This window comes from Triturus cristatus, chromosome 7, assembly GCF_964204655.1.
Source record: "Triturus cristatus chromosome 7, aTriCri1.1, whole genome shotgun sequence".
NCBI lineage: Eukaryota > Metazoa > Chordata > Amphibia > Caudata > Salamandridae > Triturus > Triturus cristatus.
The window spans coordinates 857948229-858092407 of NC_140590.1; the positions used below are offsets into that span (position 1 = coordinate 857948229).

The 144179-nt window shown below is 44.3% G+C and overlaps 1 protein-coding gene and 6 pseudogenes across 1 annotated transcript; all 7 read right to left on the reverse strand.

Moving 5' to 3' along the window:
• Positions 1–2492: 2492 nt before the first annotated feature.
• Positions 2493–4586, reverse strand: LOC146810730 (protocadherin gamma-A11 pseudogene; annotated as a pseudogene).
• Positions 4587–7179: 2593 nt separating this feature from the next.
• On the reverse strand, positions 7180–12697 carry LOC146810731 (protocadherin gamma-A6-like). The gene is made up of 2 exons (XM_085614992.1): positions 10162–12697; positions 7180–7308 (listed from the first exon to the last, which is right to left on the reverse strand). Exons 1-2 carry the CDS (start codon positions 12640–12642, stop codon positions 7180–7182), a joined length of 2610 nt encoding a protein of 869 aa, XP_085471118.1. The 5' UTR covers positions 12643–12697.
• A 4351-nt stretch (positions 12698–17048) lies between these two features.
• Positions 17049–23317, reverse strand: LOC146810732 (protocadherin gamma-A11 pseudogene; annotated as a pseudogene).
• An 11328-nt stretch (positions 23318–34645) lies between these two features.
• Positions 34646–37024, reverse strand: LOC146810733 (protocadherin gamma-A1 pseudogene; annotated as a pseudogene).
• A 4054-nt stretch (positions 37025–41078) lies between these two features.
• Positions 41079–78255, reverse strand: LOC146810734 (protocadherin gamma-A11 pseudogene; annotated as a pseudogene).
• A 17724-nt stretch (positions 78256–95979) lies between these two features.
• LOC146810735 (protocadherin gamma-B5 pseudogene) lies at positions 95980–98554 on the reverse strand (annotated as a pseudogene).
• Positions 98555–100090: 1536 nt separating this feature from the next.
• LOC146810736 (protocadherin gamma-A10 pseudogene) lies at positions 100091–102679 on the reverse strand (annotated as a pseudogene).
• Positions 102680–144179: the final 41500 nt, after the last annotated feature.

Below are 144179 nucleotides of genomic sequence, written 5' to 3' on the forward strand. Positions count from 1 at the left end.
ATCTTTTCTGTGCCTTTCCCCTGAAGCAACACTGAGATATTTGCTGATCCTTCACTAGTGCTGGCTCTGCAGGCCTCCGACTAATCACTGGCATAACCAACTCCCTCACAGTGACATTACTGCTGAGAGGAGACCCAGAGTCCTGAACCTCCACCTGGAAGTGAAACTCCCTGAGCAGTTCATAGTCAAGGGACTTTTGGACGTAGATCACCCCAGAAGGTGAGTTAATGGAGATACAGGAAGTAAGAGGTGAGTCCTTCAAGTGATTACCTCGTGCACAACAAGTGACATTGGGGTTTAGCTCCACATCTAGATCAGGTGCCTTTAATCTGTAAATGAAAGCATAAGTGGCGCTGTTCTCTGGAGCAAACATTTGGAAAAAAAGACTAATAAAAAAGGGAGAGTGTTATCTTTATATGTCCGATAGATGAAATCGATTCTTCTGCCTGGCACTAGGAGAGGCCTACAAGCGTCCTATGCCTGAAAGCGGGCATGTAAATATTGCTGCTAGAGTCGCTCAACTCATGAATAGAGCGTAAGCCGCTCTGCTGTCTCTAAATCGCTTGCCTACACAAATACTTTTTAAGAAATGAAAAGACAGATGTTTGTGAACAGGTGCACTGAATTATTGATACTATGCATACACATTACACGGCCCCATAGAAGGAAAAACACACATTTGTGTGTGAGTAAGCTAGCGTGTCAGAGTTCGATTTTTCTTCAGATAGTGTGACCTCCTCTAGCATCAAACATGAACAAGAAAGTGCTTGAGTAAGGGAAACATATGAAGGGCTCTGGTGAGGCAGTGAACCGCAGAGAGACGTCTGGCCCTGGTAATGAGGCAGTCTGATTTATCTATATATCTGGTAGAGTTGGGTGGACATCAAAGAAAGTGTGTGGGGTTAAGAAACCAAACCAAAACAACAGAGCTAGTCACCCTGGACTTCATCATAGAGGTGTTTCAATGTTTTGCATTTATCAAAGGTGCACGTGGAAATGAAAAATAGACTGCACAACTATCTTCAGTGACACTGAAATTATTTAGATATGTATTGTTGCTTCACTCTCTAAATCACTTAAAATCTGCCACAAAGCCCCGCCACCCGCAATCTCTCCCTTTAGTCTTGTGAACACCCTGTTTCTCTGCGTGTGGAATCCGAATACAGAAGGAAGATGACAGACTGGTACCCAGGCTAAGATGCTGGGCTGCAGGAATTATCGAAGAATACTCCCTCGTGACCTATATTTCTTTTTCTACGATTCAATTATGAATTCAAACACGGGCTGTTCATACAATGGACCATAACAAAATCTGTAAACATCTACACACTCATAATATTTAACTTTGTTTATTTATTTTCTATCTTTTATCAAAAAATATTTTTATACCATTTGTTAACATTTGAACACATCAAATAAATATAGTCAGCATTTACAAATAACTTTACAATGTAAACATTTTTTTATGTATCAACATCATCCACCCCCAGGTAGAGAAATAACACAAACATACCAATCAACTCTCATACATTCATACCTCTTGCAATACACTCATAACCCATTTGCAACTACATATATCTGCAAAGTATGAGACAGAGTTGTTTTCAGTCTCCGCGACCATTTGGGGCAACTGCATATAGCAGGATCTGAATAGCCTTGGTCAACGCATTTCGGTGGTTTATAACGCAGATGAACACCACTTTCATCAGGACCCGCCAGATAACAGACGAATGTTCTCTACAACCTGGGGATTCTATTTCTGATTCTCCAACAAATCGAGGCAAAGATTTATAATTACGACCCTATAGCACTCAATATTGTTACCGCTCTCCTAATTCAATGTGATGTACATCACAATCAATCTAGATTAGTGACGGTCGCACCAATTGCCGAATTGATTCGGCAATTGGTGAGACCGTCACTCCGCTGTGATTCTTATTGTGAATCTGTGTTGACAGAAGAAGCTTTGTTGAACAAATTTTTGAAGCGTTTCTCAAGTACACTTCAACTCAAGATGACGCTCGACTGGGTTTATGAATTATGAGAACAAAGGCTCCTCGAAAGCAAGCATAAAAGGACTACTTCATTAGCAGCAAACTGGCATCTAGCTAGATGGTGATGTACATCACATTAAATATTTAGGACAGCGGTAACAATATTGAGTGCTATAGGGTCATAATTATAAATCTTTGCCTCAATGGGACTTCCCTTCTCACATACACTAGAATATTTGAATGGGTGTTTCAAATTCTTGTCTGTTTCTGCTTCCTTTGATTTTAAGAGCTCTAGAATCACAATCCAATCAATTTTACCCATTCCTAAATAATGTAAAATGTATGTATACATTTTTGCAATGTATCTATTTTTATTCTCTTCTACTGTGAAATATTTTAGTCAACACGCTGTATCATACCAAAAATATACACTTACCAGCTTATTATTCACAGCTGACATTGCAGAAAAGCCAGCATACGGTGCAATTAAAACAAATGCTAAGCAAGAAAACGTACCTGAAGTAACAGCTGGTCCTCTTTGCCTATACCTAAAAAATCTTCGGTCAAGAGGGGGGGTCCTCGAGTTTCAGAATTCTGGTTTCCAGAAAAAGTATTTGAGTTGCTTGAACTTTGGAACTGGTTTTTCCCTGATTCTGTTGTTAAACAGACATCACGAGGATAGGCCTGTAGAAAAGCTCGGACTCCATCAATACCCACAAAATGGGAGCCAGGAAGTGAACCGAAGTTGACCTCGGATGAGTCATTGAACTGAGATGTCCTCCAGTGGTGAAGCCTGATGGCCAAAAGAAGAATGATCAGGAAAAGGAACAAGAAGGAAACAACAGCAACAGCAATCACCAGATACAGTGTGAGGTTCGACTCCAACTCTGTGTATGGTGAAGGGTTACTTATATCATGAAGCATTTCCGGCATACTGTCTCCCAAAACTATGGTGACTGTAACTGAAGAAGAGAGAGGGGACTGGGCATTGTCCTTCACTAAGACCACCAGGAATTGTTTTACTGAATCTTTTTCCATAATAGGGCGAGCCATCTGAATTTCTCCAGTGTGAAGCCCAACAGTAAACAGTCCCTGGTCTGTGGACCTCAGCAGCTGGTAGGAGAGCCAGGAATTCTGCCCCGAATCAGCATCAACAGCGATCACCTTAGTGACAAGATAACCTGGATCACAGGAGCGAGGAGCCATTTCCACACCAGAGGAGCCATCTGTGGGGGGCGATGGGTATAATATTTCAGGAGCGTTGTCATTCTGATCCAGTATGAAGAATGTCACAGTGACATTACTCGAAAGAGCTGGAGAACCACAATCCTGAGCTTTCACTTGGATTTTAAATTCTCTGAACTGCTCATAGTCAAAGGAATGAATAGCGTATATGACACCGGAGTCAGAATTAATAGATATGTAAGAAGAAACAGGTGTACCATCAATGTCTCCCTCAGGGATGGAGTAACTGATCTTGGCATTCTTGTCCCAATCCAAATCTGTTGCTTTGGCTTTAAAAATGGAAGTGCCTTCAGGGATATTTTCCATTACAGAGGCGCTATAAGACAATTGATGAAATACTGGTGGGTTGTCGTTTTCATCTGTAATCAGAAGGTTAATGGTTTTGGTTTTAGACAGTGGTGGAGTTCCACTGTCTGTTGCTGTAATTGTTATGTTATATTGGGGAACTTGTTCTCTGTCCAAAACACCACTAGTTACCAAACTATAATAACTTCCAAATGATTTATTCAACTGAAAGGGCAAATGAAGTGGCAGAAAACAAGTAACTTTTCCATGTTCTCCTGAATCTCTATCGTATACCTCTAAAACAGCAATGACTGTACCCAGCGGGCTGTTTTCTGGTAACTGATTTAACACAGATGACATTAATATTTCTGGGCTATTATCATTCACGTTAACGACTTGTATCAAAACTATGCAGCGTGATGAGAGAATGCCATCACTCCCTCGTACTTCAAACTCATACAATTCAGAATCTTCGAAATCCAGATTTTCAATCAAAGATATTTCTCCTGTTTTAGAATCCAGCTTGAGTTTTTCCACAATGCTTTGCTCCATTTTGCTAAAGGAATATGTTATTACTGCGTTTGTTCCCTGGTCAATATCAAGAGCTTTGACGCTGCCCACAACAGTTCCCTTGGGCACATTTTCCAGCACACTGAACTTATAGACAGATTCGTTGAAAACTGGAGTATTGTCATTCACATCCTGCACATTGATCTGTATCCTCATGGTGCCTGATCTGACCGGATCCCCTCCGTCCGTGGCTGTGAGGATCAAGCTGTGACATTCCTGCTCCTCTCGGTCCAGTGATTTCTCTAGGACCAGCTCCGTATACTTGGCACCATCGCTCCTACTTTTTACATCCAATGTGAAGTGTTTATTTTCACTGAGTTGATAGTTCTGCAGGGAGTACACGCCCATATCTGCATCGTGTGCCTCGGGCAGCACAAAACGGGAACTGGGATTAGTGCTTTCAGGAACGTGTAACATTATTTGATCATCAATAAATGCAGGGGAATTGTCATTAATATCTTGAATCTCCACTTCGATCTCATACGCTTTCATGGTGTTCTTTGAAATAATCTCTACATTTAATACACACCGAGATACTTGTCTACACAAGCTTTCCCTATCTATCCTTTCATTGACATTTAAATGTCCCTTGTTTAGGTTAAGAATAAAATACTGCTTCCTACCTCTGGATACAATCCGAGCTCCTCCCTCTGATAACTCCTTTGTATCCATCCCCAGATCCAGAGCCACATTCCCAACAAAAGCGCCTTTCCTCATCTCCTCGGGAATGGAATAACGCAGCTGCCCGGAAGCGGCTCCACAGACTGTCAGCAGAGCAACAAGAAGAAGCAGCGGAGCCCCGGAAAAACAGCGCCTCGGTGACTGAGCCCCGGAGTAACAGCGCCTCGATGTCTGATCCCCGGAGTAACAGCGCCTCGATGTCTGATCCCCGGAGTAACAGCGCCTCGATGTCGGAGCCCCGGAGTAACAGCGCCTCGGTGACGGAGCCCCGGAGTAACAGCGCCTCGGTGACGGAGCCCCGGAGTAACAGCGCCTCGGTGACGGAGCCCCGGAGTAACAGCGCCTCGGTGACTGGGACCCGGAGTAACAGCGCCTCGATGACTGAGCTCCGAAGTGACACCCTCTCGGTGTAGGGGCCATTGCAGGCACCGTAAGTCCCTCTAAATATCTGAGGCACTGTAAGAACTGGAAAGTACGGCCGGAGGTAGACTACAGCCACGGGGAGTCTGCAGTGCACTGAGGCGACCAGCGAGTTTACCTTCTGACGGGGAATGATGTGTTTTAACCACGTTGTTGGGGTTGTCTCTTCGTGTGTTTTCTTCTGTGGTGGATGAACAGCGGCACTCAGTGTCCTAATCGGTAAGTGCAGCGGTGCTGCTGTTTGGCTGTTACCCACAGAGGCTTTTCTACTTTCACTTTCATTGGCTGAAGCCCCCAACACCCGAGATGCAGAAATAAATGAAACCGACCGGTCTCTCGTTACATATGAGATTAATTTTCCCAGTTTATCCAGGATTTCAGTTGAGGGAGTAATTTCGTGCATATGTATATATCTCCGTTTAAACTAAGTAACCAGTTCCTACATTTTAATCACATTTCTAGCCTATGATAAAAAATATTTTAACAAGCGCCCAGGGTATACAGGTCATGCGATTGTTTTTCATGTTTCTAGCAGTAGATTTTAAGATGTCAGAATGCACACTACACGAAACTGCTGCAGCCAACACCATTTTAACCTCCTTCCGTTATGGGGCAGTCAGAGTGTTGCACATAAAGCACAGCGCATCCAATAATGAAGTGTGTTTCCTTGCAACAGCCATGATTTCGTTCTTGAGTTGGGTACTGTGGATGGTGCGCTTCGTTTGCAATTGTCTATGTGAAGGAACGATCTGCTTCTGCTGAGGATCACCGGTGATAATCAACCTGCGTAGGAGCAGGGACTTTAAGGTTACAATTTAACATCATATCCTCGCCCTACTTCTTCTCTACCGGTTTGCCACCAGCGGACGGGGCTTTCTGTCACCTCCCTCCCTGCATAGACACCAAGGCTCCGCTTTGCAGATGGGCAGCCCTGTTTCCGGAGAGTTGATGAGAGACGGGACGAGATGTGCGGTCCAAGAACCTGCGCCAGAAACACGTGCGAGTTCAAAGCAGAGGTAACACACACACCTGGTCTCTTCTCACCAGGGCACAGGTGACTGGAGCGAGCAGCGCACACACATGGAGCACAAGCCACACGACTCCAGACATGAAACTGAACTGCGGTAATATTAACATCTTTAGTAGAAGTGCTTTCAAGTAAATACTCATAGACAGCCTACTAGAATGTTTGGATGAATGACTGTTTTACAGACTAAGCAATTACTCTTAGCGTGTTCAACACTGGGCTAATGATTTGCGTCAAGTTTCAAATTAACAAGAGAAGTGAAGAGACCGAACTTGCCTTTCACAACTAAACTACAACAGCGCAAAACGAAGGCAGGAATACAAATATGTCCATTCCCCCCGCCCCCACACACATCTTCTTTATCGTCGACCCTTTAAATCATTATAACAAGTTGTGAATTACGCAACAACTTTCATCGATGAACTGTCACAGCCCACACGCTATGAGTTCACGCATCACCCAAGTTCCTACATCTCTGCGCAAAGTAAGGAATGATTTTAATTCTAACTAGGACCATCTCTCCTCTGAACCAAGCTCCAGTTTTCACTGTCCCTCCAATCGAATCATTTCCTATCACAGAATCATCTGCAGGAAGTAGAATGTTCGTGGGTACCGAGGGCCTGACTTGAGGAAAGCGAACTTATTCTTCCCAGAATCCTGGGCTACCGGGACCTCATAAGGGCAGAGGCCGAGGCCCATTACTAGCAGGTTGTTGTGAACCTTGGATCAAAGTGAGAAGAAGGAGCAGACTCAAACAATTTGAAGGAACCCCCAGGTCTGAGCAGGGTAGAGGGTCAGAGGAGGATAATCATTCTGATGCATAGCAAACTCCCTCACAGTGACCCGACTGCCGAGAGGAGGAGCAGACCCGTCACCCGGAAGTGAAACTGTCTGAGGTGTTCACAGTCATGGCACCTTGGACATAGATCGCCTGGGGGTAAATGGAAATACAGTTAGTCAGAGGGGTGTCCTTCGAGTGATAATTTGTGCAAAACAATTGACACTGGCGTTTAGCTCCACGTCTAGATCAGGTGTCTTTAAAAAGTAAATGAAAGCATCAGCGCTGCTGTTCTCTGGAGTAAACATCTGGAAAGAAGACAAATACATATGTGAGGGTTAAGTTTTATGCCAGATCGATGTAATCAATAGTCCTGCTTGGCTCTAGAGGAGGAGGTCCTGTTACTGTTATATTGTATTCTGAGAGTTTCCTGTCCAGAATGCTTTGACTCACAAGTTTGTTACGTTTTTCAGATGATGAAATTAATATGAAAGTTATATTTTCTTGAATCTGATATTCAACTTCGTAACTTATTTATGTGATTCGTTATGAATAAAACTGATCAAAGGTAACAAAGTTACCCTGGGAACATTATCGTCCTCATCTGTAACTTCTATAAGCATTTAACAGAGATATGGTTGAAACAAGTTCTTTTTAATTTGACCCTTCATCTTTTCCTGTGCCTTTCGCCTGAAGCACCACTGAGTTGATTGCTGCCCCTTCACTGATGCTGGCTCTGTAGACCTCTGACTAATCACTGGGACATTGTCATTGGCATTGAGAACATTAATATTACCGTCCAATGTATTAAACCTCCTTGGATCACCCTCATCGGAGGGAGTTAGAGTCAAGTAGTGCTGACATTACTTTTCAAGGTCTCAGACCGTTTTAGCACTAAATCTACACAATTGTACCCATCACTGCTAATTTTTTCCCCCCAAGACAACATGTCGGTTTGAACGCAGCTTATAGCAGGGCATTACAAGGACCCCAGCATTACCTAGAGGACTGTGAGTTCCGAGTGAGGAGGCATCAACTGTTTCTAAATCCACTGACGTCTTTGTGAAAATCAGGGATGTGTCATTAATTTCCTTAACAAAAAGTTCTATGTGGAAAATATTCAGTGAACTTTCCACAACAACTTCGAAGTTGAGAAAACAGATGGTTGACTCTCCACGTTTCCTCTCCGTATGTCCCACCACCCATGTGACAGCTCACAGTCTCAGGAGGTATAGAAAAATAATCATTCTCAGCAGCAGAGAAAATGCTTAGTTTCCTGTCGGAGAACTGTCTGCTTTTTAAGCAAATCTCCTTTGCTTTGTTTCCAACAACAGATCCCCTTTACAATTCATCAGCTCCTATATATTTTACCTGGCCAGACACGGCCTCACAGAACTAAAGAAATAGGACAGACCAGTATTTTCCATCTGCCTCACCATGAGGCAGGCCTGGAGGGGCTCCCATGAAGACATAACCAGGGCTGAGTATGTATGTATGTATTTGACAGAAAAGTTGAGATTTCCAATATTCCAGTAAAAAAACGGCCATGAAATGCGTTTAAGTGGATCTGTGCAGTGTTGATTTTTTGTAAATTGAAAAGGGTGCCTGCAATGAGATTACATGATATCGCCTCAGGTGTTTGACAACAGAGGCATCAGGTGGCGTCTCACGAGATACCAGACGCACCGCATAAGGCTTTCTGATCCACCTCAAACAATCATCAAACCATCATTTAAACTAAAGGAATATCAACAAAACAAGACTAGTGCAATTGGGCACAGAGTAACATAAAACATTCTCACTTTGCATCAACACACGTAACACTTGCAGTAAATAGTGAGTAAGAATAGTTCTTTTTAGTTTTCTTGGCTTTCACAACCTATTCAGACGCATTTCTAGTAGTGTCTCAAATACACCTGTTCCCAAAACCAGAATAATTTGCTGAAAGTTCTTGACCTGGTTTGAGAAAAGTAACTTCACTTTACCCACAAACCACGACCACGACCACGGGTACCTTTAAAGAGGAGGCCAGTGGCAGAAGTCCAAGCATTTTCAATGTAATGTCTCACATTTGGGAGCGCTTAACCTATTGGAATTGTAAATAACTATTATTTATGTGTTTTTAAAAGCAACACATATATAAAAAGCATTGGTATTTTCAATGCCAAGAGCTCAAACTCTTGCAAATGCAAGACCACTTTAATGGTGGCCACGCCCCTTTATTTAGATTCTGCTTGTGTATTCAGGGTACAGTGAGCAGCGTCTAAAGAAAGGGCGCAGCCAACATTCAAGTGAAAGCACATATGGCAGTTTCACACAAAGTGAAAAAAATTATAATAAATTTCAAAAGGTTCTGTAGCGCGGCCGCTAATGTGAGAGTGGCTCACGATGTAAATTAAATAAGCGAAACCGCTAAAGTGAAACCGCATTGTATATTAAATAATTAAATGAGTGCGGCCGCTATAGTTAAAGCAGACTGCATTGTAATTTAAGTAAATACATTACTATTAATATAAAAGCAAGACGCTTGCTGCGATGTCGGTGGAATAGGGGAAGATCATTAAACAAAATAGTGCTCACCGACTTATAAAGCAGACTGTGTATCAACACAACTAAAAAGTCCACTCATTATGGGAATTTACAAATGCTGACAAGACTATTAAACCTATTAACAAATGAAAAGCAACAATTTTGCAAGGACAGCAACAGGAGCCAATTGAAAAGATAGGCGGGAAATGGGCGGAACTTCTATGCCATGCCGCAATGCAGCATGCTTTGCAGAGCAGCGCATGCGTGCCTGGCTCGTCCTAAAAAGCAGGGACTAGATACTCAAACATAGCAGATATCAGGGAGGTGCCCTTCTTCCTAACACTGGAAAATTTGAATAGGTGGTTAAATGCCCTTTATCTATTTCTGCTTCCTTGGAGTTAGTGGAGGAACTCTAAAGTCAAAGGCCGATTCATTCTAGCCATTTCTAAATAATACATATTTTAAGTTGAACATGTTATGATTTTACCAGTTTTTGTTCTCTGCCACTGTAGCATATTGCAGTCGACAAAAAGTGAATGAAGTGTACTTTTGGTGACAATTATTTACAGCTGACGTTGCAGAAAAGCCAATTTTACGTCCATTTAACTAAAATGCAGATAAAGTGAACGTACCTGAACAAATAGCTGGTCCTCTTTGCCGATACTTAAAAAATCTTCAGTCAGGAGTGGAGGTCCCCCAGTTTCAGAATTTTGATTTTCTGAAAGAGTATTTGTCCTGCTTGAACTTTGGAACTTGAACTGACTTTTCCCAGATTCTGCTGTTAAACACGCGTCACGAGAATAGGTCTGAAGAAAAGCTCTGACACCATCAATGCCCACAAACTGAGAGGCAGGAAGTGAGTTGAAGCTAACCCCGGATGACACAGAGAGCTGAGATTCCTTCCAGTGATGAACTCTGATGGCCAAAAGAAGAATTATGAGGAAAAGGAACAAGAATGAAACAACAGCAACAGCGATCACCAGATACAGGGTGAGGTTTGACTCCATGTCTGCAGGAGCTGAAGGGTCACTTATATCCTGAAGCATTTCCGGCATACTGTCTGCTAACACTATGGTGACTGTAACTGAAGAAGAGAGTGGCGTCTGCCCATTGTCCTTCACTAGGACCACCAGGAATTGTTTTGTGGCATCTTTTTCCATAATGGGACGGGCTGTCCTGATTTCTCCAGTGTGAAGACCTACAGTAAACAGTCCCTGGTCTGTGGACCTCAGCAACTGGTAGGAAAGCCAAGAATTCTGTCCTGAATCAGCATCGACAGCTACCACCTTAGTTATCAGATAACCCGGTTCAGAGAAGCGAGGCGCCATTTCCACCCCAGAGGACCCATCTATGGGGGTCGATGGGTATAATATTTCAGGAGTGTTGTCATTTTGATCCAGTATGTAAAATGTCACAGTGGAATTACTCATAAGAGTAGGAGAGCCGCCATCTTGAGCTTTCACTTGGATTTGAAATTCTGTGAACTGCTCAAAGTCAAAAGAAAGAAGAGCATAGATGACTCCAGATTCGGAATTAATAGATATGTAAGAAGATAATGGCGTTCCTTCAATGTGTCCATCAATGATGGAGTAACTGATCTTACCATTCTTCTCCCAATCAACATCTGTTGCCTTAGCTCTAAAAATTGAAGTACCTTTAGGTGTATTTTCCATTATAAAGGCGCTATATGACAATTGATTAAATACTGGTGTGTTGTCGTTTTCATCTGTAATCTCTAGGTTTATGGTTTTGGTTTTAGAAAGTGGTGGCGTTCCGCTGTCTGTGGCTGTAATTGGTATGTTATATTGTGTAACACGCTCCCTGTCTAAAATACCACTTGTTACTAAACTATAATAACTTCCAATTGATTTATTCAACTGAAAGGGCAGATGGGGTGGCAGAAAGCAAGTGACTTTTCCATGTTCTCCTGAATCCCTATCGTATACCTCCAGAAGGGCAATGACTGTACCCAGTGGGCTGTTTTCCGGTACCTGCTTTAGCACAGATGACATTAATATCTCCGGACTATTATCATTCACATTAATGACTTGTAGCAAAACTTTGCAGCGCGAAGATAGAATCCCATCACTCCCTCGGACTTCAAACTCATACAATTCGGACTCCTCAAAATCCAAATTTTCAATCAGAGATATTTCTCCCGTTTTAGAATCCAGCCCGAATTTCCGTACAATATTTTGCTCTATTTTGCTAAAGGAATATGTTATTTCTGCGTTGGTTCCCTGGTCAATATCAACAGCTGTGACGCTGCCCACAACAGACCCCTTTAGCACATTTTCCAGCACACTGATCTTATAAACAGTCTGATTGAAAACTGGAGCATTGTCATTCACGTCCTGCACATTGATCTGTATCCGCATGGTGCCTGATCTGACCGGATCCCCTCCGTCCGTGGCTGTGAGGATCAAGCTGTGAACTTCCTGCTCCTCCCGGTCCAGGGGTTTCTCCAGCACCAGCTCTGCATACTTTGTTCCATCGGTACTGCTTTTTACATCCAGCGTGAAGTGTTTATTTTCACTAAGTTGATAGTTCTGCAGAGAGTACACGCCCACATCTGCATCATGGGCCTCGGGCAGCACAAATCGGGTGCCGGGGGCAGTGTTTTCAAGGACTTGCAATATTATTTGATCATCAGTAAAAGTGGGGGAATTGTCATTAATATCTTGAATCTCCACTTCGACTTCATACACTTTCATAATGTTTTTCGAAATAATTTCTACATTTAATAGACACTGAGATACTTGTCTACATAAGATTTCTCTGTCAACCATTTCATTGATATTTAAATGTCCTTTTTTCAAATTAAGAGCAAAATACTGCTTCCTACCTCTGGATACAATCCGGGCTCCTCCCTCTGATAACTCCTTTGTATCCATCCCCAGATCCAGAGCCACATTCCCAACAAAAGCGCCTTTCCTCATTTCCTCGGGAATGGAATAACGCAGCTGCCCGGAAGCGGCTCCACAGACTGTCAGCACAGCAACAAGAAGCAGCAGAGGAGCCTCGGAGTAACAGCGCCTTGGTGACTGAGCCCCGGAGTAACAGCGCCTCGATGACTGATCCCCGGAGTAACAGCGCCTCGGTGTTTGCGCCATTCCAGGCACAGGAAGTCCCTCTAATTACCTGCAGCAACTTATTGTCTGGAGAGAACGCCCTGTGACGGACCTCACCCACGGAGAGTCTGCAGTGCACTGAGACGTTCAGCGATGTTCTTTTTCGTCAGGTAAAGCTGTGTTCTAACCACGTGGTCGAATGATCTCTTCGTGTGTTTTCTGTGGTGGTTGAACAGCGGCGCTCTGTGTCACAATCAGTAACTGCAGCACTTCATATATAGAGCGGTGATGCTGCTTAACTGTTTCCACAGAGGGGTTTCCATTTTCACTTTCATTTACTGAAGCCCCCACACCCGAGAAGCAGGAACGGGAGACCCAGACCCAGATCATTAAACAGGAGATTCACGTCCCCAATCTATTTAGGACTTCCGTGGAGTGAGTAATACCTCTTTCCATTATGGACAGTCAGTGTTGCACGTAAGTGCACAGCGCATCCACTGTTATAGTGTGTTTCCTTGCCCCGGCAAATTTATTACATCATGAGTAAATGCATTGCATTTGTCTACGCAAAGAAACGATCTGCTTCTGCTGAGGATCACCGGTGAAAACGGACCTAGGTGGGACGCTGAGCTTTCAACTGAACCCCTCATACATCCTCGCTATACCTCTTCCGCCACCGGTTTGCCACCAGCGGACATGGTAGATCACGGTCTGCCGCCGACATCTTTGTACTGATTTCTTACATCGGCTTTTCATATTTGCATCCGTCTCCAGGGAGTCGCCCATGAGAGACGGAACGGAAGTGTGCAGACCAACAACTTAGGCCACAAAAACGAGCGACTTCAAAGTTGAGGTAACAAAGACACGCCTGGTCTCTTCTCACCAGGGGCACAGGTGACCAGAGCTAGCAGCGCACACCAAGGCTTGATGACCAAGGAACACAAGGGGTTATTCCTCATTCCAGCGCGACCTGTGGCAGCTGAGCCCGAGGGAAGGCAGCGGGATGGCGGAAGGACGCTCTCCCTGAGACTGACTGACCCTGACTGCTTTACCAAGTGTCCCCCAGTGGGATATGGTTGGGGTACAATCCTGGGGAGTTCAGTAGCTGACGCGGTCCAAGAGACGATGAAACATTCGTTTATATTCCAGCGCTGAGCAGTGCAGAACATAACGTTCTAGGTAACTTTACTGCCGATAGTAGTCACTGATTTGCGCACTCTTGGAAAGTCTTCAAACTAACCAGCGACGGCCCAAGAAGCCTCCAATCAGAGGCCTCGTTTTTAAAGTCACAGGGGATTCATTGAGAATAAGAGACCAGGTGACCCCTTGGCTCAGCGCTGCTGGGGGCGGTGAGGGGAGCGCCTGCGTAGAATTTACTGGAGGAGCCGGACCGAGCCGGGAATGAGGATTTAACTTCACGGTTGGATCATAAGCAACTCCTGAAAGATGGAGACCGGCCTTGTCCGCCTCCACCACAGGTCCCTAAAATCTGGGGACGAAAGCACAAGGTCGCGTGCCTTTTCATGGCCATTCAGTGCGTAAAGTGAATTAATTCAACCTGAAAAGACTCTTAATTAGAGCGTTATTTTATAACAGAGCCGTCCAAAGCAGGAGGAGACAAACCTTCCTCACTGTTTCATAGCCGCACTATTTGAAAATAAGAAACCCACTCTGACACGTATCGGTTACATTACTTCACTTTACTCACTGCGGGTGCGTAAAACAGGCCCTGGACGCTGCGCCGGCCAAGTCCACTGTGATACGGCCCCTGCTTTATGGGAGCGAGATGTCCAAGGCACAGGGGCGAGTCCCGCACAATTAATACGCGCTACGTCATATATAGAGGAAACTGTGGCACTGACATCACTCTAATAAGTCCATCTGTGAACTGGTCTTGCTGTCGCCCGCCCTCCGCATGTTAGAAGTGGATGTCCACAGCAGCGCACTGGCCGAGTAGACGATGCTTTAAGGCGCTAGACCTAGACCTTCAACCGATGGAACTGATACAAGGGTACAAAGGCCCAGATGAGGTCAAAAGTCACATTGAAGAAGATGGTAGCAGTGCTAAGCCCATTACTCTATAACTTGCACCTTAACATGTTAAATTACTATCCAATATCAGAATCGCGAATGATCCTGGAGCCCTTAAAACACTTTTTCTAGCTTGAAATTATGTTCATGTTAGTTGGTGAAAATGTTATTAATGAGAACGTGCACGAGGGGCACACTTTGGAGTGCTTTCATGAAATGCGGTTCTCCCCAGAGATGTGATTTGTCTAGTACTATTTTTTATTTAATGTACCCCCATAATGGTATCGAGGGGTGAAAGTAGGTGCAAGGGTGTGGCCCTAAAATAAACCACATCTTAGAACAAAAGCAGCTGCCACCTCTGAGTTGCCTATGTCTGTGTTTCAATGCAATAACCTCTGTGAGGCCCTCTTCTATTTTGAGGTCACCCACCGATATTTTAGATGCTGAAATTACTGAGATAAGTAAAGGCAGTTCAATATTGTGCGCATCGTGTCGCTCTGCGCGTTGAATACGAAGCACACTTCCTGCAGCGAATACACAACCAGGCACCGTGTAAGCAGCTGGTTAAGGGCACTATCTCACACTACATCGGTTATTGAGCGTGAATACGGACTGCACAATGACATCTAGATACAAGAACAATCAATGGGCACCTCACAATAATTGACACCGAAACATCTAACCTAATTCATCAAACAATGCGGACTACAACAACCATCGTGATGTAAGGATTTCACGTGTAGACAAGGCTGACTGCCATGTGTTGTTGGCAGTAACTGTTTCTAAACTCGGTAATCCAACATGGCTCGGACTCCATCCAAAAAAACAGACTTTAATTTTATATTCAGGACAAGGCTTAAGGCCCTCCTCCCCACCCCTGCCGATTGACAGCGAGATCTATTATCAGTTCTTAGGTATTACCTTCCTGACCCACACATTGTGAACTATAACTTTTCTGACCCACACAATGAGAAGTATCACTTTCTTGAACCACACAATTTAAGAACGTTACAAAAACACACTCGCTCTACCACTGCTGGATGCACCCTCTGCACACACAAAGTAAGTGTCGCACATAAAAAATGTATATATTTCTTTACTAACCTGGGCTTAGTGACACCGTGCATGGTGCAACAGCACCACACATATACTAATTAGATACAGTGAAAAAATGGCTATTGGTTTGAATAGCTATTTGTAAACAAAGGCAGTTCCTCTAACCGCCGTGGATAACGTACACACACAACCACCAAATATCATCATTTTATCGCTTGCAGGATTGACAATCTCTTATTGCGACAATTTATCAGTGTTTTATCCTTCTGAATGAGAACACGTGGCTAGTGTTACACACTTCCTGCAGCAGTGAGCTCTATGATTGACGTCCGGGAAGCACAAGTTATGTGTTTTAGATTTCAGCTAAGGCCACTGATCTCCAAGATGTTATTGTTTGCTGAAGTCACTGATCATTTTGAATAGGGGTGGGAGGTAACCTCTGCGCCTCTGGCAGAGCTTGCAGAGTTTTGCCCACTGTTTGAAGCATGGAGTTTCAGAAAAACTCCATCAACCATCAAGTGTCAGAGGTTTTTCTTGCATGGCTTGCCAAGTAAGAAAATCTGCCTCCCATCAAGATTTCTTAAAGCGAACGGTCACGGCAGGTCACAACCTGTTGCATTGAAAAGCTGCCACTTGCACCGAGAAAGCTTCCGCTCGAGTAGAAAATCTACTCTAGTGGCAGAAAAAAGCAGCACTCTCTGGCACGAGTGGATCAGTTCCGGCTGATTGTACAGCACAGGACAAGCTCCCGATGCTAAAATCAGCATGAGCAGTGCAACGTACCGAACTCCACTCTTCCCAGAACTCTTCAGAATCTTGCAGAGCAGTTACGTAACTCCGCGGAGGGAAGCTCTGCGACTTCCACCCATCCTAATTATGGACAGTTTTTGACAGTCTAATGCGGAATTCTGATTGGAATTCAAGTAGCAGAGCCATGTGCATTCTAAAGTTAGCAGTGGAAGTGGGATTCGCCAAACAATAGTCAAAACTTTGCCTAGAATTTTACTGGTGATATGAAATGATTTAAATTATTCTATCCAAATTTATGGATAGGGACATCTGGAGAATCTGACCTGTGTTTACAAATGCTGCTACAGTTGTTGACGCTTTTGCGGAGGAGCTGAAGATTTCTGCTCTAATATTAGTGTTTCTTCCCAACAATAATTTGACCGGATAGTTACCGATACCAGCCTCAGAGAGCACAAACCACACAATGTCAGTCATGAATCTGAACTGAGGTAACATTAAGATCTTGAATAGACGTGCTATCAAGTAAAGACTCATAGACAACTTAATAGAATGATCGGATGAATTTGTTTTCACAGATTATGGCAATTAATCTTAGCGTGTTCAAAACTGGTTTAAAGATTTGCATCAAGTTCCAAATTAACATGAGAAGTGCAGGGACCAAACTTGCCTTCCACACTAAACTAAAACAGACAAAATCAAATCTAGGAATAGGAATACAATTCTGTACATTACCCCCTCACACACAACTTTTTATGGTCGACCCTTTGAGTCATTATAACAAGTGGTGAGTTACACAGAAACTGGTCATATGTCCTGTGAAGGCCCACTGTCGTTTTCCCTATGCTAGCATGAGCATGTTGCTGACTGTTATCTGCTTTGCGGATGTTACTATACAAAAATGTTTTGCTTTGTGCCACACTGTACTTTCACACAGAACCTGCTGTTGTTTTCGCATTCTATTCTTTCCAGGGATTTAGTCTGAACACCATAGATAAGGACAAATAACAATGTCCCTTGTTATTCTGTTCTGATCAGGCCCTAGCACTTACATAAAACACACAAATGCAGCTGTTGTTTGGGGACACGCATTTTGCTATATAGGTATGCTTGTACTTTGCTATATAGGTATGAACAGATAGGCAACAATATACTTGAAGAGGCATCTTTTGAGGGAAGAGATCGTGACTGCACCCAAGATGCAAAACTTTCATTTGTGCATTCTAAGGTATGGGGGTGTACTGCCAACACCTAGAGATCATCTAATTTATAATTACTGTGCTTCCGTAGAAGGGGAGGTGGGTTAGGCTACCCTGTCTTATATAATGACAGCTCCTATTATGATTTATGGATTACTTACTATGCAGACCGTATATGTGTTAGGCATTTTCTTACTTATTGTGGCAAGTACACTGCATACTAGAGCACAAAAGTAAAAAATAAGCATTTTAAACTTTCCTCGTGTCTCTGTCAGATTGTATTGTTCACTAGTATGAGTGTGAGAGTGAAAGGATGTGTCCTGAAACCGCGATTCCGGAGTGAATCGGGAGTGTTGTGTTCTAGGGTGTCTAATCACTTGTTTCTCTGTGAGTGAGTAGGAGGGGAAGTGAGACACGATAGCCAGTCAGTCCTGGAAACATGGGTACTAAGGTGGTAGGATGAACTGGTCCCTGCCTACTAAGGTTCTATGGTCGCAAGCATGGTTCTGCGCCTAAGCAGAATCCCTGCAACAAACTTTCATCGATTAACTGTTACACAGCCCACACCCTGGGAGTGAGCTCGTATGGACCATTACATATTACACATGTTCCGACATCACTAAGCAAAGTGAAGAATAATTTTGATTATAACTAGGAGAATCTCTCCCTTGATTCAACCTTAAGTTTTCAATTGTTCCTCCAATCGAACCATTACAATTCCCAGAAATATTTGCAGGAAGCAGAATTTTTGTGGGTACCCCTGTGCCTGACTTGGGAAAAACAAACTCATTGTTTCCAGAATCCACGGCTACAGGGACCTCATAAGAGCAGGGATGAGCCAGAGTCCCACTATAGGTAGGTTGATGTGAATCTTGGACTAATGTGAGAAGAGCAGACAAACATTTTCAGGGAAAAATCTCGCACCACACAGGAACATCAGGTCTGAGCAGGGTAGAGGATCTGAGGAGGATTATCATTCTGATGCATAAGAATCTCCCTCACAGTGACATTACTACTGAGAGGAGACCCAGAGTCCTGAACCTCCGCCTGGAAGTTGAAACTCTCTGAGCTGTTCATGGTCATGGGAGCTTTGGACATAGATCACCCCAGAAGGGGAGGTAATGGAAAAACAGGGAGTCAAGAGGGGTGTCCCGCAAGTGATTGCCTCGTGCAAAACAACAGACACTGGTCTTTATCTCCACATCTAAATCAGTAAATGGAACCATAAATCGCGCTGTTCTTTGGAGCAAACATCTGAAAAGAATACATATAAATATGTGAGGGTTATGTTTTACGTCAGATAGATGCAATCGATAGTCCTGCTTGGCTCTAGAGGAAGAGGTCCTTTGCGGCTGATACTGTGATATTGTATTCTGAGAGTTTCTCTATCCAGATTGCTTTGACTCACAAGTCTGTTACGTTCTTCAGATGATTAAAGTAATACGAAAATTAGATTTTCTTGAATATGATATCCAACTTTATCCTTTATTCTCGTGACTCGTTACCAATAAATCTGATTAAATACTCAGGGAAGAGTACTCTGGAAGTAGACTGAAGACATTTCTGAAAGTTACCTCAGGAACATTATCATTCTCATCTGTCACTTCTAGAAGTACCCAACAAATATGTGGTCGAAAGAGTAGGTTATTTTAAATTTGACCCTTCATCTTTTCTGTGCCTTTCCCCTGAAGCAACACTGAGATATTTGCTGCTCCTTCACTAGTGCTGGCTCTGCAGGACTCTGGCTAATCACTGGGAAATTATTATTGGAACTGAGAATATTGATGTCCGATGTATTGGACCTCCTTGGATCACCCCCATCAGAGGGAGTGAGAGTCAAACAGAGGTGACTTTACTTTTCAAGGACTAGGACAGTTTCCAGCACAACATCTCCACATTTGTGCCCATCATCGCTCACTTTTTATCCTAAGACAACATGTTGGTTTGAATGCAGCTTATAGCCCTGCAGGGCATTATGACGACCCCAGCAGTACCTAGCGCACTGTGAGTTCCGAGCAAGGAGGCATGCACTGTTTCTAAATCCATTGATGTCTTTGTGAAAATCAAGGATGTGTCATTAATTTTCTGAATAAAAACTTCTATGCTGAAAATCTTCAGTGAACTTAACACAACAACTTCGAAGAAGAGGAAACAGCTGGTTAATTCTCCGCATATTTCACCTCCATATATCCTGCCGCTCACAGGACAGCTTCCAGTTTCAGGAATAAAAAATCATTCTCAACAGCAGAGACAATGCTTAGTTTTCTGTCAGAGAAATGTCTACTTTTTTTTAGCAAAAATCCTTTGCTACGTTTCCAACAGTAGATCCCTTTTACAATTCTTCAACTATTAAATATTTTATATGGCCAGACACCGCCTCACAGAACTAAAGAAATTGGACAAAGGGCAGTATTTGCCATCTGCCTCTCGATGCGGCAGGCCTGGAGGGGCTCCGACATAGACACAATCAGGGCTGCAAATGTATTTAGTGTCAGAAAAGTTGAGATTTTAAATATTACAATAAAAATATGACCATAAAAAGGCTTTCAAGTGGATCTGAGCAGTGTAGATTTTTTGTAATTTAAAAAAGGTGCTTGCAATGAGATTATGATATTCCCTCGGGTGTTTGACGACAGAAGCATCAAGTGGCGCCTCACGAGATTTCAGACACACTGCTTAAGGCTTTCTGACCCACCTCAAACAATCATCAAACCATCATTTAAACTAAACGAATATCAACAAAACAAGACTAGTGCAATTGGCCACAGAGTAAAATAAAACACCCTAACTTTGTATCAAAACGTGTAATACTTGCAGTAGTGATTAAGAATAGTTCTTTTTAGTTTTCACATCCTATTTAGAAGCATTTCTAGTAGTTTCTTCAATACACCCATCCCCAATACAGGAAGGTTTGAAAAAAGTAACCTCACTTTACCCACAAACCACATGTACCACTAATAAGGAGGCCAGTGTCAAAGGTCCATTTTTAATTGAACTGGTGGATGAGAATATTGAGGCAACACGCAGAAAAAAGCAGGGACTAGATACTCAAACATAGCAGATATCAAAGAGGTGCCCTTCTTCCTAACACGTGAAAATTTGAATGAGTGGTTCTGAACCCTTTATCTCTTTCTGCTTCTTTGGAGTTAGTGTAAGAGCTCGATAATCAAAGGCCGATCAATTCTAGCCATTTCTAAATAATGCATATTTTAAGTTGAACATGTTATCATTTTACTAGTTTTTGTTGTCTGCCACTGTAGCATATTGCAGTCGACAAACCGTGAATGAAAGGTATATTTGGAGACAATTATTCACAGCTGACGTTGCAGAAAAGCCAATGTAACGTGCATTCAAATAAAGTGCAGATAAAGTGAACTTACCTGAAGAAATAGCTGGTCCTCTTTGCCGATACTTAAAAAATCTTCAGTCAGGAGTGGAGGTGCTCCAGTTTCAGAAGTTTGATTTTCTGAAAGAGTATTTGTCCTGCTTGAACTTTGGAACTTGAACTGACTTTTCCCAGATTCTGCTGTTAAACACGCGTCACGAGAATAGGTCTGAAGAAAAGCTCTGACACCATCAATGCCCACAAACTTAGAGGCAGGAAGTGAGTTGAAGCTAACCCCAGATGACTCACAGAGCTGCGATTCCCTCCAGTGATAAACTCTGATGGCCAAAAGAAGAATGATGAGGAAAAGGAACAAAAAGGAAACAACAGCAACAGCGATCACCAGATATAGTGTGAGGTTTGACTCCATGTCTGCGGGAGCTGAAGGGTTACTTATATCATGGAGCATTTCCGGCAGACTGTCTGCCAACACTATGGTGACTGTAACTGTAGAAGAGAGAGGGGTCTGCCCATTGTCCTTCACTAGGACCACCAGAAATTGTTTAATGGCATCTTTTTCCATAATGGGGCGGGCTGTCCTGATTTCTCCACTGTGAGGACCTACAGTAAACAGTCCATGGTCTATGGACCTCAGCAGCTGGTAGGAGAGCCAGGAATTCTGTCCTGAATCAGCGTCAACAGCGACGACCTTAGTTATCAGATAACCCGGTTCAGAGGAGCGAGGCGCCATTTCCACCCCAGAGGACCCATCTATGGGGGTCGATGGGTATAATATTTCAGGAGTGTTGTCATTTTGATCCAGTATGTAAAATGTCACAGTGGAATTACTCATACGAGTGGGAGAACCGCCATCTTGAGCTTTCACTTGGATTTGAAATTCTGTGAACTGCTCAAAGTCAAAAGAAAGAAGAGCATAGATGACTCCAGATTCGGAATTAATAGATAAGTAAGAAGATAATGGCGTTCCTTCAATGTGTCCATCAATGATGGAGTAACTGATCTTACCATTCTTCTCCCAATCTACATCTGTTGCCTTAATTCTAAAAATGGAAGTACCTTTGGGTGTATTTTCCATTATAAAGGCGCTATGTGACAGTTGATTAAATACTGGTGCGTTGTCATTTTCATCTGTAATCTGAAGGTTTATGGTTTGGGTTTTAGACAGTGGTGGAGTTCCGCTGTCTGTGGCAGTAATTGTTATGTTATATTGTGTAACACGTTCCCTGTCTAAAACACCACTTGTTACTAAACTATAATAACTTCCAATTGATTTATTCAACTGAAAGGGTAGATGGGGTGGCAGAAAGCAAGTGACTTTTCCATGCTCTCCTGAATCCCTATCGTATACCTCCAGAAGAGCAATGACTGTACCGAAAGGGCTGTTTTCTGGTACTTGATTAAGCACAGATGACATTAATATCTCTGGGATATTATCATTCACATTAATGACTTGTAGCAAAACTTTGCAGCGTGAAGATAGAATCCCATCACTGCCTCGGACTTCAAACTCATACAATTCGGACTCCTCAAAATCCAAATTTTTAATTAAAGATATTTCTCCAGTTTTAGAATCCAGTCCGAATTTCTGTACAATATTTTCTTCTATTTTGCTAAAGAAATAAGTTATTTCTGCGTTTGTTCCCTGGTCAATATCAACAGCTGTGACGCTGCCCACAACAGTCCCCTTGGGTGTGTTTTCGGGCACACTGATCTTATAAACAGTCTGACTGAAAACGGGTGCATTGTCATTCACATCCTGCACATTGATCTGTATCCTCATGGTGCCTGATCTGACCGGATCCCCTCCGTCCGTGGCTGTGAGGATCAAGCTGTGAACTTCCTGCTCCTCCCGGTCCAGTGGTTTCTCTAGGACCAGCTCTGCATACTTCGTGCCATCTGTACTGCTTTTTATATCCAGCGTGAAGTGTTTATTTTCACTGAGTTGATAGTTCTGCAGAGAGTACACGCCCACATCTGCATCATGGGCCTCGGGCAGCACAAATCGAGTGCCAGGATTAGTGTTTTCAAGGACTTGTAATATTTGATCATCAGTAAACGTGGGGGAATTGTCATTAATATCCTGAATCTCCACTTCAATCTCAAATGCTTTCATGATGTTCTTTGAAATAATTTCTACATTTAATAGACACCGAGCTACTTGTCTACATAAGATTTCTCTGTCAATCCTTTCGTTGATATTTAAATGTCCTTTTTTCAAATTAAGAGCAAAATACTGCTTCCTACCTCTGGCTTCGATCCGGGCTCCTCCCTCTGAGAACTCCTTTGTATCCATCCCCAGATCCAGAGCCACATTCCCAACAAAAGAGCCTTCCCTCATCTCCTCGGGGATGGAATAACGCAGCTGCCCGGAAGCGGCTCCACAGACGCACAGCAAAGCAACAAGAAGCAGCAGAGGAGCCCCGGAGTAACAGCGCCTCGATGCCTGAGCCCCGGAGTAACAGCGCCTCGATGTCGGTGCCGCGGAGTAGCAGCGCCTCGGTGCCGGTGCCCCGGAGTAGCAGAGTCTGGTAGTCTCGAAGTAACAGTGCCTCGGTGTTTGGGCCATTCCAGGAACAGGAAGTCACTCTAATTACCTGCAGCAAATTAATGTCTGGAAAGAACGCACAGTGACAGACTTCACCCACGAAGAGTCTGCAGTGCACTGAGACGTTCAGCGATTTTCTTTTCTGTGTGGCAATGCTGTGTTCTAACCACGTGGCAGAATGATCTCGGAGAGTGTTTTCTGAGGTGGGTGAACAGCGGCGCTCAGTGTCATAATCGGCAACTGCATCATTTCTCATACAGAAATGGGCTGCTATTTAACTGTTCCCCCAGAGGTGTTTCTAATTTCAATTTCATTTACTGAAGCCCTCACACCCGAGAAGCAGGAACGGGAGACCCAGACCCAGCACATTACACAGGATATTCACGTCCCCAATCTATTTAGGACTTCCGTGGAGTGAGTAATACCTCTTTCCATTATGGACAGTCAGTGTTGCACTAGCGTGCACAGCGCATCCACTAATGAAGTGTATTTCCTTGCGAGGGTCATTAATTACATCTCGAGTTAGTGGATAGGACTATGCATTGCATCTGTCTACGCAGAGAAACGATCTGCTTCTTCTGAGGATCACCGGTGAAAAAGACCGAGGTGGGAGCAAGGACGCTGAGCTTTCAACTGAACCCCGTGCAGCCTCGCTCTTCTTCTGACACCGGTTTGCCATTAGAGGCAGGGGAGAAACACATTCATTTTCAGTCCGGCGGTGGGTAGCGTAGAACATTACGTTCTGGGTAAGTTTACTGCCGACAGTAGCCACTGATTTGCTCACTCTTGCAAAGTCTTAAAACTATAACCAGCGACGGCTGAAGCGGCCTCCAATCAGGCTAGCCGGATCGTTTTTAAAGTCATACGGAGTCCACTGAGAATCAAGGAATAGCGGATGCGTTGGCGCAGCAAAGCCGAAGTGCAGCGAGAGCAGCGCGTGCGAATCATTCACTGGAGGCGCCATTGTTCGCTTACGGTCTCTGCCGCTGACCGCGGCCCCCGCAGGGGGCCACTCGGCGGTCGGCGCCTTAGTGGCCCCGGGGCCCCGGTCACCCCTCCCCACTCCCTCCTTCGGGGGGGGGCGGGGGCGGGGATCCCGATTGTTGCCCCCCTCCGTGTCGAGGGCCGGAAGTGACGCGAAAGGCGCGTCACTTCCGGGCCCAGGTGTGAGGGGAAGGCTATTTAGCCTTCCCCCACCCTCACTGGCGACCTCTTTGTCGCGCCCGTGAGGCAGCTGTTAGTAATGTGTTTGTGATTTATGGTGTGTATCGTTTAAATCACCCTTTCTGATTAAAATAACTTGTGTGTACACCATGTCCCCTCTTTATTAGGACGAGTGGTGTGGGTGATCGGGCATTCATTTGTCGCCCGGGCGGCCCAATGGGCATTGCACCGAATTTGGATGCGACACTTCCCTCAGACCGAAGTGGAATGGATGGGGGTGCCGGGGATGAGATGGTTCGAACTCAGGAATAAGATCGAGCAGAGACTAAGAGCACACGGGTCCACCTTGCCCCACCTGTTGGTGATACACCTGGGTGGTAACGACCTTGTTACCCTAGGGAGACGATTGCTGTTATTAGCCATGAAAAGAGACTTAGGGGAAATCTGCAAACGTCTGGGCGAGTGTGAGATCGTGTGGTCAGAGATCATCCCCCGCAGGTCTTGGCGGGGAGCTAAATCCTTAGAAGCGGTAGAGCACTCCAGGAGGCGCATTAATGGAGCAATGCGTAAGTTCACAGCCCAAAGGGGTTTGGGCTTTATTCGCCATGAGATGATTCAGGGGAATGTGAAGGGGTACTTCGACTTGGATGGAGTACACCTCTCCCAAATAGGCATGGACCTGTTTTTATTGGATTTAAGCGAAGCATTGGTGAATAGAGGGTGCAGGTAAAGAGCTAGGTTGGTGGGGGGCCCTGGCTGCGACGGTTAGCCGCCTCCAGGGCTGTGGCGGAGTTACAGGGCGATCTGGAAGCAGGCCGGTACAAAGGGTACCTCTGCGCGGCACCACGTGGTGCCTGAGCCAAAACGAGGAGCCTCCAGAGAGGTCCCGGAAGCCGGTCGGCGCCCCGCTAGGCCTGTGGGCGGTTGTGGGCCTGAACAACCGGGGGCTTGCTATGCGACGCTCCGCCCCGAGAGGGGGGTGTGAGTAGAATCTCAACGGCACGTGATCGAAAAAAGAATCACTTGGGGGGCAGCACTTGCGGGTCGTTCCCGTGCTGCCCGGCTCATCAGGCGGGGCAGGTGAAGTAGATGGCCGCCTGCCCTTGGATCGCCCGTAAGATAACCCACCTATTACATATCCTGGAATTATGTAATAAATCCTGCAGCATTTGTTACCCAGTTACAACTGTTTCTTGTGTCTTCTTTGGGTAACCTAATTTGGGGGAGGGGGGAAAGCGGGGTGCCCCTGGGGGTACTATGCCGCTGACCGCGGCCCCCGCAGGGGGCCACTCGGCGGTCGGCGCCTTAGTGGCCCCGGTCACCCCTCCCCACTCCCTCCTTCGGGGGGGGCGGGGGCGGGGATCCCGATTGTTGCCCCCCTCCGTGTCGAGGGCCGGAAGTGACGCGAAAGGCGCGTCACTTCCGGGCCCAGGTGTGAGGGGAAGGCTATTTAGCCTTCCCCCACCCTCACTGGCGACCTCTTTGTCGCCCACCTCGCCTTTTTACCCTCCCTACCGCTTACCCGGCGTGGTGTGGTGGGGTGGGGTTTTTGGCTGAACGTTTTAATGTTTTTCTTTTCGTTGCAGGCGGAGTTACAGGGCGATCTGGAAGCAGGCCGGTACAAAGGGTACCTCTGCGCGGCACCACGTGGTGCCTGAGCCAAAACGAGGAGCCTCCAGAGAGGTCCCGGAAGCCGGTCGGCGCCCCGCTAGGCCTGTGGGCGGTTGTGGGCCTGAACAACCGGGGGCTTGCTATGCGACGCTCCGCCCCGAGAGGGGGTGTGTGAGTAGAATCTCAACGGCACGTGATCGAAAAAAGAATCACTTGGGGGGCAGCACTTGCGGGTCGTTCCCGTGCTGCCCGGCTCATCAGGCGGGGCAGGTGAAGTAGATGGCCGCCTGCCCTTGGATCGCCCGTAAGATAACCCACCTATTACATATCCTGGAATTATGTAATAAATCCTGCAGCATTTGTTACCCAGTTACAACTGTTTCTTGTGTCTTCTTTGGGTAACCTAATTTGGGGGAGGGGGGAAAGCGGGGTGCCCCTGGGGGTACTATGCGTGGTATACAAGGCACACATCCCGCAGCAAGGACAACGGCAGGCACCGTGAAAGTAGCCAGTTAAGGGCGCTGTTTCACACTACATCAGTCAGTGAGCGTGAATACTGACTGCCCAACAGCATTTAGTACAAGTAAATACATGACTAGAACCACCACCGTAATGTGCGGATAGAACGCGCACACCGGATTGACTGCCATGCTTTGCGGACAGTACATACACGCTGTGATTACTGCTCAGCCCTAAATGGTTTGGACTCCATTCGAAAAAACAGACTTTTTAAAATATTCAGGACATGGGTAAAGGCCCTTCGCAGTCGACAGGCAGCGAGCTCTATTATCAGTCCTTCGGTATCACCTTCCTGGCCCCACACATTGTGAAGCAACCGAAGAACGTTACAAAATACATCTTTCTAAGCCGCATTTCCCTCTGCCACGCTGAACGCACCCTCTGCACATTCAACGGTCATAAGTGTCACAGATTGAAAAAAATTGTGTATAATACGTAAACTGACCAGGGCTTGGTGACACCATCTATTGTGCAGGAGTTCAGCACATATACTAACTAAATAAACAAAAAAAGCATCAAAGCACTGAATATCCTCATATTTTCGCTGGCAGGATTAACATACTATTCTAATGAGACAATAAATCAGTGTTTTTCCTTCTGGATGAGAACATGTGGCCAGAGTCACACACTTATCGCAGCAGTGAGCGCTGTGACATATAGCCGGAAGCAGACATTCTGTGTTTTAGATTTCACCGTAGGCCAAAGATCTCCAAGATGCGATTGTTTGCCGAGGCCACTGTGCATTTTGCAGAGTTTTTGAAAGTATAACGCAGAATTCTGATTGTAAATTCAAGTAGAAGAACTTTGTGCATTGTAAACGTTTACAGTGGAGCAGGATTCACCGAGGAACAGTCACAACTTCGTTTAATATTTTACTGCTGGTTTGCAATCAGTGAACTTACTTTGTCCCAGTTTACGGTTAGGGACATCCGGAGAACACGACCTGTGTGTACAAAAGCTTCTACAGTTGTTGACGCTCTTGGGAAGGAGCTGGAGATTTCTGTTGTGATATTGGAGCTCCTTCCCAACAAGGATTTGACCTGGTAGTTACCAATACTAGTCTCAGGGAGCACAAACCACACGATGCCAGACATGAAACTGAACTGCAGTAACATGAAGATTTTCAGTAGAAGTGCTTACAAGGTAATACTCCTAGAAAGCCTACTAGAATGTTTGTATGTTTACGGGACTTTTTGTGTTTTTTTTTACAAAATATGCCAATTTGACTCAGCTCAGCACTGGTTTAATGATTTGGCTTACATTTCAAATGCACATGATAAGAGAAGGGACTGAACTTGCCTTTCACAACAAGATTGCAACCCGTGAAAACACGTCCAGGAAAAAATTCTGTACACACACAAACTACACATTTATGGTTGATCCTTCAAATTATTGTAACGAGTCTTGAAGAAATGTGCAAGAATTTCCATCAATAAAGCCCACTATAAGTGATTTCGCATGAACCATTATGTGTCACACACTTTCCTACACAGCAAAGTGGTGAATAATATGAACTATAACTTGGAACATCTCTCCCCTGAATCAAGCTTCAGTTTTCAATTGTTCCTACGACCGAATAATTTCCGATCCCAGAGGCCTTTGCAGGAAGCAGAAAGTTCTTGTGTACCCAGTGCCTGACTTGAGGAAATCAAACTCATTGTTTCCAGAATCCAGGGCTACAGCGAGCTCATAAGGGCTGGGGCTGAGGCTGAGTCCCATTACTGGCAGGTTGTTGTGAATCTTGGATCAATGCGAGAAGAGCAGAGCCAAACATTTTGGGGGAACCATCTCGAACAACACAGAACCCCCAGGTCCAGCCACGGTAGAGGGTCTGAGGAGGATTATTATTCTGATCCATAACAAACACCCTCATGGTGACACTACTGCTGAGAGGAGGAGACAGAGTCCACGGCCACCACCTGGAAGCGAAACTCTGAGCTGTTCACAGTCATGGCACCTTTGGACATAGGTCACCCCAGAAGGGGAGTTAATGGAGATACAGGAAGTCTGGGGGGAGTCCTCCAAGTGATTATCTTGTGGAAAACAAGTGACACTGGCGATTATCTCCACATCTAGATTAGGTGCCTTTAGACAGTAAATGGAAGGTGGCACTGTTCTGTGGAGCAAACATCTGGAAAGAATACTTATAAATATGTGAGGGTTATGTTTTATGTCAGATAGATGTAATCGATAGTTTTGCTAGGCGCAAGAGGAGGAGGCCCTTTGTCTTTGGCTGTTAATGTGATGTATTCTTAGTTTCCCCGTCCAGAATGCTTTGACTCACAAGTTTGTTACGTTTTTGAGATGATAAAAGTAATGTAAAGTTAGATTTTCTTAAATATGATATCCAACTTTGTCATCTATTCTCGTGATTCGTTATCAATAAAACTGATTAAAGGTATCAAAGTTACTTCAGGAACATTATCATTCTCATCTGTAACTTCTATAAGTACCCAACAGATATACGGTTGAAACAGTAGGGTACTTTTAATTTGACCCTTCATCTTCTTCTGTGCCTTTCGCCTGAAGCACCACTGAGTTCTTTGCTGGTTATTCACTAATGCTGGCTCTGTGGACCACTGACTAATCATTGGAAAATTATTATTGGGATTGAAAATAGTGATGTTCGATGCATTAGACCTCATGGATAACCACTATCAGAGGGACTAAGAGTCAATTAACGGCGACTTTCTTTTTCAAGGACTAAGACTGTTTTCAGTACCACATCTGCCCATTTGCAGCCATCACTGCTCACTTTTTATCCTAAGACTAAATGTCACTTTGAACGCAGCTTATAGTCCTTCAGGGAATTACGATGACCCCAGCATTACATAGAGGACTGTGATTTCCAGGCAAGGAGGCATAAACTGTTTCTAAATCCACTGACGTCTTTGTGAAAATCAGGGATGTGTCATTAATTTCCTGAATAAAAACTTCTATGTGGAAAATATTCAGTGAACTTCTCACAACAACTTCCAAGTTGAGGAAACAGCTCGTTGATTCTCCAAGTTTCCTCTCCGTATGTCCCACCACCCATGCGACAGCTCACAGTCTCAGGAGTTAAAGAAACATAACTGTCAGAAGCAGAAAAATGTTTAGTTTCCTGTTATAGTAGAGGATTTGTTTGCTTAAAAAGTAGGCATTTCTCTGTTTCCAACAACAGATCCCCTTTACAATTCTTCCGCTACTAAATATTTTATCTGGCCAGACACTGCCTCACGTAACTAAAGAAATGGCAGGAAGACCAGTATTTGCCATCTGCCTCACCATGTGGCAGGCCTGGAGGTGTATCCACATAGACATAATCAGGGCTGCGTGAGTGTGTACTTATTGTGAGAAAAGATGAGATTTTCAATATTCAAGTTAAAACACGACCATAAAACACTTTCAAGTGGATCTGTGCAGTGTTGATTTTGTGTAAATTGAAATAGGTGCTTGCAATGAGATTTCATGATATTGCCTCAGGTGTTTGACAACAGAGGCATCAACTGGCGCCTCACGAGATTTCAGACACACTGCATAAGGCTTTCAGATCCACCTCAAACAATCATCAAACCATCATTTAGAGAAAAGGAATATAAGTCAAACAAGACTAGTGAAATTGGTCACAGAGTAACATGAAACATCCCACCTTTGTATCAAAACGTGTAATAATTGCAGTAGTGAATAAGACTAGTTATGTTTAGTTTTCTTGGTTTTCACATCCAATTTAGAGGCATTTTTAGTAGTTTCTCCAAAACACCCTGTGGAAATGATTAGAATGGTTTAGTAGGCTGTGATGTAACAGAATCTTGGCCATGTCAGAATTCTATGTTTAACCAGTAATGCCTGTGAAGCTGAAGGTGGCTGTGTATTTATCTGCTCCATTAAACCTACTTCAATACTGCTTAAAAGGAGTGGATTACTACAAATTTGGCGACAAGCGATCTTGTGCAGGGGACAAGAAGCCAATCCTTCACCCCTGGAACGACACTAATTGGAAATTAGTGCTATTGGAAGATTTCTTCTTTTGATTTTCATGGATGAACTGTAAGTCTCCTGTTTATACTTATTGTTGACTATGAGTCAGGAGGAGGAGAGACTTGTGGAGACTTGTGAGACTTGTGGAGTACATACATATTTTAAAAAATATGTTTGTAGGTTCAACTGTGCTGCAAGGACTGTTTGGGAGCACTTAATGATTGCCAGCGTGCTAGCGTGCCAGCGCCAGTGTAGCTTCATTTGCCAGTGGGTGGAGATTTCAATCTCATGGATTTATATGTATTATACATCCTGCGCGGCATTATCTAACTGCAGTGTTTCCATTCAAAAGTCAGCTCGAGCGGACGCGCAATCTTACCTGCTCGAGGACGGGTGCCTTCGCTGGTGTCTTCTGTGACGCATTTTCCATCGCAGCTTCCTTTTGGATATTGGGTGCACAAGCGTGCCTTGAGCCATTCTGCCTGTGCGTAAGCAGCGTGCCGCCATCTTTTGCTTGGCACGTTACAAAATACACAGAGTTTCGGGTGTTTGTAAATCACAAGTATTGCCAACCACGTTATCCGATACAACGCGTGTGAAATTGACTCAAAGTAAAGCGCAATATATTAGAGTGTATTGAAGTGAAGTTAAAGCCAGCAAATTAGGCTAAAGCAGTAAAAAAAAAAGGGGTGAAATAAGAAGATATTAGCCTGCTTGACATCGACATTTGGAATTGAATTTACACTACAGAACAATACATGTTAATTATTTTAATCAATTATTTTAGTTGGTTATTTTAATTATTTGTGTTAATTAATTATTTTGGTTTGTTGTGTTAATTTTTATTCTAGGTTATTCCAAATTTGTTCATCTAAATAACAAAATGCCCCAATGACGGTGCACTCAACAAACTAGCTTTTACATCACTAAATGCCTTCTCACACTCCAAATTCCATTCATACCTGCTAACTTCATTTGTTACACCTTTAGGGGCATTCCGGTATTGTAGGATGCCATTTGGGCTGGCATCGGCCTCTGCTGTTTTTCAGCGGGTAATGCAGAACATATTCAAAGGTATGGAGAGGGTACTTTGTTTCCAAGACGATATTATGATTGTTGGAAGATCTTTTCGTGAACATGATGAAATCATGGAAGAAGTTTTGGAAAGAATTTCCAAATGTGGCCTGACGATAAAGAGAGAAAAGTGTCAAATGAGGTTGGGAGTAGTGAGTTATCTTGGTCACCAGATTTCTGCTGAGGGAATAAAACCTAAAAGTAGCATAGTAAAGGCGGTGAAGGAAGCTCCATGTCCCATTAATAAGGAAGAGTTGAAGTCTTTTCTGGGGCTTGCTGAGTATTGCTCAAAGTTTATTCCAAAGTTCACGGATTTGGTGGAACCTATGAGACTTTTGTTGAAGAAGGGTGTCAGGTATGAATGGAATTTGGAGTGTGAGAAGGCATTTAGTGATGTAAAAGCTAGTTTGTTGAGTGCACCGTCATTGGGGCATTTTGATCCTAAGAAGAAATCGATTTTAATCAGTGATGCAAGCAATGTTGGAATTGGAGCTGTTTTGTTGCAGGTGTCGGATGGGAATGAAAGCATAATTGGATTTGCTTCTCGTAGGTTGCAAGGTGCGGAGAAATCTTACTCGACAATAGAAAAAGAGGCGCTTGCATGTTGTTGGGGCATAGCGCATTTTAGATTTTATTTATGGGGATACCCTTTGTTGTCAAAACGGACCACAAGCCTTTGGTTTACATATTCAAGGGTGGTCGAGGTTTGGAAGGTAGTGTAACTCCTCGAATATCGAGATGGTTGTTATCTGTTTTAGAATACAATTTTGTTGTAGAATATGTTCGGGGGAACAAAAATGTTATAGCCGATTGTCTGTCCAGAATGCCAGTGGAAGGGGATTTGTGTATCGAAGTTTTGGATGATTTAGTTTTGGATGTGGCAGCTGAATTTGCTGTTAGTAGAGATGAGTGGAAAGAAGCAATGGAGTCGGATTGTGAGTACAAACAATTGAAGGAATTCATTATCAATTGTTGGAATAATTCTGAGGTGACAGCTGTACATAAGAAATATTTATCAGTAAAGGATGAACTTAGCTTACAAGGTGATAAAATACTGAGAAGGAATAAGATTATTCCTCCGATTCAATTGAGAACAAGATTATTGAGAATTGTGCACGAAGGACATTTGGGTAGGAGTTTGAATAAGCGGAGGTTAAGAGAGTCTTTTTGGTGGCCAGAAATGGATAAGGATGTGGAGGAGTTGGTGAAAGAATGTTATGCTTGTAGCAACAGTGATAAGACGCGAATTGTGAGAAAAGCTCCTTTGAAATGTGTTGAGTTACCGGAAAAACCATGGGAGAAGTTGGCGTTGGATGTTTTAGGCCCGATTGAAAAATTAGGAAGTGGTAATCGTTATTTGGTAGTGTTGGTAGATTACCATAGCAAATGGTTTACGTGCAAATCAATGGGTGAAGTTACCACTACTAATGTGATCAAATTTTTGAAAGAAGTATTTTTGGAGGAGGGGGTGCCTAAAACATTGGTAACAGATAATGGTGTGCAATTGGTATCTTCAGAGATGAGTAGTTTTTTGAGTAGTCTTGGGATATCTCACAATAGGGTTGCCTTATTCCATCCACAAGCTAATGGACTTGTGGAGAGGGTGAATCGCATTGTGATGGGTAGTATTCAGCTTTCTTTAGCTAATGGTCTGTCGTGGAGGGATGAGTTGAGAAGAATGATGTGGGGTCATAGGATTACTCCTCATTCGGTGACAGGCATTTCTCCTTTTATAGCTTTGAAAGGAAGGGAACCGGGCACCAAAGAGTCTCCAATGTGGTTGAGAGAGAAAAGTCAAGTTTGGGTGGATAGAGAGGAAATGAAATCAAGAGCACAAGAATGTCAGTTTCGTAGAAAGTTGGAGTTTGATCACAGGAAAGCTGTCAAGGAGATTGTGTTTCAGGAAGGTGATTGGGTTGTGATAAGAAGGTTCGGATTTGTGAAAAAAGGAGAAAGCAAATTCTCTCAACCACATAAAGTGGTATCTGTGAATGGTACTGTGGCTTTATTGGATGATGGTAAGAGGTGGAGTGTTGGCGATCTGTGCAAAGTATCACATCTATAAGAACGAGGAATAGTTCTGATGTATTACAAGATGTAAGTTAAACTATTGTGTAGATGTTTATTGTAATTTAAATGTTTAATTTCATTTGTGAATATTAATTATTTGTATTACAAGATGCAAGTTAAACTATTGTGTAGATGTTTATTGTAATTTAAATGTTTAATTTCATTTGTGAATATTTTCAAATGTTTTCTTTTATTATAAGGAGGGAGATATGTGGAAATGATTAGAATGGTTTAGTAGGCTGTGATGTAACAGAATCTTGGCCATGTCAGAATTCTATGTTTAACCAGTAATGCCTGTGAAGCTGAAGGTGGCTGTGTATTTATCTGCTCCATTAAACCTACTTCAATACTGCTTAAAAGGAGTGGATTACTACAAACCCATTCCCAAAACCAGAATAATTTGATGAATGTTCTTGACCTGGTTTGAGAAAAGTCACATCACTTTACCCACAAACCACGACCACAGGTACCTTTAAAGAGGAGGCCAGTGGCAGAGGTCCATTTTTAACTGAAGTGATGGATGAGAATGTTGAGGCAACATGTAGAAAAAAAGCAGGGACTAGATACTCAAACATAGCAGATATCAGGGAGTTGCCCTACTTCCTAACACTGAAAGTTATAATGCATATTTTAAGTTGAACATTTTATGATTTACCAGTTTTTGTTCTCTGCCACTCTATCATATTGCAGTCGAAAGTGAATGAAGTGTACATTTGGGGACAATTATTCACAGCTGAAGTTGCAGAAAAGCCAATGTAACGTGCATTTAAAAAAATGCAGATTAAGTGAACTTACCTGAACAAATAGCTGGTCGTCTTTGCCTATACTTAAAAAATCTTCAGTCAGGAGTGGAGGTCCTCCGGTTTCAGAATTTGGGTTTTCAGAAAGAGTATTTGTCCTGCATGAACTTTGGAACTTGAACTGACTTTTCCCAGATTCTGTTGTTAAACACGCGCCACGAGAATAGGTCTGCAGAAAGGCTCGGACACCATCAATGCCCACAAACTGAGAGGCAGGAAGTGAGTTGAAGTTAACCCCGGCTGACTCACAGAGCTGAGATTCCCTCCAGTGCTTAATCCTGATGGCCAAAAGAAGAATTATGAGGAAAAGGAACAAGAATGAAACAACAGCAACAGCGATCACCAGATACAGGGTGACGTTTGACTCCATGTCTGCAGGAGCTGAAGGGTCACTTATATCCTGAAGCATTTCCGGTATACTGTCTGCCAACACTATGGTGACTGTAACTGAAGAAGAGAGTGGCGTCTGCCCATTGTCCTTCACTAGGACCACCAGGAATTGTTTTGTGGCGTCTTTTTCCATAATGGGGCGGGCTGTCCTGATTTCTCCACTGTGAGGACCAACAGTAAACAGTCCCTGGTCTGTGGACCTCAGCAGCTGGTAGGAGAGCCAGGAATTCTGTCCTGAATCAGCGTCAACAGCGACGACCTTAGTTATCAGATAACCAGGTTCAGACGAGCGAGGCGCCATTTCCACCCCAGAGGACCCATCTATGGGGGTCGATGGGTATAATATTTCAGGAGTGTTGTCATTCTGATCCAGTATGTAAAATGTCACAGTGGAATAACTCATAAGAGTAGGAGAGCCGCCATCTCGAGCTTTCACTTGGATTTGAAATTCTGTGAACTGCTCAAAGTCAAAAGAAAGAAGTGCATAGATGACTCCAGATTCGGAATTAATAGATATGTAAGAAGATAATGGCGTTCCTTCAATGTGTCCATCAATGATGGAGTAACTGATCTTACCATTCTTCTCCCAATCAACATCTGTTGCCTTAGCTCTAAAAATGGAAGTACCTTTAGGTGTATTTTCCATTATGAAGGCGCTATATGACAGTTGATTAAATACTGGTGGGTTGTCGTTTTCATCTGTAATCTCAAGGTTTATGCTTTTGTTTTTAGAAAGCGGTGGCGTTCCGCTGTCTGTGGCTGTAATTGTTATGTTATATTGTGGAACACGCTCCCTGTCTAAAACACCACTAGTTACCAAACTATAATAACTTCCAATTGATTTATTCAACTGAAAGGGCAGATCAGGCGGCAGAAAGCAAGTGACTTTTCCATGCTCTCCTGAATCCCTATCGTATACCTCCAGAAGAGCAATGACTGTACCCAGTGGGCTGTTTTCCGGTACCTGCTTAAGCACAGATGACATTAATATCTCTGGGATATTATCATTCACATTAATGACTTGTATCAAAACTTTGCAGCGTGAAGATAGAATCCCATCACTCCCTCGGACTTCAAACTCATAAACTTCGGACTCTTCAAAATCCAAATTTTCAATCAAAGATAATTCTCCCGTTTTAGAATCCAGCCCGAATTTCTGTACAATATTTTCTTCTATTTTGCTAAAGGAATATGTTATTTCTGCGTTGGTTCCCTGGTCAATATCAACAGCTGTGACGCTGCCCACAACAGTCCCCTTGGGTGTGTTTTCGGGCACACTGATCTTATAAACAGTCTGATTGAAAACTGGAGCGTTGTCATTAAAGTCCTGCACATTGATCTGTATCCTCATGGTGCCTGATCTGACCGGATCCCCTCCGTCCGTGGCTGTGAGGATCAAGCTGTGAACTTCCTGCTCCTCTCGGTCAAGGGGTTTCTCTAGGACCAGCTCTGCATACTTTGTGCCATCTGGACTGCTTTTTATGTCCAGCGTGAAGTGTTTATTTTCACTGAGTTGATAGTTCTGCAGAGAGTACACGCCCACATCTGCATCATGGGCCTCGGGCAGCACAAATCGGGTGCCGGGGGCAGTTATTTCAAGGACTTGTAATGTTATTTGATCATCAGTAAACGTGGGGGAATTGTCATTAATATCTTGAATCTCCACTTCGATCTTAAATACTTTCATAATGTTTTTGGAAATAATTTCTACATTTAATAGACACTGAGATACTTGTCTACATAAGATTTCTCTGTCAATCCTTTCGTTAATATTTAAATGTCCCTTTTTTACATTTAGAGCAAAATACTGCTTCCTACCTCTGGATTCGATCCGGGCTCCACCTTCTGATAACTCCTTTGTATCCATCCCCAGATCCAGAGCCACATTCCCAACAAAAGCGCCTTTCCTCATCTCCTCGGGAATGGAATAACGCAGCTGCCCGGAAGCGGCTCCACAGACTGTCAGCAGAGCAACAAGAAGCAGCAGAGGAGCCCCGGAGTAACAGCGCCTCGGTGTCTGAGCCCCGGAGTAACAGTGCCTCGATGCCTGAGCCCCGGAGTAACAGCTCCTCGGTGACTGAGCCCCGGAATAACAGTCCATCGGTGTCTGAGCCTCGCAGTAACAGCGCCTCGATGTTTGAGCCACGGAGTAACAGCGGCTCGGTGACCGAGTCCCGGAGTAAAAGTGCCTCGATGACTGAACCCCGGAGTAACCATCTCTCGGTGCCCGAGTCCTGGAGTAACAGCGCCTCGGTGCCTGTGCTCCGGGGTAACAGCGTCTAGGTGTCTGTGCTCCGCAGGAACAGAGTCTGGTTGCCCCAACGTAACAGTGCCTCAGTGTTTGGGCCATTCCAGGAACAAATTAATGTCTGGAAAGAGCGCCCAGTGATCGACTTCACCCAAGGAGAGTCTGCAGTGAACTGAGAGGATCAGCGATTTTCTTTTCTGTCTGGGAATGCTGTGTCCTAACCACGTGGTTGAATGATCTCTTAGTAAGTTTTCTGTGGTGGGTGAACAGCGGCGCTAAGTGTCACAATCCGTAACTGCAGCATTTCTCATACAGAGCTGAGCTGATACTTAACTGTTTCCACAGAGGGGTTTCTACATTCACTTCCATTGGCTGAAGCCCCCACACCGCAGGGGTGGAACGGGAGACCCAGATCCAAGTCATTACACAGGAGATTCAAGTTCCCAATCTATTTAGGACTTCCGTGGAGTGAGTAATACCTCTTTCCATTATGGACATTCAGTGTTGCACCAGAGTGCACAGGCAGCGCATCCACTAATAGTGTTTCCCAGCGACGGCCAATTTATTACATCATGAGTTAGTGGATAGGACTATGCATTGCATTTGCCTAGGTCAAGAAACTGACTGCTTCTGCTGAGGATCACCAGTGAAAATTAACCAAGGTGGAAACAGGAACACTGAGCTTTCAAGTGAACCCATACACCCTCGCTCTTCTTCAGACACAGGTTTGCCATCATCGGACAGGGTGGATTACTGTCTGTCGCCTCCATCGTTGCACTGATTTCTAGCATCGGCTTTTCAGAGTGTCAGCTCTGCCTCCAGAGAGTGGAGGAGACGCGAGACCGAACAGTGCGGTCCAACATCTGGGCCCAGAAAAACGTGCGACTTTAAAGCTACAGTAACCAAGACCCCCTGGTCTCTTCTCACCAGGGGCAAAGGTGATCAGAGCGAGCAGCGCACACCAAGGCCTGGCGACACAGGGATTATTCCTCAAGGCAGCAGGGTGGCGGAAGGATGCTCTCTCCCCGAGACCTACTGCCCCCTGACGGCATCCTTCACCCGGAGTGCCCCAGTGGGATTTGGTTGGTGTCCAACCGTGGGGGAGTTCAGCAGCTAAGGCGGAGTAATTGCAGATGAACATTTATTCCCATTCCGGCGGTGGCTAGGGTAGAACGTTACGTTATGGGTAACTTTAGTGCCGATAGTAGCCACTGATTTGCTCACTCTTGCAAAGGCTTCAAACTAATCCCCGACGGCTGAAGCAGCCTTCAATCAGAACAGCGGCCTCGTTGTTTAAGTCACACGGAGTCCATTGAGAATCTGGGAATAGCGGATGCATTGGCGGAGCAATGCTGAAGTGCGGCGAGGAGCGCGTGCGTATCATTCACTGGAGGCGCCATTGTTCACATCCGGTCTCTCTGCACGCGGAATACAAGGCACACATCCCGCAGCGAGGACAACGGCAGGCACCGTGTTAGTAACCAGCTAAGGGTGTTGTTTCACATTACATCAGTCACCGAGCGTGAATACTGACTGCCCCACAACATCGGATTAAAACTACAATCCATGCAGGGCTCGAGTCGGGGTACCACGCGGGTGGACGGCGTCCCCCCACTTATTTTACCAGGTTTTTCCGGGTGGACGCCGTCCCCCCTGCCCAAAAGCTGGACAGCATTGTGTGAGCAGAGAGCCCGGGTGGGAGGGAAGTTTCCCGTAAATTACCAAAGATATGCTAATATTTGTAATTGGAGACTTTAAGAGGCACCGGTGGTGTGTGCAGGCTGGAGTGATTGGGAGGAGGAGCGAGCAGGCGTTGGCGGTTAACGCTTGGAATGTGTGTCCTTCTGTATCTTGTGCACTTTTGAGCACTTCGTTGTGCAACTGGGGCACCCCCTCGGGGGAGTGGGGGGGAGGGGGGGTTGCAAAGGACATCGAGGAAAAGACCAGGGGTAGCAGTGCTGTGAAATGCCCCGTCATCTAAAGGCATATGAATACTCATGAGATTCATGTTGTGACGTCACTTCCGGTGACAGCGTCCCCCCACTTCTTTTCATGAGATTCCTGTTGTGACGTCACTTCCGGTGACAGCGTCCCCCCACTTCTTTTTTTAGGACTTGTGCCCTGAATCCATGACTAGAACAACCGCCATAATGTAAGAGTTGAACGCGCACACCAGGCTGACTGACGTGTTGTTAATAGTGCATGCATCTAAACTCTGATTACTCCTCAACCCAAAATGATTCGGACTCTATCCGAACAGACAGACATTTCTGAATACTCAGGACATGGGCAAAGGCCCACCCCTGCAGATAGGCGCCAAGCTCTATTGCCAGTCCTTAGGTATCACCTGCCTGACATACACACATTGTGAAGCAACCGAAGAACGTTACAAAACACAAACCTCTAAGCCGCACCCCCCTCTGCCGCCGCCGCACGCACCCTCTGTACATTCAACTGTCATAAGTGTCATACATAAAAAATCATCTTATATAATATATAAACTAACCAGGGCTTGGTGACACCATCCACGGTGCAATAGCGCAGCATTTCCACCGACTAAATAAACAAATAAAAACATGGCTATCAGTTTGAAATGCTTTTTATTATAAAAACACAGAAGTCCTTCTCACTGTAGTGGACACAGTACAACGTACATATCGAAGCACTAGATATGCTCATATTATCGCTGGCAGGATTAACCTACTATTCCATTGAGACAATACATCAGTGTGTTTCCTTCTGGATGAGAACATGTGGCCAGAGTCACACACACTTCACGCAGCAGTGAGCGCTGTGACTGATGGCCGCGAAGCAGATTTTAGCGTAGGCCAAAGATCTCCAAGATGCGATTGTTTGCCGAGGTCACTGTGCGTTTAGCACAGCGTTTAAGTCTCTAACGCAGAATTTCGATTGTAAATTCAAGTACAAGAACTTCGTGCACTGTAAAGGTTTACGGTGGGATTTCTGTTGTAATATATGTGCTCCTTCCCAACAAGGATTTGCCCTGATAGTTACCAATACCAGTCTCAGGGAGCACAAACCACACGACTCCAGACACGAAACTGAACTGAGGCAACATCAAGATCTTTAAAAGAAAGACTGTCAAGTAAATACTCAAAGACAACCTACTAGAATGGACTTTTTCAGTTTTTTTTATATTTTACAAAACATGCACAGTAGACTCAGCTCAACACTGGTTTAAATGATTCGGCTCAAGCTTCAAATAAACATAAGAGAAGGGACTGAACTTGCCTTGCACCACTAGATTGCAACCCGCAAAAACTCATCCAGGAATAAATTCTGTAGACATTCAAACTATTTATTTATGGTTGATCCTTCAAATCATTATACCGAGTCTTGAAGAACGCTGCGAGAATTTCCATCGATAAAGCCCACTGTAAGTGATTTCGCATGAACCATTACGCATAACACACGTTCCCACATAGCAAAGTGGTGAATAATATGAACCATAACTTGGACCATCTCTCCCCTGAATGAAGCTTCAGTTTTCAATTGCTCCTCTGACCGAATCATTTCCGATCCCAGAATCATCTGCAGGAAGCAGAATGTTCATGGGTACCCAGTGCCCGGATTTGAGAAAAGCAAACTAATTGTTAACAGAATCCAGATATACAGCGAGCTCATAAGGGCAGAGCCAGAGTCCCATTATTGGTAGGTTGATGTGAATCTTGGATCAAAGTGAGAACAAAGAGCAGACTCAAACATTTTGGGGAACATATTGAACAACACAGAACCCCCAGGTCCAACCAGGGTAGAAGATCTGAGGAGGATTATCATTCTGAGCCACAATAAACACAGTCACAGTGACACTACTGCCGAGAGGAGGAGACCCAGAGTCCACGGCCACCACCTGGAAGCGAAACTCCATGAGCTGTTCATAGTCATGGCACCTTTGGACATAGGTCACCCCAGAAGGGGAGTTACTGGAGATACAGGAAGTAAGAGGGGAGTCCTCCAAGTGATTATCTCGTGCAAAACAAGAGAGACTGGTGATTTGCTCCACATCAAGCTCAGGTGCCTTTAGACAGTAAAGGGAAGGATAAGTGGCGCTGTTGCCTGGAGCAAACATGTGGTAATAAAACTAATAAAAAAGGGAGTGTTATCTTTTATGTTGAATGGAAGATCCTAGAGGAGGAGATCCTCTGTAGCTCTGACTGTTCTATTCTATTCCAAGAGCTTTTCTGCTAATTGTGTTTGTGTCACAATTCTGCAGAGCTTTCCAGGTGATGACAGTAATATATGTTATACTTTCTTGAACATGCCATCCAACAGTATAATTTTCTCATGAATCTTTATCATTAAAACTGAATAAATCTATCAATATACACAAGGATGAGTTCTGTGGGAGTGGACTGAAAATAGATCGAAAAGTTACATCGGGACCATTATCGTTCTCATCAGTAACTTCTATAGGTAGCGGAGATTATGCAACATGCCCTCCTTCATCGTCATTTCCACTACAAATTTCAATGAATGCATGTTCTAAAAATCTAGGGTACTCTTAATTATTAAAAGCAAATTTATTATGGTAATTGACAGATCTGTGGTTGAAAAAGAAGGTTCTTTTTGATTTGATCCTTCATCTTTATCTGTGTCTTTCACTTGAAGCACCACTGAGTTCTTTTCTGGTCATTCACTAATGCTGGCTCAATAAACCTCTGACTAAACATTGGAAAATAGTCATTGGTATTGAGAATATTAATTTTACAGTCCAGTGTATTAGTCCTCCTTGGATCACCCCCAATTAGTGGAAGTTAGAGTCAAGTAGTGCTGACATTCCTTTTCAAGGTCTAAGACCGTTTCCAGCACAAAATCTGCACATTTGTAGCCATCACTGTTCACTAAGACAAAATGAGGTTGGGCTTAGCTGATAGCCCTGCAGGGCAATATGATGATCCCCAGCATTGCATAAAGAATTGTGAGTTCCTAGCAAGGAGACATCAACTATTTCTCCATACTTTGACGTCTTTGTGACAATCAGGTACTTGTCATTAACATCCTGAATAAAAAATTCTATGCAAAAAAAAATTCTGAGGATTTTCCACAACAACTTCGAAGTTGAGGAAACAGCTGGTTAATTTTCCACATTTTTTCTCTGTTTACTCTCTCAATCACGTGACAGCTCCCAGTTTCAGGAATTAAAGAAAAATAATCACTCTCAGCAGCAGAGGCAATGCAAAGTTTCTTGCCAGACAAATGACTGTTGTATAACCATACATTCTTTGCTATGTTTACAATATCAGATTCCTTTTTCAATTCTTCAGCTACTGAATATTGTATCTGTCGAGATGCCTCACATAGAAGGAAATGAACATAGATACCAGTACTTCCTATATGCGGATGTATGTCGTTACAACGCACACTTTTACAACGCATGCACTTACAACGCATTTTTTACAACGCAACATCCATTACAACGCATTCCATTACATAGCATGACACTACAACGCATTTTTAAAAACTACCTTTACAACGCATTCCATTACAACGCATACTACCTTTACAACGCATAATATTAAATTGCATTTAAGGTAAGTATTAGATAGTATAGGGGTAAAAATTACTTTTCTAACTCCAGGGGGTGCAACAGTAGGGTAAGTGTTGGATAGTATAGGGGTAAAAATTACTATTCTAACTCCAGGGGGTGCAACAGTAGGGTAAGTGTTGGATAGTATAGGGATAAAAATTACTATTCTAACTCCAGGGGGTGCAACAGTAGGGAAAGTGTTGGATAGTATAGGGGTAAAAATTACTATTCTAACTTCAGGGGGTGCAACAGTAGGGTAAGTGTTGGATAGTATAGGGGTAAAAATTACTATTCTAACTCCAGGGGGTGCAACAGTAGGGTAAGTGTTGGATAGTGTAGTGTAATATTATGCGTTGTAATGGTATGCGTTGTAAAGGTAGTATGCGTTGTAATGGAATGCGTTGTAAAGGTAGTTTTTAAAAATGCGTTGTAGTGTCATGCTATGTAATGGAATGCGTTGTAATGGATGTTGCGTTGTAAAAAATGCGTTTCTAAGTGTAGTGCGTTGTAAAAGTTGTGTTGTAAATGTTGTTCCCCCCTATATGCGTCTGGATGCTGCAGGTCCTGGATGGGCTCCCATTTTAGCCATAATTAGAGATGTTTATGTATATATTTAGCTTCAGAAAAGTTGAGTTTTTCAACATTCCAGTAAAAGCACAACCATAAACTAGAAGTGGGTGACCCAAAAAAGTAGCAGGGAGAGCGGAGTCAAAGGTCTGGCTCAGCACATACAGCCCCATACATTAGCCATGTCCAGAAAATAATTGTCATGTAAATCATACAACAAACATCACATAAAATATGATAAAATCTCTTCAAAATTCAAAATGGTGTATTTCTTTTACATGTGGGAGCTTTGGCATTATATAGCACCTTACTGAGAAGTACTTATTAAAATTGATAGTTTATAAGCATGAACCATTAGAGAACTAGGAGGCAAGACAGTTGTCTTGTAAATCCTGTACATGGCCTGGATTATTCAGAGCAACGTTATAGTCTATTAACCCCTTCAGTGCCCATGACGAGCTGGACTCGTCATGGGCTGCGGTGGCGCTGTGCCCATGACGAGTCCAGCTCGTCATGAACTCCGCCCGCTAATGCAAGGCGCGGCACTGGGCGGGGAAAGGGGCGGGCATGCAAGGGGTTAAATCAAACACAGTAGTTTTTTTTCCGGTAGTAAGCTGATTAAGCGCGGAAAACCCTGAACAACGAAGAGGTGTGGCTGATCTTGACAATTAACAATTAACTGATGCCCAGATGAGTGGCCTCGCAGGACACTCTATCTCACCCAACTATCCAATGAAGGGTACACGACTGACTGGCATCCTGAAGGTGACATTAAAGGAATCCTGTAACCCGAACATGCTGCCCAGTAAGCACCTTTTATTAAACCAGCATGTAAGTATGTTACCTGTCTGTACGCTGCCAACACTGGAACGCATGGCAGCTCTGTGATAAGGGCGCCTCTGACTTATTAAAGAAAGGGATAGAGTATGTTCCATGCCAGCAAGTCTGCCAGCGCACAGTACGCAGTGCCACCCCTGGCCCATGAACGCTCTCCACTGGAGGGAGTAATGCAGCAGAGGGGCAGGGGACCCAGGCGTTAACAAGGGCATTGTGTTGTAAGCCCCCCGCCGTGTACACCTAGGATCTTATACCCCATTCAACACTGCCCGGACTGTGTTTACTGTCTCCTCGTTGTCCCCCCACGAAGTTCCCGAAGTCCTTACGACTTAGGCATACACATCTCCTGCTGCCACCTTATGTGCCCCTACTGCCCTTTCCTCCCCCTCATGTTATCGATGTCATTCTGATGCTGGTGACGCCACCTCACAGACGCCTAAGATACAAATTGCAACACAATCCGTGTTAATAAGGGGTAGGTTCTGGCCCAGGGACACGCATGTATGAAGAGAGATAGGTGCCAGCTCAGGAACACACATGTACTAAAAAGGAGGAGATCTTGGGCTCAGAGACACAAATGTACGAAGAGAGGTAGGTGTCAGTCCACAAAGACGCATTCACGAAAAAAAGGCATGTGAAAACCCAGGATCACACATGAAGTTAGAAGAGACAGATCCGCGAACCCACATTTACAAGGCGAATCACACCTTATGGGCACATTTGTAGCAATGACAGACGCATCTTGAGCATACACAGTCCCAAAGAACAGACAGACCCTAAAGACGCACATGTCAAAAGAGATGTGTCTAATGGAGAGACATATCAATCCAAGGTGTAGAAAGACCTTGAGGATGTACACATTCTAGGAAGGGACAGATCTAATGTTGAGACATAGCCAAGGGACGGACGAGTCCTAAGAAGACACACAGTGTAAGAAAAGGCAAATGTTAAAGCGAAGACAGCAAGAGCAAAATGAGAGACAGTCGGTAAAGATGGAGAGACAGTCTTAGTCAACAGGAGTGGGAAGACATGACCCCCCTACCTCCCAAAATACAACCGTACTAAACTTATCTTGTGGAAGAACAAAGGTCACAACACAACAACAGTTTAGGCAAGTACAGAAAGTAAAACAACAAACTAAATACTGCCACAACACTAGTTTGAACACCGACGGTATAACTTAAGAGATCATAATCTGGAAATCAATGTGTGCAAGGGGGTTCCACAATCCAGCAGACCTCAGCACCTCTTTTGTGGCCGATCCTAATCACAACAATCATACCTCACACTCTAGCTCTGATCTGAACCCATACCCTTGAATTGCAGACCTTCAGCGCTGATGCAAGAGGCCGTGCCAGCAACAGACGAACCCCCAACACCAAATCCTCAGGACAGTAATCACTGTCATCAGCTACAAGCAGAGTGTGAATGGCAGCATAATAAACAACACGGGCCATAATGATTCCAACAATGAACTGTAAGGGTATTTGGGGGTCCGGAGGGGAGTGGGGGGGGGGGCAGCTACCATGGGCTATTGGAGCTCTAGGCGAGTCACGAGGCGAATAGGGTTCCCGGGAGTAGACCAAGCCCGACAAGCTACAAATCTCAAAAGCTGTGCCCCACCTCCTCTCCTTCCCCCACAAACACAGGAGCCACGTGCCTTGTGGCTTTAAAGGCGCATACTGACGCACCCAAGGTTACAGAACGGCCTCTATAATCCTCGGATTTCCTTTCCTGAGACTCTTATCTCTGGTGCCCCTAGGTACACAGACCCTCCCCTGGGGCTCTTATCACATAATGCCCCTGGGTGCAAAAGGCCTCTCTCGGGATTCCGAACAGGATGTAACTTCAACTGGAAGCCCAAAGAACCAACAAGCGTGAGTACACCAAGCAGGCTAACAATGTTCTTACGGAAATCACAAAACTGTAACAAGGAAATGACGCTAATTCATCCTATGTAATCACAAACAGAGACCACCGGGCTAGCACCCGTATAGGTATGATTAAATGTATGTGCCTATGATTGCATATTTGTGTCTTTAATAGACAGGCTCATTAAACATCGAAACGGGAAAGAATTCACATTTCCATAATCTTATGCAAGACTTTGCCCGCGATGATCAGAGCACGCAACAAAGGTATTTTTAAAGTGCGATGTGCTCAGCAATTAATGTCTCGACCGCAAACGCAAGGGACCCCCAGGCTAGTACTACCATTTGACTCGACAATGCTGAACGGTCCCACCAAGGCCCGAACCCGGGCTCCTCAGTATTGCGGAAGACTGAACTGGCCTTTAACTAGCGTATCGGGATCACAGGGACCTGTGTGCCACTCATCCCAGCCACCAGGCATCAACGACTCTACCACCAGCCCCTGGCAACAGCCTCTAACCGCTATATCACCGCGGGCACCGGCCGCCTGCCACCCCCTCTCCCCCCCCCCCCCCCCGAGCCTGTTGACGCCACCCCGGGTGTGGATTCTTCATGTGCAACACAGACATCGCCGAACTGGACTGCAATATCGACATCATTGTTTCTGGCTTTCCAACCCCAGGCTGAGTTTGCTGCCATGCACAAGTTAAAATCGCTCCATGCGATGGTCATCGAATCAACGGACCCTGGCTATTCTATTACCCACACTCAACTATGCATCACCCCTCGCAGTGGGTACTGAATAGGTAGTAAAACCCGCATCGCCAGACTCGGGTAGAAGGCCCCAAAGGAAGACTCAAAGAACTCTCCCAGGAAGTGTTCGGAACGCCTCTGAAACAAACACAGAATAAGTGAACTGCCGAGCCCTGCCCTGTAAGATGCACAGGCCACTCCCGCCGGAGATGCCCACCCTGAGGCACCTACACCGCTAGGCTTCTCTCCCACTGGAGACACTTTGCCGAGTGCAGCCCAACGCTGCCACGCAGACACCCATTACCTTTCACCCTTGTCCAAGCGAGGTAGCGTTATCTATCTAGTAGCGGTTATCCAAAAACCTTTACCGCCGGGATGGAGAATTATTACCGCATTCGTGTACCCATGAAAGATTAAGATTCCTGACCCACAAAACCGCTGGTCACTCCGCCCCCTCCAACAACTAATAACCAAACCAACCTGGTCCCCCACGCGGCGCAAAAACAGTCCCGTATATTTCGCTGGGTAAACAACAACGACAAACCGTGTCAGCCAGCCACCACATGGAGCCTTCACCGTGCACCTCACTGGTACAGGGCGCCACGCCCTCCAGCCTGTGCTGCTCCAGGGTCCTCAGGCTGACCCCTAGCCTCACCCGCCACGCGACTCCCCCGCTCAGATTCACGGAGTCCCCTGCACACAGGGGCAGGTGCCGTAAGGAAGAGAGGGCGAGGACCTGGGCAAGTTGCCTTAAATAGGCCCCCGCCCTCTACTCCCCCCTCGTTGCCTGCCCTGGCCAGAAGTGACATCACAACGTTGCCCCGGAAGTAATTCCTGCTGTAGTCACGCCCAATCATCCGATGAGGAGACACGAGGGCGTGGCCGGGTTCCCGGGGGGCCGTGTCCTAATGGTGCACTTCCTTATAGTCCGCGCTTTTCCAAAGACACTAGACCTCGACCTTCAACAGACAGAACGGATAGGAAGAAATAGAGGTCAAAGGTCACATTTAATTAGATGGTAGCAGCGCTAAGCACTTTACTCTATAACATGCACCTTTAACATGTTAAATCACATTCCTTTGTCAGAATCTCAAATGATCCTGGAGCCCATTTCACAATTTTTTATAGCTTCAAATCATGTTCACTTTAGTTGAAGAAAACGTTAATAATGAAAATGTGCATGAGGGGCATACTTTAGAGTGCTTTTATGAAAGGGTGCACTCCAGAGAGATTTGTGATTGGTCTAATATTGTTTTTATTTAATGTACTTGCATAATGGTAGCTAGAGGTGAATGTCGGGGCAAGGGTGTGTCCCTAAAATGAACCACATCTTAAAAACAAAAGCAGCTGCCACCTTGGGCTTTCCTATGTCCAGGGCACAAGTCCTATAAAAAGAAGTGGGGGGACTGACCAAGTTAGACACTATGCAGGTGACATCATGACTAGTGCCATAACTTAGCACATGACGTCACGATGTAGCGCTATGAAAGAAATAAAATTGTGCAATTTAAATTTTTTGTGTAAATACTGGGAGAGACCACCCCATCTGACAGTATTAAAGTGTCTGACCTTATATATAGGGACAGCACAAAAGCATGCCTCTCTTAAGTACCTGTGAAGAGATAGCAAGCTGTGTGCCTTTGTTTCCCTCTGTGGCATTCAGGCCGCCTGCAGTAAAGATATTTGAAAAGAAGGAGGCCGATGGCCCATTACCTTCGGACCAGCTGGAGGTGAAAAAAGCCCCCTCGCTGCCTGCACGTTGCTGCTGGAAATGGAAAGCAGACAACGTGTAGGTGCTGCTGAATGTGTCCTGGTTGGTGTCTTACATTGGACCAAGTTAAACATATTTCTGTGGGGCCCAACGTCTTGCCAGGGGGGGCGGGGGTGTCCACCCTGTGAAAATAGTGGGTGGACGCAGTGTACCTACGTGCACCCCTGACTGCCTATGTCTGTGTTTCAATGAAATGGCTTCCGTGGCGCCCTCTTCTATGTTGAGTTTACTCATCAATCTTTTCAATGCTGAAATTACTGAGATAACTAGAGTCTCCTGTTCCGATCCACAATCAGCCACCGAGTTACTGATTTTTTTCCAGTCAAATGTTGTGCGCATCTGGTCTCTCTGCACACGGAATACGGAGTACATGTCCTGTAGTGAATGCAAACGCCAGGCACCTAGTTAGAAGCCAGTTAAGGGTGTTGTTTCACACTACATCGGTTAATGAGCGTGAATAATGACTGCCCAACAGCATCTAAATACAAGTAAAATCCATGACTAGAACAACCGCCATAATAAAAGCATTGAAGGTGCAGACCAGGCTGACTGTCATGTGTTGTTGGCAGCACATGTATCTAAACTCAGTAATTACTCCCCACCCGACATGATTTGGACTCCATCCATAAAAAAATGATTTTTATTTTATATTCAAGAAATGGCTAATGGCCTACCCCTGCAGATAGGCATGGAGATATATTACCAGCCTTAAAGTCTTATTTTCCTGAGCCACACCTCATGGTAACCATAGTTTCCCTTTGCCACTGCTGCATGCATGCACCCCCTGCATGCACAACTCTCATAAGTGTTACAAACGTATATATATATATATATATATATATATATATATATATATATATATATATATATATACACACACACACACACACACACACACATATATATACATACACACACAAACACACACACATATACATACATACCCTACTGGCGGTCGCCAGTAGGTAGTTCTAGTTAGGATGTAGTTTCCATAGGAAAATACGTTTTTTTACTTGTCTTATCTTTGGCACCATTTGACGAATCTTCACAAAATTTTCCACAAAAATTGCCCGGTGAATCTAGTTGTGAACAGAAAGTTTTGGGTGATGCATGATGCAGGGACCGAGAAAAAGAGGGGTTAAAAAAAGTGCATTTGCCAGGTTAGTTCACATAGGGGTTTTAGACATGCCTACAGCCCGACCTGCTGAATGGATTTACACCAGATTTGACAGAAAGGTAGCTTTTAGTCCCGAAAGCATGCTCTCTGTTATTTGGTGCAAATCCATTCACTAGTTTTAGAGTTATTTAAAGAAATCTAAATTTGTATATCTAGGGGAGCGGATCCTTCGCAACGCCTATGCAGAGCTTCGCGAACCCATGTGCCAGGAGCAGAGCTGTGATTGCCTGGCCGCATCCTGTGTAGAAAGTCATTTTCTAAATCAGGACTGTGTCCTGAGGATGACATTTGCAGCACAATAGTATAAAAGGGGTCAGGATAGAGGTACTCTGACCCCATGAGTGCATTTGTAGGGGTGTCTGTAAGACCCATTATGAGATTCAAAATAATGCAGACCGTTTTATCCCCCACATGGTTGGAGTCGCAGACCTGACCCGTCGCAACGCTCAGCGCAGCCCCTGTGTAACATTTCGGCAAATTCACAAACCTTGCCCCCCCAAAAAAAATATATTTACATTAACACACTCACTCGCACGCTAATGCATGCACTCACAGACTCATGCATGCACTCACAGACTCACACACGCCTACACAGCCCCACTCAGAGTAATTAACCCACTCACAGACCCACTCAGAAGCTTAAGCACCCACTTACAGACCCATTCAGGCACTTATGTTCCCACTCACAGACCCACTGAGAGACTCACATCTACTCACACACCCACTCCCAGACTCATGCACCCACTTATACACCCAATCAGAGCCACTCACCCACTCAGAAACGTAGGCACCCACTCACAGACCCACCCGGAGACCCATGCATCCACTCACAGACCCACTCAGTGACACACCCACTGAGTCACCCACTCATAAACTTATGCACCAACTCAAAGACCAAGGCACTCAGAGTCACCCACCCACTCACCCACTGAGAAGCTTATGCACCCACTCAAAGAGACACTCAGACACTCACTCCCTCATCCACTGAGAAGCTAAAACACCCAGTCACAGATCCACTCAGAGACTCATGCACCCACTCTGGCACTCACTCAATCAATCACCCCCTAAGAGGCTCATGCACCCACTCGAAGACCCACTGAGACACTCATGCATCCATTCACACTCCCACTCAGGAACTAATGTGTGTACTCACAGACCCAGTGAGAAAAGTATGCACCCACTAACACACACTTACTCAAACAACTATTCACAGAGCCATTGTCATTTGTATAGTGTGAAAGAGTTATACATCTTAAATGTGCTGTTGTGCATTGAATTCATGCTTTTGCTTTGCGGATCAGCGACAAAGTTTTTTTAAAGAAAATTATTTAGGGTTTGGTATTAAGGTGGCTCATAGAAGAACCTTTGAGTTGATTGAGTGTACATGATAACTACACATACAACAGGATACAGTTTTTCAAGTTGTTAGAGAATATCCTGTTGCTTTTCTCAGAGAAATGTACTCCATTACATATATATATATATATATGCTCCATGTCAAAGAGCAAGTTGTTGTAGATGGAGCCCATGTGGTCTCTAAGCAATACAATAAGAGTTGTATTAAAATTTTTCCTGGCTTTATCTATTTGTGGACAAAATGTATCTGACCATTTCCATTTCTGCCTTTGACAAATGTTGGTGTACACCAAGGCACCAAGGCAGTGTGAGGGAAAAGTGCAAATAATTGGCCAAAGGTATCTTTCATTGTGATATCCAACCCTACCTCGGGTAGAGTGCCTAGGCCATTGCCACTACAGTGCACAATTAAGAGGTCTGGATATTGGCAATCTGCTCTTCTCTCAACCAAAGGCAGCAATTACTATATAGCCTCTCTGGCCAATTCACCTAATGCACATACTAGGGAAACCCAAGTCCCTGTCAATACCACTCTTTCTAGTACACTCTCTGGCACAAAAGACATTGCTGTGACCCATAATCCAGAATCTAACCATTCTGAAGGGAGGAGAAGCACACAGAAGAAGGCTGCAGCAGAATGTGACAGTTGGTAGAATGAAAGATTGTTAAAATGTAGGAGTGGACCTGGTTTAAGAAAAGGACGTAGCTAAAAATAGGTGATGATTTAATAGATAAAGTAAGTAGATCGGTGATGGTTTCTGGATACATTTAAGACAGGTTGCGCCAATCTGGATATGCTTACAGTTTCAAACAGTCAAACACACCTGCTGAAGTTAAACTTGATGCTGGTCTGCTCCTGCTAGAAAGTGGTGAGAACTTTTGACATAGTGATACAGTAGTGTTTAAAGAAGGTTGCTATGGCAACCGAGGTAAAGAAATATGGGGGAAGGGCTCCAAATACATTGTACTTTGAAAGTACAAACCAGAGTAGTTTAGAGATAGTATAGATTGTGGAATGCACATTTCCTAACTCAGTACTGGCATTTGATCTGAAATGTAGTTGGAAAATGATAGCAGTAGGACTGTAAATATTTTAACGGCCTCCCGTATAGATTCGTAACCCCACTGCAAAGTTACATGGGGGGTTACGTTGGGCGTTGCATCAGAGTTGCGAATATACTCACAGGCTCTACAAAATTGGACTTTCTTATCAGAAGACTAACAAAGGGTTAAAAAAACTGAGCAATGAAACCTGGCATAAGAAAAAAAAAATGAACGAAACATTTTGATTTGCTGACTACATCAGTATCAATGGAAAAAAAGAGAGAGAGAAAAATTACATTACTGGTACTTCCTTACAAAGAGTGGTACTTATTTTCAATGAGAAGAAATTTGAAGTGATAGTGTGTTAAATTTAGTGGATCAGCAAACCATTGTCACAGGTATGTTAGTAGGGATACTGATTAGAGTGAGAGATAGCGAGCAAAAATGTGAGATATTGAGTGGGTTATAAATGGTAGTGAAATTAAAAAAGTTTGAATATTAGTTACATATCCGTTTCCCTACTAGGCTGAGTTGACATTCAAAACATGTTGCTGTGCCTTAAACTCCTCTAATACATATAATTCACTCCTGGGATAGGCTGTAGGTACATCTTATAATCTTAAAAGATAAGACATGTTGTTTCAAGTCTGATTGAGTTACGTGCACACTTGAAAACCCATAGCTCCAGTTATAGACACACTCTCCTACCCATACTACAACTTGCAAAGCCAGGTGTAAAAGACCCACTAATGCACCCAGTCACACAGTGACAGAGGCATGTAAACATTCAGCCACACACATTCAACTTGTTTATATTCTTGCACACACAGCTAAATACCCCACAATCTACTCACACAGCAAGTAAGCAATCCATGCAGCACTTTACATACACATTTAGAGAGCCATAGAGAAACTAAGAGAGGCAGATATACATCTTCTTACATATCCAATCACACTCGCATAGGCACTGAGACACTCATTTAGGAATGTACTGAACAACTAATACTAACAAGTCAATCATCCAGACAACTGGGTTTTTGAACATATCTCAGGACTGGCAGTGCAGAACCTGTGTGTGTAGTTTCCTGCTAGGCCAAGTTCACATTCAGAACATGTTGCTAAGCCTTAAACTCCCCTTCTACTACGTATTAGTCACTCCTGAGATAGGTGCTTGCCTAATAGCCTACCAACAACCTATCAGATTAAAAGATAAGGCATGTTCATAAAAGCCTGATTGAGGTATGTGCACACTTGCAGACCCATATCTCCACTCTCCTACCCATACCACAACTCACAAAGCCAGGTGTAAAAGAATAGACCTACTAATGCACCCAGTCACACCGTGACAAAAACACTTAAACATTCACTCTCACACACACATTCAGCTCTTTTGTATTCAGCAGTAATGCAGGGAGTTGAACACAGTTTAATACTCCAAAGCTCACTCACAAGGCCAGTAAGGAATACGTGCAGCTCCTTAAAAACACATTTAGAGATCCATAGAGTAGAGGCAGACATATACCAAAATGCCTACTAACATATCCAATCACACTCACATAGGCACTGAGACACTTATTCTGGTATGTCCTGAAAGACTGACACTAACAAGTCATCCATCCAGAGAACTAGGCCTTTAAACATATCTTGGGCTGTTAGTGCAGTGCCTGTGTGTGCAGTTTCCCTGCCGAGACAACATTCAAAACAGGTTGCTAAGCCTCAAACTCCTCTTCCGCTACATGTAAGTCACTCCTGAGGTAGCCGCCTACCCTCTAGCCAACCTACAGCCTATCAGCTTATAAGATAAGACATTTTGTTTCAGATCTGATTGAGTTATGTGCTCACATGCACTCCCATATCTCCAATTATAGATCCATTCTCCTACCCATACTAGAACTCACAAACCTTGTGTAAGTAAAAGTATAGAGCCACTAATAAACCCAGTCAAACAGTCACAGAGGAACTTATAAATGCAGTCACACATACATTTAGCTCTTTTGTATTCAGCAGTAATGGAGGAAGTTGCACACACATTTAAATACACAGAGTCAGTAAGCAATCCATGCACCCCGTACATATGCATTTAGAGATCCACAGAGACACTAAGAGGTAGACATATACCAATATACCTAATTACATATCTAATCACACCCACACTGAGATACTAATTTATGTATGTAATTAAGAACTGACATGAACAAGTCATCGATGCAGACATCTAGGCCTTTAAACATATCTTGGAGCTGCTAGTGCAGAATCTATGGGGCAGATTTATGTTGCCTGGCGCATCTCTGCAAATCAGCAGGGACGCGACAGGAAAGATGCGGCATGCAAGTTTACCCTTGCGCCACCCATGATGCGCCGCATTTACAATGCGGTGCATCATGATGCAGGAATAAACAGATGCGTGTCGCATCCGGGGCGTAAGGTTGGTGCAGTGCTGAAGTAGTGTTGCGTGCGACATGCAACTCCAGCACTCTTACAACTTGCCATATCTGTAACGTGGTGTGTCAAGCCTTACGCCTGCTTCAAGCAGGCGCAGGGTTTTGACGCATCAGCGTTGGAAAAGTGACTCATTGAGTCACTTTTCTGGGGCGTTCCAGCGACGGAAATCCCTCCCCGCGTAGAAACGCCCACATGCCACATGAAACCTGACGCAGGTTTCATGTGGCGCAGGGCTTTACACCTTGACGCATCTTCATAGATATGTCACGATGTAAATAAGGCGCAACGTGGCTCAGGGTTTACGCCGCCGCCGCGTCACAAAAGTGATGCAAAAGCGGCGTAAAAGTGGCGCAAGTCCAACATAAATCTGCCCCTCAGTGTGCAATTTTACTGCTATGTCAACTAGGTATTTAAATGCCTTTGTCAGGCTTTAAAGTACTGCTCTAATATATATAAGAATCTCTTAAGGTAGGCCATAGGTATTAATATAAGAAATTAAATGGTTAAGATATGTATTTTTATAATACATGATAAAAAGCTAGTTCTATGTATTGGTTTTATTGTTTGCAGAGTTCTAATTCTACCTAACAGCAGAAACTTAAAATTTCAAATAAAAGAGAAAGAAACAAAATAAAGTATACGATCTACCTAAAAGAGAGAACAAAAGGGACACAATGTGTTAAAACGTGGTTAAAAAGTAAAGAGCTGCAGGTAAGAAAATGAATAAGTTTGGTAAAATAGTATGTGGAAAATTACAAACTGAGCAAAACCAAGTTAAAAAGTAATGCAGGCGGCTGCTTGACTGTGGGCTCAGATCAGGCGAGTAACAAAACTGTCGTACTATAGCAGATATGCCCCTGCGTAGGATTCTCCGGACACGCCTAAGTGCCTGAAAGATAGTCTGGGTGTAGACCTAAAAAGAAGCAGGTGTTACAGAGTGGGGCCAGATCCTTTAAGATGGGAAACTCTGCTCATGGGAGGAGTTTCAGATAGTAACAATCAGTGCTATGTCCAAATTAAAATTTTACCAGTTACAAAGTTGGGCCCGGGCTCTGGGAGAGGAGAAGGGCGGCACTAATGAGATGGAGGAGCTTTTAAAAAATGGGCTTCAACGTAAAAAGAAGGTGGCAGCTTGATATGGGCTAATCTCGGATGTTTCAGATAGAGACCTGGATCAGCCCCTTCCCTGTGGGGAGATATCTTGCCTAACCCAAGGATAAACCGTTATGGCAAGTATCTTTTTGTTTTTTGTACAGCATGGTTAAAACTGCATATTTCAGAAGAAACTATCTATTTTCCCTCCATAAAGCACTTTGGTCACCAAAAGGACTATAAAAACTGTGGGGGTCAGAAGAGGCATGTTGCAAGAAGTGTGGTCTATGGGATGCTGATGACTTCCATATGCCCGTGCTCTGCCCCAGTATCCAGGAATTCTGGCAAGAGGTTGGTAACATTCTGAGTGCCATCTTTCAGACCTACGTGGAGGTAAGCCCTGAACTAGTGGTCTTTGGGTAGTCAACTGAAGTGGGAGGCCCCAGGGCTATGGCAACATATTGTTATTTTATTTAATCCTGCTGGAGAGAAGAGAATTTAGCAAGCAGTTATATCCTCTGTGCGTCCTTTCACAACTGAATGGTTGAACTCCGAGATATATGTGTGTGTAAGATGGATTTGAGTCGTCCCCACTCAAAAAAATTATCACATGACTGGGAGGAGAAAACATGGAGTAGACCCCAAGGGCAAATAGGAGGCACTCGGAGTGTGTTGGGCTCTCCGTTTGGTCCAATGATTACAGCCATTCGGGGTTATGACATGGTGGTGGATACTTTTTTTTTATTTTTTATAAAACCTTTATTTCTTCAAGAATCTGGACACAGCTATTCAGCCGACAACCCGGAGGTTCGGCAGCTTCGGTAGGAGAGGACAAAGAAGCGTCCACAGTGCATTGAAGGAGCAGTGAAAAGGTTCCATTTTTAAATAATTACAAACACACAACAAACCCCAGCAAGGCAACAACACTGAATACCCACGGTGTTAGCCCCTCAGGGGGGGAGCCGGACCCCAATCATCTAACAGTTACAGTACTGTGAAAAGAGGAAAACGGGGGGAAAGCAGAGGCCCAAGATGTCAATTAACCATCACATCTGCATACTAAGCTGGAAAGAAGATCAAGAAGAAAGCTGTTCCTCGGGGGGATCCAGATCAGGGGCAAGACATATTCCCCCCCTGTATTGATTCCACCGCCCCCAGATGGCATGCCACTTCCGAGGGCGGCCTCTAGCGCAATAGACTGTCTTCTCCCTGAGCATACTCCAGTCCATATTTTCTTTCCACACGGTTAACGTGGGGGGCCCCGCGGAACCCCACAAGCGCGCGATGTCCCTCTTAGCAACCATGTTACCCAGAGTCACCCACTGGGTCTGCGCCTCATCATGATCAGTGGGCCCCCAGACATTCAGGAGGCAACACCGCGCTTCCGGCTGCATAGCAATGCCCGTCACCTCCCCCATCACCGCATGAACTCGCCTCCAAAATTCCGTGATGACACCACATTCCCAAATGATATGGAGGAAAGTACCCACCATACCACATCCCCTCCTACATAGGCCTTCCTCAGAGAATCCCATGTGAACCAGTCGCGGCCCCGTCACATACACTCGATGCAATATCTTGAGCTGCACCAACCTCACACGCGACGGGATCGCAACCTCCTTAGGAGAGGAAACAGCAGACTGCCAGTCCTCATCATCCAACTCGAGTCCGTCCCTGGTCCACTGGTCCCGCAGCCCCAGAAGCATATCAGCCCGAACATTTATCAGTTTCTTGTAGATGAGCGAGACCGTGCTCTCTGGCATATGGCCATCAAGGATCCGGTCCTCCAAAGGAGAGGACTCAGGCACCCTCTCACCCTCCACAAGGACTGACCGCAGGGCATGACGCACCTGAGCATATCGGAAAAACTCGGATGCCCCCAACTCATACTCCTTCTGCAACTCTTCAAAGCACTTCACCCTCCCCTTAATCAGCACATCTCCAACCCTGGAGATGCCGATCAAGTCCCATTTATCAAACCCTTTCGTATGCCAAAGCCTACCCAACCTTTCAGATTCAAACAACGGGGTAGCTAGGGTGAGCCTATCCTTCCAGCCCAGAGAGTCAGTCGCCATCTTCCATACACGCACCGCCACCCCAGTGGGCCCCGTGAGGGACGAGTCGAGGGACCGCGAATACAATGCCCGAAGATAGTTCCCACCGCGCAGCAACCATCTGTCCATGGCATAACCAGGGCTGAGAGCCGGGCCATAAAGACCATGGTTAATCGCGGACAACTGGGTGGCCCAGTAATAGCGTCGGATGTCTGGAAGAGCGATACCCCCATCATACCATGGAAGCGTCAATTTAGCAATCGCTATCCGCGGCCGCCCATCCCACAACAACGTTCGTTGGAGGCTTTCGACCTCCCGAAAGTACTTGGCCGGCACCCAATCCAGAGTATTCTGCAATGCGTAGAGGAACCGAGGAAGGGACATCATTTTGAACAAGGCAGCGCGCCCGACGAGGGAGAGTGGCAACCTCCGCCAGCCCTCAACATCCCGCCGCAGGCGCGCCAGGGGGGGGGGGAGCAGGTTTCTCTCATACCGCAAAGCGGGGTCCATGGAGATAAAGATCCCCAGATACACGAAGCCCTGCTGAGCAATCTGGATCGAACAAGTTCGCGGGACCGGTGGAACCTCACCACTCAGGACGTATAAATACGATTTACTCCAGTTGATGACGAGACCAGAGTTCCTACCGAAAGATGTAAGAACGTCACAAACCACTATGAATGAATTCTTGGGCGAGGCAAGATACAACAGGATGTCGTCAGCATATAGCGAAATGCGGTCCTCGTGTTCGGGCGACCAGCGAAGGCCACGTATGTCCGGGTGCCAGCGTATCCACGCCGCCAGCGGTTCAAGGGCAAGGGCGAACAGCAGAGGCGACAGGGGGCAGCCCTGCCGAGTCCCCCTCCCAAGCCGGAACGGAGTCGATGCCCGGCCATTTACCACCACACTCGCAAAAGGGTCCCTCATACAGCAACCTCACCCAACTCACAAAACCAGGGCCAAAGCCGAACTTGGCTAGCACAGCCCACAAATACGCCCATTCCACCGTATCAAAGGCCATCGTGGCATCAAGAGACGCCACAATAGCCGGTTCTCGCAGCGTGCCAGCCCTGGCGATCACACCATGAAGGCGCCGAAGGTTTAACGCGGTGTTGCGATGCGGAATAAAACCGGATTGATCCGGGTGAATCAAGTCTCCAAGTACCCTGACCAATCGGCCCGCCAGGATTTTAGCCAGAATCTTCGGCTCGGCGTTGATGAGTGAGATGGGCCTATATGAGGCACACTTATCTCGGGGTTTACCATCTTTGTGTATCACAACAATTGTCGCCAGCCTCTGGTCCAACGGGAGGGTCCCACTCCCCCGCGCCTCCACGAACATGGCGCGCAGATGAGGGGCTACCCTATCCGGGAACAGCTTATACAGGTCAATCGGCAAGCCATTCGGGCCCGAGGCCTTGCCCGGGTTCAGCGCGCGAATAGCTCCCGCCACCTCATCGACCGTTATGTCTCCATCAAGATCATCTCTATCTACATCAGAGAGACAGGGCAGAGCGATATCCCTCAAGAGGTCACGCGAATCCTCGGGCGGCCTATGCGACACTGAGGCATAAACCTTACGGAAATAGTCCGAGAAAGACTGTACAATCCCCTCAGGTTCCACAATCACCTCTTCCCCCTCTCCCGTCAACTCCGGCTCTACTCTATTAACCCTTTCTTTTTTATCCAGCCAAGCTAGGAGCTTCCCGGCCTTGTCACCAACATAATACAGGCGGCCCTGCTGTTCCCTACTGAGGGTCTTAGCGGCATTTGTCACAAGGTCCTTATACTCGGCTTGCTTCAAGCTCAGCTCATGCAGTGAGGCCGCTGTTACCTCCTCCTCTAACGCTCCCTCCAAAGCCCCGATCTCCTCCTCCACTTGCATAACCTCGCCATCTCTCCACCGCTTGGCCGCCACTACAAGTGAGAGGGCCTCCCCTCGCAGCACGGTCTTAAATGCTTCCCACAACGACACGGCCGAGTCCACGGACCCCTGATTGTCCTTGAAGAAATTATCCACTGTCTTCACCAGTGCGCTGCGCATCTTGGAATCTCGAAAGTACCAGGGGTTAATAGGAGCCACCCTTCCCCCTCCCTCGCGGCTTATATCCAGCCTGACCCACACTGGCGAATGGTCCGATATGCCACGCGCCATGTGCCTGACCTCAGACACCAGTGGGGCGTGCGCAGCCAGAGTGAGCAGGTAGTCAATCCTAGAGAGGCTACCATGCGCCCCGGAGTGGAAGGTGTATTGACGCTGTGTGGGGTGCCGGAGCCTCCAGCAATCTATCAGGCCGAGTGTGTCTAGTAAGTCTGGGAGCCACTTCTGAGCCCCCCCAGTGTCTCTGGGCGGGTACCTATCCAGCAGCCCAGAACCGACAGCATTGAAATCACCCCCCACCACTAGCATACCTCCCGGGAGATCCAGCAAGGCCCTACCCAGATCTGTAAACGTGGAGGCCTGCAGGGCTGGAGGGACATAAACCGAAACCAAAACCAAAGTTCTACCTTCCCACCTCCCTGCCACCGCCACAAACCTCCCCCTATCGTCAACAATTGTGGAGTCCACCTCAAATGGTAGCGAGGCCCTGACTAGGATGCCCAAACCCCTGGACCCGGAGGAAAATCCCGAATGAGCTATGAATTTATAACCCTTCCTATTAAGAGCATAACACGTATTACCTATAAGGTGTGTCTCCTGCAGTAGGGCGACATCTGGCGTTTCAAATGTTGCAAAACTATCCCGCGCTTAATGCGATCTCCCAAACCATTAACATTCCAGCTAATAACACTTAAACCTCTACCCCCATCCCCAAACACAAAGAGGCCCACCCCCCACCCGAAGAGCCACCATGGAACAATCCCGAGAATGATCATTACGCCTTGCAGAAACCAACCCCCCAACAACAAACCCAAAAATCCCAACCATCCCCCCCACCCTGCACCCCTGCTGCAGCTTACAAAGCCCCCCCAACTTGCAGTGTGCCTGTCGCCCTACCAAACCCAAATCTACAAAAAGTACCCTAAGGGAGGAAAGAGCTCCCCTCGTCCTCCCGCAACCCTCCGCATTTACTGCACTCTATTCAAGTCATTAGATAAAGTCAAATCGAGTCAGAGCAGCTCTGAAAACATCACCCTTGCCCATCCCGGCCACTGTCCCCATCCGCGGCAGTGTCCTCTCCCGTCCGCCGTCGGGGCAAAGCGTCCAGCCATTCATTGGCCATGGCGGGAGACTCAAAAAAGAATGTCCGGTCTTCGTACACCACACGTAATCTGGCAGGGAAGAGCATGGCATACTTCAGATCCCTCTCCCGAAGGCGCCTCTTCACCCCCAGAAAGCCCTGTCTCTGCCTCTGCACCTGCTGGGTGAAATCAGGATAGAAATTCACCGACGCGTTCTGGAAGGGGACCGGGCCCGTTACCCTCGATGCTTGCAGGATAGCGTCCCGATCTCGAAAATGAAAGAGCCGGGCGACGATCGGCCTCAGCGGGGCTCCCACCCTGGGCTTCCCACCCGGCACTCTGTGGGCCCTTTCAACCGCGAAGAACTTCCCAAGACCCTTAGGCTGCAGATGGTTAAGCACCAAGTCCTCCACGAGCAGGCCAACCGAAGCCTCATCCGAGGACTCCGGGACCCCGATAACGCGCACGTTGTTGCGCCTGGCCCGGCTCTCAAAGTCCTCCAGCCGACGGGCGGCGAGATCACTCTCGGTCCTCAGCTTACAAACCTCGATCTGCAGTTCCGAAACCTCCTCGGCGAGGCCCGTGGTCTTGAGGTCCAGGGTTTTAACCCGTTCGTTGGTTTTGCCCAAATCTGCGCGCATCAGGTTAACGTCCACCAAGATGGTATCCACTTTATGCGCCAGGGCCTCAAATTGTCTCCCAATCGAGGTCTGCATCCCCTCGAGCGCCCCCATGACATCCTGCAGCGAAAGCTCCGGGGCCAAGGGCGAGACCTCCTTCTGGGTATCCGGCGACTGGCTCGACCCACTCGGTGACCCCTTCTGCAGAGCATAGCGGTCCATATTATTAGCTTGAGAATAGGCTCCCCGCCTGGTAGACTTAGGCTTCAGCCGATCCACCTCTGCCTTGCCCGACATGGTTGGCACCAAGCAGTTCGGTTCCGATAAGACGGCCCTCTCTCAGCAAGAGGAATCAGGAGTGATCAGGTCTGCAGTGGGCCTCCAGAGCAGCATGTAGAGCGTCCAAAGGAAAATTAAAGCCACCAAGGGCTCTCCAGGGGCAGGGCAGACAAAGGGAGAGAAAGTGAAAGCGAAAGGACGGGGACCTCCATCCGACAGTTCACACCTTGCCTGGCCGCTGTTGTTCAACTAGAGGTCGGGCATCCTGCCAACTCCAGCCCCTGGCATCCCTCGGAGATAGGCCGCAATCTTCCGCCATACATAACTCCGGTTCCCGGTGGGCGATCCGACCTCGGGTAGCATCAATCGCCTCCCTGACAAGTCATCTACACAATGCCATGCATGCAGACAGGATTAGAGACAGGATAATCGACGGAGGGCGCGAGGGTCTCGGGAGCTCAGAGCTCACGCGGCCATCTTGGTCAAGCGCTAGGCTCCTCCCCTAGCCTGGTGGATACTTTTCAACCCATATAAGTCAGAAGCTTCTTCCCAAGCTGAGGATCCTTGTACTATTCAAGGGTGGATTACTTTGGCTGATGGAGAGCTTGGAGGTCAGCTGGAAGTGAGTAAGGCAAATGAGGTCACAAAATCAAAAGAAAAAAAACTTTTGTAAAACGGAAAGTCTGAAATTAGCTAAGAAAGGGAAAAAAGTAAGTGACAGCAACACTAATAAATCATATAAACAAGGAGATAGCTTAACATGGAGACAGAGGCAGTTTAAAGAATTTAGTCAGAATGTTCTGTGACAAGTTAATTCACAATCTCATACGAACTATGACACAGTATAAAAGGAGATGAGAAGCAGCCAAACAAAAGGAATGTGTTAAGGGTGTAGTTGATAGGGCATTTGCACTGACGAGGAAGCTATTTATTTAGATACTGAGTTGAATGAGAACACTTGACAAAATAGTGTTGTCAGTGAGGAGAAAAAGCCAAAATAGAAGTCTAATGTATAGATTTAATTTTTTCAAAGTTTGCAGTGTTGAATGGAAGCATACTTCCATTGCTGAGACTCTTTAATGAAGAAAGCTCCTCCCAAGAGAATACATTAGTGCATGCAGTTGAAGAATCTGGACAATGTGAAGGATGGTACTTCATTTTCAAGGGAGGTGGTGGTAGCTAGAAATGTAGAGGAAGTTATAGCTGAAGAGGTACAGGAAATGCATAGAGGAATTGGTATCTGGGTGTGTGGAGGAACACAACACAAGTATTGGTGTTAATACCTTTACAGAAGAGATTGGGAAGTTTAATACAGTTTCTTCTGAGAAACCAAACTCTGTATTTGTTGTCTACACACTCACTACAAAAGCCAAATTTGTAATGTAGTTGTATTGTCAAAAAACCATGAACAGGAGAATAGAGATAAGTGACAAGAATTTGCTGTTTATTTGTAGAGGGATGACTTGACTTATCCACATGGCAGACTAAAGGTAAGTATTGTAACAATAAGTTAAAAGCAAACAAGACGCCAGCTGGAGCAGTACATAAGTTACAATTAGTATCTATTCTACAATAACTATGAGATTTAAATGTTTATGAATCTATTGTCATACAATGTGTACACCCATTTCAGGCTCGAGTACGTATTGAGCCTAAGACAGGAAAGCTGCCACCAACTGACCATCAGAAAGGCCTTGAAGGAAGAGTTGTATATTTACCTTTAGATTTTAAACAGAATATTGAAACTGATGGTGTACACAGAGAGTACGATGAACAAGTTGTCATTCTGGTAAATTGTGTTCCTACAAAGAATAAAAGAAATCTGGCAAGAGTTAGTGGATGTTAGTAAAATAAAGAAAGTGACATTATACCTGGTACATAATAAAGATATAACCATCAAGTGGACAAGTTGAGTAAGTGGATCGATCCAGATCAGAGGAGATTTATGATCACTACAGCATCCATTCTCTGCATTCTAAAGAAGTCATCTGTGATGCTATTGATTCTTTCAAATAGGGGAAGCAAAAGGATTTCCCATGAGTGCGTGGGAGAAAAGTTTAGAAACTTGCTGTTTTCCACAGCTGTTTCCCACTGGAGAAGGAGGCTGGTTTGATGACAGCCCTGTACAGATACCACCAGCTGAGTACCAGTCAAGCAGGTTATACTCAGAGGATCCAAGATTTCAACAATGTATTCCCTACATAATCCATCTTCTGTTTGAGAGTGACTGGTCTTGACTTTCTTATGCTGGTGATCATATACAGAAAACAGGAGTTAATCTTCAAAATCGCTCTGTAAAGGAATTTGACATGGTTCACAAGAAGGACAAAAACTTGGGGTACAACTTGATTGATTTGTTGGTGTGCCAATGTGGCACCAACGAGTATAGATATCACCGTTATGGAGAACTGAAATGTATGTTGAGAAATCTAGGTGCACCTACTTGGTTTCTTAAACTCAGTTATGCTGACAATGCCTGGAATGACCTGGTTGAATTTTTGCGAGAAACAAACTCACACATAAAGGACATCAAGTGAAGACAGCAGGAGAACTTTGCTCCTTGGATCCTGCAAATGTTTGCAAATATATCAACCACAGGTTTCAAGCCACAACTAATCCTCCTCTTGGTGAAGTTAATGATGTCTTTTCACACAAAGAGTACCAAGCAAGAGGCGCTCCTCATATTCACATGCTGTTATTGATAAAAGATGCACCAAAGTTTGGAACAGATAGCGATGAGTGTCTTTCATACAACAGTAAGTAACATGCACCATCCCAAGAGAGACTGGTGAAAAAGGCTTGCGACAACAAGTTCTACAGTTTCAAACTCATACATGTGAAGTACTGTAATCGAAAATACAGATGCAAACGAAAATTGTACACAAGATTTCGATTTGGAATCCCACGACCTGTGATTTCACAAGGAAGAGTGAACAGCTTTATGACAGCAGTCAGATATACATTGACTCAGAAATCACAGACAACACATACATTCTGAGAAGAATAGGGGCCTCTAAATGTATAAATAACTACAACCCTAGGAGTCTGAACTTATGGACTGCAAATATACATTTTCAATTTGCTGTAGACAACTCCATAGCTTCATACATTACAAAATCAGAGAAGACAGATGAAGAAGATATGGGGAGGAGATTTCTGCAGAAGAGAGTTTCTAAGAAATTGAATAGCTTCAGCTGGAAAATGCTTCCTCATAGAGAGACAGGCTCCTACGTGTGATGTGACCAGCTGAGCTCAGCCAGTTTGTTCTCAAGGTCAAGGTGAATTGTTTGAGTAAGTGTAGGCCTAGCAACTGCACAAAATAGTGTTGAAGTCTTTCCGAGTAGTGTTTGACCCGGAAAGTACAGACATGGTGAAGACACATGTGTTGGATACGTACTATCCAAGAAGGAGTCCAAATCCAGAAGACATGTGCCTTTATGATGTACTTCAACCCTACAGATACAAGAGGAATGTAACAGAAAACATAGAAGAAGGAAAATATGCAGTAGTTTGGTGTGACAGTTATTTGGTGAGACATAGCACAGGAAATCTAACAGAAAACTGAGTTGCTAAACTGCAGACAGAAGCAACATTTTATATTTGTCCCTTCTACAACTGTTCAAGCCTTAATGTGCTGAATCATAACTACAAAGAGACTACAACTGTTACGAATAATTTTTCAATGCTGTAAGAGACAGCATTCAGTGTCCAGGCTTTTCAAACTATAGCAAACGTTGAAAGATGAGACTGAACAGGAAGAAACCATTACTGCTGAAATAGCTAAGGAGAGTTCAAAAAGCAGACAAAGTTCTGCACCACAGAGCCAAGATCCACTTGGACATCCAATTATTCAAAATGAAGCAGCCATAGCCATGGGTGAGGTGGAGATTGCAATGCAACAAGCAAGATTGGAAAGTGTGGATTTCAAACACTTAGTAGCACAACTGTACGATAAACAGAAATATATTTATATCAATTTAGAAGATAAGAGTGCATTGATTTTTGCATGAGAAGAAATAATGTGACTGTTCTTCATTTAAGTCAATTCCACTATGCATCAGTGGTCAATCTGGCACTAGGAAAAGCTTTTTGTTTAAGGTTCCACTGCTTATCTACAGAGGACTACAGAATTAATTTTATCATGTGTAGTAATCACACCAACTGGATCAGCTGCACACAACATTAAAAAAATTACTTTACATCGACTACTTATGCTACCTGTTGAAAATGACAATAAACTGGAATACCAGACGTTATCTGGTGAAGTTTGGCAAGAGTATTGAAGAAACTGAAGCTTTTGATCATCGATGAGGTGAGAATGGTTTCAAACTTAATGCTTGCTTTTGTACACTTAAGAATGCAGCAGATTTTAAAATCAGAGTAGGACGTGCTGTTTGGAGTATAGCATTTAACTGTCTTTGGTGACCATATGCAACTCACCCCTGTGAAAAGACAGCCTGTTTTCAAGATACTTCATAATGAAACAAGAAATTCTTTGAGAAGTATTGGCAATGTACATATTTGGTTAAACTTTGAATACAAGGAACTAGTGAAGAATATGCTTTAAAATTTTGATGTGGAATATGGACATATTCTGAAGGACATTAGAGTAGGAGTTTTGACAAAGGATGGGAAATGTAATTTGGAAAGTTTACTTACCAAGAAACTATTTTCATCTGACAGCATTGCAGCACAACTTATGTAGAAATTCAGTGGAAAAGATAAATCCATAATCTGTTTAATGACTACTCCTCAAGACTGCTCTAACTTCAAGAAGCAATTAATGATCCTGGAGAAAGGAGATATTTTAGAAATTACAGCTATTGATAAAATGGAAAACCAGGGAGTAACAATACTACTAGTTGAGAAACTACAAGTAAAATTGGATTCTTTGGAAGAGTGGAAAATTCTATGTTGAGGACAGCAGGATCAGAATAGTTTTTACGCATGTGTAAAAAGTCTCAAGTAATTTAAATGAGGAGGAAGGGTTAGTAAACGGTGCTATCCACAAAGTTATTTATTTTATAAATTTTCCAAATAGGGGTGAGGTTGAGTACTTATCCATAACATTTGATCAGACTGATGGTGTGAAACAGATTGGCTAATGTATTTTACATTTTATTCTTGTGAAGGACATCTATGTGCGACGGCAACAGTTTCCAGTGTATGAATTTACCAGGGCTTGATGACAACATCCATGGTATCCATGGTGTTACAGCACCACACATATACTAACTACATTTATAAAAACACGTCTATCAATTTCACTAGCTATTTTATAAGAACACAAACAGTTCTTCTCACAGTAGTGGGCAAACTACAACATACACATACTCAGCACTGAATATCATCATATTATCACTTGCAGGATTGACATAACATTCTATTTAGGAATGCAACAGTGCTCTAAATGGGCCGGTACAGAGTACCGGTACTTCTTTATTTTGAGAGGGAGTGTACTGGCATTTCTCAAGAGAGACATAATACTTTTAATCGGCAAGTACCAGCACTTCTCAGAATCAATCAGGTACTTTGGTACAGAGTACCTGCAGTTCTATTTTTACATTTCAAGCACTGGGAATGCATCAATGTTTTTTCCTTCTGGATGAGAACATGTGGCTAGTGATACACCCTTTACCAGCAGTGAGCTATGTGAATTATGGCTGGGAAGTTAACAATGTGTTTTAGATTTCAGCTTAGGCCAGCGACCTGCAAGATGTGATTGTTTACTGAGGTCACAGTGCATTTTGCACTGTTTTTGAGAATCTAACGCAGAATTCTGATAGGAAATTCAAGTAGAGAAACCTCGTGCATTCTAAAGTTAGTAGCGGAATTGGGATACACCGAAAAATAGTATTTTACTGCTGATTTGCAAACAAATTATTTTAGACCAGTTTATGGTTAGGGGCATCAGGACAATCAAGCCGTGTGTTTACAAATGCTGCTCATCTGATGTTATTTGGGCAGAGCTTGAGATTTCTGTTATAATATTAGTGTTCCTTCCAAACAACGATTTGACTTGGTAGTTACCAGTACCAGTCGCAGAGAGCACAAACCGCATGATGCCAGACACAAAAACGGAACTGGGGTAACATTAAGATCTTTAATAGAAGCTCTTTCAAGTAAAAATTCATTGACAGCCTGCTAGACAGTTTGGATGAATTACTTTGTTTTTACAGACTATGCCAATTAGACTCAGAGCATTCAACACTGGTTAACTGATAAGCATCAAGTTTCAAATTAACATATAAGTGCATGGACTGAACTTAGCTTTCACAACTAAACTGCAACAGGCGAAAACTCTCCCAGGAATTCAATTCTGTACATGACCCACCTCCCTCACACACCACCCCCCCAAACACACAACTTCTTTATGGTCGACACTTAAAATCATAACGAGTTGTGAATTACGTGAGAATTTTCATCAATAAAAAAGTACAGAGTCAGGGTAGATAAGAATCTTGCGAACCCCAAGAGCTGGGGTCAGTGTAGGGAATCCATAGATCAGATAATAATGCCCTAACACACCCTTGCAGATGTCATGCTTCATCATCTGGGCTGCTCCTCGTCGGGTCGACAGTGCAATACCCGGCGGGCTCCCTGTAATAGGGGCTCTTTACCGGAGATCTTTATATCCGAATGCCGTATGGTGAAGTGCAGATAAGGGGGCAATATAGTGTAGATGAAGTGTGGCGAGTTTAAAATAGGGTGGGAGTACCGAGGTAAACAAGTATTTATTCTCCTACCCTAACTAAAAACAAGAACCAAGGCACAACCTCGAGTATAATGTCCCTTTTTGTGTTATACCTTGTGTAACTAAGTGTTGGTCAACATGTTTCTCGCTATTGGAATAATCTCCTCGCGATTCTTCAGGACCTAGATAATAGCTATCTACACCTAAATAAGTGTGGTAGGTTTTCTACTCACGGTAGTGGTGTCTAATGGTTAAAGTACCTGGATCTACCTGTTGTTGGGAGACAAAAAATGTATACATATCGTTCAGGTTGAAGTTGTACCATCTAAGCATAAGCACAGTCTAACAGTGACTCTGATTTCTAATCTAAAACACACGTGAAGTGAGCGTAATTACGTTGGAGGATGAAAACATTTCTATTTACAAACAGGTGGTGGGTCTCCACAGTGAGCTGGTGTGACTCTAAGCCCCTATGGAAAAACCGCGATGCAGCAGAAATAAAATAAGGTACTCACCCTAATCGGTAAAACCCCAGGCTTCAACAGTACCCAGTGGGATATGCATAGCGCATGGTTCCTATAATTGTAGGACTAGACAGAGAGATAATTCACATATAAGGTATAAAGGTAGCTGTAGTTGTATGCCAAATACATGGTCTCTCTCGGTCTGTTGATCTGTATACACAGAGTCCTGTTGGACTCACTATATAGCCCTAAGCTGCTCGTTAGTGTGTGGGCTGAGGGCTAGGAAAATGTTGTGGAAAGGTTTACGCATTGGGATCTTGTGGGGCGTGGAATTTGCTCGTGTTATTATAGAAATAGTGTTGGTATTTCTCTCTGTAAGAGGTGTGTAATAGATGTGGGAAGATCAAGGCGTGTTACCCCGAAGAATTGTGGTCCCTGTAGTCAGCGTCGGCGGGTACGCCTATGCTCAGTGGTGCGTGCAAGCCGACGGGCTGTAGGTTACGCACCTGCGTCGCTACGAGAGGTACAGACCTGATATGATTTTAGCAGCCTACACAAGCAACCCTGCACACTTCCTACTCCCTGCTGACGAGCGGCAACTACCGCGAAACACGTGTCCAGGGATGGCTAACGCTACTCTGACTTGCACGCACCACTGAGCATAGGCGTACCCGCCGACGCTGACTACAGGGACCACAGTTCTTCGGGGTAACACGCTAGTGGGTGGAGCAGTGTGCGACCATTTTGTTTAGTTATTTAGTGGCTCCCTGAGCCCCGACAGCCGACGGGCTGTAGGTTACGCACCTGCGTCGCTACGAGAGGTACAGACCTGATATGATTTTAGCAGCCTACACAAGCAACCCTGCACTCTTCCTACTCCCTGCTGACGAGCGGCAACTACCGCGAAACACGTGTCCAGGGATGGCTAACGCTACTCTGACTTGCACGCACCACTGAGCATAGGCGTACACGCCGACGCTGACTACAGGGACCACAGTTCTTCGGGGTAACACGCTAGTGGGTGGAGCAGTGTGCGACCATTTTGTTTAGTTATTTAGTGGCTCCCTGAGCCCCGACAGCCGACGGGCTGTAGGTTACGCACCTGCGTCGCTACGAGAGGTACAGACCTGATATGATTTTAGCAGCCTACACAAGCAACCCTGCACTCTTCCTACTCCCTGCTGACGAGCGGCAACTACCGCGAAACACGTGTCCAGGGATGGCTAACGCTACTCTGACTTGCACGCACCACTGAGCATAGGCGTACCCGCCGACGCGGACTACAGGGACCACAGTTCTTCGGGGTAACACGCTAGTGGGTGGAGCAGTGTGCGACCATTTTGTTTAGTTATTTAGTGGCTCCCTAAGCCCCGACAGCCGACGGGCTGTAGGTTACGCACCTGCGTCGCTACGAGAGGTACAGACCTGATATGATTTTAGCAGCCTACACAAGCAACCCTGCACTCTTCCTACTCCCTGCTGACGAGCGGCAACTACCGCGAAACACGTGTCCAGGGATGGCTAACGCTACTCTGACTTGCACGCACCACTGAGCATAGGCGTACCCGCCGACGCTGACTACAGGGACCACAGTTCTTTGGGGTAACACGCTAGTGTGTGGAGCAGTGTGCGACCATTTTGTTTAGCTATAATCTAGGTCCTGAAGAATCGCGAGGAGATATTCCAATAGCAAGAAACATGTTGACCAACACTTAGTTACACAAGGTATAACACAATAAGAGACATTATACTTGAGCTTGTGCCTTGGTTCTTGTTTTTAGTTAGGGTAGGAGACCCCCAGAATAAATACTTGTTTACCTCGGTACTCCCAACCCTATTTTAAACTCACCGCACTTCATCTACACTATATTGCCCCCTTACTCGCACTTCACCATACGGCATTCCGATATAAAGAGCTCTGGTAAAGAGCCCCTATTACAGGGAGCCCGTCGGGTATTGCACTGCCGACCTGACGAGGAGCAGCCCAGATGATGAAGCATGACACCTGCAAGGGTGTGTGAGGGCATTATTATCCGATCTATGGATTCCCTACACTGACCCCAGCTCTTGAGGTTCGTGGGATTGTTATCTACACTGACTCTGTACTTTTTTGTTAAAGAGGAACAGCATAACCTTCTTGTAAAAAATTTGCTCAGGCCATTGTTTATGCTGGACCTCCCACTCTTGTGAGAGTGGAAAAGGCCCTCTTCGTCCCTCCCTATTGGTTACAATTTTCATCAATAAACATTCACACAGTCCACACCCTTGAGGTTGAATGAACCATTATGTACCACTCATGTTCCTACATCTCTATGCAAAGTGAAAAATACATGTAACCATAACTAGGAAAATCTCTCCCCTGAATCAAGCTTCAGTTTTCAATTGTTCCTCTGACCGAATCAATTCCAATCCCAGAATCATCTGCAGGAAGCAGAATGTTTGCGGGTACCCAGTGCCCGGACTTGAGAAAAGCGAACTCATTCTACCCAGAATCCAGGGCTACAGTGACTTCATAAAAGTAGGCCAGAGGCAGAATCACATTACTGGGAGGTTGATGAGAATCTTAGACCAATGAAGGAACAAAGAGCAGACTCAAATATGTTTGCTGAACCATATTAACAGGGTAGAGGGTCAGAGGAGGATTATCATTCTGATCCACAATAAACAGCCTCACAGTAACATTGTCGCTGAGATGAGACGACCCTGAGTCCACAGCCACCACCTGAAAGTGAAACTCCCTAAGCTGTTCATAGTCATGGGAGCTTTGGATGTGTATCACCCGAGTATGGGAGTTAATGGAGATACAGGAAGTCTGAGGGGTGTCCTCCAAGTGATTAATTACCTCAAGCAAAACAAGTGACACTGGCGTTTAGCTACACATCTAGGTCAGACGCATGGATGTTGATTCACCAAAAAGTGAGGGGTAGCAGAAGTGACACCATATACCCTTTGACTTTAATGATGTCACAGGAAGTGGCATCATATGACATTTGAGACTGTATATACCCAAAATGTGATACCACATGATCTTAACCCTGATGACATCAAAATAATTAAAATTGCTGAACTTGCATATTAATTACATAATTAATATAACAACTCAAATGTTTATTTTAGATCATATCTAGACAAATACTGTGGACATGACATGTCAAGTTAACATTCTGTTGAATTGTGGTAAGCAAGCAAACGGAGGTGATATTTTCTACGGGAGATCAAATGTGGGACTAATAGCTAATTTTGAACAAATGGGCTCTAGCAGTGTATTTTAACACACACTTTTCACATAAATTTGCTAAAGAGCCATAGGCTCTGCAAAGCCTACAGTTCCCATGAGTTGACTCCATTTTTATTTTTTAAATGCCCTATGGGTGCACCCTTATGTCACAAACTACCTCCATTGCTAGGGCCAGCATTTTGACACGGGCCTCCTTTTGCCCAAACATTACATACAATATGCCAGTGCTATAATTTTGTTAATACTGCAGTTTGTGGTCCCTTATATCATAATTTATGTCTATTATGTTGAGGACCACATTTTGTCATGCATTGTCCCATGATATTGCCAATGTCGTCTTCCCATATGCCATGAATTTCAATCAGTGTGCCAGCACCAGCAATGTTCAACAGGTCACACTTATACCAATAATCTTATCTAGTATGCAAGCACTGGCATTTTTGTTGCTGGTGCTGCATGCCAGAAAATACATAAAGTGTGTCAGCACTAGCATTTTGCCATTGGTATCCCATTTGCAAGTATTGCCTCCAATATGCCAGTGCCGGCATTTTGCCAAGAGTTCTTCTATAAGCCAAGAAGCATTGCAGATTTGCAAGCATAGCAACACATTCATACTAATGCTCACTTACATTCAGTTACTCACACTCATTAGCAATCCCTTGCAGTCATTAATTTTCACCCACTCTTACCTGACTCACTTATTTGCACTCTCTCCCTCACTCTAACTCACTTCACACACACAGTCCCACATACAAACATGTATGCTCACACAAATACATGCTCTCTCTCACTCTCACCCACATGCATGCACACAACATACATTTAAAACCATTTTACTTTTCTCACTTAAGATGCCAGTGAAGGTCGCATTCCAGATCTTGCTGCTTCACTTTTTATTACATTAATAGTTAATAATAGATTATTATTAACTTTTAATGTAATAAAAATGAGTGGAAAACGAGGTTGGAGCCTGACTGAGTTCCTGGCACTGAATTTGCTACCTCCGAGGACAGGGGTCGCAAGGGGCAAGCTAGGCTTGGCAGCTGCAAGCAACCCCTGGTGACCCCTAAATGACGTCCATGGTCAGGTGCCGTTAGACAGTAAATGAAAGCACCTGTGACGCGGTTCTCTGGAGGAAACAACTGTTAAGAAGACAATAATTAAAAAAAAGGAATGTTATCTTTTATGTCAGCTAGAAGACCTTAGAGGAGGAGATCATCTGTCTGGGGCTCTGACTGTTATATTGTATTCTGTGAGTTTACCTGTCCAAAGTGTCTGTGTCACAAGCACAGTGCTTTCTAGATGATGAGTAATATAAAAGTTCAGGTTTTTTTACTACGGCATCAGACTATCATTTTCTCAAGAATCTTTATCATTAAAACTGATCAGAGTGACCACTATACCCAGATAGGAGTGGACTAGAAACAGACCTCAAACTTTTACGGGTAGCCAAGCCTGTGCAACAGGCCCTGTCTAGCTTTCATTTCCACTAGGATCTTGCGCGAATTAATCTTTTCACAATCTAGGGATTTCTTAATTTTCAAAAGCGAATGTACTGTGGAAATTGATAGATATCTGGATGGAAAAAGTAGGTTATTTTAAATTTGACCCTTCATTTTAAGCTGTGCCTTTCACCTGAAGTAACATCAAGTTATTTGCTGCCATTTCAATAATGCTGGCTCTGTAGACCTCTTGACTAAACACTGGGAAATTGTCAATGGGATTGATAATAACATTACTATCCGATGTAATAGGCCTCCTTGGATCACCCTCATCAGAGGGCGAGAGTCAAGTAGTACGGACTTTCTTTTTCAAGGTGTTTCCAGCACCAATTCTGCACATTTGTAGCCATCGCTGCTCATTTATTCTTCTAACACAAAACGTGTGTTTTGACTCCGCTTATATTCCTGCGGGGCATTACTATGACCCCAGCATTTCCCAGAGTACTAAGAAGTTCCTAGCAAAGAAGCACAAATTTCTACATCTTCCGACTTATTGGAGAAAATCAGAGAGTAGCCATTAATGTTTTGAAAAAAAAACTTATATGTGAACAATATTCAATGGATTTTCCACAACTAGCTCGAAGTTAAGGAAACGACTAGTTGATTTTACGCATTTTTCCTCTCCGTATAGCCTTTCACTCACCTGACAGCTCCCAGTTCTAGGATTTAAAGAAAAATAATAATTCGCAGAAGCAAAGACACTGTAGAGATTCCTGTCTGAAAAAATGTCTGCTTTTGGACTAAACATCCTTTGCTATGTTTCAAACAAGAAATCCACATTTCAGTTCTTCAGCTACTGAATATTTTATCTGTCTAGACACCGCCTCACAGAACCAGAGACAAAGCATAAAGACCAGTATTTGCCATCTGCCTCTCAATGCTGCAGGCCCGGATGGGCTCCCAATCCAGACATAATCAGGGCTGCATGTGTGGGCATTTATTGTCGGATAAGTATAGATTTTCAATATTCCAGTACAAACACAACCATACACCACGTAAATGTGAATCTGTGATGTGTTGGTTTTTGTAAACTGAAAAAGATGTTTGCAACTGCACTATATAATACTATCTCGTGTGTGTGATAACAGAGGGAGGAAGTGATTCCACGCAGGGTTTTAGACAAACTGCATAAGGTTCTCTAATCCACCTGAAACAATCATCAAACCATCATTTAAATCTAAAGGAATACAAACAGAACAAGCCTACTACATTGGACACAGAATAAAAGTAAAATACCCTCACATTCTATCAACATGTAACTCTTGCAGTAGGAAGAATAGTTCTTTTTGGTTTTGTCGTTTCTTTCATGCTATTCAGAGGCAATTAAGCAAATGAAGCAGGCGGGTACCAAGGGTTGTCTTGTTTTAATTGATATTTCTATTTAAAAAAATGGTCCAAGACAATATAACCTGAGAAGAAATGCCAAAAAGGGAATCCAAGAATATTTCCCATTGCATAAAGAAGTAAGAACAGAAACATTAAAAAAACAAGTAGCCATTTAGACACTGATAATAGAGAAGTTATCAAACTGCCCTGTGATAGCTGATGAAATACAGAAGCATAAGTCCGATGTGACACCGCTGCCAAATAATGTAATTCATTCAAATTAGTTGCCTGCATGAAAGGCGTTTCTGTCTTAACTATTTTCATTTCTGCAAGTGGTTCATATTTCATTTAACAAACTGTGAAACATAATGAACATTGTACTAGACTTGTCTGCTATCCAAAAAGCACACCATGGAAGATCCAATATTTCAATCATTTGAATAGAACAATAATACATAATGCAAAACACATCAACTTACTTGAATAAATGGCTGGTCCTCTTTGCCTATACTTAAGAAATCGTCAACAAGAAGTGGTTCTTGTGTCTGACAATTTGGATTTTCAGAAAGATTATTTGAGTTGTTTGGAAGCGGAAATTTGAGTTGGCTTTTTCCGGAGTCTGCTGTTAAATAGACATCATGAGAATAGGTCTGAAGAAAAGCTCGGACTCCATCGATGCCCACAAACTGAGAAGCAGGAAGTGAGTTGAAGTTGACCTCGGATGACTGATTGAGCTGAGATTCCCTCCAGTGGTGAATCCTGATGGCCAAAATAAGAATGATCAGGAAAAGGAACAAGAAGGACACAACAGCAACAGCGATCACCAGATATAGTGTGAGGTCCGACCCTGTGTCTGCTGGGGCTGATGGGTTACTGATGTCATGAAGCATTTCTGGCATGCTGTCTGCCAACACTATGGTGACTGTAACTGAGGAAGAAAGTGATGTCTGTCCATTGTCCTTCACCAAGACTACTAAGAATTGCTTTGTGGCATCTTTTTCCATAATTGGCCGGGCTGTCCTGATTTCGCCAGTGTGAAGACCTACAGTAAACAGTCCCTGGTCTGTGGACTTCAGCAGATGGTAGGAGAGCCAGGCATTTTGCCCGGAGTCAGCATCGACAGCCACCACCTTAGTGATCAGATAACCTGGTTCAGAAGAGCGAGGAGCCATCTCCACACCAGAGGAATCATCGGTGGGAGTTGATGGATATAATATTTCAGGAGTGTTGTCATTTTCATCCAGTATATAGAATGTCACAGTAACATTACTCATCAGAACTGGGGAACCTCCATCTTCAGCCTTTAGTTGGATCTGAAATTCTCTGAACTCTTCAAAGTCAAAGGACTGAAGTGCATAAATGACTCCAGATTCGGAGTTGATGGATACATAAGAAGAGAGTGGATCATTTCCAATGTATCCATCAAGGATAGAATACCTGATCTTAGCATTCTTGTCCCAATCCAAATCTGTAGCTCTGCCTGCAAAAATGGATGTACCTTGTGGAATATTTTCCTTTACGTAGGCTCGATATGACATGTGCTGAAATACCGGTGCGTTATCATTTTCATCCGTAATCAGCAGATTTATAGTTTGGGTTTTTGACAGTGGAGGAGTTCCGCTGTCTGTCGCTGTGATTGTTATGTTGTGTTGTGGAACCTTTTCTCTGTCCAAAACACCATCAGTTACCAAACTGTAGTAGCTTCCAACTGATTTATGTAACCGAAAGGGAATGTGGGACTGCAGAAAACAAGTGACCTTGCCATGGTCGCCTGAATCCCGATCGTATACTTGCAGAAGAGCAATGACAGTACCCAGTGGACTGTTTTCTGGTACCTGTTTGAGCACAGATGACATCAAAATCTCTGGGCTATTATCATTCACGTTAATGACCTCTATCAAAACTTTACATCGTGATGATAGAATCCCATCACTTCCTCTAATTCCAAATTCATAGAATTCAAACTCTTCAAAATCCAGATTATCTATCAAAGATAGTTCCCCAGTACGAGAATTCAGTCTGAATTTTGTAACAATATTGTCCTTCATTTGGTTAAAAGAATATATTATTTCTGAGTTTGATCCCTTGTCAATATCAACAGCTGTGACGCTGCCAACAACAGTCCCCTTGGGCACATTTTCAAACACACTGAACTTATAGATAGCCTGATTGAAAACGGGAGCATTGTCATTCACATCCTGCACATTGATCTGTATCCGCATCGATCCTGATCTGACCGGATCCCCTCCGTCCGTGGCTGTGAGGATCAAGCTGTGAACTTCCTGCTCCTCTCGGTCCAGTGATTTCACAAGGACCAGCTCTGCATACTTTGAGCCATCACTTCTATTATTTACATTCAAAGTGAAATATTTATCGTCACTGAGCTGATAGTTCTGAAGCGAATAAATCCCACCATCTGCATCGTGTGCCTCGGGCAGCATAAAGCGCATTCCAGGTGGAGTGTTTTCAAGCACCTGTAATACTACATGGTCATCGGTAAATGCGGGGGCATTGTCATTAATATCTTTAATATCCACTTCAACTGCATACACTTTCATAACGTTCTTTGAAATAATCTCTACATTTATTAGACACTGGACTAGGCTCCCGCAGATATTTTCTCTGTCAATTCTTTCATTGACATACAAACGTCCATTGTTTGCATTGAGGGCAAAATACTGTTTCCTACCTCTGTAATCGATGCGAGCTTCTTCTTCTACAAATTCCTTTATTGTTATTCCCAGATCCAGAGCCACATTCCCAACAAAAGAGCCTTTCCTCATCTCCTCGGGAATGGAATAACGCAGCTGCCCGGAAGCGGCTCCACAGACTGTCAGCAGAGCAACAAGAAGCAGCAGAGGAGCCCCGGAGTAACAGCGCCTTGATATCTGAGCTCCGGAGTAAAAGCGCCTCGGTGTCTGAGCCCCGGAGTAACAGCTTCTCAGTTTCTCAACCCCAGAGAAACAGCCTCTCGGTGACTGAGCCCCGGAGTAACAACATCTCGGTGTCTGAAAGCTTGAAGAGCAGCCCCTCGGTTCTTGAGTCCCGTTGAAACAGCGTCTCGGCGTCTGAGCCATGACCGTCAGCTGAGCCCCTCAGATTTCCAAGAACTGTGTATTAGCTTCAGGGCGACGCTGGAAGGCGCATTGAACGCCTGCTGTGGATTGGGTGTTATGACGGTCCTCCCAGCAATCCTTCGCCTATTGTAATCATATCATGTGGTGTGACGGCTCTTCCAAGTTTGTCTTTCCATAGTTGGTGAACAGCGGCGCCCAGCGTCCCAATCAGTAGTTGCAGCGCGAAGCGCAAAGGCCCTGTTGAAAGGACTACAGAGCTATCCTTAGCTTCTCTTTCGTTACCTGCTGTCCCCATGCTGCGAACCTGCAATCAGAAATAAATGGTCTCTGTCATTACGGAACACGTGGATAAAGTGTACGGCGCAGTGGGGACTTAGAGGGGGATCATGTCTCACGTGAATCTATCTGATCACGTGGTATATTTATTGCACATCTCTAGGCTCTTGCTGAACGTGCACTGTGATAATCACCCAGGCATGTACTTCGCAGACTGATTTTATATGTTCATATAAGCCTTTTTATGTTTGATCTAAAATCATCTTGTGTTGGCGTTCACACCACAAACGCCCATGCTCTTATAAGCATATACTCGAAATCCTCCGTGATTCTTCTATACCATTGGTATACGTGTCAGTCAGTAGCTGCATGAGACCAAAAGTTGCTTTCGAGAGCACGCCGTCCCCTGTACTGCAGCCCTCGGTGCTGTCAAGGGTGCACAGCATGCCATTCAACGGTGTGCGTCTGGCCAAGAGTCCCCAGTGGGCTTAGAACAGAGCTGCAGTGATGGCCGTGGACACTCTTATATAAATACCTGCTCCTCGAGAATGTGGGTCACCTCTGAATACATAGATTAGTCACAGAGAGGCGTCCATTTTTAGCTGCATCATTGACCCGCTCTTTACTTTCCTCCTATACGTTTACTATTAGTCGTCGCATCGGGTGCCGCAGAAAGGCGCTACACCAATCCTATGGTTGCAGACGGACACCTCTTTCCCTTGCATTGGGGTGAGAGTGCCGCAGCTCGTCAGAAATCAAGGCTCCTCGGGTACAGGATGTGGCGAATGCCGTGCCGGGAAAGAAACGACCCCAATGCAGAGACGCCCAGATGCACCTTTCTCCAAGGATATCCAAGTGACGTTTGATTTGCGTGCAATCCTGGGGAGGTTTAATGATGTATCCAGCAACCAAGGTTCATCACAGGCACGTCTGTTGCAGCTTTAAAACCAACGACAGTCCGAGCTTTGTCCATTTGTGGGAAGTCACTAAACGAACCAGTTACGTTCCGGTCCCCTTCATTCATACGTTTTGTGACATTGTTGAAAGCAGTGTGCATTACATGTTGGCGAAGGCAATGCACTGGACACACACGGGTAAATTGGAGCGATGGAATGGAAGTGCGATGGAATGTCCGGTTACTCACCGGTAATATTCATTACTCCAAGTCGTAGCCCTCCCCGTCCCAGTCCTAACTACATGAGCATAGCTCCTCTCACCAGAATCTCCCAAGCAACTAAAAACCCATCCCTTCCCTCCAGGCCACACCCACACCCTAAGGCATATAACCATGTGACCCGCCCATCCACATCCTGTACCACCAAGCACAAGAAGCCGAACAGGGAGGGAGGGATGGGAACCTGGACTGGGACGGGGAGGGCTACGACTCGGAGTAATGAATATTACCGGTGAGTAACCGGACATTACCTCCTCGTCAGCCCTCCCCGTCCTAACTATATGAGCAGATACCAAAGCAATAATCGGCTTTACCTAGTAGTAAATACAGACTTAACCAGCACAAGCCAAAAGTCACACAACCTGAGCAGAACACAGCACTATGTCCCCAAACCCAGGAGACACAGTTCCACTCACCACCCAATCAACATGGGACAGAAAGAGTTAGGAGAACACCAAGCAGCTTTAATGCAGAACATGGCCAGGGAAGCCCCCCCGGAAGCAAGCCCAGGACGCAGCCACCGCCGAGTCGAGCCACCTCGAATTGACCCAGGAGCCAACACCCCACAAGCCCAAACGCCGTTCCCACAGCCAACACAGCCACTGACAGAGAGCAGCCACAGAATGCCCCGGACCAAGAACAGTCAGCCCAAAGGAAACAAAAAGGGAAACCACCCCATGAAAAAGGCACAGCAGGAAGGAAGCACCCCTCCAGAGGCTGCCCAACGGCCAAACAGAGCAGCCGCACCAAAACCCCAGAAAGAGGAACAGGACAGAAAACAGGCCAAACCAGAAACTCCAACAAGGAGCAAAGGAACGAAAGACCGGACTCAGGAGGAAACAAATCCACAACCACCCGGACATCAAGGAGTTCACCGGCACAAAGCCTGAACCCCGAAAGGCCCACACAGCCGCCCACAGAGCTCTCAGGGAGGACACAGCCAGACCCAAGTCGAAGCCAACCTCCCAGAATCCAAGACACGCACCGGAATCCAACGCAAAACCCCCCTGCGTCGTCCAGCAAACCAGCAAGTAAACCCCATGACTGGCATAGGACAGGAGAGTCGAAGGGCGCCCGGAACGAGGAAAAAACACAGCCACAGAAGGAGAACACCCCAAAGCCACTAGGGCCAGACACACCACAGCCCCAGGACACAGGAGGCCCGACCCAGTCCGACCCGCAGCAGGACCAGTGGAGCCAGCGCAATCGGGGGAAAGCACACACCAGGCCCCCACACAACAGAAGGACCCGGCAACCACGCTCCAGACAGCGCCGACCGAACCAGAGAACAACCGCACCCCAAGGCGAACCCAGGAGACGCAAAAGCGGGACCCCGAACCAGGTCAGCGACAGGCCCAACACGGATAGCGAGGGAAAACACTCCGCGCAGGCGAGCCGCCACCGATAACAAAACCCCTCGTAGACGTAAAGCCCAAAGGGACCACAAGGAAGAATCTGCCCCCCCCGGCATATCAGCAAAGCCGCCAAGGGAGCCAACCCCGCACGCCAATGGCGGAAGACAGCCTGACCGAACCACCACGAACCTCAGGAGGACCCAAGGCAGAAAGGAGGCCAGGCCAACCGAACCGACCACAGGACACGTAGAAAGCATAGGCGGGATTCAAACCCATGACCAGTGCAAGCCTGCGCCACCAGAGGCACAAGACTAACCATCGAGCCTTAGCTCTGTGGGCTAACGTAAAGCACTGCAGGAACCAATCCCACCACGGGATACAAAGAAAGCAGAGGCAGGATACGGACCCATGTCCCACGAGAGACTGTGCCAGCAGAGGCCCACGACATACCACCGAGATACAGCTCTCAGGACAAACGACTCCAAACAAATCCAAGACAGTCCCAGGACCAACCGCTCCTCGGACACAAAAGGACAGTCCTGCAAGAGGATTGAACCACCAGCCATCAGGGCAACCCGCGGCCAATGGCCACACCCCCCCGGAAACAACAGCAGACAACCTAGAGATGCCGGATCCCAAAGCCCCAGAGCAAGACACACCAGGGGGAACAAGTGCCTAAGGGCCCCAGGAACAAATACCACAGCAGCAGACAACAGCCGCAGAATAAGGAGCCGCCGGGGAGCAGTGGAAGACCGAGTCCCCAACAACCACCGCAGTGCGCGCAACAGAGCCCGCCTGCGGGGCACTGACAGGAATACCTTACCCACGAGGCACCTAAACCCCCCAATGAACAGGAGTACCAGAGTGGTGCAACGATTGGAATCCCCCAAGCGTAGAACCGCCCAAACCAACGCAGGAGCCAGCAAACATCCAGTGAAAGGGCCGGAGCCGGAAGGAAAAAAGAGGATGAGTCCACCAACCGTTCAAGGAAGGGAACACCCGGAGCCGCTGAGCAGGCAACAAAACCACCAAAGGCACCAAAACGGCAGCAAACATCCTAGGAGATGCAGACCGTCCAAAAGGCAATACTTAAAACTAATGAACACAACACACACCGAAACGCAGGTACCCCCGCGAAGCCGCGTGTACCGGCACATGAAAGCAGACGTCCCAGAGAACCAGATAAGCCAGGAACCCCCCCCCCCCCCCCCTTCCCCAGGAAGGGAAGAAACCACTGAAGAGACACCATCATGAAGGACCGATGAGGTAGACACAAGTGTACAGCCGTCCTAACCAGTGCAGGACGGCAATCCCCATACGGTCCCAGAACAGAACCAGGAACGAGTAAATGCCCCGACCGTGCCGACTCCCCACAACACAGCCCCATCGGAAAAAGACCCAAACACAGGGTAATAGAACCCGACACAGTGTCTGAGAACTTGGAAAAGGGGCAGCACAGAACACAGCCAGTAGCCCAGCACGACCAGGAGGGACCAGAAGAAGAGAAAGCACCCCGTCGACCTCAGGACAAGAGGAAGGAAGGGACACCCAGGCCCCGATCCACACCACGATAGGGTTGGGCCGCCAAATTAGAATGAAATGCCGCCCAAAAGCCCGTACGCAATCCAACGGATCCCCAAACAGTATAGAGCCCACGAAGGGAAGCTCCAACACGGTATCCAAGGCAAAAGCCACAACTGCCACCGAGCAGCCACAGAGGACCCAGCCGCCATCGCCGCCGACTAAGGGAATCGTAGGACGAATTCGCCAGGAAACTCAACTGCAGTCCCAACCCGGAACAAATGACGGAGGGATCCACACCCAGCAAGACTGCACAGAAACAACTGGACAGACACATGAAGCGACTGAACCCGAAAGCCGGGGCAAGCCGCAGCCCCAACTGCAAGACCAGAGGCAGCAAAAGTCTGCACCAAGGTCCCCCATCCCGCACGACCACAGGAGAAGAATGAACTGCAACCACGGACACCACCAGGCTCTGAGATGCCACACCAGCCAGCAGGGATCCACCAGCACCCCAGCCAGGACATCCCAGCGAACTACCGTAAAGTAAACCCCACTGCCAGAAACCGGGGAAAGGCATGTCTGACAACATACCTCCACACCCCTTCCAGCACAGCACTCACAGAGGCGTAGGAAATGGGAGGCCTACAAGCCCCACCAACCGGCGAGTGGCTAAAAAGTCCACTGACTAACCACCCACCAAGGGCCATGGAACCCAAAAGTGCCCAGAACATGGAGCAGAACACCGTGAAGGCCTGTCCCCGGTCTCAACCGAAACCAAGCCCGGATCCACGCGGCAGAGGCATCCTGCCCATGAACAATGGAAGGAGCAGCGGAAGACCCAGCGACCACCACCTCCACAGTATTGCGGAGCTCACTCACGCACAAACCACACATCTCCAAGATGTGAACAGCACAGAGGAATCAGCGCCCAACATCCTTCCCCAGACCAAGCAATGCAAGATCCATAAGGGCCAATCAGGGAACGCCAAACCCCACAGTTATATAACAAAGAAGCTCAGAAACCAAAAAGAAATAAACACCAGGTGATAAAGACAGAGTGCATACACTAGTGACAGAAACTCACAAACAGCGATGCACCGGAATCTGAACCCATAACTGTGGAGGAAGAGTCAGGAATCATAACCACATGACCACAGAGACTCAAAGACCAGGAGGGACACATCAGAGAAACGGATTCAAAGAACGGAAAAACCACCCAACCAGGGTGCCCCCCACACGTTATGACAAACAGAACGCACCCTCAAAAGTACAGGCAGCCCTCAACGCGATTTAAAGAGAGCAGTTTTCACCAGTACATGATCTGCCTCAATACCGAGAAGGGGACACAAACACCTGAACTGTCCATTGTCAGCATACATTCACTGTAACTTGTGTAACCACAACGGTTTGCTGCCGGAAACTAAAGCAATCCCCTTCAAAAGGGGCAGGGAGCGGCCCGCGGTGCATAGTTAAAGAGCGCGAACTCGACCCGAAGGTATCGGAGCGCGTTACATAGCACCGCAGTTACATTACACATTCAGGCACGGGGAGACTAAGTGACTAGCCCAGAATCACAGCCAGTGGACGCGACCTCGAGGCCCGAACCCTGGTTCCCTGCACCAAAGTCGGCAGCGTAGCTGACGGACCACGCAGCCACGGCATACAGAGTCCCGTCCATCCAAAGCACCGGCCCCGGGCCTGGGTCACGAGGCGCAGACCATCACCATCTCATAATTCCATCAGAAACCACAAGATTGGAAAGCAGGAAATAAAATAAAAAGGGAAACGCGGGCCCGAGACGAGCACAGAGCCCCCCAAATACACCTCCGAGGAGGAGCCAAACCGCCACGCCCCAGGTGCGCAGAGAAGCCAGCCGCGCCCAACACACCTCCCCACCCTCCCCGGGCATTCCCGCTAGGGCAGCGAACGTACCCGGAAGAGGGGAGGCCGCAGCAGGGAGTCACCACCACACACCAGGCAGTCCGGACCCCCCAACCCCATGGTCCCGCTAAAGCAGGGACTCAAACGTACATGAAACAACATGTACCGATGGGGATTAAAATGGCTGCCAAGCAGACTGTCATACACTCACCCGAAAGGAGGTCAGGACCGGCACCCCCCACGACGCAGCTACCAGGAAGTCAGTCCGCAGAAAAAACAAACAGGATGTGGATGGGCGGGTCACATGGTTATATGCCTTAGGGTGTGGGTGTGGCCTGGAGGGAAGGGATGGGTTTTTAGTTGCTTGGGAGTTTCTGGTGGGAGGAGCTATGCTCATGTAGTTAGGACTGGGACGGGGAGGGCTGACCAGGAGGTAATGAATGGAAGTGCCACGTGCATGAATAATCAGGGGCAGGCAGGTTAAACCAAGGATGCTGGCTTAGGCTATCATTTGATTTAAAGTTACTCCCTCAGCAGAAGGATTCGCTGCGCAGAGTGACGCAGTCCCACTGAAAGGCCGCCCGACTTGAGATTTAGTTGACTGCAGATGTCCCCACATTAATGGGGGAGTAACGCAAGAGGGGAGTAACGCAGGAGGGGAGCCGCAGCAGAGGCGAAACAGCTACAGAGATAATGAGGGATACCCGAGAGCGACTGTGAATTGCGGCATTCTTGGCGTCCTATTACACCTGTCAGTGATCACGTGACGATTCGGGCACTCTCAGTTCTCATATTAGAAGAACATGCCGCCGCATCATAGCGGACTTGCAGGTACCGCTGCCTTGCAGACAAGCGTCCCAGGATACCGCACCTTTGGAGAGAAATAGAATCAAGGTCGGAGATAGCGCCCTACTTTCCAGACAATGCACCCGACATGACGAAGACGCCCGACAGAACATTCCCCAGCTCGGTACCACACCGTCAGAACACTGAACAAGAGCGATGACTTTACCAGGGGCCCCGAGGACCTGTTTCTCATCCCCTTCAATCTGTTCTGCACACATCTGGACGGCTAAGAACTTTATACAATTGTATAATACGTGAAGCAGAATCATTTCCAAGGCTGTGTCGAGGTATGAGGAATACGAGGCCTATTTCATGCAAGGTTAAGGCATCCTTCATTTGCAGTTATCAGCGACGGTGCTCACTGCTGCCCTTGCCTGCTTCACACAATGATGTCTGGACAATCCTCGAGTTCTTGTCTGACATCCTGGTTACACCGTAGAACGAGCAACACACAACTCTTTTTAAAGTTTTCTTCAAACTGATGGTAGTGTATCAAACAGAGCCCCCTTTGACTGGCAAAATTAACGAAGGAGGCACAATCTCAAACGGTGGGAAAATCAAAAATCTCTCCATGGCAATATCATTAAATGAAATAAAACCTCTCGAAACATGTCCTTAAAACACAATACATTTCTCAGTAGTAATATAATTTTTCAACTTGATGAGCCTAAGGGTGCAAATGCTATTAAAAGCACAACAACGTGCAGCTTAAGTGGCATATGTGTGTTACGGTGAACATGTCCTGAGCAGTACCCACAATGAACAACTAAGAGGAACCACCATCAGGCACATGCATCAACAAAGACTTTTGCGATTCCTTAATTGCGATTTTTAAGGAATCGCAATTAAGGAATTGAAAAAGCCTATGCATGTCGGAATCACTATAAAAATAGCGATTCCAACACATTCCTTAATTGTGACTCGCAAATTGCGAGTCGCAATTAATGAATGCCTTCCCATTAATTCCTATGGGCCTCCAGGCCCATAGGAATGAATTGTAGATTGCATGAGCAATTTGCGAGTACCAGTAGGTACTCGCAAATTGCTCATACAATTTCAAGGGTGCATGGGTGTCAGAATGACACCCTATTGCACCCCTGAAATTGATCTGTGCACATATGTTGCACACACACATGCTCTAAGGGCATGTGTGTGCGCAACATGAAACTTTGAAAAATGCACAAAAGTGCATTTTTCACAGTTTTTGCAAATTACCATGAAGTTCAACTTCATGGTAATTTGCTCCCCCTATTAGCGAAATCGCTAATTGTTTTACTTTAATGCATTGCATTGAAGGAATCTCAATTTGGGATTCCTTAAATGCAATCGCAATTTAAGTAATCGCAATTTAGAGATTCCTTAAATTGCGTTTTTTGCATATGGGATGATGCATCCCAAATGCAAAAATACCAGTCGCAAAGGGGCAGATTCTGAGAATAAACCCGTTTGCAACCGGTTTTTCCTTTGATGCATGTGCCTGTAAGTTGGGTAGAGAAGCTTTACACTGTGGATGAACAAAAACACAGTTTAAAGTATTGGTTGGTTTATGCTGCTGACAATCAATGGCAGGACCAGTCCAACACAGGAGACCACAGGACCTTCATTAGCACATGGTGCAATGTGGTGGCTTGGCAGCAATCCTGGAATCAAGCAATGTTGGGGAAAGGCATGCCAGAGGAAATTAATTTCAACTGGCAATCACTTCAAAGAAGTAAATACAAGAATGTCGTGCTCAAGAATGCAGAGGTAGAGAGGAGCAAGATCCTTCTCCTACCTCGCTGCGAAGACCTGGCCGTACTTACATCAGCACCTCAGGCAATCCCCATCGCTACCTCAATTCAGGAAGAACCTCAAGACCTGGCTCTTCGACTTGAACCGCAAACCCATCCAGTGCCTTGAGACCCTAACGGGTGAGTAGTCGCACTTTACAAGAACCGTGATTGATTGACTGAAACAGACCTAATTTAGCTTTTATTAAAGGCAGTACCATTAGAAGAGGATTAAGTCACATAAATTGAAGAAATATTGGCGCACTTGCACATACTTCATTCCGATTCCTTCCCATCATGGAAACAGTCAGAACAATTCTCCTGATAGAAACAAGAGTAAATCGCTTTCCACTGCAATAAGGGGAAGAGGACGAAGTGAAGGAGTCTCTCCAGGGAAAACAATAGAAAGAAGCTTTGTGCGTGAATTGGCATTGCACATTTTCCCAAATTCAATTAGAAGTATTCCAATGTACATGTCACACAATAAAATATTCACGAAGAAAACTATGAATGTCTCATGATTCCTTTAATACAGCTGAAAACATTTCAAACTCCGGAGAGTGGTTAAAAAAACATCCATTCAGGGTCATACTCCTGCAATTACTAAAGATCTATGATATTCTGTAAAAATATGGCCACATCTCTCACTCACACGTCATATCTATACATATCGGAAGACTGGCCAGTGACCGACATGGAGGGTGTGTTCTATCACCATGTGCGTCTTGACACTGGATTAGGCTATACTGCAAAATAATGCAAATATAACTGCGCTTTTAGTTGTTTTATGCAACTGCTTGAAAGTACCTAAACACACCACAGATACCAGTCTCCGTAGCAAAATGGTGCTTGCAGAGATGGTGTTTGCCTGATTTTACCTAGGATTACCATCACTGTGAGCACCAGTCCACAGTGTGTGTTTAACATGTACCTAGACACACTGCATTTCTCTGTCATAAAATCTGAGAACCGTCTTTCCTCCTCAGTGAGAACCACATCTAAAACTCTTATGAAAAGCCCTTAAAACCTGGCTGTCTCAAACGCTGTCCTCAACTTTTGTGTGACCTGTGTTCCCTTCATTCCTTTAATGCCTAGTTACCTCATGAGGTAAATGTTTTAATTCTTTACAATGGTTGCTTAACTCACGCACTTACGTACATGTAGATTTGTAAATATACGAATCCTCTGATGCATTTATTATCGATTAATGTCTTGCTAAGGACTGCTATGTGTCTGTAAATAGATGGTTAGTGCTAGACTTCTGCTTTTGTAATTCAGTACCATTGCTACATCATTCAATCTTTCATTCATTTATTAGTTCAAATTAAAACAGTCCTCTAATCAGTTTCTTGTCTATCAATGTTCTGACAGAGACTGCCATGTAGCTATAAAGAGAGCAATGATTAGGGCGAGATTTCTTCTTTAGCAATTCAGTAACCAAATCACTGCTTTCTTGCAAAATTAAGCTCCAACTGATTTTCTTCAGACTTCATTACATTGCACTTTTAGATCGTTAAAAAATAAATGCTTGAGTGCACTTAAAAACACAAAATACAGAAAATTGTTCTAATTGGACTATCCGATTGGACTATCGCATTAGTATAATGATAGTTTTCCTCCAAATCTTTTTTTTAAAAGAAACATTTTTTCTTATGAACAATAGTTATATTTTTCGGCACTAAACCGGAAACAAAGAAGTTGCCAAGTAACAATGCAAACATTTCCTTGCAGCAAAATTGTCCTTTTCTTGGTGCTTGTTTATGATACTGAGGCCAGAGGCGAAAAACAATGAACATATACGTCATCCTTGGTGGGTTGTCTTTGCAAATGGAACATCTACTATAAAGAAGTTCTCTTCAATAACTGCCTTGGTCCTTGTGTTTCATACAAGTAAGAGAAAATATGCAAACATTTAAACCCTTTTCATGCACACATCTTATGATTGTTAAATATTTTTCGGTATCGTCTTCAATTAGATTGTTCTTAGACTACTCACAAATCTTTAACATATCCAGTAATGTTTATGAATGAACAGCTTTTTGAATGTCAAGTCACTGTACAAATTACACCACACAACTTTTGGAGGATTAAAACACCACTCTGGAATGAGGCCGCTATGAGATACTCCAGAATGGTTGTTTACATTATGTAACAATTTTTTTAACAGAGTTATCGACATCCATATTGGAATGAATGAAATCACCAAACGCGAGTGCAAAATTGGGTGTCAAATATATCATAACCAAACTTCCAGTTTAAATTAAATCAAAATATCACATTAATGCTGATAAAGTTAGTGTGGACTGAGAGTCTGTATAAACTACCAAGATTAATTCATTTGACCTACACATTAGAGTGACCTTTGTGTTCAAGTTTAGCTCAATGCCTTAGGAAGCAATTTCCAGATAATGATGCCCAGTGTGATAGTTAAATACCAAAACATTAGCACTGACATAATGTGCAATGTTTAAGTCAGTCACAGAAATTGAGGTGGAAAAACTAACCTTACTTATAGTCTCCAAAAAAAAAAAAAAAAAAAAAAAAAGAAACTAAGCAAAATGCTTTTCTCTTATTATAATGTTAAGGCTGGAAAAATAACGGAACTGAATTTTTCAATTAATAGACATTAGAAAACTTACTTGCTCCAGTACAAAATTGAATTAGTCAGCATTTACATTCTGAGATGTTAAAAAAACTATGCAGTAGAAAGGACTGCTGAGCAGACTATCATATACAAACATATTGCCTGACTTAAATATTATGTCCTGAATGTCCCGCTGTGCATCAATTTTATTATTATTCACGGATATGTGGTGATATTTTTGTATCACGTATTTATTACACAATAATTAACCCTGGGCGGTGAACTCCGCTCCGCTCGTGGAGTTTGCAAAGTTTCCCGCACTCCGCGTTACGCGGAGCTTGCGGAGTTCCGAAAAACTCTGCATCGCGTAGCGGAGTTTTTTTCCCGCTCGAGTTCACCAACGTCAAGTTGCTGAGCGAGGAAAATCCACCTCCGGGCGAGGTTTTTCCTTGTTCGCCAACATCAAGTTGGCAAGCGCAAGTTTGGAAAATAAATCTCCCAGCAAGATTTCTCAACGCGGGGTGTCAGGTTTCTCATTGTGAGTGGTCACGTATACTCGCGACCGCTCGTGTTGAAAAACTGCCCGTTCGCATTGAGAAAGCTGCAGCTCGAGTAAAAATCTGCTCGAGCAGCAGAAAAGGTAAGCTTGCGCTGTGCATGGTGCTATTCGCAATGATTGCACAGTGCGGACAAGCATGCCGCACTGTGCAATCACCGCAAACAGCATTTTTGTACCGTACTCCACCGCTTGCAGAGCTCCGCGTAGTGCGACTGAGTTTTTTTTTTTGCACTGCGCATAGTGCAACTCCTCAAACTGCGCCCTCGGTTAACAATAATTATGGCAAACAATATTCTTTTACCAATCCTGAGTACGTGCTCACATTTGAAAAGCACTTGTGGAGTGCTGCAGTGTTATGTAATATGTGAGTGACCCCAGTAAGACATCTTATTTGGAAATGCTAAATAAATTCTTCAAGAAAGTACATTTTGTTACCACGATGTAGAGTTCAGATACAAAATTTAATCCGGTACAACAGCAAAAGCCCAGCCACCCTGTACATGAACCTAAAGCATTTAAATGCAGTGCATTTATTGACAAACTCTTGCCGCAGGGTTTTATTGTAAGTATGTGATATCCAGGGTTATACATTCAAATACATTGAAAACACAAGAAAGTAAAGGCAAACAATTTGACATTTAATAAACAGTACTATTCTCAGAAATAAACCAACAGAACAATATACTTTTAAACAGTCACTAAAACACTACATGTATCAACGAATAACACTACACAACACAAAATCTCCATGTCCATGTCCATGTAGCGTCACACTAAAATTACTGAGAAATGTAATGTCTCTCCTTCCCCAAACAACTCCAAAACAAACTCTAGGGTCCTCATTCTCTTCCTTTTCATTTTTTGAACATCATGTTGCCCTGTTTGTGGAATCTGAACTCCAGAATGAATGAAAAATGGTATGAAATAAATCTATTATCTCTGAAATGTACATAGGGCACTGAATTTATGAAGTATGGTGATTTGTGCACCTCTGAATTTGGGGTTTTCAATGTTATCACAAGATTCAAAGAGCATTTTGCAAAGTGTCTTCTTTCCAGCATAGTGACTTTTGGTAGCCAAAAATGTAGAGAAATCCAATCGGTAATAACAAATGTTGTACTATTCTGTATTACCATATGTCTCCCAATAAAAACTGTGCCCCACTTGTGTGGCATTGCCTAGCACCTACTACACAAAATACCCCAAAACGGTACCTGAAGAAATCACATTTCACCCAGCAAAATCAATGTTTTTTTGGTTTTTTTTACAATAGGGGCAGCTATGGAATTTGGGTCTGGTTCATCTGCCACCCGGGGAAACCTATCAAACCCACGCATTTCTGAAAACTAGACAACCAGGGGAGTACAAGGTAGAGTGACTTGCATGGGCCACATGGAGTCATTTTACCCAGAAGGCCTAGCAAACCTCAAACCTTAGCCAACAAACACCCACTTTCCTCATATTTATGTTGGAGAAAATTTTGGAAGCTGGAGGAATCCACAAACTTTCTATCAGCCAGTGGCTCCACACTTAGCAAAATAAAATGGTGCACAACATATGTGGCCGGGCCTCGTTCTCATAAGTACATAATACTCCAAAACATGAAGTGGAAAAATAAATCTGAGGAAAACATGATCCAGTTTGGGGATGGGTAACTGGGTATTTTGGCCCTGACTCACCCATCACCCAGGGAAGCCCACCAAACCTAGACATTTTTTTTTAACTAGGCTCCTAATTCACGGTGAGGTGACTATCATGGATCCCACAATGTTCTTTTGCCCAGAAGACCTTACCAACCGCAAACGTTGGGTAAAAACACACATTTTTCCTCCCATTTCTGTGACAAAATGTCTTGAAACTGCAGGAATGCAAAAACCTCTTACCACACACCCTTCCCACACTGATCCTGATAAAAAACGTTACCTCACTTGTGTGGATTGGCCTAGTAACTGCGACAGGAAAGGATCAACCAGGGACAATAAGAGTCACTGGCTCTAATCGAGTCAGTTGCAAAACTGTCTCACCCACCGAGGCTGGAATGAGAGTCTCCTGCTCTGACCCAGTGGATTGACAGACGGTGGAGAACAGCAGCAGCCTACAACAGCTTCGAGTCTGGGGTCAGGCACTTTGACATGACCTCCCCATCAACAGCGCTCGTCTGAGAGTGTTTGTAATGCAGGGGTCACACCAACAACACCAGGGGTAATACTGGGTAACAAAGAACTACGAAGAACAAATTAATTGCTTTGCATCACTCTAAAAGATTGAAAGAAAAAAGTCTTGGTGCTCATTCAGTGTACAGTGAGTAGCCTGCCATGCCACTGGTGGGGCGAAGGTCCTGCCTATGCCAGCCTTGTGGCAACCAACCCATATTAATCATGCTTTATTGCTGGGTTGGTGCAGAGTTCTCACCGGTGCTTCAGCCAACATTGCATAAGCAATATCAGTGAAATTGCTGAATGTACCTTTAGCTATCATGTCATGCAGAGTGGGTGCTTGCCTTTGAAGAATTACAAAATAATGTTCCAAGTACACAAGGTGTTTTTTTCCCTCAAAAGTTTGTAGGACGTTCTTTGTTTTATCTTTCCTAAAAATGCAATGATGGGTGTGTGAAATTTGTGTAACTTGCTTTTGCGGAATTACACAAAATTAAGTGAAATTATGCATAATTACATGAAATGCAAATCTGTCATTTTGCGTTATATTTTAGAACAAAATGCATCCTTGCATCAATTTTTGGTGCAAGGGTGCATTTAAACAAAAACACCATGAACAGCAGACACTGTTGTTCTACTGTTCATCTGTGATTGCAGAAAACACTGCTGGGCTTTACCATAAATCGCTCCTTTTGCAGAAAAGGTTTATTGTGAACTCTGCATAATTTTGCAACGTGCTTTAATGTCATAATTTCAGGAATTTCATGTAACAAGCATAATGCAACATTTATGAAAAATTAGGCCAGCATAATTTACATTTCTTCCAGTCCTAACTGCAATTCCCTGGAATGGAACTTCAGATGTCATGGAACTAGTGGTTCTGCTCCAGCTTGTCCACCCCAAAGGTGTTTCCCACAGCAGAGTTCATGGAAACATAATGGTTCCCCACCGAAAAACATACAGCTTGTGGCATCTGATGATTTTTGTGGCTGTATGGGTTACCACCCACCAGTAAATTATGGGTGTGTAAAGTTGCAAAGTTAGTGTCTTGCAAGCTTCCCGTAGTTCTCACAAATACTTGAATTACTCCCCATTATTAGCTAAGTTTCCTGCATGTCAGCTTTCCTGTTGAAATCAGGAGTTTCATGTGATTTTTAAGTTGATGCAAGAAAATATCAGAACTGAATGGGAAATACTTTGCAACTGCATGGCTGTCCAAAAAATTGGAAACTCCATAAATTGTGGATAGGCTAGTAATCGAGAACAATGAATTAATGGAAGAAAAGTATGCACATCTCTATTATAGGTGGGGTTCTTTTTTTCTGAGCTTGTACCACTCAACAAACAACGGCAGCTAAATCCACCAACTTAAATGTACATGTGAAAAACAGTTCAAGGTAACTTTCACCCAGTGGTACTTTATGCAACTGTCTCAGGATACCATACAGGGCTGGACTGGCTATTCTGCCACTCTTGCATATTTATGATGGGCTGCAAACTAGTGGGGCTGCCTTCAGTGCCGAATGGGCTCCCGTGACACATTCAGGATTCCATTCTAATTGCAGTCTCCAGCACAGTTGTTCTTCTTTGAAGATGTTTTCCAGGCCAGCTATAGGTTTACAGTCCAGTTTCCAGTCTGGTCTTGGATTCATATTTCTTGTACCCAAACACAACTGAAAAAATGTTTATTTTCTGTCATTCATGAAAATGCAAATGGCTCACTTTTTTATTTGTGTCCTTAACTTTACTCGTCCCTACCCTCCACTGGCACAGCATACCCAGGCCACATAGTATGATGCATTTGAATGACTTCAGACAATGTTCCCATTGAACAAACAATTGTCAGAAGTGTAATACATTAGAAAATCACATTACTGAACCAACAACAGTACGCAAACTACAGTACACAAACTACAATACAGAAACAAAATATCTGCCAAATAACAGTTGATCTTTACTCAATGGGCAAAGTACAATGCCACACTAGTTTCCATATGCTACATTTAATAATAGTTCCTGATAAAAGACCAGGAGAAGCGCATTGAAAATGTAAATGATTCAGAGTACACAAGCATTGATTGAATATAAAGAGCAATTATCTGTATGTAGACTTGAAATCCTTACTTACAGGGTAAGGCTAATATGTTTTTGAGCTTAATCACTGCCTGTGGCAAAGAATGTTACAAACGGCACTGAGCTCTATGACTAAGACTCTGGAAAGAGAATTGTTCTTTGGTTTTTGAGGGTTTGGTATTCTACATTGAGAGGGAATCCAAAGTAGACACCATCTGTACATCATAAAGATAACTTTAAAGTAATATTTCTCAGACACTCTCAGGAAGCCACTGGATTGCTTGATAACTGTGACTGGGAGTCACAAGACCATTTAAAATATTTCAGATCTGTTTGTTGTAAATTGAATTCTCTTTTGCGAATAAAAGCCTAAGACACGGAATTTGAATAATGAATATTCATTCTACCTGCGGGCTTTCTCAGGATGAAACAGAAGCATAATTAGGCTCTTCTCGGGGATTCAACACATTTGGCAGAGGCTGACTGACATTCTGGCTGCAGCAGCTGTTTTCAGGTCTCATCAATGGACGGTGAATGTCAACACCACTCCTAAAAGTTTTGTTTCTCATCCCCTCAGACCTATTATTTAATTGGATGGAGAGGAGCCATTGCTCATTAGGTAGGGACAGTATTTTATGTTTTAACTGCTCTTTCCTTGTTCCCTTTGGCCACTTTGTGGACTTGGTCAGAGGGGGTTGTAGCACTATATCTATCTTCTCAGGGTTTTGGAATATTATGGATAATGGTTATTTGAAAATGCAAAACTAGCATACTTTTCCCATGTGTGATGTGGTTGCTAAAACTCTCCATGATTATTTGACAGCGACCCTTGTGGTCCATGGAATGGTGGGGTGGTGATTACCCTGGATTGCCCCAAAAAGGGTACTTAGAATGGCACACCAATTCAAGTGCAAATGTTAGGATGCAGATGTTTTCTTCAAAGTTATCAGGGCGGCTTCGCATCTTGAAAACAAGGAAATATTTGGAAAAAGTTCAATGCTATCCTTACATATTGAATTGCTCATCTCAGGAGAACAAAAATACCTTATAGTAAATATATGGCACTCTTCATAGCTATATGTGAGAGCTGCCTGTGTGTTCTTTGGGTGGGGAGGGGGTATTAAGACTCCAATGCCTGATAGGCCCACTTTATTACCAATGATAACAACTAGTCAAGGTCCTAACCAAAAGGTCGGGGAAGTTGCCACAAAATATCAGACACAAAATCAGTAACTAAATTAAAGAGCACACAGCTTCTTAAAAGAAGCACTTTCAAGTAGAACACTAATTGATGTCCCATTATTTACAACATTTGATGCACGTACAGTAGGCTTACAATGTAAACCTAAAGCAAATAGCCTGATATACTTCAAAGCTGCAAAAATACAAATGCACACAAATCTGCACAAACGTAGTACCAGTATGGTCTACATTTTGAATCATTAGAAAAGAGTTGTGTTGTGATGGGGTACAATTGAGCCTTCATATATAAAACGTTAAAGTAAAGCACCATCTGCATTATTACAATCAATAAATAAGGGCCACATTTATTCTTAAACTGCTGTTAAAAAGAGAAGTATTGTAAATATAATTTAAAACATGTCTCACCTGACTTGAGCTGTCATTTCCAATAGATATTCCAACAGACTCATTTCCAATCCCAGAATCATTAGGAGAACAGAGAATATCTGTTGAAACCTCTTGACTTTGTTTGAGTAAAGCAAACGCCTTGTTTCCAGAATCGAGGGCGGCCACAACCTCATACGAGTATGGCAGTGGCAGAGTCCCATTTTGGTAATTAGAAGTAAACATTGGATCAATGTGTGAATAAAGAGCAGGAGTTATAGACTCAAACATCTTGGGTCCCTTAGGCTTTCTGCATCTGAAAACCACGGCAAGCATCAGGGTCAAAATGAATAAAAATGAAATTGATGCCAATGCTAACATTAAATAAATCTTTAAATTTGATTCGCTGACTTGGTCATGTGGTTGATTTCTAAGCTCAGGAAGAGCCTCTGGTATGTTTTCTGCAAACACCACGTTTAGTGTAACTGTGGCGGATAGTGGAGGCTGCCCATTGTCCTTCACCAGGATGACCATTTTGTGCCTGAGCGGGTCTTTCTCCAGGAAGAATCTTAATGTCCTAATTTCTCCAGTGTGGGGCCCTACTTTAAATAATGGGGGTTCAGTGGTTTCCAGCAGATAGTAGGACAACCATGCATTGTGTCCAGAATCAGCATCTACAGCCACCACTTTAGTGATCAGATAACCAGGATCAGAAGAAGGGGAAACCATCTCAAACAACATAGAACCATCAGGTTCGAGTGCAGGGTAGAGGATTTCCGGAGGGTTATCATTCTGATCCACAATAAATATCCTCACAGTGACACTAGTACTCAGAGGAGGAGACCCAGAGTCCTGAGCCTTCACCTGGAACTCAAACTCCCTGAGCTGCTCATAGTCGTAAGAGCGCTGGGCATAAATCACACCAGTCTGGGAATTAATGGAGATATAGGAAGACATTGGTGTTTTCTCCACTTGATTATCTTGTATAGAATAAGTGATGTGAGCATTTTGATCCAAATCTAGATCAGATGCACTTAACCGGTAAATGGAAGTACCTGGAGCATTGTTCTCTGAAACATAGATCTGGTAGGAAGACTTGCCAAACACGGGAGGGCTATCGTTTATATCAGATAGTTGTAACTGGATAGTTCTGCTCGTGGCTAAAGGAGGAGATCCTTTGTCTGTGGCTATAACTGTGATATTGTATTCTGGGACAGTTTCCCTGTCCAGGTTGCTTTCAGTCACAAGCTTATAATACTTTCCAGATGATGATAGTAATTTAAAAGGAACATTTTCTTGTAAATGGCACCCAACCTTTCCGTTGTCACCGGAATCTCGGTCGTCAACATTGATGAGCGCTACCACTGTACCCGGGGAGGAGTCCTCTAGAAGTGGACTGGAGACAGAAGTTAAGGTTACCTCGGGGGCATTGTCGTTCTCATCAGTAACCTCAACAAGGACCCGACACTGTGCAACATGTCCCCCTCCATCCCTTGCTTCTACTGCCATTTTGTATGAATTCATCTTCTCAAAATCCAATGCCATTTTAACTTTAATTTCTCCACTCTCTGCATCTAAGTTGAATATACTTTGGAGAACTTCGGGCATATTCCTGAAAGAGTAAGTAATTTTGGAATTTGAACCTTCATCCTTGTCCGTGGCTTTTACTTGAAGCACCACCGAGTTAATTGCTGCCCCTTCACTTATGCTGGCTCTGTAGACCTCTTGACTGAACACTGGGAAGTTGTCATTGGCATCAAGAACATTAATATTAATGTCCACGGTGCTCGATCTGATTGGATCTCCCCCATCGGAGCCAGTCAGAACCAAGTGATGGTGACTTTCTTTTTCACGGTCTAAGACAGTTTCCAGAACTAACTCCGCATATCTGTAGCCATCGCTGCTCACCCTTTCTTGCAAGGCAAAATGTGGGTTGGGGCTCAGCTTATAGCCCTGCAGGGCATTAATGCCAATGTCTGGGTCCCGGGCATTGTCCAGTGCAATGCGGGTCCCTGGCAAAGAGGTTTCACCTATTTCTACATCCACGGAGTATTTTGGAAAACTCGGGGGGTTGTCATTAATGTCCTGAATAAAAACTTCTACGTGAAAAACATTCATTGGCTTTTCCACAACTACATCGAAGGTGAGGGGGCAGCTGGGTGATTCCCCGCACATCTCCTCTCTGTCGATCCTGTCACTCACGTGCAGGATCCCAGTTTCCGAATTTAATGTTAAATATTGTTTTGCGGCAGCAGAGACAATGCGCAAGTTCCTGACAGATAAGAGCCTGAAATTTAATCCCAAATCCTTTGCTATGTTTCCCACTTCGGAGCCGCTCTTCGTTTCTTCTGCAATCGTGTATTTTATCTGCCCAGACGCCGCCTCACAGAGCCAGAGAAATAACAAAGAAAACAGTACTTGCCGCCTGCCTCCAAGTCCTGCTGCTCCGGGTCGGGCTCCCATTCCAGTCACATGTACATGCGTGTACATTTGTCTTCCGAAAAGTCGCAACTTCCGCAATAATTCAAATAAAAACACAGCCATAAAAACCTTGATTGCGAATCCACACGCGTTCGTCTCCGTAAATTAAGTAAGGTGCATCCTACACACCCCAAAACTCCTTCTTTAACAGTTGTATGCAAAGAGCTCCTCGCGTGAAAATCCCTTCGTGACGAGTGTCTGCCTCTCCCTAGACTGACTGCGCACACGGGGCTCGCACGAAGCGCCACTGGCACTTCGGCTTTCATACCAAGTTTGACAACAGCGGCACCCTGTGGCTCTATTCCGGAACTACAGCCAGACAAAACCGATTCCTCCGAATCACTACAAACGCCGCAAAATTCAAGCCCATGAAACATTAATATACCAAAAAAAGTTAAATAAGTCCAATCTCCACTAACACAAATCTATACCACTAAATAGAGCCTCATCGTCGTTATGCCTGTCCTCGCATTACATCCAAATATTAGAAGCTAATGAGACTTTTCTAGTTTATCACATGCTGAGTATGCCGAACCTATCTAAGCCAACTTGAACGCAGCACCTAAATTGGCATCCAAAACGCATGTCCTCAAAGCAAACACCGATGAGTGCTATGTAGGTAGATGGCTCGGGGTCTACGATAAAAATAAGCAAGGTTTATGGCATATTTAAGTTGGATTTCATACGCTGCCCCATTCGACCTTTCACACACCCCATGCAACATTAAGTAGGTGTTTTGACTCGGTTTATAGAGAAAATATCAAATTGCAATCTGACAGATGCCGAAGCAGGAATACTGAGCAGAGAGACTGTGTGTGAAAGAGAGAGGGTGTGTGTGTGTGTGAAAGAGAGAGGGTGTGTGTGTGAGAAAGAGAGAGTGTGTGTGTGTGAGAAAGAGAGAGGGTGTGTGTGTGAGAAAGAGAGAGGGTGTGTGTGTGAGAAAGAGAGAGGGTGTGTGTGTGAGAAAGAGAGAGGGTGTGTGTGTGAGAAAGAGAGAGGGTGTGTGTGTGAGAAAGAGAGAGGGTGTGTGTGTGAGAAAGAGAGAGGGGGTGTGTGTGAGAAAGAGAGAGGGTGTGTGTGTGTGTGTGAGAGAGAGAGAGAGAGAGAGAGAGAGAGAGAGAGAGAGAGAGAGAGAGAGAGAGAGAGAGAGAGAGAGAGAGAGAGAGAGAGAGAGAGAGAGAGAGAGAGAGAGAGAGTGAGTGAGTGAGTGAGTGTGTGTGTGTGTGTGTGTGTGTGTGTGTGTGTGTGTGTGTGTGTGTGTGTGTAAGAGAGCGAGCGAGAGAAAGTGAATGAGAGAGTGACTGAGAGAGAGTGTGTGTGTGTGTGAGAGAGAGAGAGTGTGAGAGAAAGAATGGTTAGAAGGCCCGAACCGCAAAGGATATGTCGAATAATGTTCCTATTGGTCAAACTCTAATGCTGGAACAGTCGTTTCTGAATTTCTCGGTTTTGCTTCCTCTGAGCAAGTGGAAACGTTCTAGCTTGGAATACCGAACAACTGGAAATAATGTTGCACAATTTATAGATAGCAAAATGTGTATGTCACGAAAACATGCCATTTATTGGTTGTATGTTATTAACAACTAATGTAAGATCACGCATTTAAAAAAAATATTGTTGCAATCAAAATAAGTAAACTCACTTGAATAAATGGCTGATCCTCGTTACTCAGGTTTATAAAATCGTCAATGAGGTGTTGCGGTCCTTGGCTCTCATAATTCTGGTTTCCAGAAAGAGTATTTGAGTTGTTTGAACTTTGAACATGACACTGCTTTTCCCCGGAGTCTGCTGTGAAACAAATATCATGAGAATATGTCTGCAGAAAAGCTCTGACACCATCAATGCCCACAAACTGAGAGGCAGGAAGTGAATTGAAGTTAACACTGGATGACGCATAGAGCTGAGATTCCCTCCAGCGGTGAAGCCTGATCGCCAAAAGAAGAATGATGAGGAAAAGGAACAAGAAGGAAACAACAGCGACAGCGATCACCAGATACAGGGTCAGGTTTGACTCCATGTCTGCGGGAGCTGAAGGGTTACTTATATCATGAAGCATTTCTGGCACACTGTCTGCCAGTACAATGGTGACTGTAACTGAAGAAGAGAGGGGGGACTGGGCATTGTCCTTCACTAAGACCACAAGGAATTGTTTTAGGGCATCTTTTTCCATAATCGGTCGGGCTGTCCTGATTTCTCCAGTGTGAGGACCTACAGTAAACAGCCCCTGGTCTGTGGACCTCAGCAGCTGGTAGGAGAGCCAGGAATTCTGCCCGGAATCAGCATCCACAGCGATCACCTTAGTGATAAGATACCCCGGTTCAGAGGAGCGAGGAGCCATCTCCACACCAGAGGAGCCATCCGTGGGTGTTGATGGGTATAATATTTCAGGAGTGTTGTCATTCTGATCCTGGATAAAAAATGTGACTGTGGCATTACTCTCAAGAGATGGAGATCCGCCATCTCGAGCCTTCAATTGAACCTGAAACTCTCTGAACTCTTCAAAATCGAAGGGCCGAAGGGCATAAATGATGCCAGATTCAGAATTAATGGATATGTAAGAGGAAAGCGGAACATCTCCGATGTGTCCATCGGTGATGGAGTAACTAATTTTTGAATTCTGGCCCCAGTCGATGTCTCTTGCCTTGGCTGAATAAACAGACGATCCCTGTGCTAAATTTTCCATTACGTAGGTGCTATATGTCATTTCCTGAAAGACTGGTGGATTGTCGTTTTGATCTGCAATCTGAAGGTTTAGGGTTTTGATTTTAGACAGCGGTGGAGTTCCCCCATCTGTGGCTGTAATGGTGATATTATATTCTGGGACTTGCTCCCTGTCTAAAAGCCCATCAGTTATCAAAGTGTAATAACTTCCAATCGACTTCTTTAACTGGAAGGGGAGGTGTGGAGGGATGGAACAGGTAACTTGTCCATGCTCACCTGAATCCCTATCGTATACCTCTAGAAGAGCAATGACTGTACCCAGCGGGCTGTTTTCTGCTACTTGATTGGCCACAGATGACGTTAATATCTCTGGATAATTATCGTTCATGTTAATGACACTTATCAAAACTTTACAGCGAGATGAAAGACTACCGTCACTTCCCAGGACTTCAAATTCAAAAAATTCAGTTTCTTCAAAATCCAAGTTTTCAATTAATGATATCTCTCCACTTCTAGAATCCAGTCTGAATTTTTGCACAACACTTTCCTTCATTTGGTTAAAGGAATACGATATTTCTGAGTTGGACCCCTTGTCAATATCAGCAGCTGTTAAAGTACCCACAACAGTCCCTTTGGCTGAGCTTTCGGGCACACTGAACTTATAGACAGACTGCTGAAAAACGGGTGCATTGTCATTCACGTCCTGCACATTGATCTGTATGCGCATCGAGCCTGATCTGACCGGATCCCCTCCGTCCGTGGCTGTGAGGATCAAGCTGTGAACTTCCTGTTCCTCCCGGTCCAGGGACTTCTCTAGGACCAGCTCTGCATATTTTGTGCCATCGCTTCTCTTAATTACATCCAACGTTAAGTGTTTATTGAAGCTCAGTTGATAGTTTCGAAGGGAATAAATCCCTCCGTCTGCATCGTGTGCCTCGGGCAGCATATAACGAGTTCCCACTGCAGTATTTTCAAGGACTTGTAAAACAATTTGATCTTGAGTGAAAACGGGGGAATTATCATTTATGTCTTGAATCTCCACTTCGACTGCATACACTTTCATAATGTTCTTTGAAATGATCTCTACGTTCAATAGGCACTGAACGTTGTTCCCGCAGATACTTTCTCTGTCAATCCTTTCATTGATGTTTAAATGTCCGTTGTTTACATTGAGCATAAAATACTGCTTCCTACCTCTGGACACAATCCGGGCTCCGCCTTCTGATAACTCCTTCGTATCCATCCCCAGATCCAGAGCCACATTCCCAACAAAAGAGCCTTTCCTCATCTCCTCGGGAATGGAATAACGCAGCTGCCCGGAGGCGGCTCCACAGCCTGTCAGCAGAGCAACAAGAAGCAGCAGAGGAGCCCCGGAGTAACAGCGCCTCGATGACTGAGCCCCGGAGTACCAGCGCCTCGATGCCTGAGCCCCGGAGTAACAACGCCTCGATGCCTGAGCCCCGGAGTAACAGCGCCTCGATGACTGAGCCCCGGAGTAAGAGCGCCTCGGTGACTGAGCCATGCCAGACGGGTGGACTTCCTCGGCGTACCAATAATTCCAATTTAAGTCTTCTGTTCCAGCGAGGAAAGAAAGCCCGGGTGCCGACGTCAGCGGAGGAGAGTCTGCAATGCACTGATTCTCAACGATCTTCTTCTCTTCTATTCCAAGACTGACTCAGGTCCTTCACTGCTTTTTTTGTACCACGTGGTCTTCGGCATCTCTTTATATTTCTCGTTCTCTGCTTGGTGAACAGCGGCGCTCAGTGTCCTAACCTGTAACTGCAGCACCTCCCACATTGTGGAATACTGCTGCTGAAAGGTCGGTCCTCTGAGGTGCTTTTACGCTCACTTTGAATAACGGAAATCCCCATGCTCAAAACTAAAATAAATGTGCTTGCTCTTATGACCTCCTGTTTACATCTTCCACGGTTAGGTTATTGGAAGCCTGTGTGGCAGGTTTCTAAGTCTACTGCCAACACGTGTGCACAGGTTCATAAAATATCTTTGTAGGATGCTCAGCGCGGTCTTCTCCAGGATATCTGAGTGGTCGTATGGTTGGAGGACGTGGTCAACACGCCTGTGTGTGCTGGCATCAAAATTATGGTACGAGACGTATACGTCTTTATTGTGGCTAGTGGTGACCACAGCCATCAAGGTCAAATCAAGCCATGATGCTAAAAGGGCCAGAATTGCTCTTTCTTAGTTGCAGAATGAACTGCAGTCGGTGAGTTGTGAGCGAGGTAACAGGATGGAGGGGCCCGTCTCCCAAGGAGTGGCAGGACATAGGATCAGCTGTAATGCAGAAATGCATGGCAGCGTTTTTCTCCCTGGGGTCCAAATGACATGCGACATGCTTGCAGTCCAAGTGGCATTTTTAAGTTTTGTTCATCAATAACTTTTGTGAGAGTTTCACATAGCGAGTTCTATTCCAGCTCTTAGAGAAGCAGAGCATTCATATGTTCCATCACTTTAGAGGAAATGCAAGTCGCTGTTTTGGTCACAGTTGGGAGATCTCCAAACCAACCAGCTGCATTCAGCACTTTTTCAGGGAAGACGCGCACGAGTTCTTCAATAGCACTCTTCAAAACCTTATTGCAAATTCTTTCTGGCGGTCCACATCTCCCTGCTTGTGTCAAAACATTGCATCTACACCAAGATTATCGCTTGAGCAATTGAGTGCAGCACGACCTGCAAGTATTTAACTGAAGGCACCGCTTCACACAGATACTTGTTAAGTGCTGTCACATCCCGTCTGTATGCTTGGCCTCCTTTCAGCTTGCGTCAGTAAATCTCTGTACACCTTCTCATCAACTTATCTGCCACAGCAACCACAGCCAGTTCTTTCAAACCCACATCGGCAACTGCCAATATGTAAACACAACACAGAATCAGCTGCTACTTTTCTCTAAGCAGGCACATATTTCATTTCAACAAGTGATTCTGAAAATTAGATCATACGCGGACTATCTTTGCGTTTGAATCCACCCTCCCTCGGATGCAAAACACTGATTAATAGCCTGCGATCCATTCTTAAAACATATTTACTGCCCCACACAATGTCTGAAGTGATTGAATGCCCATTCACAGGGAAATAGTTCAACTTTAATAACCTCATAATTATTTCTAGTCTCTTTTAGAATCCTTGAACTAAAAGCCACCGTCCATCAAGCATTGACAGCCATTTGCAAAACAGCGTTCAAAGCACATTGGCTCCAACATCCATTGTGATGAAGCACATCTTACCCAGACAGAATTACTACAACACAGGGGAATCAATGATAGAACTTTTAACTGAGTCAAACACAGTTTGTGATCCTCTCACCCCACAAATCCCACACCCTTGCACAGAAATGTACTTATTAGTTATAGAACTTTAACAACATGTTCGAAACATTTACTCCAGCATTCGCAAAGTTCTGCAAATGGCACCGGGCTCTCATTCAAATTCAGAGCCAGACCTTTTACCATCCACTCGCTCAGAACTATTTCTTTGCCGGATTTGTATTCCCCAGGTAGATGCCATGCTTTAACTGCACACTAAGCAATATTTTCTGTGAATGTCTGGCACATACATCATTCAAATCTCTCATGCACAGCCTATATTCTTTTGTAAAAATAGACGGCCATCCTTCAATTAATTTCCTCAAGAAACCGACATTTTGAAGAGATGAAACCTGCCCCTCTGAAAACTGAAGACACGAGGCACGGTCAAATAGCATCTTCTTGTAAAGGACCCTCCAAAAGGTACGGTGAGGAATGTCAAGAAGCCCGAGGCCGGCCATTTTTCTAATGTATGTTAGGCTGATCTTAATTCTAATGAACAAAAACCACTGCCTCTTTTAACATAGTTGCATTCATTGTTGGTTGAGGATTCCCAACCACAAAAAATGTCCCATTCAATGCCCTGAGACCAGAAAACTAACACTAATACAAATGTCTGCCATATTACTCAGCCTCCGGTTGAAAAACGCATTTGCCTCTTCAAAATTGTCTTCAGAAACGAGTTCTTACAACATGTTTTGGCGATTTTGCATGACATTAATGGCAATCTGCCTGGCACGAATAGTGATCTCTTGCAAACATTTTCTATGAACATATCCCTTCAACCGAACAAATATTTTACAAAATAAACTTGTGAATTTATGAAAAATCTGTCCTTCCATATCATTATGAAACCACAAGTAATTGATCCTTCCCAATATTTTGAATTTGTAGGACTACTTCCACCTGTGTAACTGCTAAATCTTACCATAGGATTCCAAATAAACATTTTAAGCAACTGAGTTAACATCCTGAAACAATAGCAGGCATCTATGAAGATAGAAAACTTCGTCAAAGCATTCAGAGGCTGTCTCTCTCTCTCTCTCTCCAGTTATGCTGAATTTGATCATCCTTTAAAATGCGAGGACATCATGCAATCTGTGGCAGGATTCAGACAACGCTTTTAGTGTCATATATATATGCATATAATATTTTGAAACTTTATTTCTTATCTGTTGCTTGGGTTTATACGGACGCTGGCGTTATGACAATTAGAAATGTGAAGATTATTTGAGAAGACCCCACAACTAACACTGTCCCCTAGCACTGGAGCCTCGCCTAACAGACCATCAAGGGAGACTCCAGAACAGAGAACCTCATGACACAGTTTTGTTGACAGAGAAAGAACAGTATATCACGATAAAATAACAAAGGTTGCTTAACATACAAAAAAAAATATTGAAAACGAAAACAAGACCTATAATCAGAAAACACATTTTCTTCCCTTCAAAGAAGAAACAAAATAAACAAAGTGCTTTGTAAATCCTTCAAAAATCTGCCTGTTTTGTGTCACTGAACTAGGAACATCCTTTTTACTCCAACCAGGATTTTTCACCCTTTACTAGCATTGAATATCACCTCCTTGGCAAGAATGAGTTGCTCATGGTACTTCTTGTGTTCGAATTTCTCTACCCTGCTCTACACCATTTTCAAATTTACGTCCATAAACTTAGGCCCACATATTTCGTTATTAGGATAGACATTGGCCATCAAGCTCTCAACTGGAATGGATGAATCCAGTTCTAAAGTGTAGAGTAACGTTACAAAAGCATTTATCACTTTTAATCTGCAATCCACCACAGTTTGGATGCCATCTGTGCTAATCTAATTGTCACACACGTTTTATGGAAACTCTTCATAGCAGAAGTCACAAGCTGGACACTGTTGTCAATAACAATTGCGAGACAAATAGTTGCCAAGGTTCCAAAGAATGGAGCGAGCATTCCGTAAACTTCCTCTTGGTTATAACAGAGGCCTTATTTATTTGGCCTGGTGAAGGGCTTCGGGCATGAGCTCTTACTACTGATTAATGTAAGTCCTGAGCAAACCCAAGGATTCCTAGGAAACTGAAGAGAGCCTGAGTCCGCTGTACCCCTCACCCGGAGACAGAGGTGTGCTGTAGGAGATTCTACCTCAATGACTGTCTGCACTTGTGTACACCAACTGGACCATTTAAGTCCCTTACCTGAGATAGAGGCAGGGTGCCCGAGTGACTGCTACATGTGCAGGTGAGATGGCAGTGACTCTGTATAGCGAGCACACCTTTTTCTGAGCTCACATTTATTATTTTTAATGCTTTCTTTTTTGGATCAACCATGTTCGCTGGCCAAGCACAACACTTTCTAGCTTGCCAGCTAGCTATAGAGAATTGTGGGTCTGTTGTAAGCCTTGTGCACTCTCATGAAACCTACAAGGTCGGCATAACATAACTGTACACTTATGTACAGACACAAACCTTGAAGCACTGCAGCATAACAACAGAGGGAGCATAAACAAACACGAAATGCGGTGTATAGTATATTCTAATTTTTGATTTACTGAAGCCCACAAGCCTATAAACTGCTCCAAGGCACACTAACAGACATTCATATGTGGGACATGCTACTGCCTGAGACTCTCGATGGTTTTTAGGATCATGTTAAGTTTTGTCAGTTTAATCAGTATTCATGTTTGCGTGAATGAAATCACCAAAAGGCAAGCCAAATGACGTATCCAATCAATTGCATCAAGATAATCAGAAGACTTTCTATGCATTGTCTAAGACAAAAGCAGTGATCGTGAAAAATACCAGAAATTAGTCAACTCATCTTGTATATCACAGTGACCTTTGTGTCAAAAATCAGCTTGATGTCTAAACAAGCAATTTCCACATCACTAGTCGATGTACACGGCAGAGCTCTTTATTCTTGGCTTTAAAATCCCCATGAACGAGCAATGTTCTGCAGGCATCGGTCTTCCACCTACCGCAACAAAATTAATAAATCACCTTATTTACAGTTTGGCAGATGGAATTACATCTAAACTTGACAGATATCTTGTCTGCTCTATTATATAGGCTATAATGCACTAGTAATATGGCGGATTGGACACCAGTCATCTGTATGATAGACTATTGTGTCTGCCAAACTCTAAATCAGGCCAACGTATCTACATTCACGAAAGCAATTGAAGACAGACACTGGTGCTAATATGCGGCGCTGAAACCGGAATGCCATTTTGGCAGGTGTTCTGGCAAACCTATCAATGTGAAGCTCATTTCCACTGATTGGCTGACTGCAGAGAAAAGACAATTTGAACACGCTTCCCCAATTCTGAGGGATCTACATTAGATTAATTCAGAGCCAAGGATAACATTTAAAGCCTGCTGCATTGCTTTCAAAGGACTTCGCTTGGGTAATCCAAGCCATCTAGCAGTTCGCCAAACAATCTCAGGAGGCACAATAGATTCCAGGAGGGAACTCACTCTCCAACTGGAAACACTGATACTCAGGAAGATCCATGCTCTGAGGCAATGATTCTCTGGGGCAGCTGTGACCATGTGGAACCAGCTGCTAATTCAGCCGAGAACATCCCTGGTATCTTGTCATTCCAAAAAAGGCTAGGCACCTTTTCTAGATGTACCTAGGAGGAAGAGGCAACGGTGCTGGAAGTTCATTCGCTCCGAAAGGCCAGCCCACAAAAGACTCCTAACAGAGACCGCCCCTTGTCTAGCAGTGGGTGAGCCACTGAAAGCTTGAGCCAGGCTCGAGCCAAAAGCATGGCTTTGGCTCAACGTGAGATCATGTTGGAACCTCAACCCCACAACGAGGCGAGCTTTAAAGTAGTTTCTGCCTGCCACTCTCCCTCTACCCAGGATGTGGCCATAGCTTCCAAATTTGGAACTGGGGAACTGGGTTCCTGTCTCGGTGTTGGCTCAAAATCCTGTGATTATGGACAATCACTTAATCTCCCCGACCTTTAAAAATGAAGTGGCCTCCTGAAATGTAACTGGTGCTCATGTAAAATGCTTCCTCACCTACTGGCCGTGTTCTCACTATGTAAAACTCCAGACATAAATTGTGTTGACTATCGCAGGTGATGGGCCTAGGCTCAGGTCAGGACTAGCTGTGGGCAGTTTGTTTTCCTATCGGTGTTGGATCATATTGCCCAACCCAAGGCTACTGAAATGTATGATTTAGGGGATAGTGGAACATAAAATAATAAAGACAAAGGAGAACATAAAAAAGGTAAAAAAGACTGAAAAAAAGACAGCAGATAAAAAGAAAAAAAAAAATGACAAAACAAGAGCTTGTCCGGAGAGACTGAGCAGAAAATGGGACAAGGACTGAAAGATTTACAAAAACTAGTGTAGCTATAAATATGCACTGTAGCTTGCAGTTTAAAATACCTCATCAGTTCAGTAACAAAACTGCAACATACTCTGTTTGATCAGCAGGACACTGCTCTGAATCTAGGTGAAATAGTTCAATTGGCGAAATAACTAAGGTATGGCGGGCATGAGACAGATTCCTCTTTCCATTTCAGAAAAGTATGGGCAAGACCACTGGAATTATGTGGCAGGAGAGGGACAAATGATGTGGCAAGGTTAAGTAAATTATGCAGCAAGAAAAGGTCAATCATGCGACATAGTGCCGCACATTTTGTAATCGTATAATTTCATCATTTGTAAATTTAGTAACACTCTATGGGCATAGGTTACACCTTATTAATACCAGTCTAACATCCAAACATAGAACTAGAGCAACAGAAATGTGCCCAGTCTAGCTTTGCAAAGGGCCTTGCACTGCACAGTATCATGTGTCATCACATTTTTAATAACTTTTGGACTGTTTGAGCTGGAAACACCTTTTTTGTCAAAATCTGCAGATTATGCGAATGATGATGGATTATGTGGCAAATGCAGCACATCCATAATTATGTGAAAATCCCCGCAGCCGCACAATTGCATAGTTCCAGTGGCCCTGACTATGGTATATTCACCTACTGTGCAAATCAGTTTGTGTATACTTCCACTCACAGATTCTCATTCCATTGAGAAAGATCACTTGGTTACCCCACTGGAGAGATTTGCGGCAAATTACTTAATCTACCTATAAAAAATAAAGGCGACCTTGTGTAACGTAACTGATGTTTATGTAAAGTGCTCCAATACCTGTGGGAAGAGTTTGCATCATATAACATTTTCCTGAGTTATCATTTTTAACTTGATGGTTGCTGCATTTTTATGCATAGCAAACATTTTCAGGACTCTGCTAATGCACGGGCTCTAAGAGCCAAGCCTGAAATTTGGCTCAGCTCTGGCTCGTCTCTCCCTGCTAGTGTGTTTGCTTGCCCACCTCCACCCTCGCCAACTATGGTCATTTTGTTGGCTCTCCAAACACTATGTGAATCTTTGCCAGATTAGATCATCAAGACAGGGTATCCTTTCCCCATTTTCCCAGTGTAAATTCGCCCCTTGTCTTCTGTCCATTTGAAAGTCACATTTACCCTCCATGGAATACCCTAGATATATTGGACCTTCGTCTCACGTTGCTTTTCTATACACACATGATCTCATATGCCCTTGTGTGATCTATGCAAAGCCCTCTCATACCACCAGGTACAGTGGCAGTAAAGAGAACAATATGAATAGATTAATAAATGTTCAATCATTCACAGGAACTGAGGTGGAGATAAATCACCTTAAAAAATAATTTAATAGTCAAAATGAAGAAAGAAAAATGCCAATGAGTGGAACATATATATCTGCAATCGATTGCTTAACGATTAAAAGAAAATACATTTTCAAGTCAGAAACAAAAGCAGAACATTCATTTTAAAACTGAAAACAGATTTTTTTATTAGTTGGGAAGAGCTAAAAAAAAACTTTTAGGAATGACAAAGTGTTATCATCAGAGGGATATAATTTGAAGGGCTTTAGTGAAGCAGTGCACTGCTGAGAGATATGTGTCTCATATTTGTAACGTTTAATTTCTGTACCCTGAAAAAAAGAATAAGTTAGTGATTTTCATGCTGGGCGTGTTGGGTGAACGTAGCACATTTAATCCCAGGTGACAGCAAGGTTCACTTGTCTTAATCATGTATCCATTACAATGCAGAGCATTGCATGACAACCTGACCCTTCATTGTTGTAATTCAAGTTTGTGATAATTAGGACAGAGAAAATTTTAAATTACGCTGGCATAATTCCCATAATTTCGGGTTAAACTTGATACACGCAATTCTCAAAATGACACCATAACATCACGTTGTGTAATTATGTACCATTCGTAATAAAACTTTACAGTGAGTGCGTAGAAATAAAACAAACTGATAAAGCGTGAATGGCTCTTGCTCATGCCATTTCTATTTGAATTTTTTGGAAGCGAAATGCGACTGTGTTAGAAACTGACAAGAGGGCACATTTCGATCTACATACAGTGTAGTGCTAAAAGATGGAACTGCATTTCACAGAAATACATGTACATTAGGGTACTTTTCCCAAAAGAACGCTGAAGCAAATTATGCGAATTTCGCAGACCCCTGATGATAACCATCATCTTTTGTTCTACTACAACCAAGAAATTCGAAAGTGATCAATCCTAGCTGCCCTGCTTCCAAATTGTGTGATCCTAGACAAATATGTTACTTCACACAGTCTCCTTTTTCTTCATTATCACACGTGAAAGATGGAAAGGGCTAGTAATGCCCATGGGGAATATGGCACACTGCAAGAGGCATCAAAGGCTAGACAGCAGTGTCAGGAGAGCCACAGGGCCTTAAGAAAAACAAATGCATCAAAAAACTTAGAGTAGCACAAAAATAAGGGGGACATTGGCCCACCTGAGGGGTGCATCATAGAGTTTTGCCAACATCATGAACCACACGGTAAAGGATGAATGCTTTGTATGATGTCACCTGAGCTAGAGATGGCCAATGCAGGACCACACGTGTTGGACTTGGCCATTCTGGCGGGTTCATCCCCAAAACTTTTTGCATTTGTCCTAGCCTTTCCCTATGTCGTGTAAGTGGTTTTAGGCCTCTAGGCGCTTTAACATTGTGTCCCAGTGTAAAGTGCGTGAGCTCTGTGTTACACTTAGTGAGACTGACCTGCCCTCCCATAGGAATGCATGGGGAATGCGTGTGTCCATGGTAGTTCCTGATGTGTGGGGAGTGCAGGGTTGAGTTTGGTATGTGCAAACTTGTGAGATTGAATGCTGCACGATGATGTGTGCGGCGTTACTGTGTCTAGGGTAGAAGTGGCACTTCTAGAAGCTGGCATGTCTGTGTAATAAATGTGAAGTGACTGACTGGATTGTGATTGGCTGGTGTGCCTGGCTCCAGGAGTCAGGATGGATCTGCCCCGGTGGTGAATGGAGAGATCTGCATGCTGATGACAGGGGAGGAGTGCACTGGGGACCTGAATAGGGCTGGGCCTTGCCTACACAATGCTGGCTCCGCCCCCTGTGGTGCGACTGATGTCCCTAGCCTGTCCAGTGAATGGGGAGAGGGGCTGAGCACAACAGAGTGCTCCAAAACCAGTTGCAACTGTTTTTTCCTAAACCCTGCAGCCTGAGACAAAGGAAACCTGTGTATAAAAAGGGGCTGTGACCCCATATAAAATGTTCTGCTGATCCTAACTGGAGGGGGGCCTGCTGCTGCTGGGCACCAGGAGGACAGCCACTGGGGACTGCCTCCCTGCCTGGAGGGCCCTGTGAGCTGGCCCCTGGGCCCAGCCCATGCCCCCTTGCCTTCCTAACAACTTTGTTCCTGGACCTTGCCCTCAAGCACCTGGGAAGCGCTAAATCTTGATGGCCTGAGAAGCGCTGTATTTTTATTTCTGAAAAACGGTTTATTATCCTGAGGAGCAGCGCTCCTAATTTCATTGGCAGTGCGGAGCGGCGATCCTTTTCAAAAGGGAATCCCCGGCACGGAGATTCCCCCCAGAGGAGCGGGTGCCCACCCCGTGTTATTTGCCGCCCATTTGTGTCTAAAACCAAACCGAGCGGGAGCCCACCCCGCATTGCAGTGCTCGGTGGCGGGAGCCCAACCCGCTTATTAATCTTAATTACGAGGGAGCCTACCCCTCATTTTCTCATTCACCGCCGCGAACCGGAAGCCAGGCCGAGCGGCCGTGTTGTGGGCGGGGCAAGAAGCAGGAAGCGGACGGGAGCCTACCCCGCGCTCCTGTGCCCAAGGACGGACCCGGAAGCCAACGGGAGCCCACCCCGTGCTCCGGTGCAGCCAGGTGAAGCGAGCCAGCAGAGGAGTCCAGGCGGGAGCCCACCCCGCACTGGACGGTGACCAACGAAGGCGGGGCCTCCCGGCAGAAGCGGAGTCCGGCCGGAGCAGGGCTGTCGCGGCGCGACCGGGAGGGAAGGCAGAAGCGCCGTGTCTGCCCCCAGCCCCCGCCGCGAGAGAAGTGCTAACGGCAGGGAAGAAAGCGGACAAGTGCAGCCGATGAGTGGAACTCCCGAATTTCTGTGGTTGGGGGAGGCAGTCAGAGCGGCCCCGTCTTGCAGCGGGCCGCTCCCACGTTGTTGAGCAGCTTCTGAGTGCGCCACCATTTGCGAGGTACAGGTGCTGTACTTGTAGGGGCATATCTGTCTTAAGAGCCCGTGTGCCCCAACGTTGGGACCAATTTTGTTTCCAAAACCCCAGTGGGGTTCAGAAGCACCGCAGTACCAGCCCCACATCTCCTCACAGTTGCGCCGCCGTTGCGGGCAACTACATCACAGGGACATTTTTCTTCTTTGAGCGATAGTCCAAGAGTGGAACTCCTGGGGGCATGCTGAGTGCACGCCCTACCTGCTTGTGGCGCATTGTTTTGGGCGCCACAGGCACCCAGAGTGCCAGGAAAGCTCTGTTGCCCCAGCTGCGCAGCAGTGGGCATCTGGATCGTTTGGCCCCATCGTTCTCAGAGCCTCAGTAGGGTTCAGTAGGCACAGTGGTGCCAGCCCCCATTCTTTTCCTCGGGGGCATTCTCATTTAGAGTCCCAGACAGGGGCTCAGGGGGCATGCTAGTGCCCAAGCTCATTGTCACAGCTGCCCAGCAATTAGTGGGCAGCTGCAACGTTTAGGATTGTGGTCCTGTGCGCTGTTGCTTACGCTGCTTTGACAGCCCAGCCCTGACATTTTGGACAAAGGGCGTTTGAGCCCCTGAGAGGCCGAGTTGGCATGGGGACAGTTTTTCTGTGTTGTGCCCTCACCTAGGGTACATGGTTATTTCTACATGTGTACTTTTGCGTAATGTGCATTGACTTTATGCTTATTTCTACTTCTAAATGTGTCTATGCTTAGGAGATTTTTTTCCTTGTATAGGTTATGCTAGTGAGGTCAGGGTTCCCTGCGTGATATATGCCTAAGGTGTTTAGGATTGCGTAGAGTATACTTACCTTTTACCAGTAGTTACTGGTTGTGCTCTACAGTTATAATTTGTGTTACAGTTGGTATATGTTTTACATTTACAATTGGTGATTTGTGCTAATTCTGACAGTGGTCCATGTGGCCCTGTCTTGTGTGAATAGTCCCCTGTAAGTTCTGCCCAGTGCCAGTTGGCACAGTGTAAATTGTGTGAATATTATCTAACGTGTTTTGGTATAATACAAAGGCTATTTTCATATATAACCTTGTGTGGAGTTTCTTTTGTGGTGGGCCTAGGGTGTTGTTGCTGTGTGCGCGCGCAAACGCTTTACACATTGCCTCCAGGATAAGCCTGACTGCTCGTGCCAAGCTACCAAGGGGGTGAGCAGGGGTTATCTTTGGGGTGTAACTCCCCAGCCCTGACTTAGAGTGGTGGTTTCTGCCTGGCTTTGGCGCAAGCCTTAGCCAACCAGAAATCCCATTTCTACTCATTTTATATTTGCTACTACAAGTTCATATTGCTTCAGTTAGGTTGATAAAGCTGTTTTTCTTCCAATAAGCAAATAACAGTAGGCACCAACTGCAATTACAACATTTAGACGTTATCTTTCATTGATACAATGCAAATAAAACAATGGACAATGGTATATGGGTGAGTGGAATTAAGCAATTTTGTGGCTGCTGCATTTACCACATAATATGGATTTACTGCTTTGGCCACTTAAATTGCAGATTTCTCAAAAATAGGTTTTAGGCCCAAATGGATGAGACTAATACTGTCAGAGAATATGCTACACAATTTGCACTTTCCCTACAACATCTAGGTAACCTTGCAAAATAATCTGGCCCTCAAGGCCGCTAAATCCTGGAAGCTTTGACAATAGTAAATCAGTGGTTTAGGGCTATCATTATGACAATGAATTCCATAGATCACAGGGAATAAATACAATATCACAGGCTACCAACATTAGTGCATGGAGTCCCTCCCATAATCCTTGAGGCTTCATGATGAATCCTTATGTACACATAATCCCTGGTCCACCAAGCCTTGTGCAAAATATGTGTTTATTGTCCTTTTATGAATACTCAGAAGAGGCTAAAAATGACTGAGGCTGAAACATACCAACTGAATTAGAAAGCATATAAAGAATTAAACAGTGGTTGGAAACGTGAACCTTATTTGAATAATAGAAGAAGCTGAAAATCACTTTATATAATACGGACCTCTGATTAAAAATTGATACACATAAATATTACTTATAATTGTGTGTTGTCATTAAGAGCTCTGCAATGATTCAGGCACAGGACTTGCAGCAGATCTCGCATTCACATTGAATTAGACAACAAGACCATGTGGCTCAACCAGGAAATCCCAACCCACTACAAAAATGACACGATCCACTTTAAAATCCTCTAAACCATGATTGAAAAACCTATATAAATACTAAACCTGTAATGCATCCACATACCAAAGGAGGCGAAGTGGTTCCACTTGATAGCAGCTCCAATACTTTATGCAATAAATGATGGTGTACATAGAAGTAAAATACTTCTTGTGCGTCTGGCAACGTTCCCAGAGGTAAATTTAATGAAATAAAAATGAGGCCACTAGATAATAGTTTGTGAAATACATTATTTCAGGTGTCCATAATAGATGCAGGAAAACAAAGTGAGACAAATCATGCCCACAGGTTAATAGTAAATAGAATGGACTCAGTATGACAAGAAAGTAACTCAACTAAGGAGTAGAACCAAGAAAACCAAGTTATGCTGCACTCAGAAGTAACCATTCAGGCAAATATAGCAAGCACACCGGCGCCAAAGCCAAATGGACATGAAGTAGATGTCTGAAATTATAGACAGATTTTTTTGGACTGTTGGAGCTGATATTTCTCAACTTGATCACTTTAGTTCTTCTGAGGTAATGACCAATCACTTCAAGGCAATCCTGATTGTCAAACATCCAAAAGATATTTGTGTGCTAGCTATATTTTTGCATTTCAGGTGTATTAATAATTAATACTCAAGGGTACCTGTGCTGAAAGGTTCTGGGTTAGCTGACGCTGTTAGACCTCCATCTACGCTGGGGATTGCATTTCCCTCCTCCCACGCCCCCAGTTTGCTGAGTGGAGAGAGCGGGCTGAAAAGCTCCTGTGCAATCTCGCGTGTGGGTGACTGCGCTGAAAAGTTCTGGGGTACCTGACCCTGTTGGGCCTCCATATATGCTGGGGACTGCATTTCCCTTCTCCCACAGGGCCAGGAGGCTCACCTGCACAGTGTTGAGCTGTGGGGGTGGGGCCTCTTCAACTGGCTGAGAAGCTTGTGTGCAATCCCGCTGCGCAGGATGCGCGCGCGCGCCACACCCGGGCCAAAGGTGCCCATCCTGCACCCTTCAGCGCCAGGAAGAGGCGGCCAGGGCCACCCCCCCACCCCAGTTTTGGTTGTCTCGGCGGGCCTGTTGCCAAAACGTCCTGAGACCAATCGCCCTGCCTCCTAAGGTACTAGTTGAAACGTGGCCTGGCTGGTAGAGCTAAATATTTCCCTGGTGTGTGGGGAATAACCCGAGGGCCCCATTAGACTGGCTCCCGGTAGGTGGCAAGGTGGACATTGTCCCGCTAACTACCTTCGCTCCATTCAGAACAGTTTTGTCAGTGCCCACAACAAAGTTCTGCTACATTTGTGATTGGTGATTGGTGACTGTTCAGGGTGGACTAGTTTGTACACAAGGGAGAGTGGAGGAGGGGGATTGTAATACCGCTAGGTTTCATCTGTTTTGGTCCATCTACCACAGGGGTCTCTGGGGCGGTCCAATGTTTTTTGCGGGGCTGTAATCAGGAGGGGCTGTTCTGTATTAACAGCTCACTCATTGGGAAGAGGAAAGCTCCTGTGCTTACGTCACCATCGCCACCCCCCACATCGTGTGTCGCTACCATTAAAGGTTTTTTAACTCAGGCAGTATCAGTGGTGTCGAAAGAAATTGAGTTAGCAATAAGGAGATTATCGCTATCTAGGTGCAGCCTGCCTAAGACCCCACCTTAGCGTCCTTCGCCCTGAGAGGTTTCCTCAAGGGTGGACGGGTTGGGTGCCATGGGTTCTGGGGACTAGAGAGGGAGTAGGAAAGGGTTCAGGTGGGCTCTCTGGAAACCAGAAGGTTGTCATCGGTGGGTGGGGGTCGGGGGTAAGGCTTAGAGGCTCCAGCCTCTGACTCAATTTCCCCATGTCCCATCAGTGTGAGCTGCAAACGGGGGAAACAGGGGGCGTTTGCGATGTCAAGGAGCTCTGGGTTCATGTAGCCTCCATGTCTGATTCTAATTTACCTCGACCTGGAGGAGTGGAACCACTGAGTAAGGATCTAGTCTCTGAGCTTAAAGTGGTCTTAAATGCTAAATTTGAACTGATCATGTGTAGGTTAAATGCCATCGAGACTAAAGTGGCAGAAATTCTGACTCAACTTAATGAAGGGAGGGGCATGCTGGTAAGGCAGCCTATTTCCTTGGAGCCAACTCATTTGACAGTCCATGCTGTGGTGGGCAGTACAGCCTCCAGTCATGGTGAATCTGGTAACTCAGCTGGTTCCAACAGGCCCAGGAGGGCTCCAAAGGACATACCCAGGCAATTCCCGAACCAAGCCGCCTCTACAATGGAGAGCCCACACATAGCCACAGCCTCACCTTGTTTATAGAGCACTGGGGATATACTTAATGTGTCCCCTGAGGCTACCATCTATGTTGCGGTCTTGGGGAATGTTCCACTCAATAAAACCCAGCACCAGAGTCCTTCCAGGAGTTATAACAGACCAACAAAATTCAAGCGGCTCCAAAAACTTTTTGAAGGCAACTAGTCCAGGTTACGCAATGTACTCCTGCCTTCTAAGTGCATTCTGAACTTGGAATTAGGTTCCTTGCCGGCACAGTCGCTCTCAGTCCCCTCCTTTGCTGGATAAAGGTTTGTACCAGGGAGGATCTTAAGCTCAATAGAGTGACCCTCTCAGACTCTTTGTCCCTGGAGGATGCACTTAAAATCACCCGGTTAGCCCATGTTAAGGCTGCATTTGCCACAATTAGGAGGTCAGATGCTTTTTTGACTCCCCACTCTTTGGTGGCCCGGGACCTGCTTTCCATAAAAGAGCAGTATTTTGAGCAGACATCATCCCTTACAGAAGGGGCTTAATTGATGCAACCCTTGCTGAGAAGACACTGGCTCCTTAAATCTGTCCACGGTATAGAGCATTATTTAGCCCCGGTGTCTAGTCGGCGTGTCCGTTTTTTTCTTGGTCAGGTTTCATTTTAATCAACTACACCATCTCCTGGCCACACCCTGTGGTTAAGTCCACTCTGGTAATAGGACGCCATGCGGCTGCTACAATAGATCTCCGAAGGATACCCTATATTTTGTAATGTTTTGCAGTTACTATAGTTGGCCCAGAAAGCAGTTCCTGATTCCATTGTTGAAGACACTGAACTTTACTCAATTACAACCCGCTCTTATGTACTTACAACTGCTCCTGGAGGAACAGGTCTTATTTGCTGTGGTCAGTTATTTACGTGCAGCTTTGGCATCCAGGAGCTCAAGACTGGATTGAGTCTCACATTAATGTATTAGGTACTTCTTTGGCTCTAAAGTTGTATTTTATGTACATGTATAATGTTTGTGTGGTTTTATGGATATATATTTTTTCTTTAATGGTTGCTTGTACAAGCAAATAAAGATTTTACTATTACTACTCAGTGTAAAGTACTGGCAAAGGAGTTGTTCCCGTTATTTACAACAAACAATACATATAACAGTTGTATGTATCATGCTTTTTAAACTTAGCCAAATCAATATAGCACAAAATGAATAAACTTACTTGAATAAATGATTGGTCCTCTTTGGTCATACTCAAAAAATCTTCAATGAGGAGAGGTTCTTCTTTATTATAATTCTGATTTTCTGACAGAGTATTTGAGAGGCTTGAATTGGGGAACGGCAACTGGATTTTGCCAGAATCTGTTAAACAGGCTTCATGAGAATATGTCTGTAGAAAAGCTCGGACTCCATCAATGCCTACAAACTGAGTGGCAGGAAGTGAATTGAAGTTAATCCTGGATGAATCACAAAGCTGAGATTCTCTCCACTGGTGGAGCCTAATAGCCAAAAGAAGAAGAATCAGGAAAAGGAACAAGAAGGAAACAACAGCAACAGCGATTACTAAATACAGTGTTAAATTAGACTCCATGTCTGTGGCAGCTGAAGGTTTACTTATATCATGAAGCATTTCCGACATATTGTCTGCCAACACTATAGTGACTGTAACTGAGGAAGATAGAGGAGCCTTTCCATTGTCCTTCACTAAGACTACTAGGAATTGTTTTATGGCATCTTTTTCCATAATAGTTCGGGCTGTCCTAATTTCTCCTGTGTGAAGACCAACGGTAAACAGTCCCTGGTCTGTGGACCGTAGCAGATGATAGGAGAGCCAAGAATTCTGCCCAGAATCAGTATCAACTGCTACCACCTTCGTGATCAGATAACCTGGTTGAGAGGAGCGAGGAGTCATTTCCACTCCAGAGCTACCATCAGTTGGTGTTGATGGGTATAAAATGTCAGGAGTGTTGTCATTCTCATCCAGTATAAAGAATGTGACAGTGACATTACTCATTAAACATGGAGAACCGCCATCTTGAGCCTTCACTTGAATGTGAAATTCTTTGAACTCTTCAAAGTCAATGGATTGAAGCACATAAATGACTCCGGATTCAGAATTTATGGACACATAAGATGAAAGTGGATTAACTCCGATTTGTTCATCAATGATAGAGTAACTGATTTTGGCATTTTCCCCCCAATCCAAGTCTGTTGCTTTGGCAGTATAAATGGATGTTCCTGTAGAAATGTTTTCCTTTATGTATGCATGGAATGACATTTGCTGAAATACTGGCGGGTTATCATTTTCATCTGTAATCTGAAGGTTTATGCTTTTGTTTTTAGACAATGGGGGAGTTCCGCTGTCTGTAGCTGTAATGGTTATATTATATTGCGGGGTCTGCTCTCTGTCCAACAAACCATCTGTTACCAAACTGTAATAGCTTCCAATTGACTTCTTTAAATGAAAGGGGAGGTGAGGAGGAAGGGAACAAGTAAAATTTCCATGGACTCCCGAGTCCCTGTCATAAACCTGCAGAAGAGCAATGACTGTTCCAAAGGGACTATTTTCAGAAACGTATTTGAGCACAGAGGAAATCATGATCTCTGGGCTGTTATCATTCACATTAATGACTTCTATTAAAACTTCACAGAGCGAGGACAGGCTCCCATCACTTCCTCTGACTTCAAATTCATAAAATTCTGATTCCTCATAATCTAGATTTTCAATCAAAGATATTTCTCCAGTTTTTGAATCGAGTTTAAATTTTTGCAAAACAGGCTCCTGCATTTTGTTAAAAGAATATATTACATCCGAGCTTGCTCCCTGGTCAACATCAACAGCTCTGACACTGCCCACAACAGTCCCCTTGGCTGTGTTTTCGGGCACACTGATCCTATAGACAGACTGATTGAAAACTGGAGCATTGTCATTCACATCCTGCACACTGACCTGTATCCGCATGGTGCCGGATCTGACAGGATTCCCTTCGTCCGTGGCTGTGAGGATCAAGTTATGTACTTCCTGCTCCTCACGGTCCAGTGATTGCTGAAGAACGAGTTCGGCATATTTTATTCCATTGGTTCTACTTTTTATATCCAGATTAAAGTGTTTGTTGTCACTGAGCTGATAGTTCTGAAGAGAATAAACCCCAACATCTGCATCATGCGCCTCGGGCAGCACATAGCGGGTTAATGGATTCGTGCTTTCAGGGATCAATAGTTTTATTTGGTCATCAATAAACGTGGGCGAATTATCATTAATATCTTGAATTTCTATTTCGATTGCATACACTTTCATAAATGTTTCAGAAATTATTTCAACATTTAAAGAGCAGTGAACCTCGCGTCCACACGCGGCTTCTCTGTCAATCCTTTCATTAACATATAAATGTCCGTTGTTTACATTGAGAATAAAATACTGCTTCCTACCTCTGGACACAATGCGGGCTCCTCCCTCTGATAACTCCTTTGTATCCATCCCCAGATCCAGAGCCACATTCCCAACAAAAGAGCCTTTCCTCATCTCCTCGGGGATGGAATAACGCAGCTGCCCGGAAGCGGCTCCACAGACTGTCAGCAGAGCAACAAGAAGCAGCAGAGAAGCCCCGGAGTAACAGCGCCTCGATGCCTGAGCCCCGGAGTAACAGCGCCTCGCTGACTGAGCCCCGGAGCAACAGCGCCTCGATGTCTGAGCCCCGGAGTAACAGCGCCTCGATGTCTGAGTCCCGGAGTACCAACGTCCCGGTATCTGAGCCCTGGAGTAACAGCGCCTCGGTGTCTGAGAACCGGAGTAACATGGTCTATTTCTCGCCGTCTCTGACATTTCAGAAAACTGAGTTTCCACTGTTAGACTTCGGTGTGGTCTGAGTATAGAGGTCGGTTGAGTAGTAGTTGCAGGAGCGGGTGCCGTCGCTGGGCTCCTTTGATACAAGTCTGTATGTTCGGAGACTGCCTGAGATTATTTACGGTATTTGTACCACGTGGACTGCTGCTGCACCACGATTATTTCTCTGGCTGGCGAACAGCGGCACTCAGCGTACTAGCTGATAACTGCACCAGTTTAATATCATTGTTTCCAACTGTACCCACGGAGATCAGATCTAGGCACGCGCGCACTAGACCGCACACACGCAATCCTTTTTATGCCAGGCTCAAGCCAGTGCCCCTCGATTTGTATTCATCACGTTTCTGAAACAGAGCGCGCCCCTCATGGTTTTAGGACAAAAACTTGAAAAGTGACCTACAAACAAATGCCCCAACACAGGCATCAGCAGTTCAAGAAGAACTAGGACCGCCAACTTCCCAAGAGAAAAATCCCGGCAATGAAAATCGTATGTTTTCATTTGCAACATTACTTGTCTACCTTTGGGTACTTTAATTATTAGCCACAGATCATTACCGCAGCTTTAGATCACATTTAAAAGCATTTCTACTTATACTTTCTGTTTGAAGTATGTAGAGACGAAGAACTAAAAATACCGACCTTAGGTGACTTCGCTTTTTTTTGTACCGACCGGGACAGCAAACTACAGATTGCCGGGCCTGGCACGGGACCGACGGTGCGGCATTCCTTTCCGGTGGTATCTTTCTGATCGTGCCTAGAGAAATGAGTGCTTGTCATTGAACAGGACTGAACAGAGGCCCGGAACGCAACAATCATTTCTGAATTCATGTCTCTGATTTTACTCTCTCCAAAAGTAACTCTCTTCCTGTCAGTCGGGCGAAGGTGACTCAACAGGTGACATTCTTGAACTGGTAAGAACGGACCGCACGCACTATTGGCGTCTAATCTCCGGTAACTGGCCGCAGCGTGGAAAGCAGCTGCTTGTTATTTAAGGGTGGCCTCATCTCTGGGGACAGGTCTCTATGTGACCTCCCACTCATCCCACCAGGCAGCCCCCTCTCTATGTATCTAGGTTTGGTGCCAAGGGGGTGCCATGGACACTTCGTCAACTCCGAGAGCCCCCACGCAGCTGAGGCTGGGTGAAGTCTGTGTGGCAGAAGATTGTCTAGAATGGAATAGCACTTTAAAGTCGAAACTCCACTGTGACCTCTCTGAAAGGTTTATTATTAACTGTGCTCTAAAGGGGTCTATAGAAGTGCCTGTCCTCTCCCATTACACGTATAGCAGCAGTACTGAGAAGTGCAGGTACTTAGTAACGGACAGAACCTGCCACTTGAAACCACTGATTTATGATTAATAGAAATGTCTGAGTGTTTATCAAAGATCAAACTTGGCTCTCGAGAAGACTACAGATAGTTATGTCCTAACTAACGAAACTAGCAAAATGTGATGCCCTTTGCCACTTTCATGGCAGTAACAGCAGCCAGGTTCAAGGCGCATTGTGTTGTATTATAGAGTAGCCCTGTGTAAGTGCACCACTCCTCCAGAGCACACTGCGGTTAAAGGTCGATTCAGGAAACTAACCCTTGAGACTCCAGGAAATAATATGGGTCCGAGGCCACTGTAACTTCTTCGATAGTGTAATTTGCTTGAGGACATGCCCGAGGGCATGTAAAATGTCCCTACCTTCACTACTATTCACCCTTAGAAACAGGATGCCATGTGGAGTGGCTTCTGGCACATAATTATTTAAAAAATGTAAAAGAGCCATGGAATGCTTGTACTAATGTCTACCACAGGTAATTACTTTCGGTCTCATTCCAATCCATTGTTTACTGCTCATCGTGGTGCCAGAGAGAACCCACCATATCCAAACCAGTTTTAGCCTGGCACAGAAGGGGACAGTTCACTCAATGCTACCCGCCTCCTCTCTGTCCAGTGATACAAACAACCATAGACTCGTTTTGACTTTGTTGTGCCTCTTCAGGGAAATGCATTTTGATTCTAGTTGCAGATAGACAATGTTATGGGACCACCGAACCATCGTCTCTCTGAAGGAGTCAGATGATGGCAGGCTCTGCCACCTTTTCGGTGATGCACGTGGATGCCCAGGATCACTGCAGAAAGTGCTAATACGCTGGCCCAAATAAACAGTGACAATAGCAAGGAACTAATTTCCTAATCAGGAACGTCATTGGAAAGGGGAAAAAAAGTAACATCACACACATACACCCCCCCATGAAAACATTCCTATAGAAAGATTTCATCTAAAAATGTAATCACTATTGAACTGGCATTCACTAGGTTATTTTAAAGGCTGTAACGAACAGAGGGCACGGAAAGACCGCTTCAGACAATAAAAATGGTTCTTTTATTTGTAGCTGGCAGGGAACATGTTGAATTTTCACTAACTGCCAAACACAATGCTATGTGGATAATCATCGTGAGTTCAGTTATCTAGGTCACTCTTGGAGGAAGGATGTAGAGATGTTCACAGTTTCCTGTATGGTTGAGAAGTTGGAGTAGAAATGGCTGCCTTATCGGTGGGAGGGCCCAATGTGTACTCCCACGGGCAGCAACATCTCAGTCCACTTGCACCCCAGCCCAAAGAACTGCTACGCAGGGCACAACAGTAAACCCAGTCTGAGCCCAATGACAAAACAGGCAAGACTCCAGTGAGAATTGTGAGGTCTACTAATAAGAGAACCCAGATATAGTGATGTTTGGGGGGGGGGGCAAAGCCCACGAGCAAAGCAACAACATGACATGATGAAGAAAGAGGGTCCACCCGGTGCAAAAGAAGCAGTTGGTGAGATCTGGTACTTGATTTTGGAGAAGGGATAAAAACATGATCCTTTGCTCTTGACTATCAATGGCCAGATCAGAGGGGCTCTGGAAGACACTATAGCTTCAGGCCACAATCTTTCATACAAAAATCACAGCACCCACTTAACTTTATCACAACATACTTCATTTATTGTATTTTTTTGTAATATCGACAAGAAACACTCCTCCTCTACAGCTGGCTCGAAAATTTTCACTATTTCTTTTCTAGTAACAGCATTTTAAAAGCAAGTATTTCATTCTACTTATTCTCATGTTGCTCTTTTGAAGCTGAGATTTGTGTTGTAACAGCATGCTGGGGTCGAGATTACGATGGGCACCGCTGACTCTCCTCTTAGCGTGGCACGGTTTAGTGAGTCAGGAACAACAGTCTCCATAAGCAGTCTTGGGGTACAGTATGCGGCTGGCACGAGGCTCCGTGCAGGGCTGCTGCTGCACTGAGGAGCAATGCAGGAACACAGAGGTCATGGAAGCAGATTAAAAACCACCCATACCCCCCCTCCAGTACAAATGGTTATTTTCGGAGCAGTCCTTGTCCCGTGAAAGAGAAAAGGTGTGGGCTCTCGCGATACCTTCTCACACAGTGTTCTATTTTTAGACAAAAGAGTCGAAAGTACACAGTATGTCGATTTTTCCACAATATTAGAAACATTTCATCTTTCACAAATAACTTTTATCGAAAACGTGCAATACATGTCCAATCCTCTTAGCTCTGGCTCCAATTAGACATAAGGGTAGGCTTGGATACCCCATAACACTTCTAAGCACTAGGCAACAATGCACAATGCCAATGCCCAGCTCCCGAATCCCCACTCTGGTCGCATACAATGCAACATCAATGCAGGAACACCAACCAATGAACAACTCCCTGTCCTGCTAGGGGCTCCTCTGCAGCTGTAAACAGGTCAATGTTTTGTGGTCGGTTTTTGCAAGTTGGCAAAACAGAAATGGTGCCTCTGCTCGAAACGATACCGTTCATATAGAAATGTATCTCCAGACCGTGGCACAATAACGATGCATTTGCAACACAATATATCATTCTAGCATAACATTCATAATCGCATAATTGGAACTCAGTGGCAATGAAACGTGATGGCCTTGTGCACACTCTAAATCACCCTGCGCATGTCAAGCACACTATCTGCTCATTTAAACCACATACGTCAAAGCAAACCCCACCGTGCGTCTGCAAGTCAACCGAAGCCTGGTTACTGGAGATGCATTTTAAGACCATACGAACACCTGTGACTTGTAGGCTTACACTGACCAATGCTTACTAGGCCACCATCTCCAGTGCCCTCATCACCAAGGCTACTGTTGGTTTCCAACAGTAGGACCGCTTGGGACACCAGAAAAGTCTTAAATGGTTTACTCTGCACCTTCAGTATGCATATTAGAAGGAATTAATTAAATATGGGACTTTGCACTCCCCCCACCCACCACACCCGATAAATGGCCAATATAAGCTAGAACAAGCTGTTCGGACAAATAATGGAACATTAGCACTGGCCATTATTAGAGCGGGCTTTGTGGCACAGTTCAGCTGGGGGTCTGAACGAGCAATATCCAGGCAACAGTCACTAGATTGACAATGGTTTATGCATTCTGTGCAATTAAGGAGGGGCTCAAGTAACTGTCAGAGGCCGGGTTCTGGTGTACCGGTTTTGCCCTCACCTGACCCAATCACCACTGTTTCCCCCTTGCAGTCGTCGGACTCGGATGCCGCCTGGACCGCGTCATCCAGCTCCTCCACACCCTTTCCCTCCGCAGCGCCACCGCCTAAAGCCCTAATCGGTGCTTTTCTTTCTTTGTTTTGGTGTGCTTCCCTCTTATACCGCTGGCCATCCTTCATATCCTGACGAGGGAGACAAGACGACGTGAACCGAGGAGGGAGAAGCCATCCCCCTGGAAGACGATGCCAAAGACTCACCCTAATTTCTTCCTTTGTTCTCTCTGTACCAGTGAACCTACGACTCCCCATTAAAACTATAAGGAAAACCCTAAGTCTGTGTCATGGTATTCCTGCCCATACCGACAGTAACATACATGCATCACCCCAATCACAAACATAGATCCCTGCGGCACAGTCGCCTTTTGTGATTGCTTCAATGGTCAGACATGTATGTGAAATTAATAGTTTAGTTGCAAGCAGAAAGTGCAAAGCTGAATTCTGCAGCACCAGCCTGCTTCTCTCGGTTATTTCTATGGTGGAAAAGAATTAGTGATTATGTTTGGTGCTCATGTAACATGCCTCGAGGCACTCTCGTGAAGCACTGTGATAAAGACAGATGTGTGTTGTTCTCGTGTGACTAGGTTAATTTATACAAAAAACAGAAAAGGAAGCAATGCTAAATAAATGGGTCACAGTCTGCAACAAGTCACGAACTCCAAAACGCCACTGTGCGACATATCTGACCAATTGCACCTTTAGTCCAAATGCTTATGCGGCAAACGATGATGAATGATGACGCATGTGTGCTGGGCTCATACATATAGGCTCGCCCCAGAGAACAGTGAAAGACCCCTTGAACATTTCCAATGAAACGCAATATAATGCATGGCTTCTCTAATATTCACTGGTTAGCTTCAAACACTGTGATGTTTTCTAAATGAATAAATCATAGTAGATTTAAGAAATGAGAGGAAACAATATTTATGCGGAAATGTATCAAATCAAGGTGGTTTCAGAATTACATAGCATTGTGCACTCTGGTTCAAATAGTCAGTTAAAGAGTAGCAGTCCACACAGATATTAACCAGCATTTACAGTAGGAAAACAAAGAGTGCATCAGTAGTGCAATGACTTTACTTAGATAACTGAGGTCAGGAACCCAGTGCTCAGGCAAACATGCAGCTGAGGTATGCACTGAACATAAAAGTGAGACGTTTTCCCAGGGCATGGAGGTTTCAGAAGGACTGAGATGGATCAAGAAAGGCCACACGGTTGCTTTGCCTACATTCCTACCAGGGTAATGGGTGATGTTTCCCTGAACCTCCTCTCGTGGACTGGCAAGGGGTACACCCCACCTGCTTTGACGGGGAGAGTTTTTTTTTTTAAGGGAGAAAAGGCCCGAGATTACACTCACCCATTTAGCTCCCTTCCTCTTCTCGACGGTGTGGACCGGCACACACATTGATGCGGCGCAGTCTTCCCCCACTCATCCTGCAGGCAACTAAGGGTGACACCGCAGGTATTTTTTTGTGTAGTAGCAAGAATGCACACTGTGTAGCTGGTGCGAGTGGGCGACAGTGTGCTACCCCCACTACAGCCACAGATAGGTTATGCTATACAGCATGGGGAGTTGTGAGCTAAACTGGTTAAGCAGAGAATCTGTGCTTTCTTTAACATTTCAAATCAATATTTTCAGGATGGATTGTTTACTGAGGTCGGACAGTGTTATGATTTTAGTGATTGTGCATTGTACACTACCAGTCCATTCAAGGAAAGCCTTGCATACCACACAGATGAGTTAAATGCACCGACCTACGCTCAAGGGCATCAGTGGATGAAGAAGGTTGCCCAGAGCTTCAGTCACTGGTCCGTTCCGGTTGTTGCATTTTTTGTGATCAATAACTTACTGTTTGCCATCATCAATTTATGCCAGAGTGGTGAAGCCCAGACTGATCTATCTGCCTGCTTCTACCACACTGCTGTGTCCACCTAAAGATGAAAGTGGTGAATGCTGTGGAGGGCGCCAATGCTTCTTAAATGTAATTCAAAGGCACGTTCACGTACAAATACCCACTGTCACACAAAGACGGTGGAACATACTGCAGCTTTACACTCATATGGGAGTGACCCAATTTTAACTATACACCCTATTTCAGTAAACTCATAGGAAGGCCTGCAAATGGTGTATTCGTTGTGCAGTTTGTCCACGGAATTGGTAGTTACTTTCACAGGTCTCCACACACAGTGACATAAATATGATGCTCATTTTTTTTATTCGGGAAGCGTATGAGGGCACATAGAAGGTAAATGAGCCAGTTACCAGGTCATAGGTCAATGCTGTCTGTTTGAGCTCATATTCTTAAACCAGTATCATGAATCCACCCACAGATCATTTAACACCGGTTCAGTGTTTCGGCATTTGCATGCTCCGATGGTGGGACACCAGAAACTAAAACATAGCTGAGACAACACAGGAAACAGTGCAAGAGTGGTAGTTCCTTAAGTACAAAAACGATTGTGATCACTGTGAATTCATAGTAAATATGCCTTTCTAACACGAAAAGACCTCCATATTGGTTTATCAACATTTACAGAAAGTGGTCGTTTGAAAGACATGCAAAGGTTTTTAACTTGATATCAAGACAATGGGCCATAAAGCTTGGCATAACTATTTGGATTCACGCAAACATATACACACATAAATGTACGGCACACACACACAATAGTGTGTTTACAGAGTTTATATAATGGCATGCTATAGCACTTGTATTGGTAAAGTGCACAATCACCCCTTGGTGAATCTTGGTGCTGAACAATAAAGGATGCAAATACAATCAAAGTTATAAGGAGGTTATCCGCTAGGATAAAATGTGACATATTAAGTTCCTCAGATGATGGACAAAAGCTAAGAAGAATGGCACACTCACACAATTGTAAACTTGCCTCACCTGTTCCAGGATCTCGTTGTCTGTATTCCCACCAAGAGACTCTTGTACAATCCCAGAATTGTTTGCAGAAAGAAGACTTGGTTTGGGGAAAATGAACTCCTTTTGGCTGGACTCCAGGGCTACAGCGACCTCATAAGAGTAGGGCAGCGGCAGAGTCCCGTTTTGGTAGTTGGATGAGAATCTCGGGTCTATGTGGGAGTAGAGTGGAGGACACAGAGACTCGAGTATTCTGGGCTCTTTGGGTTTCCTACATCTGATAACCACTGCAACCATTAGGGTTAAAGTGAACAAAAGTGAGATTAAGGCTAAAGCTGCAACTAAGTAGATCTTTAAGTTTGATTCATTGTCTGAGTTTGTCATCTCGCTGCTTAATTCCGGAAGTGCTTCTTCTATGTTTTCTGCAAACACGATATTCACAGTAACTGTGGCAGACAGAGGAGGCTGCCCACCATCCTTCACACAAATAACTATTTTCTGCTTGGTGAGATCTTTCTCGAACAAGGTTCTTGTTGTCCGTATCTCTCCGTTATGTGCCCTGATTTTAAACAGTGGTGATTCGGGGACATGAAGCAGGTGGTAGGAGAGCCATGCGTTGTGTCCAGAATCAGCATCCACAGCCACCACCTTTGTTACAAGATAATCTTGACCGGAAGAAGGGGGGACCATCTCGAATAATATCGAGCTGTCTGATTCCAGAGTAGGGTAGAGGATTTCAGGAGGGTTGTCATTCTGATCGATAATATACACCTTCACAGTAACATTACTACTGAGAGGAGGCAATCCAGAGTCCACGGCCTTCAACTGGAACTGAAATTCCCTGACTTGTTCGAAGTCATATGAGCGCTGGGCATAGATCACTCCAGTCTGGGAGTTAATGGAAATATAAGATGAAAGGGGCGTGTCCTCCTTGAGATTACTCAATGAATATGTGACATGGCCATTTTGACCAGAATCCAGATCAGATGCATTTACCTGATAAATAGAAACACCGGGTGCATTGTTCTCTGGGACATAAACGTGGTACGAATGCTGGTTAAACACTGGAGGGTTGTCATTTATATCGGATAATTCTAAGCGGATAGTTCTGTATGTAGATAGAGGAGGGGATCCTTTGTCTGTAGCAGTGACTGTGATATTGTATTCTGGGGCAGCTTCCCTGTCCAAGGTAGTTGCAGTCACAAGACTGTAATATTTTTCCGATGATGATATTAATTTAAAAGGCAGATGCTGTGCAATATGACACGCAACCTCGCCATTGTCTCCAGAATCTTGGTCGTGAACATTTATCAGAGCCACAACCGTGTCCAGCGGTGAGTTTTCAGGGACTGGATTGGTGATAGAAGTGAATGTTATTTCAGGAACATTATCATTCTCATCAATAACTTCTATAAGCACAGGACAATGAGCAACGAGCCCCCCTCCATCCTTTGCTTCCACTGTCAGTTTGTACACAACAGTCTTCTCAAAGTCGAGAAGCCTCTTAACTTTTATCTCTCCAGTGTCTGCATCCAGGCTGAAGGTATTCAGTGCACTGTCTGATATGCTGCTGAAAGAGTACGTCATTTTGGAATTTGAACCTTCATCCTTGTCTGTGGCTTTCACCTGAAGCACCACTGAGTTAATTGCTGCCCCTTCACTGATGCTGGCTCTGTAGCTCTGCTGACTGAAGAATGGGAAATTGTCATTGGCATCAAGAACATTAACATAAATGTCCACGGTGCTCGATCTGATTGGTTCTCCTCCATCAGAGGCAGTCAGAACCAAGTGATGATGACTTTGTGTTTCACGATCTAAACCAATCTCCAGAACTAATTCTGCATATTTGTAGCCATCATTGTTTACCTTTTCTTCTAACGCAAAATGCTGGTTATCGCTCAGCTTGTAGCCCTGCAGGGCATTAATGCCGATATCAGGATCTCGGGCATTTCCGAGTGAAATGCGCGCTCCCGGCAACGTGGTCTCCACAAGTTCCAAATCAAGGGAACTCTTTAAAAAACTGGGAGTATTATCGTTAATATCTTGGATTCGCACTTCCACGTGAAATATGTTCAAAGGATTCTCCACGACGGTCTGAAACTTGATGAAACAACCGAGTGACTCCCCGCACAGCTCCTCCCGGTCGATTCTGTCTTTCACAAGAAGATTCCCGGTTTCTGCGTTTAACGTAAAATACTGATTCCCGGAAGCAGAAACAACACGGAGCTTCCGTTCAGAAAAGTCCCTCCTATTCAACCCCAAGTCCGTCCCGATGTTCCCAACAACGGAGCCTCGCTTCATCTCTTCGGCAATCGAGTACTGTATCTGTCCGGTAACTCCCTCACAGAACCAGAAAAACAACAGAAACACTACTTGCCGGCTGCCTCTCAGCTCTGCTTCTCCACGGCGGGCTCCCATAGCAGAAGAGTTGCTCTCTTTAGGGTCGTTCAGAAGAATCCAGCCTTAAATGAATAATCCGAGAAAATCAGCGCACGAAAATATATGGCGTCAGGCACACCAAGCAGCATGTGATGCAGTGTGTGTCTTCCTGAAGATGTAACTGAGGGAAATCCTCGCTGCAGAATGTCGGCTGCTGCTCTCGCTGTGACTGTGCAGTGACAACGTTGTAGGCGGAACCAGCTCAGCTTTCACAATGTATTGTATAATAGCGCCACCATGTGGCTACATTTGAAAACTGCATACACACCACAAAGTTACATTACCAAACCAATGCCTTTAAATCGTGTCTCCGTCAAAACGTAAACCAACAGAACCATTTTGTATTGAACACATTATATATTTCGAATACTTTTTCTACACCTAACAGCTGCATTTAAAAAGGATTCTCACAAAGATGCATGGCATTTGCTTGCATGCCAAGTTCCCGAATGCTATTATAATCACATTAAATACACGAGCGTGTGTAACTTTCATGAGTTCATCGTGCAAAACCCTGCTGGCAAGCATTATATTGTGTATTAGGGAATGTCCTGTAACAGGGTCAAATGCGCCAAAGGTATTCGAAGCATTTGGAAACCTACACAATTAGTATTGTTAAACGACAGACAGCAAGTTATCTTCGATTAGCTCGAAACGTGTTTGTAATAAAACATTGTGTCAGAGTACAGAAAAACAGGTTCTATTGCATGTTATTATTCACAGCCGATCCAATGCAACAGTCGGCCAATCGTGTATTTTTTAAAAAAAAACATGCACAACAAAACAATGTAAAAGAAAGAGTCATATATTAAAGGACTGATTCGTTGTGTCTTGGATTACAAACAATCTTCTATGAGTAGAGGTCCTGGCATCTCGTCATTCTGATTTTCTGAAAAAGATATTTGAATTGGGTAATTTGAAGTGCTTTCCCCGAGTCTGCTGTTAAATTGACACCATAAGAAATTCAGAAAAGGTCTGTAGTAACGCTTTGACTCAAGCATTGCCCGCAAATGCAAAGACAGAAAGTTAATCAAGGTTACCACTGTGTGATTTACTGAGTTGAGATTCCTTCCAGCGGTGCATACTGGTGGCCAAGAATACGACCAGGAAAAGAAATAAGAGGTAGTCAACAGCAAGAGAGTTCCACAGATTTCCTGTGATGTTCGACTGTCTGTGGGAGCTGAAGGGTTACTTATGTCATGAAGCATTTCCGGCATAGTCTGCTGACATTATTGTGACTGGAACTTAAAAAGAGAGAGAGGTCTGAACACTACTAAGTATTCTTTTACAGCTTCTTTTTTTTTTTTTAATTTTATAGTGGGGTTGGTTGTCTTGATTTCTGCAGAGTGAAGACGTACAGTAAACAGCCCAGCATCTGTGGACACCAGCCAATGGTAGGAGAGCCAGGCATTCTGCCTAAAGTTAGCTTCAACAACTACCACTATAGTAATCAGATAACCTGATTCAGAGGAGCGAAGAGCTTTCTTTGCCCCCAGAGAAGCCAAGTGTGTGCATGAGTGGATGAGGTGGAGTTGGGTAACGTGTTTAACTTTTCTTAAGGGTTGCCATTCTTTTCGACTAAAATAATGGCATAGATACATTACAGTCCAAAAATTGGATATCCACTATCATGAGCTTTATTTTGGTTTGTTATTGTACTTGTACATAATAGAAGGGATGAAATGCATAGATCACACCTTTTTCGGAATACATTGATATATACAAAGAATAAACAAATTCTAGTGACCTACCTGCCAATCACTTCCAGGTGTCAGGGTCGCCCTAGAAAATCAAGCATGCAACAGGAATTGGTGCCCTCAAACTGTTCTTTGTGTCCTGGATTCCTCAAGCATATGCAGGGTATCTCTAGATGTCCTAATTCACTTGCATTCATATTATACGTAAACTACTGCGCTAGCTTTACCGTACAATTTGCAGAATTCGGTCCATCCCCAAAGATGTGCCTGTTTGAGAAAGAACATATTCTTCACAATTGATTTGGAGACACAATCCAAAATCCAAGTAATCAAGGAGATCTAGTGCGTGACTCCTGCGCCTGTTCTTACTGAGGAAAGCGCATGATATCTAAGTTCCATATTACCCATAACAATCCGACAGTACTTTATGGTATCTACTAGGCATCTACGCCAGCCAATTGGGGATATGCTGCAACCACGAGGCTAAGTAGAATAACCCCATATCCAGGTTACCAAGCTACTCCTTATAGGATAATTTCAGAGTGGATACTTTGAATCTAGGATGAGGACCTGTCCATATCAGAGTACGTATCAGACCTTTTAGTTTCTGGAATTCTTCTCAACAGTACACAGAACGTTGCATGAAAAACAAGAAATCATTTGGAAAGCACCTCCATTTTTACTACAGCAACCCTGCTCAACACATATAAAGGCAGATTCATTCAGAATGTCACTGATTCATGTAGAAGAGAAAGTACATGATATTTGCATAAATGTATATATGTGTCCTGAACAAGTGGCAATGTAATTCCCAGGTACTTCAAATTGTTGTGCCATTGTAGTGCCATACGTGTGATGTCACCCCAGTCTGATTTAGCACCCAAAGGGGAAATATCCAGCACTTAGTACAATTAGTATGAAGACTTGAAATGTATTGATCAAGCAGATCTTACAGTTGGAGTGTAGAGATAATAGGGTCTTTAAAGTCTAACAAAGTGTCATTGGCATATTAAGATTAAGACAACATATGTTTCAGTCCACCAATCATAGTCCTCCATTCCTCTATATCTAGTCTTAACATATTGGCTATGGGTTCCATTACCAGACATAACAAAAGATGGCAGCGGGCAGCTCTGGCAAGTGCCCTACTCTATAATCCAACAATCCAATATCTCCTATTGAGTACTTAATACTGGGGTTTTGTATGAAGCCTCTTGATCCATCCCTTGATATTGTGGAACAGAAAAATTAATAACCTGCTGCTGCAGAGTCACCACTTCGCCACGGGTTCTTAACAAGTAAGGAGGAATCGACACTGGAGCAAAGTCAAACCATAGGTCATTTATTAAGCATTCATGAATGGGTCTCCATCCGACAAGTACCATCAAGATACCCAAGGAGAGAGCACACTGAACGATGGTTACATGGGTTTTTATAGTAAAGATCACAGACAAGGAACACACAGAGGTAAATAGAGCTTTGGGAGGAACACACAAATGAGACAATTGGTAAGAATCAACAACCTTGGTGCCTTGTGTAACTGTTGCGTCCTGAAGCTGCACAACAAGATAGGCTATCTGAGCAAACTTTATCTAAGACTTTACCATTGTTTAACAAACACAAGAAACCCAGTGCAGACATCAGCTGTTCTTTAGTGCTGACTTTGCATGTTTACGCAGCCTACAATGTAGGGGTGGGCGGAATTTGCAAAATTCACTTTCGCAAATTATTGCGAAAATGTTAAAAATCTCCGCAAACACGCGGAAATATCGCGAAGATGCAGACGTTTTTTCCCCGCCCGTTCGCGGTATTTTCTGCGTGGTCGCGGCTCGCCAACTTACCCATGCGGTTGCTCGCGGGCGCGGCCATCTTGTTTTCACTTGTCTCGCGGTGCATGATCGCGAGAAGAAAGACGTGATCGCGCGACGAATGACGTTACTGCGGGCGCGAACTGTTGTGAGACAGCGCAAATGGCTACCAACAATCCAACATCTCGTGGAGAACGCGACCGGATCGGAAAAACTTGTCGGCGAATGCGGGGATTCAGGTAAGGCGATCGCGCGCACGTGAGAATGTATTATTTTACAGCGCGAGCAAGCAAAAAATTTCCGGTAAAATGCGGATCGCGGTAATTTTGACATTTTCGCGCTCTCCGCGGAACGCGAAAATGTCAAATTATCGCAATTTCCGCGAGCGGAACGGAATTTTAGCCCAGGCCTACTACAATGTCTCAATCTAGATTCTTTACCAATGTGATGCAGGTGTGGTGTCAAGGATAGAGCCAGGCTGAAAACAGGACAAGGGTGAAAATGGATTAAGCACAGCTTAATTAAAAAACAAGAGAATTCAGATTTTACATTTTAACTATATAGAGGTCAAAACAAAGCTTTTCAAGTACCTGAAACACAAAGTCCAACCCAGCAGTTTTAAAATGTTTAATATTCAGAGAGGCTACTGCATAAACTCCTCAATTATATCCAAATCGTACTTTGAGATAACATGCGCACGCTACAAATGATATTGTTGAAACAATAAAGCCTGATTGGTTAGGTGAATTAGATCTGAAATTTGAGCTAAATATCTTATAGCAACAGCTCCACTAGGATCTTTGAATATGCAGCCATAATTGATTGTGACCTCTAACATTTGAAGTCATTTGGGTATTTTTCCCACTAAAATGTTCACAACAATCAATATATGGCTCATGAAACAAGGAGCCATCCCATTAGTATGGACCTATCACACACATCCAGGACAGAATAGGAAATGCTTGCTAAAACTCCATCAGCAGTCAATCTAAACTCCGGTTCTGCCTTACTGCATATGGTCAAGGGAGGCTATCAGATCCTTCATGGTCAGGGGGCTATCTAGAATCACATTCTGTTCCAAGCTAACCATGTAAAGTTCACCTCTCTCAAATAATTATGGACCACATCTGGATCAGCTTTTCCAGGACACGTGTGTGTGGTTTACAATTAATGTTTCAAAAGTTGATAATCACTTGCTCTCTGCACTGAATTCCATTCCTGGTCAACAATAGGCTAACTCTGAGACTCACCAGCAGCTAATCTAATATCTTTCTAGACTTGCCCCCCTCTGCATGCAACTTGTGTTGGAATGACATACATGAAAATCTGTCTAAAAGTATATTCAAGCCACAATGCCAACAAATATATTCAGTAACACATATAGTTACCCCTTTAAATGCAACCTATGTATTTAAGGTAGTCATTTTCTCCTATAATTTGACAATATCCCACATCAGCTGTTGAATTACTCCTTATATCTAACAAATGCAAACACTCCTCACATCCATCGTCATAACTTCCGATTCAAAAGTCCAACAGGACAGCCTTACAGTAGTGAAGTAATCATTAATAGCCTCACCCATTAGTCCAAAAACCTCAAACTTTCTACTGTAGTGACTCCATCTTAAGCCTCTTCCCAACATCAAGTATTTAGTAAACACTGGGAGGAGTGAGAAAACAAAATCCTTTCCACATAGTGGGACTTATTCACAAACTGCATTTCTCAGTAGCTTTTGCAATACTGCAAACATACTGTGTGGGGGTTCCACCTCCACCTCTCCTATCTTTTTCTGTGTGAATCACCTTGACTGGAGAGTCTTCGCAGACATAAGTATACATTTTAGTAGCACATGTGGGAGGGACAGAAAAGAGTAGCTGGAAAATGGAGAATACTTACAACTAAAAGAGAGCGAACTACGGAGGAGTAAGGAGGATTTAGGGATAGTTAGAGGGGGTGAAGGGAGGGGCGTGCACCAACCTTCAAAATAATTATGTCACTGCTATTCACAAATTGCACTTCCAAGGTTACTACAGCCAAAAACTGACCCAAAACAGTAGTTAATTACTCCAGCTCAGAACTGAAATCCAGCACTAAACATGGTTAAACTGTGGTGCTGCAAAACCATACCATAGAAAATAATAAAGCTAGGGTCATACAATTAAATCTCAGAAGAAATAATATTAAATAAAAGTAAACTATTTTACATACTTAAATATATAAAAATACATAAGTTAATGTTAAAAATCTGTAAAATTAAAATGTATTTATTATTTAATTAAAAACATTTGAATACATTTTTAAATACAAAAAAATAATATTACATTAAATTGTAAAAATATAATTCAACTACCTTTAATAAATTCTATACATTAGTTTCAATAACTAATAACGCATAATAAACAAATAATTTTTTGAATTTTCGGTGCCAAATTAGTTTATCATTTAAAGCTCAGAATTGTTTTTCTAATTTAATATACTATATTTACATTTATTAAAGATATGATTCAAAATTATGTTAATATAACTGGAGCATTTCTTTCTTTTGTTCTACATTTAAAATAAATATATACATTTATTTTACAGTATTATTTAACATAAAAGTTTTATTTAAAAAAATTCTGAGTTAAATATCTTTTTTAAAAAAAAACTTTTCCCATACTTTACCATAGGGAGACTCCGCAGTCAGGGTAGAGTTCTCCATATGGTAAAGTATAGAGAAAAGTAAAACAGTTTATGAAACTTAGGAAAAGGTACTAAAATACATTTCTATGTTAAATATTATTTTGAGATAATTGTAAAGTTTTACTTTAAATGTTAAACAACAAACTGATAAACCAATTCTGAAAGAAACATTTACATATATTAAATGAAAATTATTTTTCAGAGGTTTTAATTATAAAATAGTTTAATATTTTCATATTAGTTGGGAATTTATTTTTTAATTCAATTACACACACACACACACACACACACACACATATATAAATATATATATATATACACATGCACACACACATGTAGGTGTGTTGCACTGAATTATACTTCTTTATCTTTATATCTATTTTTAATAATTAAATGTATCACTTTCCACTGAGTTTTATTTAAAGTTTGTTATCTCACATATTGTGAGGTGCAGGACTCACAAAAGTCTCTTTTTGGGCTGTGGCATCTAATATTTGTAAATGTGGCTCCACTCCCTGTTTCAGAGGGTTGAGACCTGCAAGTCTACATTTTTTAGTACCCTTATTCTTGAATTTTGTGAGTAGTCAAAAGTAGTAATGTTTCTCAAAGTGTAAGAGTAAACTTACATGTGTAGCTTACTCACAAGTGTAAGTTACCATTGTGGATAACACTGACTATGTTCCCAAACACCATGTAGAAATGGCTCCCCTAAGAAAGATGCAATTTGTTCTTCTGTAGGAGTCACAAGCATGAACAAAATGATGATATTATATATCAAATGTGGTGTTCACATCTCAAATCTAATACTTACAGTCCATAGAGAGTATCCACTGACTGCACAGAAAGTCATAGGAAAGGGCTCAGCCTACAAAAGCGGATTAGTAAAGCACAATAGACATTATGCAATTAAAATCCCTGGTCTCCACTAGTTCCAGAAACAATGTCAAGCTTATCAGTGAATGAGCGTACTCATCAAGTTGACATAGCAGTTGTGTCTCTAAAATGCTATTTAGCAATACTAGGCTTGGACAAAATTTCCATTACATTTGCGTATTCTCAAGTTATTCGAGTAATTTCGTGTTTCACTTTCTACTGGTCCAAAATGTAACAAAGTTCTCATTTTGTTGTGAAATGTAGTATCAAATGCTGGTTTTGAATTTCACATAATTATGTGCCATTTCTTGTAATTTGTATGAAATTTTGTGTAATTGTGCAAAAGGTAACTACACAAATTTCACACAGCCCGAATACACTGTGGCTCTCAGAGCCCAAAATCAACTTGAAGAACCAAAAGGGACATTAGTAACCTGCAATGTGGAAACTGTCCTCCAGCATAGGTGGATTATGAGTACTAGCATAGGCTTGCACTCCATTTCTTGACAACTTGTTATACAACAGCTAAATGACTTCACTGAAGAAATGAAATACCATTTCTTAACTCCTAAGAAATTTAAATATATATTATAACGTTTTCTATAAATATTCAAAAACCGGTCATAATTTTAACTCTTCCTAACAAGTAAATCCAAAGGGTATGTAGAAACCATCTGATAATGCCATACACGACACACCCACAATCTTTCAGTAACACCAAAATGTATTAAAAGTAGATCCTACAAACTTATGTGCCTTGAAAAAACCCTAACCCAGGTTCGACTGCCATGAAAAGTCTGGCAGAGATAAAACAAAGAGGGCTCTACAGGGCCTCCCTGTGCCTCAGACATAGCACAGAAAGGGGGCATAACATGTGCCCTCCATGTGCACGCACATAGGTTCCTGCACGGCATGAACGTACGAGTCCAAGCCGTGCAGGGAACCTAGGCAGGCGTTCCTTTTGCTGGGCCTTTTTAAAAGTCAGAGCCACCTTTTAAAGGGCAACACAGGGGGAACTGCCATGCCATAAGACTATGAACAAGTCATAATCTGGCAGGCGGGCAACGCGAGCTTTGGCAGAGAGGTGGTTTGCACCACCGCTCCGCCAAAATCTCAGAATAGGGCCATTAGAGTCTTTACATGCTGTGAACTGATTAGATAGGATTGGTTCAGATGAAGCAGCTTGATCCCCACCTCGACATAAGCCCTCTCCAATGAGGGATGCCACAAGTCTGCAAGCAATACATGTAATTATTCTTATAGTGTGCATTGTTTTGCTGAATTTGTCCCACACTGTAATTCACAAATGACGCAGTCCAAAGCACAATGAATCTGGAGTTTTAAGAACAATTAGGCACTCAAGAGTATGCTTTGTGCCACTCCTAACCCAAGGCACATCACAATGTGCATAGTAGAAAAAGATTCATTGATTAAGTGAGATGGCTGCCAGAATCCTTGCCTCACTAGCACTGTCACCAGGGTTTTCATAATGTTGTGTCCTTTTCTGTTTCACAGCAGAGTGAGAGGCCCCATGGATCATTAGATGGTGACTTCCAGGCATACACAACACCCAGGCAGTGTCCAAACAAGCCACAGATAAACAGCCATCTGGTGCTCAAACAAGCAACTCTTCAAGATAAGATGTGTGAAAAACAATGATCAATACGAATACCATAGGGGAAAGTGCACACTTGAACAACAGTGCAGGGCTAGCTGTGGTGATCAATCAGTGATGATCAAGGCAGGGAAAAAGATGTTGCAGGTGTCACATGAAGCTGGAACTGGCAGTGGAGGTTTAGCTATGCATGTGAATGCATTGCACAGAATGGCACCAACAGATATCCTCCCTCCCCATGACCACATCTGCCTCACATGACTAGATGGCCTGCTCTGAGTTAAGACAGGGTGCACCTGTACACTGGCTTGCCAGGGCTAAAAAATGGTCATCTAAAGTATCTGATGTTCAAGAACACCATATTAAGTATTATATAAAATAGTTATGAGTTTCCAAAGTGGGTCTGGTTGACTTTAGGGGATTGCATTAATCCTCAGAGACATTCCGATAAAGATTTTGCTTTATTGCAGTCAAGCCTTTGCACCAAACGCAGTAAGAACACTTTGTTATCTTTATTCGATTCAGACAGAGAATCATAAAAGCTTACAATTCAATACAAATTTAAAAAAGGAAAGAGTTAATCAAATCATTAAAAACAGGGAACACTTTGTCAAAGGGGATAGGCAAATACACAGTATTGTTGTTGCAGGGATTCTGCTTATGCACAGAACTATGCGCAGGAAACCAGGACCTCAGTGAATTGCGGTGTACCAAAAACTCACCCCAGAACCCCTTATCCGACCAGCATCAGTGTCCCATTCGTTATCCGAGTATTATCTCGGCGGTCCCAATGTATAGACAACCCAGAACAAGCGACTTAGTGTATATCTCAGGAATGGTGGGAATCAGAAATACCTGTTCGTAATTATTCTCATATCAGTCCACAACAGAATAAACAGAGACACGGTAAACATTTAAAGAGTTTATTTTATAAACCTCGTGTCCTAAGATGCAGCAGTTTGGCTAACATAAGCAGACAAACGATTAAAATCAAAACCATCAGCATAGTTACAAGACCATAGAAAATGAAAGGAGTAATCATGCTAAAATGACAGTGGATCTAAGCCACCTTCCTTTCTCTAGCAAACTAATAGTATTATTATTAGACTAGTAAAAGGTCTCTAGGCTTGAATGGGGAACCCCATACCGTAAAGATCAGCTCAGTGAGATCACATCACAGGATCAGCTAGGCTCTGCTCCTGGGAAAGCTCTTATTCCGAATGTAATGAAAACATGTAACACTGCAATATTAAAAGCACCCGACTTTCAGGTATTTGCAGCTGCGTGCGTGTTATGGCTAAATAGTGGGCCGATCAACCTGAACCCAACAACATGCACCGTCTAGCGACCCAGACTGTTTCTTTACACCGTGTACAGACCAAGGTCGCTGCTCACTGTTTGGGATGTGAACAACAGCCAGTTCTCATGTGAAGCAAAGTCGAGTAAGCATTTCTCAATTAATAACATGTGACTACAGTGTCGTGTGCAAAAGCAGCAAAAGCGTCAAGATGGCTTTCTAACATCTAACGCGGTTGTGCTAACTTAGCATTGTAAATTATATAGATAACGATCTTCACTACATTGTGAAACCTCCACAACAAACATTACAGGTTGAGGCTACTGTATTGTGAAACACCTGGTATAGATTTGTTATTATTTCTTTGTATAGTTTTTGCTATGTTTATGGATAGTATTTTACTGTGTGCATGGATTAAAGTATGTTTCCTTTGTATAAGCAGAAGCACTGTCTGGGCAACAAGGTATGCTGTTGTGTTTTGTACTGAGTTCTGAATCCCTAGCCTAATCCACCTCCATGAGTAAGTTTTGGACTCCTCTGCTTTGCTACCCCAATGGCTAAGTGCTAAAGTTGAGGGTGTGATTTATGCTGAGATTTGGGTCCATTACAAAGTGGCCCCAGAAAACAGAGATAAACAATATATTTTGTCACAGTTGGAGCTCACTAACTCCTAATGGCCCTGAGACCCCATATCTTGTCACTACTCAATGATGCCTCCGTAAACAAAGGCCAGAGACTTAGTAGATAATTTATAATACAATACTACCAGAGAACAATGTTTCTCTCCAATTTTATTTTATTGCAAATTGGTGGTAGGTCACTAAGTGCCTGATTTAGCGTTTGACGGACAGGTTATTCCTTCACAAACATGATGGAAATCCCCTCCACTACATTACAAGTACATTATGATATAATGTACTTGTAACAAGGCACACAGGATATCTGTCATGTTTGTGATGACCTAAACTGTCCGCTAAACTCTAAATCAGGCCTAAAGTCTACCAAAATATTACTATGAATTAGGCCTGGGCGGTGAACTCTGCTCCGTTCACAGACTTTGCAGAGTTTTCTGCACTCTGCGGAGCTTGCGGAATGCAGAAAACTCCACTTCGTGTAGTGAAGCGGAGTTTATCTCCTCGCTCGCGGACATTAAATTTGCGAGCGCGAGCTACCGCTCACGTAGAATTATCACCCGAGCGGCAGGAAGGCCAGTGCGAACAGCAGTTCGCACTACACTCCAACACTTCCAGAACTTCACAGAGTTCCATGTAGAAAAACTCCGCAAACTACGCCTAGGCTCACTATGAATGAGAACGAATAGATTCTGCGTCTGCAACTGTAACCTCAACACTAGAATAAGTTGTATAAATCTATAGCTGTGTTGCCAATTTCTTGGAGCCCTTGCATTGTGTGACCCACATTTATAATCTCAAACCAATACATTTTCTGTATTTTTCAAGGAGGACTAGATATTCTTCATTTACCCAAAATTGATGACCTGCTATACCAATACAGTTAAGGGAGTTGTTATTCCTTCCTCGTTAAGAGGGTAAATTTGCTCATTTTATTTCTCCAAAGCAGGCAAGGCCCCTGTGAATGTCTGCAACTCAATGGCCACTCAGCTATTAAACACAGATTACAAAGTATTGATGAAAATCCTATTTAGAAGGCTAGCTACAATAGTCCTGAATATAGTTCAAGAGAATCAAACCTTATTTATTCTTTTTGGTATTATTGCCTCCAACACCCATTATCTGATTCAGTTGACTGAATATGCAGGGATTAATAAGATTTAGTTGGCTCTCGTGCTGTTGGATGCAAAGAAGGCCTTCTACTTACTTGCACATCTTCTACCACTATGATGAACAATGCTAGAACGCAGTGTTTATCCATGAAGAGTGGAAGCAGAAGTCATCCTCTTTTACCAAGAGGATGGTTTTGGATAAGCAGCGAAAAGTACGCATTTAAGCTGAAATAAATGTATTGTGCACGCTTGACACCACGGTAGAACTAGTTTGCACCTCGCAGAGAATGGTGATCCAAAATGTACCTTAATCGTGCAATGTACTCTTACCTTTGGCTTCACTTACAGCTTAAATTATCCATGAAAATTTATACTCCAGTAGATAATTATCTATACAAGAACAATTTCCAGAACCTGAAGCACCACTGTGGTCTTATAGAGCAGGTTAAATGCAAGCAATGTATTTCTCAACTGATTATCTCCTGCTGGAGACTTTGCTGTCACTGTAAACACGTGAATGACTTGTTCTACATTACATTTTTTGCAAGCAGGCCATACTAACTGAATTCCAAATCGCACCCCATCTAAGTGGCTGCAGGAGCAGTTGCAGGATCCACCAGGGGCAGAAGGTGGGACTGCCAGCATTTAAGCTTGCTGGGGAGGGTCAGAATCACATTCTTTGTCCCACTGGTTGGCCACAGGTCAGGCAGATACCTTGGAATTTGCCACTTTAGTGGGAGACGAGTTATTGATTTTCTCTCTCTATTTCCCCATGGGAGGGAAGTGGAACAGTGGTGTGTAGGAGACTTGGGGTTTTGCCCCTACCACGATTATCCCCTGGCTCTTTATGGGTGAACCATTAAAACCGCCCGGGGACAATTCACAAGATGGTAAGAGTGCGAAAGGACCAAGATACGGTCAAGCTACCAAGGTCGATCTCATACAGGATTTTGTTTTGGGGGGGTCCCATTTTGGGTAGCTCTGGCATGTTTGAGGTCCAATTTACTGATTGGCAAAAATGGCCTTCCCTGTTATGGGGGAGTGGCCGAGTTTGCACTTTGTAAGCACTTAACTGGAGTCTGGAGGCCCAGGTCCAATTTTCATGGGGATTGTGTTTGAAAGGCCAAGTCTCTGGTTAGCCATGTTTTTGGATACATTTTTTTAAAGGGATTATTAGGTTCATCCTTGTATTCTGGATGATTTCAATGTATACGATCACGAAATGTTGCTTATATATATTTTTGGAAAATACAAAACGTCTGAAATGTTTATTTCTCAAAAACCTGTTTGGT

What these genes read in the sequence shown, in the direction of transcription:
- LOC146810731 (XM_085614992.1), bottom strand. Translation starts at nt 12,642, where the DNA reads ATGGCGCAAACACCGAGGCGCTGTTACTCCGGGGATCAGTCATCGAGG. An exon ending in AGGACCAGCTATTTGTTCAG is followed by an intron (nt 7,309 to 10,161) that starts GTACGTTCACTT and finishes TCTTCTTTCCAG; the next exon opens with ATGTTTACTCCAGAGAACAG.